The sequence below is a fragment of the Parasteatoda tepidariorum genome, chromosome 4 (genome assembly GCF_982258835.1).
Source record: "Parasteatoda tepidariorum strain Cologne lab strain chromosome 4, Ptep-v5.0, whole genome shotgun sequence".
NCBI lineage: Eukaryota > Metazoa > Arthropoda > Arachnida > Araneae > Theridiidae > Parasteatoda > Parasteatoda tepidariorum.
Genome location: NC_141758.1, coordinates 45,780,520 through 45,912,281, shown reverse-complemented (window position 1 = coordinate 45,912,281; position 131,762 = coordinate 45,780,520). Strand labels below are relative to the sequence as shown.

Here is a 131,762-nt window from a genome sequence, read left to right as displayed (position 1 = left end):
TTTACTTTTTTAGACATTGAGTTTAATTCGTAAGTATTTTGTTGTTCGTTTTTAGGCAAAGGAAATTTAGTTTTAGAATAAGGAGAAATCATGTTTTCTTTTGAAATTCGATCATATTCTTTTTTTGCTTCATTTAAATCATCCAAAATATTTGGGGGAATTATTAAATCACAATAAAGATTTTTACAAACAGCTGCCGTTACTGTTATGGGATTTTCACGAAAGCTTGGAAGCGCTAATTTTATTTTTGAAAGTTCAGCTTGTACTTCATTTCCGAAAGCACAAGTTAATTGAACAGTTCCGACACTTTTAGTTTTGGAGGGAATTAAGTGTTCTCGTACGCAAATAATATTGGCTCCCGAATCAACTAACGATTGAACAACTAGTTTATCATTAACGAAAATTTTTTCATATTGTAATTCATGCTTAGACTCATTAAATATTTTAGCTTCGACTTTGCAAACAGGGTCTCGATTTGAGTTAAATCTACGATTTGAATTAGTTTCGTTCCTGTGAAAGCTTTCGCGCGGATTATTTCGTGATGGGTTTTCTGTAGAATTCCTCTCATATGAATTACGATTAGAGCTTTGAAATGAGTTATTTTTTTGCTTGTACTCGAACGGTTGTTGACGGTAGTGTTTTATTTCGGCTAAAGATTTCCGTTTCGAAACAAAGTATACATCGCATTCTTTCGCTAGTTCAGTTGGTTTAAACCAAGTTTCGTTTTGGCGTATCGCAATATGTTGTTGCGTTTCACGATCGAGGGTAGAAAACAATTTATCGGCTATCATTAATTCGCACAAGCTTTTATAATCATTAACGTTACGAAGGTTACAATAGTATTCAAAAGAGCTTGTCAATCTTGAAGAAAATTGTACGTGTGATTCATTAGGTAATCGTTGAGCTCTTCGGAAATTAATTAAGCATTCCTGGGGTGTTGGCTGAAATTCTCGTAATATAATATTTTTAACTTTTTCGTAATCTTGGAGTTCGTTTTCCGAAATGTAAAGTAAAATACTATTCGCTTTTTCACCGAGAATATTTATTAATATTTCTGATTTGAATTCTGGCGGAACATTTTTGGTGGTAAACGCGCGTTCTAAAGAATGAAAGAATAAGTTAAAATTTTCGGGTTTAGTAGGAATCGGCATACTAAGTGTTTTAACTGATTTAATTAGACTTTCGAGATCTGAAGATGATGTTGTAATTATCGCGTTTGTGTTTTCGGAATTATTTTGATTTGAGCCGGAGTTAATTGATGCTAATTCGATTTCTTTTTCGATTTGGGCTAACTTGATTTTTTCTTTTTCGCATTGTTCTGCTTCTTTTCTCGATTGTTCTGCCTCTTTTCTTTCTTCGACGATTAAATAAATCATATCTTTAACAAATTCTGGTTCATTTTTGAACGTATCAGTTTTTTCTATAAGTTCTTTTAAACAAATAATAGTAGCATTTTCTGGAATATCTATTCCTAATTCCTTGACGGTATTAATTAAATCTTCTTTTTTAGTATTTCGATACATATTTGATAATAAAAAGGATTGATCCTACCTTGTTTGAAGATATCGGTGTTTGTTGATATAAGAATTCACAACTGTTTCACTACGATGCTACGACTTTTATCGTTATTGACGTTGAATGCCGTGACTTATGCAGAAGAGAAGTATCGATTTCTTAATTCGTTGAATGTTGATGTAGAGATTTCTTAATTGTGGACGGGAAATTGGTCACACAGGTGGTTGAATTGGCCTTGTTGTAGAACGTAGTTGAAGATATTTCTTTAGACACTTAGGCGGGGAAATTGGCCTCTTGAGTTGTTGATTTTTCGCTGTAGAAGATATTTAGATCTGGAAATATATCATAGACGGTGGAATTGGCCTTTTGAAGTTGGATATTTGTCAGGCAATAGTTCGTTGTTTTCAAAGCGGGAAATTGGCTTTTCAGTGTAGGCGGGAGAATTGGCCTTTTGTAGTTGAATATTTTTCAGCAATAGTCCGATGTTTTCAAAGCGGGAAATTGGCTTTTCAGTTCAGGCGGGAAAATTGGCCTTTTGTAAGTGAATGTTTTTCAGCAATAGTTCGTTGTTTTCAAAGCGGGAAATTGGCTTTTCAGTTCAGGCGGGAAAATTGGCCTTTTGTAGTTGAATATTTTTCAGCAATAGTTCGTTGTTTTCAAAGCGGGAAATTGGCTTTTCAGTTCAGGCGGGAAAATTGGCCTGCGTAGATAAAATTGTTCGAAGATATTTTGAATTATGCGGCGGGGTTATTGGCCGACTTATGAAGTAGAGTTATTGCGCCATTTTGCTTGGGCGGCTATCGCTTTCAATTTTAAGCATCAGGTTCCGATGACCGGGTAGAGCCCCCATGTTACGGACGGGGAGTGTCGATGAAGCTTCAAAGCAGTCTAGGGTTGCATTTTAAAGCTTTTATTATGACTAAAAACACTTAAATGGCAGTACAAAATAATTAGAGCTGGAACATCTTAATGAGCTCGCTCCCCGTAGCCGTTCGGTGAGAGAATGTAAGGGAGTCTGCTTACTCACAGGTGGCGCTGCATGCCGTATGCAACATTTATTTGAATACAAATTTTTTTAATGACTTAGTATTTACTAAAAAGATGCAACTTTAAAAAAAAAAAAGTTGTTACATGGATTTGAATGATTCTTTTGAATTCTTAGAATTTTGTGCATTTGCAATGTACCTAAGTTAGTAACGAGCGAAGCGAGCTTGGTTTGCGTAGCATATAAGATTGCGTAGCAATTTTCGGGGGATTGGCGAGCGTTAACGAGCACGGGGCTTAGCCCACTAGTTTAAATTTATTGTTTCAGTTAGAAGGTGGCCCTGTTTCCTGATCGCTAACGCGTGCCAACTTCTCAAACTTCTTACTCGATGTTTTTACATCGGTTCCTGATAAATCTTTTCGCCAAAGTCTTGTTTATTACTTTATGGGTTTACTTTACTTTAATTATGCTAAAGACTAAGCCAAGATCATTATTGACATTTTTATTTTGACTGAAGAGCTGCAAAAAGAATGTTTTGCTGTAAAAAGAGCTGTAAAAAGAATGTTTTGCTGTAAAAAGAGCTGTAAAAAGAATGTAACAATGTAAACTACTTATTTGTTTCAAAACTATTCGAAATTTGAAAAAATTAAGACGTCTCGCTTACCTTTTCATAAGAGTACAAGCAAATAAAACAATTCTTTTTTTTATTATTTCAGCAACAGCAACACTGTAAAAAATTCCTAATTAAATGAAGGTAAAAGTACCGGCAGTTTGAGTGCCAGTACTTTTTATCGTAAAATTTATTTTTATTGTTCAGCACAATTTTTACTGTAATTTTTACAGTTTTATTTACTGAATCACGGTAGTTAACTATACATTTCTGTAAAAATTAGGATACAAAATTTTACAGTGAAGATAAATTTCACGAATGCTACACACAAAGTGTTATCTTCGATTTTGGCACTAAGTTGTGATTCAAAAGGTAATGACCACATTGATAACTTTTTTATATCAGAATTTTTCATAACATTTGTCTAAATATAAACAAAATTTTATATTTTTTCAGGCATTAGTTTTTACGGTATAAGAGAGAGAATTAGTATGAAGTCGGCAGTAACTTTTACTTATTATATTGCTTATTATTACTTATTACTGTAAAATATTTCCGATCAAATTACGGTAAAAACTTCTGGCACCCTGGGTACATCATCCGTAAAATCCATTTTATACCGTAATTTTAACAGTGATATTTACTTATTTGATACATATTTTTTTACAGTGTATACAGAAAACTTAACCATCTCAACCAATATGGAAAACACCAGATTAAGTGATCAGTTAATATTCATTTTAGTTGAGAAACGTTAAATATAAATTTCGATGCAAAATCATCATTAAGTCTGTTGTTGTTGTTGTTGCTAATTCCCATCTGGTCTGACGGGGTCAGACCAGATCAATGAATCCGTTGATATTGAGAAAATCCGAAACCAGAATGGGAGAGGAATGAATATCGTTCCAGTCCAGCCCTAAACAGATCAAGATGTGCTCAGGTGATGCCTGGTTTTGTTGGCATTTAGGGCAAAGAGGAAAGATCTTTTGATTTGCAGAAAATGTGAGACTTTTCAGGTGTCCACTGGCCAGTCGGGATAGGCAGGTGTTGGTTTGCCTGTCACCAGGGAGAGATGGAGAGAGTCCTGGTCTTTTTGCTTTATACCAGTAGTGAATAGGTGGAAGCAGCCACTTTTGTTTGTTCTGGGCCTTTTGCCTTGCAAAAAGTTCAAGGTATGTAAGCTCTGAGGTGGAGGGGACTGGATGGTCTAGTCCTTTCTTTGCAAGAGTCATTTCATTGCATCACTTTGCATCATTAAGTCTAACAGATAGGGCTATTTTATTTGCATCATGATTTAAGGTTTGTAGAAATGAAGCAAAGATGTGTGATGTTTCTTGAAAGTAATGGCGGTCTTTCAGCTTTTCCTCATGAATTCCATACACATTTTACTACAAGAAATTTGTGAACAAACTCAAAAATATAATCAATAACACAACTGCAGAGTATACCCCTCTGATAATATTCCAACAGCCACATTAGTTTCGAATCAGGTTAATTTTTTTCTTTTGTCAACTGGGAAAAAAGCACCCCATTTATAGTACTATACTATATTAATCTTAAATTTTTTAAGGCTTTTTAAAACATACATACTATGTAATTAATAATATTTCAGGCTAAAGAATTTCTTCAAAAAAAAAGTAAATAATAGTTATAATATTAAATAATAGTAATAAACAAAAGTTATTAACTCACAAACAATTTTTTTATTAAATTGCAGGAAATGTTGAAAAATATTAAAATGTCATTCAATATTTTATAAATGTTACTTTTACTCAGTGATAAATTGTAGTATGTACCAAAGTGCATAGCCAAATTATTCATCAAAAAATAAGCACCTTTTAAGCACTTTTCAAGCACTCAAAAAATATTTTTAAGCACTTTAAAAAATATCGTAATTAGGCAGGGCTGGAAAGTTTTTAATAATCGACTGTTTTGTCTTGTTTTAACCGTCATGTCAAACAAAAAAAAAAAAAAAAAAAAACTTTTGGCATTGTTTTTGACAACTGTCGAAAATCCTAAAATTTTGAATCATGTAAAACGAATGACGTTTTCATACGCTACGGAGAGACTATACGCCGAAATAGATTGGGGTTGAATTAATTATGAAAACATTGAATAGAAAAATGTGAACTATGTCTTTTCGCATAATTCAAAGCGAAAATTAACATAGTAAAGGAAAAATCTCACTATGAAAAAGGGAAAATTAAGCACTTTTTAAAAACACCCAATGATAAAAGCACCTTTAAGGGCTTTTAAAAAACGAAAATAAGCACCTTTAAGCGCTTTTTTGAAAAACGCTACGCACCCTGTGTGCATTGTAAACAATTCTGGATCAAATTACGGTAAAAATTTCCAGCACTCAAGATGCCGGTACATTTTACCATTAAATCCATTTTAATGAAAACAAAAAAAATCCAATATACCGAGAATTTTACAGTAACAATTACCGTGCAATCACTGAATCACTCTAATGAAATAAATAATTACTTTAAAATTACGACATAATATTTTACAGTAAAAATGAAATTTTTAGTAAAATGGATTCTACGGATTATGCACCCAACGAGCCGATACTTTTTTCTGTAATTTGATTCAGAATTTTTTAAAGTGCTGGAAATAACTAAAAATATTTTAAAAATCTTTGTCTTCTCAGATATGCTAAAAGTCATTTTACTTTTTATTCTATTTTGATTCATGTTTTTCATTTTTTATTTTCTTGCGGGTATTTGAGGGGTGTTTGTGATTTTTAGTGGGATTTTAAAAAATTAAAAATTTGTTTAGTTTTGTATGGAAGAATCATTTCCATTTATAACTCATCATATAAAGATTTTCGAGAAGTTATGCAGTCGAGCAGTTATTAAAGAATGACTCTGAGGGAATGAATGATTGAAAAATTGGGGGGGGGGAGTACGGGGGAAAAGAAGTGAAGAAATTAATGAAAAATTGTGATCAGTGTCTAAATAAATGAAAGAAAAGAATTTAAGCCTACAATTGAAAACTGTTTTTTGTACCAAATATTTTCGTTTATAATGATTTTCAATGCAGTGAGTAAACATACAAATAACTGAGTGAGTTAATGAAAGGCGGAGTGAATAAATGTATGAATAGAAAGGGGAAAAAAGGAAATGAGCCAATATAAATCAACAAATTGTCAAAACAGCGAGTAAATAATTAAAGTTTTTAAGCCTGTATTTGACAAGTATTTTTATTTAGTTTGCCAAATGATATCTGCATTTTCAATGATTGTAGACATTACTAGTACATAAGTCAAAGAATAAATTAGGAAGTAAAAGAATAAAATAATGAATTAATAAGTTAGTCAGTAAATAAAAAAATAGTGCGTGGAGTCCCTCCGCGTGGAAGAAGTTAAACTTCGCAACCTGAGACGTTAATTGTAGAAGAATCAGCAGTCGTAGAAGGATCACTTGTTCTATTCAACTACTCTTTTTCCTGCTCCGCTCGCTTCCGTGCTCTGTAATCACGGTAATATTGTGCATTTTTCCCTCGTGGACCTCTTGAACCAGTGGAAGTGATTGTGGTTGCCTCATCGTCTCGCCCTGGAAAATGTATTAATAATGTATGTGAATGCGTCATAATGTAATTTCAGAAGAGAAAATCTAATAATCAATTGATATTCACAAGAGACGTACCCTGACATAACCTTAAATCCGTCGCATTGTCCGTGGGATTGTTTTCACTCATTTTTTACAATTGTTATCCACTAAATTTGAAAATAAAAAATACTACCCTATTAAATTATATGTGTATCAAAACAAACTAAAAAAATATTTATAGAAAAACAATACTTTTATGAGTTTTATTATTTTTATGCTAGTGAGAACCAAAACAATATGGAAATGAATGATGAGGGAAAACTGGATCCTACCACGTGATTTCCCGGCCAATAAAAATGTAGCGTTAAACGTTTAACGCAACCTTGTTGGAAGTCGCATAAGAAGTATAACTTCAAAAAAAGAAAGAATTAGTTAGTCAGTAAATGAATAAAAGGATTGATTGAGCGAAAAGAGGAAAATTGATCTCTCAAGCTATTAAAATTGGGCCTAGAACGTGAAAATACGATCCTTAAATCAGAAATTATTCAAGGTGTCCACGTTTTATTTATTTGCATTTTATGTAAATTTTTTCTATTAATATACAACTATAAATGCTTGGGTAAGTAAAAAGTTCATTTGGGTCTGTATTGTGTAGACTTACATGCCCAGCAGAGTGTATACAAATTTTGAGTCCTATTAAAAACAAATTTCTGGCGATTTTGTTGGGAAATTTTATGGAGTGGTACTTTTCAGTTAGCCGAGGGCAAGCGAAAAGTCGCCAAAAAATGCAGACTTCCACCAACTTTTATTTATTTATTCATTTCATTTAATATATTTCTTAACACATTAAAATGAAATAAGATAAAAAAAAAATTAAAAAATAGTTCAGTTTCCTTGTGTCCGGCAAGCCGAAAAGTACCAGATTGATTTTTTTATTGCAATATTTTTTCAGAAATTAATGAATCTGCAACAAAAAACATTCTATTTACTTCTGCTGTTCATAATAATAATAATAATAAAATTCTCTTCAACTTAACGTAAAAATTGCTAGTGCTGCTGATTTAACCAAACACATTTCATTAAATAAATCAACAAATTTTTAAAAAAAAACAATAAAAGATTCATCAAAAATGGGCTCTACGATTACTATTTTGTTTAATATCATTTCGAAAAATAACAAATTCATAGTTCACTAATTTGTATTATATAGAGCTTTTTCAGAATTTATATTTCATGAATAATCTCGCTGAAATGAACTCTCAAAATATGCTTATTTTTTCCCCGCTAGAATGGCCAAACCTCTTAAGAAAGCTACCATTTATTATTCGTCTACATTAAAATGGTTTAAATATCTTCACTTTCTTCTCAAAATTCAAAAATTTTTTCCCCTGTAGAATGAAGCAGTAAGAAGTTGTTCGAAAAATAAAAAAATCAGTCTCGTGCGCTATTAAGTAAATAAATAAATATCAGTAGCAAAAAAACTTGCTTGTATTCACGCATTCCACATATGCTGATATACAACTTCCACACTCTCGTTACCAGGCTATCCTTGACATGAATAAAAAGAAAGAGAGAGCACTTGCGGCTAACGAACTCTCATAACCTACGCAATCAACAAGCGCCATTTCGGATAAAAGTATACACACAATTCGAAACTCTGTAACCGCCTAAAACAGAGTGTAAGTGACGCAAGATACCCATTTTTCACTTTTTTTCTCATTTAAATTTGAAATGGTTTAGTAACCTTTGTCAATAACTGTGCTCTTTCTTTCTTCCAGTTTTTTTTTTCCTTCCTAATGCACAGGTAAAATTGTGAATAAAATTTCAGAAAATTGTTTGGTTAAAATCAAGCTTCAATTATACTCTCTCAATATTAAAGAATAAATTAAGTCTTCCTTCATGTTGATAATATTAATTTCGTAATTGTTAATTGGGTATACTATAGCCTACGTCACAGGTTGTGTTATTCCTACTAAATTTAACCCATGAATGGCATTTTCTGCGAGCCTAACTTCAAGCCACAAATAAACAAACGAAGTGTTTGATCGTTTAAATAGCTGCTCGCCAGATTTTATTGCATTATAAAGAAAAGTAATTGATATTCGATTTTTCATTAATAATTGATTTATGTGGATAGTGGCATAGAATTTAGCATTGCGTCATGGTAAATGTTATTCCTACTAAGTGGAAGTAGTTGTGTTTTTTTTATATTATACCCAATTAAATATAATGTTTGTAAAAAAAATCTTCTTTTCTAAATTTTTTTTTTCTTTTTGAAAGATAAAAATTTTGTTCCCATAATCATAATTTCCGTAAGTTTTCAAACATTTTTTGTGCTGAATGTACTTTGGGAAGTTAATTTTGGATACAGTTAGGTTTAAACAATTAAATATCTTCAAGAAACGTCATTATAAATTAATCGTGGCATTTATCGATTTAGAAGCCAATCAGATTCGAAACATGCGCGTGACGTCGCTAACATGTATCCAATTAAATCTGATTTGAGTCACATGGTTAAACATAATCATTTCACTTCTTTTCGAGTTTCAAGTAACCAATTCTTCAATTTATATCTAATAGTTATCGTTAAAAATTAGTTCATCTTTGTTCACGTGGATTATATTAATTATGTAATTGTCAATAAAAAAACTTTTACCTTTCTACCATTTTTTGAAACACAATTTATTTCAAAAATTAATTCGCGATCGCAACGCTCGAGTATGCCATCTAGCGGGAGCCTGTAAATATCAGACATTAATTTATCACGTTTTCATTTAGTTCCATCAAACTCCTTGGCCATGACGGACGCCATTTTCTTAGCAGCAAATAAAAATCAAAGTTTCCCTATAAGGAAAAGCTGAAGAACTTGAAAAACTAACCAGAACATGCCAAACATTGAAGCAGAACACGCCAAGCATTTGAAGAATAATTTCTCCATAATTTTGACCTTTCTATTACCAACAGCATTACTTACAATTTGATGATCACTTGCTGTTACAGATGTGTATATTACGGTAAAATAATTTTTTCTGTCTTCAATTCATTGCAAATTAAAATGAAGTCAACATTGCTTTCGTCATTTCAATAAATAAATGTGAATTCAGAACGTCAAGAACTGCAATAGTTATAGAATATTCTTCTTTGTTGTAGAACAGTATATATTTCTGTATCTATATAATTCGGAAAACAACAATAAAGAATCAACCAAATTACTTGAAATAGTGTCATTTGTGCTGATGATTAATAAATTTCTTATCGTTTTCTTCGTAAGTATTTTTTAGTTTTGAAAGAATAGATAATTTCAACTAGAATTCAGCTGTTCTGTTTTTAAGCTACATATTCAAATTCATATTGAGATCTTACAATTATAAAATTTTGATGTGTGGTACGTTATCTAAAAGTAATAAAGGGATAATCTATGTACATATTATTTGAAAATAAAACTTTCAAACGAAGAACATTTCATTTGGAACTCTGCGGATTTAAAAAGAAGGTAAGTGTTATGATTTTTATTATAAAAAATTAGCTTGTAAATTTTTTTTTTCTTATTTGATGATAGTTCTCTACAGAATGGTTTTTTACGTCTGATTAAGAGCTATAAGAATAATAAGAAAAGAAACAGTATGAAAGTTTTTATTTCAATGTAAAGAATTCTTAAAATCGTTTTTTATCCAAAGAATTCTTTATTTTCCGTTTTATAGTTTATAATTTTTGGATAAAAATAGTTGTCAAAATACTTTTTTTGAAAACATAAATGGTATAACATTATGTGTTTATGTATACTTCTTGCATATTCTAATATTTCAAGTAATATGATTCAGAAAAGTATGAATAAAAATTATTAATGCCACAGCAGCTACAGATTTGGCGGTTTTTAAGTGCCGCCTATCTACACCTAAAATTTTTGTGTCAAATCATAAAATGAAACACTTTATTTAAAATCAAAGTAGTTTATCGGATTTCGGTGGACAATGGGCAAAATATTTCGCTCCTGAAAAAATAAAATTGCATCTTGTTCTATTTTTGGCAAATCCCAAAGACGCATTTTCGTAGCACTAAAAAATGGTAACAAAAATCGAAGAACAAATCATTTTGGAATTCTTCTGACTTATAAAGCAGGTAAGTGTTAATTTTTATAAAATAAAAAATTTTACTTTTAAGTAGTTTTTTTCTTATTTGATGATAGTTTTCTATAGAATGATTTTCTGCGTCCGATTATGAATCAAAAAAGAAAAAAACATGAAAGTTGTTTATTTTAATGTAAGGAATTTTTAGAATTGGTTTTTTCTTTCTTGCTTTGTATCGTAAGCATTCTTTTTTTGACGTTTTTTAGTTTCTAAATAATGATTTTTATTTAAACTTGAAATTGTTTGATAAAAATTGTTGTCAAAAAACTTTTTTTACTAAATCAAATTTCATAAAATTATGAGGCTTATGTATACTTTTTGTTCATTTTAATTTTTGAAGTAATATGATTCTTAAAACTATGGAGTGTAAAGTTTAAATAGGTCTTTCATGTTATATCATTAAATTTAGTAAAACTATTTCTCGGGCATTAGGTTTTAACTCTTATAAGAATATACATATTTTTTTCTGTTTATGTGCAAATATTTTTCCGATGTGTTTTGGATGTTCCTTCTCTAAAGAAAAGAGATACCATTTTGTTTTCGTTTGCATAAGAAAGGATATTAAACATTTTTCTTTTTTAAATTTAATTAGCCACGATAAAGAAGGAACGTTGCAATGCTACATACTACATTAAAGACGTCTCGACAGTAAATGAATGACTGTTCATATAGAAATCGCAGGTATGCGTCTCATACAACAACGCCCCCTATAGTTCGTTGCGATCGCGAATAATAAATCGTTATACCTTCTTTGATACCAGAATTTTTCGAATATTTTTATGATGTATGTATATAGCGAATTGAATTGTGGAAATCGTTTGGTTTAAATAATGCTACAATTTATTCTTTCATAGTAATCGTTAAAAATAAATGTATTTGTTCATGCAGATTGCATTATTGCATTGATTTTGTAATAGTTAATTAAAAATTACAATCGGAAAATATTTTTCTACTCTTTTTTTTTTTTTTTTAAATCGTTGTTTTTTTAGCACTTGGGTACCTGCTCTTCAAGAAGAAGACTACAAATACTTACTCATGTGACTACGACATCAACGCCAACTGACAGTTTGTAAGCAAAATGGCCTTTTAAAGTGTAGTTAAGTTTCTCCACATAAGTCAGAATGTTAATAAACGTTAAGTTAATTAAATATAATGCCGTAGAATTATACACATAGAATTAATTGAAATATAATTCTTTCTCTTCCCCGTATTTTACCTAACTTAGATTTATTATTTGTTTACATCTTTTATTGTAACCGTGATATATTTTTGCTTCGTGTACCTGACAACTTCGATACATAATTGGGTATAATATAGCCTACGTCACAGGTTGTGTCGTTCCTACTAAATTTAACCCATGAACGGCATTTTCTGCGAGCCTAACTTCAAGCCACAAATAAACAAACGAAGTGTTCGATCGTTTAAATAGCTGCTCGCCAGATTTTATTGCATTATAAAGAAAAGTTATTGAAACTAAATACAACTAAATAAACAACAACAACTAAAACAAATAACAACAACTACTAATAACAATAACTAAATAAACAACAACTAAATTCCATTCGTTTAGCATTGCGTCATATGTTGTTCCTACTAAATCGAAGTAGTTGTGTTTTTTTCATATTATACCCAATTAGTTTGTTTATGTTCTACTTGGTGTCGTGCCTGTCTTTTTGATAAGTAATAAATATGTAGGAAGGGAATTGAAATTTTTGTGAAAGAATCTAGAACGAGTCACTTAAGAGAATTTTTACTTCACGCGCTCGGCTTATTTGAAATAGAATGGAAAGAACAGTTGATAACGTAAACTAAGGCTCCTCTAATGCAGTGGCACTAACGTAAACAAATGCCACGTTCCAACAACCAATCAGGATTGAGATACCCACATACGTCATTTGCAGATATGCCAATAATTATTTATCATAATCTTGATGCCAGAATATTTCTAATGTTTTATGTGGTGAATTTATATAAGGAATCAAATTTTAGAAATCGGTTGGTATAAATCAGGCTTCAATTATTCTATTTCAGTAATCGTTTAGAAAAAATTCGTTAATATGGATTTTATTAATTTTCTCAACTTTGATACATCTCTATTTTTTTCTGACACTCAGTTTGCTTTAAATGTTAATTATAAATCCCAGTTTTGATATTAGAATTATTCGAATTTTCATGGCATTTTAGATAATAAAATATAACTAAGAGATGTGGAGAATAACCTTTCGATTGTTCATACCGTTATTTCCAAGAGATAAATGTTGCAACGTTTAGTCATCATACGATTTCCAAGAGATGTTACTCGTACCGCGATTTATAAGGCATAAACACAGCCAAATTTACTCATCCCACGATTTCTAAGAAACAAACATCGCCATATTTACTCTTCCAGGAAGTAAATGCTGCAAAATTTCATCATTCTGAGATTCCTTTGGGAATCTGCATTGCTTTACAGCCATTGTTATATCTATTTTAAATCGTTAGTCAGCCCTAAAACTAGGGAGATAGCAACTTTTTAATAACAAAATCGCCCTTTTTGAAATTTTTGGAAAATTTACAAATCTTTATAGAATGCATTGCTATCTTCATTCCTGCTAATGAAAGATGAATGATATTAGAACACATACGATTATAAAAATATGAAAAAAGGAGAGATTTGCGAAAAATTGAAATTATCCATCGTAATTATTAGTTTCCTGTAATTGTAATCTAGTAGTGTACGGTTTCAAGACCTGCACAAGAAGCAAACAAATGTAAGGGGGGAAGATGAGGTCAATCTAAGAAAGAAATACTGAATTACAACTGGAAGACAAATACGGAAAATAAAGCAATAGAAAATAACTCGAAAAACATCACTAAAAAAATACTTATTTAATCTGCATTGTTTTTTTTTTTTGTTTTTTTTTCCCTGAAGGGCTACTGGAATAATGACGCATGCCCTTATTGTTTGTTCAAATAAAACTCTTTTTACTCAATTTCTTATTGAGAAATATATCCCTATTGAGAAAAAAAAATTAATTTTCGATTTTAATAATTATTCATATAAATTTAAGTTATAACTTTATTTAATTACTATTATTTAAGAATCCAAAATGTCGGATATTCAAATGTCAGTTTTCGCTTACTTCATAAATTTAAGCATGCTGGTGGTTAAAATTACCTTAATTTTCATTTTCTATTTTAAAACAAATGTTTGATTTAATCTTTACTTTATTTTTTGTAGTTTTTTTCCCGGTGTTTTTCTGTCGATTGATCAATTGGACATATAAATTAAATATGTTATTTTATAGATTTCTAAGGCATCTAAATCTAAAAGGTAGTTATTCAAACATATTTATAGCGCATAATTCCAGAGCCCCTCGAATGCAAATAAACTAATATTATACAAAACATTGAGAAGCCGTAACTTCAGCAGTAATGAGTTAGCATGTTTGATAATAAAGGATGGTTTGATAAAAAATGATAGTTTGAATAGAGGTGCAATATTTAAATAATTTAAGTAGTTTCCTTCTTTCTTTTTAAGGAAAAAAAAAAGCAGTTCTTCTTACAGTTAAAAATTTGCTTTCAAAAGCAGTTTTCATAAAATCTTCTTCTTTTTATTAAATAAGCTGAAGTTTAATTAATAAGGAAAGAAATTAGTACTGTATATTTAATTACTAGTACTGGATATTCATTATCATTTATTTATTTAATTTCCTTTTATTTTTTATTAATGAAGTATTTAAAATTATACAATCACAAATGCATCAATTCTTTCCGCAACGGAGTTCTTTTAAACTCAGTATAACAACTGATTTCAAAAGAGACATACTAAAGTTTTAAGTGAACTCAAACAACTATAACTTTTATAAAAATTCTAAAAATTGCCGGGTCTCGGACCCCGTTGAAATCGAATCTTATACCCGCCGGGGATCTGAGTTCACGGGCAGGTATTAAAACTTTCTTGCGAAATTATATAATTTTCTATCGAACAAATATTTTTCAGATCTCGTTTTGAGGAATTTTTTAAATGCATGCATAGATAAAATTTTACTTCTTATTTTTAGATTTTTTTAAAACTAATTTTAAAAAAAAAGTTTTTAAAAGAAAGTATGGTGGAAAAGTGATTAACGTAAAACTTTGCTATGAATACATCTGATCTTCTTCTTCGTCATCACTACAGCCTAATGCAGGCCAAAGCTTTCTCAATTAGCTGCCTCCAACTGACATCTAATAGTGTACTTAATAATAAATTGATTTATAATTTGATTCATTTAAATTTCCAATAGCATGATATTTCGGTTAAACGTAGGATATTTTAAGAATAATGAATAATTAAGAAAATGATGATATATTAAATGAAAAATGTTTTAACTATCAGGGTTCAATTTTTTATCATTCAATGAAACGTAATTTACGTGCAATGAGATCTACGTTTGTTTTATGTTATAACCAATGTTAAATCGAAGATAAATACAACGGTTTTGTTGTCTTTAATGTTTCTAGTCATTCTCCATATCCAAGTAATTTTGATCCTCCAAAAGATAAAGTAACTCCTAGATCAAGCAACTAACAAGCTGCAAATTTTCTTCCTTGTAAATATTTTTTCTTTGAAACTAACGAGTATTTACGTTACACTAAAAAGAAAACCACGAAAACATCTTATGGATCAGCCCAGTCCTATGGTTAGAGGAATTTAATTTGACTGTTTTGAAATTAAATATATTGAGCCAGAAAAAGTTCTCTACTAAAAATATACTACTAAAAATATACTAAATCTACTAAAAACATACTAAAAATACAGTTTAAAGTGGCAATGGCCACTTTAAATTGCTTTGGCTTTTTCATTTAATATATCATCATTTTCTTAATTATTCATTATTCTTAAAATATCCTACGTTTAACCGAAATATCATGCTATTGGAAATTTAAATGAATCAAATTATAAATCAATAAACTATATTTTTAGTAGATAAACTAAAGATCATAGTTATTTATGCGTACTTCTTTTTTAACATATAAGTTAATTAATTTATACAGAAAATGGTAATAAAATGTTTCCAAATGAATTATTTGTTAAATAATGTAAGAATAAAAAGTTTTTTTTTTTTTAAATTAAAAACTACCTTCAAATAATTTATCTTTTTAAATTTTATTAAAACAATTGGCTCAGCTTTAACCTCTTTTTACTAGGAAATTTATCTTCTAAATTAGTTATAGCATTGGAATAATTAACGTGTCATTTGTAAGAAAATATTTATGTTTAGTTTGCAACTGTTGTCTATTATACTTCTAAGTTAGTTTTGTACTAAGTTAACTTCTTAACAATTTAAGTCCACTATAGTGCTAAACCTACAAACCCAAATAATAAAAGCATAGTGTTGCATTTACTCATTTGCTGAAGACAAACTTAGTTTGAGGTAATACACATGCATTCTATTTTTTGCACTTATTTTTGTCTCGACTTTTTATAATGATTTTATTAAGTTGAAATAAATATCAATGTAATTCTCTATTTCTAATTTTCTAGTTATTTAACTAAAAGAATAATTTAGTTTAAATAGTTTTCAGCATTAGATTTCTGAATTTGCATGTCTCATTAAGCAGAAACGTTTTCCCTTTTCTTTAACGAATTCTCGATTCTTTTACGAACATATTTCTCTGTCTCAAAGGTACCCACTTAACCAAGATATCTCAAAATTAAAATTCGGCAAAAGAATAAAATATAAGTCCGAAAAAAGTTGCGTCGAACAAAAAGAAATGATACTCGGCATTGGATACCCGGTAAAATTGTCTGGGTCTTTAGACTAAAAGCTGAGTCCAGGTACTTGGTACAGGGTCCGGATTTTGCGGGATCCGGGTAATGAAAATCCGGCTGAGTAGGCCGAGTACAGCATTTAATATTTAATGATGACATTTTATGAGTAGAAGTTTTTAATCCATATATTTTTATTAACTGTCCTTTTCAACTCTTATTACTTTCACTAAGATTATATAGCTATTTTTTTTCCTTCATATTTTTGACGTCTTTAATATTTAAAAAAATTCTTAACAGGAATAAGTTCTTTTTTTTCTCTTATTAGATTATTAAATATTTACATTAACATTCGCTAGATGGCAGCGCAAAGCGTTATTTTTTATGCAACACAAAGGAGGGAAAAAATAGAATTCTTTTTAGCTATAAAAAATTAAAAATTTTGATTCTTCCTTTATTTTGAAGATGGTTATTTTTCAGATGATTCTTTCATTATGAAATGTAGAGTTATTTAAAACAAAAGGAAGAGTTAACATTTTTAAGACAACCCCGATTATAAAAAGATTATTAATAAACGTAGGAACTGTTTTGAACGGCATTTGAGATTTTGAACAAAACATTTGAGATTAAACATCGATTTGTTTTTTTATTTTTTTAATCACGTTTAAAAAATTTTTTTTTTTAAAAGGACAAATTAACTTTTAAGCACAGAAAACTATTATTTTTAAATAGATTCATCAGTAATAAAGAGTCGGGAACACGTTTTCGAAACTTTTTAAAAATAAATCTGTCATCTACGTTTAAAAGCGGGAACTATTATAACATGTAAGTCCTAAATTCCAGATTATTTCTTTAAATATATTATTACAACAGTAAAAAATTCATTAAGTATTTAATTTTATGTATCATAAAAAATATCAGAAGATTTTCAGTTTACATTTTGCAAGTTTACATAATTTGCTCACAAATCTTGTACGGAACATTTTTTTATAATTTGAAAATCTTAAAAAAGCGACGTATTTATTTTCGAGACAAATGAATATTACGCTTTAATGCTGACAAATTTTATGCTTTTTTTGTTCAAATTATCCAAATTATAGTGTTTTTTTTTTTTTTTTTAATAATTTTAGCTATTGGAATGAATTAAATTATTAAAAAATTGCACAGTTCTTTTTAAAATTTTTTATTATTCTTTACACTCATTAAAGTTGGAAACAAAATTTTTAATTTCCTGAAAACAATTTAAACTAAAGTATTTTAAAAAAAATATTTAGTTATACAATGTTAAATAGCTTTTAAAATTTTAATTATTTTTTCTTTTTCAGTTTGCATTTTATAAGTTGACAAGTATGTTAACAAATCTTTTTCCAGAAATTTTTTTAAGCATTTGAAAACCTTACAAAAACAGATATTTTTACTTTTGAGATTTTATGCCTTAGAATTGAATTCAAAAATATATTAATTTCAATTTTAATAAAAGAAAAATACTAATAATATAAATAAATAAAAATTTTAATATGAAAATTGCTTAAAATTAAAAACCTAAGTTTTCACTTTCCTGAAGACAAATTAAAATAAAATATTGAAATTTAGAACACTTCAATTTTCATGGAGTTATCATTTATGTATATTTTGAGTTAATCGATTTTAAATGGAAAAAAAAAATTCATTATGTACAGAAAAGCACTCAAACCTTTATGATAACTCGAAGTTCGATTAAAAGGAAAAAAGCTTAAAACCAAGTATATTATCTTGCAATTTAATTCAGATAAGATTAATGGAATGTTCACCATTTGAAAGAAAAATATTGGTATTATTGTTATTTTAAATGTTAAAGCAAATATCTAAATTTTCAAAATGTTTGTCTCCCGAATCCCATTTAAATTATTTTGAAAAAGTTAGGGACATGCATGGAAAAAATTTTAAAAAAATGAATAAAGCGGAGTCTGTTTATGTCTTAAAATCTAAGTATTCTTTAAATTTTGATCACATCTGAAAATTTATGAGGACAAAGATAGGTCCTCTAAAAAAAGAAAGTTTTTATCGCGTTTGCTCATATTCCGTGTTAACCACTTTGGAACATTTCCTACGAATAAATTTATCTTATTTATCTCCTACTCATGCTCTATCACTTCATTGACACTCCCACGCGTAAAATTCAAGGGGGGGGGATTAAAATGTTAACACAGGATTTATTTTAAAATTAAGGTACGCAACTTTATAATAGTAACAAATAATTACAATAGATGGCGATACTATGACACGAATTTTCCCAAAACTTTGTAAATTTATCATAGAAAATAGTGAATTTAAAGTCATAATCATTAACATATTTTTTATTCTCAAGTTATAAAATGTATTAGAAATGCTTTTAATTAGGTATTTTAATTTCTGGAGAAGAAACGAAGCAACAAAATAATATGTATGTATAAGTTTTTAATATCGCATACGTTTTTCTTTTATTTATTTATTTACTTTTCATATTATTTTATTTCATTTTTTAATCTTTACAAAACTTGAATACTGGAACTTCTCTACAAAGAAGTCTTCAGATCTATGTTTTAAGGGGCCAAAAAAAATCTTAGTTTTTAAAAATATCCCTAAAAAAGTTTTAAAATTTCAATAAATAGTTAAAAATTTTGTTTGAGTAAGTAACATTAGCGATTAAACATAATTATAGCATAAAATGGCATAAATAAAATATGTTTCTTTTAAGAATGTTTATATCGGCTGATAATTCAACTTCTCGAAAATCAGAGGTCATCATTTTAGTTTTAATAAAAAACTTATATAAATTAAAAAATCAATGTAACTTTCATTTAAAAAAAAATTGTTCAGCAAATTTTATTCAAAACAAATTTAAATGTACGTAAGTAGTAATTATTAAACAAGTGATTGTAGCATATTAGTTTTTAAATACTATTTTAAAAATATTGTGTTTTGCGTCCGTGACAGGACTCGAACCTGCAATCTTCTGATTCGAAGTCAGACGCCTTATCCATTAGGCCACACGGACATGTATACTGGAGTATTGGATAGAATTAAATACTAAATTTTAAGCTGATGTTTAGTCATGTTTAAGTTATTTTTTCTACGATATGTTTTCATTGTATTCATTAAACAAAAGCAAGATATTAATTTAATTTTTTCATGTTTTGTTTACCAATCTAGTTTCTTTGAATATTTTATTTATTAAAGGGGGATTGTGTGGTTTTATGCAGTGGAAATATGTGATGTATGAAGATAGTGAAGAAAATGAAGTATGATTTTTAAAATTTAAACGTTGTGAAAATTGCAAAATTTGTTTCGAAATTTGCTGATTTAGTGACGAAGAATAAATTATAGAAATTGTTTCTTAAAATTTCAAAAATTACCTAGTTTTTTTTTCGGGTTATTAGATTCCCCTCTTCCTCTTCCTGAGAAAATTTCTGTTGCTCTTGACAAACAAAATAAATTGATGAACGCAAAAACTTTATTTGAAACTACTTTCCTAATTTGTACTTTTTTGCAATAACTTTTGAAGTAAATTAATTATTTTTATTGATGTTGGTTTATTTTTACTAATACGATGTATTTAAATATGAATTGTTTTAAAAATTCCGTTCCAGTCAGAAGAAAGGGAAATGTATAAGATTTTGAATTAAACGTTTTTAGGGAAGCAGTTTTTAATAATTTTCTCAAAAAAAAATTTCTCTCTTATTTTTTTATTACTCACTTCTAAAATATTTTATTTAATTATTATTAGAAGCGAAGCAATCAATTTTAAGCCCCTTTCATTTTTTTATTTCAATTCTCCTTAACTTTTTCCTTCCCCCCCCCCCACAACTATACAAAAGTAAAATTAATTACTTCTAACTCTGAAATTTCGATTTCAATAAAGTAGAAAACAAAAGTACTTTTGTTTTAGAGGAAGAATTTAAAGCAGTACGAAACGAAATAGGTTGTTAAATGGGAAAAAATATTCATATAAAGGAATAACCTGTACAAGATTACTCTATGAGAGGATTTTATTAGCATTTCAAAGAATAAAAAAAAGAAAAGGGGACATTTTAATTCAGCATAATGAATGATTCCAAAATAATAAAGTTTCAGACAGTTCACGATTTTTCTTCTTCTTTTCTTTATGATCCTCACGTTCGATGGCTTAGCATCAATCCTGTCATTTTTCGCTTTTTGATGCTTTAAAAATTTTTTATATGGTCTGTTAAAAATTACTTGAAGTTATTTTTGAGAATTTTTATCAATGTTCTTCTAGGTGCGACACGTGTTTTCACTGTATCGGAAGGCGATGGGAGTCCTATTGGTCCTATATACTGACATCATCAGAACATCAGACAAGATGGGAACACTGTGTTTAAGAAGAGGGCGTGGCTAATCGCTCGATTTTAAATATTAATTACAAAATACGACACTAAATGACACCCAAGATCTTTTTTTTCTTTTTCATCAAGCTTCTGCCTTCCAGTCCATATTCCAACTTAATGTTCCGTTCTTTGACGCCAGCATTTCGCAGAATATCGGTAGACCAGCTTGGAACGCTTCTGGAAGAAGTTCCATAATGTTCAGTTCTGTTCTTTGCGTAGTCAAGATGCATCAGCTAAATTTCTGGATTAGGATTAAGCGGAATTATCTTTAAAACAATCTTTTTTGCATGAAAGTCTGCAACTGTATCATAAATGACTGTAACATTATTCTTTGATGCCTGATTTCATCGTTTTCATCCACAAGGAATCAGTTATAGGAATAGTTAAGTTAATGCCATCATCATCAGGTAGTTACACCAGGTAATCTCAGGGTCGTTTTATCCATTAGGCACTGTAGGCAACTGCCTAGGGGCCCCGCCACGTTCAGGGGCCCTGTGCTACAGAGAAAAAAATTGACTATGTTTCTTAAACAGTAATTTTAAACAGTGATGTATTGGAAAAGGTTAACTTTCAGGATGTCTTGAACGATTTTGTAACAAAAAAAGTTTGTAACAAAAAAAGAACGATTTTGTAAAAAAAAAATTTTTTTAAATGCATATATTAATTACTTATATTCTTTTCGTTTGATTCAATATTTTTATTGAATAATGTGATAATATACCTATGTAGTAAAAAACAGCGTAATTATGAATAGTGTTGTGTTAGCGAAGAAATATATTAGGAAGTTAGAAGACGGTAGGGGGGGGGGGGAGACGAGCATTACCTAGGGGCCCCGACATGCATAAGCCGGCCCTGGGTAATCTTGCATAGAATCCTTCTTAATGATCCGTGCAGGTCTTTCATAACAAGACTTCAAAGAATTGTCATTTCTTAGTTCTTGAAACGTTTCGTAATTCGACATTTTATTTCGACTTATAACACTTGAATCATCTTCTTCATTCTTTGACATCCTTGAATAACTTTCCGTAGTTTCCTTAACTTTATTGTCCATAGCATCATCATGCATGATTTCTTTGACAATATTTTTACTTTTATCATCATTGCCAGGTAATACCTTACATGCATTAAGAGTATTTTCTAAGAGATCAGTTTCATTATCATAAAGCATAATTATCTTAAAGATACAATCTTCCGTTATACAACTTACCAGGAATTATCTTCACTCAGCATATTACATTCTAGTTTATCATTCTGAACTTTATACATTTTATTCCCTTTTTGTTTCGTTATGTGTCACATTCAAATCTCCAATACTACAATTTAAATAATTTAGAGCTCCTAAAGACAATGATAAATCATTTGATAATTTCGCTACCATGGCGCAAGTTATAAAAAGAATTTCTTAAATTCCAAATCAAAAATTTTATTAACTTGTAAATTTGTAAGTGGAGCTCTTAAACTTTCGTCAAAACCAGACGTCAATAGCACTCTTAAGTGCGGTATTTTGTACATTCATTTCCATAAAAATTAGCGCACCTAGAAAAAGTAGTGAGATTTGAGTGAAATTTTACATCCATAAAGTACAACGTTAATATAAGTAAGTAATTAAAAATTCAAAGCCAAATAATCATTTATTGTAGGAAAAAATACAAATGAATGAAAGTCTTATTACCCACTTGGGTCACCTCTAGCGTGAATGGAGGATGCGATACGATCGGACACTGAGGCCTACAAGCCCCTAACAACAGCACTAATCTTCAATAAAGACAATATTCGGCATCGGCCACTCACTCCAGGGCGATTAACACACTCCAGGAAGATTAACATACTCCAGGGGTCCTACAGAATCTCGTTCCACAGTTTCTGTAATAACATCATTAAATCGACTATAAGGCACTCAACTTGCCGTTGTAAGTGGTCCCAATTAAGCTCGTTTGGAAACAAATCTGGAAATCGACCAGACCAAAGAAGAGTGGTAATGTGGCACATGTGGTTCAAGAATGTCACGAACGTATAAATGAGCTGTCATGGCGTACGTAAATCAATATTATATGTGATCGTGTGTCGGATGCGTTGGCACTGTTGCGGCAAATTCGAAACGCTGTGTTTTTTTGTTGTATTTATTTAAAATAAAAGTTTTTTTTGTGTGTTTTTAAACGTTGTCAATCATATAGACCTGATGCCTCCCACAATCATAGTCAATCCGTTCAGGAACGACAATGTTGCGGCAAATACTAACACCAAGTAGTTTGCTCCAGTGCCACAAGAATTATTCCGAATATGTAAGTTACTCTGGGAATGGCAAGAGTTGTAAGGGAGAACTGGAAATATTTTTGAATTGGCTCTTGAAATATTTCGAAACGCTGTGTTTTTTTGTTGTATTTATTTAAAATAAAAGTTTTTTTTGTGTGTTTTTAAACGTTGTCAGTCATATAGACATGATGCCTCCCACAATCATAGTCAATCCGTTTAGGAACGACAGGTACACCATACTATCACACCATCTGTAAAAGCGGTGTGTTGCTGTACAGCATAGGCAGGATTGACACCCACCTACGATTGCCTCCATTTGGAGAGGTGTAGCTCAAGACGTGATTGAGCTGCAACAGAATGGAACTAAGTCATCTTCAGTGATGAATACAGATTTAATTTGGGCAGTGATGACCGAAGTGTAGGGGTGTGGAGGTCCCGTGGTGAGGTTTCAATCGTGTATACGCTGTAATACTGTAGCAGGGCCGTATAACCCATTAGGCCAGACTAGGCCATGGCCTGGGGCCCCCTTAAAATTTATTTTTTTAAAATGAATTTTAAAAAATTAAGAAAAACAATGATTTTTCAAAATGTTATAATTATTTTTTAGTTCTAATTTAATAAAATAAAGTAAAATTTAATTTATTATTATTTATTTTTATTTTAAATATGCTTTCTTAAATGAAAAGATATATAAATATTTTTATATTTGAATAAATAAAAATATACGAGAAAAAAAATTAATCTAAGGGTCCCAAAAATTTGAATGGCCTAGGGCCCCGCGTACGCTTAATCCGGCCCTGTACTGTAGTACACCACTGTTACAGCTGGTATGCCGGTACGGGGTGCCATTCAGCAAAACAATACTCGACAACACACTACAGGGCAATTAATAATGGACATAATTGGTTTCCGAATGCTTCGATTTTAATGCCTACTAAGTATAAAGTTCGAATTATGACGTTACAAGCATCATAAAGTTTTCTTAGCGTAATATAATATCGTTTGAAAATTTAATTGGTCGTAAACTTTATAATTTTTTCATCTGCGCATTAATAAACTTATTTGTATGACCAAATCATTAAGTAACTTTAGAGCTTCATCATAATTCTGAGACGATAACAGCAAAGAAAATTGACAACTTTCAAGGAAGGATCGCTTAGCAGGCTGATTAAATATGTAGTTAAATTTTTCTATCTTAGACAAATTTGCGTTTTCTGCTATTGATGACTAAAATGATTTTGCCAATCACATACGTTTCCATAATATTTGTTGATTAAAATTTGAAGTAATCTGTAATTACACTCACCCCTACACCTCTTTCGAACAACCTTATTCACTTGTATCGCTTCTATTTTAAAATATTGGGGCTGAAGCGTAATGAATGGTTTGAAGAATAAACACTTTAAATAATTAATATTTACATTTATTTACAATTTATACATAATTCGTTTAGTTTAAATGCGGCATCAAATATTTAAGATGCGAATAAGGAAATATATAATAATAGAACAACATTAAAAAGCAATTCTGAAAAGTAGGAATTAAAGTTGCAGTTAAAACAAACTTAAAGTTATTAAATAATTATAAAAACAATTAATGCAGATTATGATGTGTGATGTCACGTCGCTTCATTACTCCCCTTCCAGTGAGAATCTCATTCGAACGAATCGAGAAATTTAGATGGAACTTTAATAGGTCTCCCAATACGTGATGTCTTGTTAAAAAAAGACTTCTTAGGCGGTTCGTCAGAAAATGTAACCCTTTTCTTCTTGATATTTGAAGCAGCAATTTTCGGAAGAACTGAAGGTGTGCCGACTGTAGGCATTGAACTGAAGGAGGAGGCGTTGTTCTTCAAGTCTGCAGACTGTTCTATGAAGCATGGTTTTAAACGATTAATAGAGATATTTCGAGATTTTTCCTTTATTGATAGTGTGAAGTAATCTTTATTTCTGAAAAGTACTTTAAAAGGTCCTTCATATGGGGGATGAAGTGGCGGAGGAACGGCGTCAGTTCGTACGAATACATGAGAAGTAGTGTTAAGATCTTTCGTCACAAAAATGGGAGATTTTCCATGTCGTGAAGGTGGAGCAGGCCTAACTTGAGAGAAATATTTTCTTAGTTGACCAGCGAAAGTAGAAATGTCAGTAGATACTTGTGTCTCATGAAGAAAATCGCTAGGTAATCTTATATTTGAACCATAAACCAATTCCGATGGAGTCGTTTGGAATTCTTCTCTGAAAGTGGAGCGTAGCCCCAGTAGTACAGTAGGTAGAACTTTCGTCCACTGAGGATTATTATGGCACATGATGCTATTTTTCAGAGTTCGATGCCATCGCTCTATAAACCCATTGCAAGCAGGATTGTAAGATGTGGTTCGCCTTCGCTTGATTCCTAAGAGGTGGGCAAGTTCGGTGAAAAGAGACGACTCGAACTGACTTCCTTGATCTGTAACTATTATTGACGGTGTTCCAAAGCGAGAAATCCAACCACTATAAATTGCTTCTGCAACGGTGTTAGCTTTAATATCAGGCACCGGTATGGCTTCTGGCCAGCGAGTAAACCTGTCTATTAAGGTTACACAATATCTTTGTCCTTCGGAAGTTATCAAAGGTCCAATTATGTCCAGATGAATTTCGTCAAATCTTTTTGAGGTTGGTACATACTCCCCAACTGGTTTATGCACATGTCTCTGTATCTTGGATCTTTGACAAGATAGACAGTTTTTAGTGAATTCTTTGACATCTTTGTTCATTGAAGGCCATACGAACTTTTTTGTCACTAGATGTACTGTAGCTCGAACTCCTGGATGACATAGGTTGTGGATTGACGAAAATATTACTTTTCGAAATGCCTTTGTCACATAAGGTCGTGGTTTTCCTGTAGAAGTATCACAATATATTTCTTCATCGGTTCCGAAAACGGGTAATTTTTCAAACTTTAGATTAGTATTTGATTTTATGAGATTTTTGAGCTCTTCATCAGTTTCTTGCTCCTTGGCTAGTGCACTAAAATCAATCGTTTCCGGAAGGACAACTTCCTCAACTCTTGATAATGCATCAGCTACTTCATTATCTACACCAGAAATGTGCTGTATATCAGTTGTAAATTGGCTGATAAAATCTAGATGCCTCATTTGTCGCGGTGATGCTTTATCACCTTTCTGCAGAAATGCGTAAATTAGAGGACGGTGGTCAGTGTAAATGGTAAAATTATGTCCTTCTAAGAAATACTTGAAATGTTTTACAGCAGAATAGGCTGCTAGTAGCTCTCTGTCATAGGTGCTATAGCGTGTTTGAGTGTCTGTCAACTTCTTGGAGAAAAAACTCAGTGGTTCCCAGACACCTGAAATATTTTGTTGCACCACACCACCAATAGCATGATCAGATGCATCGACCATTAAAGCTAATTTCGCTTTTTGATCTGGATGCGCCAATAATGTGGCAGAGCATAGTTCTTTCTTACTATTTTCGAAGGTTTGAATAGTTTCTTCCGTCCAATTTATAATTGATTTATCATTTTTCTTCTTTCCTTTGAGAAAACTGTTAAGTGTCGCCAATTTCTCAGCAGCATTCGGTATAAATCGATGGTAAAAATTTATAACACCAAGGTAACGACGCAGTTCTTTGATATTATTTGGCCTTTTATATTCAGCAATAATTTTAATCCTGGCATCAGTTGGTTTGAGGCCTTTTTCTGAAATGTGATGTCCCAAAAAATTTATGTTTGATTTTAAAAAGACGCATTTTTCTAAATTGATGACCAAACCAGCTTCTTGAAATCGATGGAACACTTGTCTTAGATGTGAAAGATGTTCGTCTTCGGTTCTGGAAGCCACAAGTACATCATCAAGGTAGGCAAAGCAGAAATCTAATCCGCGAAGTACGGTATGGATGAATCTTTGGAAGGTTTGTGCGGCATTACGTAACCCGAAACTCATTCTTATGAATTCAAAAGAACCAAATGGGGTACAGATTGCTGTTTTCTCAACGTCATTAGGTTCGACCGGTATCTGGTGATAAGCTCTGACTAAGTCCACTGTTGAAAATATTTTACAACCATGTCATTGGTTGTTGAAATCTTGAATATGTGGCAGGTATAGTGACAGCATTTAAATTTCGGTAATCACCGCATGGTCTGTAGCTTCCATTTTTCTTTGGTACCATGTGTAAAGGACTGGCCCAAGCGCTCTTTGATGGCCGACAGATTCCTTGCTCAATCATGTACTCAAATTCTTTTCGTGCAATTTTTAATCTGTCGGGAGCCAAACGTCTAGGTTTTGAAAAAACTGGTGGACCAGTTGTTATAATATGATGGGTGACGTCATGTTTGATCTCTTTGACTGTCGAATGTTCTACAGTTATATCTTTGAATTCATTCAACAGTTGGTAAATTCTAGGATCAGTAGTTTTAGACGACACAGTAGTCAAATTAGTTGATGGAACATGGGCAAGTCGACCAAAGGATTTTAAAGATGTAGAAGGATCTATTAATTTTCTTTTTTTAATATCAACTAAAATACCGTATTCTTTCAGAAAATCAGCACCTATTATTGCTTTCGAAACATCGGCAACAATAAAGGTCCAACAAAACTTTCTTCTTAAGCCCAGATCAAGGTAAAGTCGCTGTGTTCCAAACGTGTGCACTTGCGAAGCGTTAGCAGCATACAAGTAAAATTTCGAATCAGGAGTTTTTTTCTGTTTTGAAGAAACGGGTAAAACAGATACATCAGCTCCAGTATCGATAAGAAAATTTCGTTTACTAGAGTGATCATAAATAAAAAGGCGACTTGAATTCTGGCTACCATCGTCTTGCGCCGCTAACGATGGCCTAATTAGTTTTCCGATTTTTCGAAATCAGCAACAAATGAACAGGGTTTAGTGCATCTGGTTGACTTTTTACCAAAACGACGATGATACCAACAAATACCTTCTCTAGATTTTGATCGGTTCCTATAATTGGAACTTTGGCGATTAAAATGATTTTTATTTCTAGAGGTACTGCGTGATCTTCGCAGCTCACTAACTTCTTTAGAAAGTTCATTAATTTTGTCTAATATTGTTGATAAATTCAGACTTTCTGATTTAGTCGCTTCTGGATTTCTATTGGCAGAAAATCCGCCAACGCACTGCGCACTGGTACCTGCCGCAAGTTTCTAAAATTTTATCGCCCATTTCAGCCAGTTTATCAAGAGCTTCAGTGCTGACAGCTAAAATGGCTTGAACTTGTTGCGGCAATTGTTGCAACCAAAGTGGTTTTAAGACATTGTCGTTTACTTTACCCATCGCCAAATTTTGCATTTCGCGTAGCAATTGACTAGGGCGCTTATCGCCAAGGTCTAGTTCGGAGAAGAGCTTTTTTAGTTGAACACTTTCGGAATCACTCAAACGAGCAATAAGTGCTTCCTTTAATGCGGTATATTGATTTTCTTCGGGAGGTGATAAAACTATATCACTTACCGTATTCAAAATTTTCTGTTCCAAGGCAGCAACGGTGACGTTGTACTTTGTAATTTCAGCCGAAACATTACTATTCTTAAATTGAGATTCAATATGCGCAAACCATAATTTCGGAGTTTCATTCCAAAAAGGAGGAGGTTTTACTGAGACGCCTTCAATATATTTAGAAGTACTTGGATTATCGAGCTCTGTATCTCCAGTATTAGACATAGCTTTTTCGAAGGTTGCAATTGAGTTATCAAAATCACGTCCGAAAGTCACCAGTGAAGCGTAATGAATGGTTTGAAGAATAAACACTTTAAATAATTAATATTTACATTTATTTACAATTTATACATAATTCGTTTAGTTTAAATGCGGCATCAAATATTTAAGATGCGAATAAGGAAATATATAATAATAGAACAACATTAAAAAGCAATTCTGAAAAGTAGGAATTAAAGTTGCAGTTAAAACAAACTTAAAGTTATTAAATAATTATAAAAACAATTAATGCAGATTATGATGTGTGATGTCACGTCGCTTCAGGGCAACTCTAATGCATAGCACTTAAATTAGGCACTTGTATAGTTTTAAAGATTGGTAGATGTTAGCTTATGGCTTACATAGAAATAAAAACAACTAACCAAAGAAAAACAAAGCATACAAGTGTTTACTAATCAAAATAGAAGCTGTTAGTAATGACGTGAATGATGTCATCACACCACGTGACTTTTTGCTATGTTGTAAAATTACAAATGGTTGTTATGCTGTCAACTATGGCGTTTTCCATGCAGTTGAGTATAAGTTTATCTTGAATTTAAAAACTAGGTACTAATTAAAAACTATAGTTATATAATATCATTATATCATATATAGTTAATCAGTAAAAAGTTTTCAGAAAAAAATAAAATACTTTTTTTTTCCGCTTGTAGAACACTAAAAGACCATTCTTTATGAAGGGCACACGAACAGACGTACAATTTCCTTTAAGAACTTTACATGAGTGACGTTCAAAAGTTATAGCAAATTCAAGTGTTTTTTTTTCTTCTTTTTTCGCGATTCTTTTTTCACTTTTTTTTTGCTTTAAATAAGGATTATTCATCCATTGTTACAGAAAATCGTATTTTTCTCCCTCTGTCTTTCTCGATTTTTACTTTATAACCTCACGCTTGACTTGATGTCAAAAATAACAACAATAAAAAAAAAGGAATGAATAAGTAAAATAAAATAAAATAAATCCAGATGCAAGATGTTGACAAATATAAATCTTGAAATTTATAACGAAATTTTTAAAAATATGAGAGGTCCAAAAGCGATAAAAACCGTTTTCAATTTGGACTGTTGCACAATAAAAGATTGTCGTTAAATAGTGTTAACTTTTAAAATTACTTCTCATTATTGTTACACATTAATGTTTAGTTTCAACATTTTTAATAACACAAGCTCAAACATTTTAGTACATTCAGTGCAGTTAATTATTTGTCACTTCCCGATAATTGTTCATTTCGTTACGATTATTAAAAAACACAACAACAATATTAACGCATTGCACATTAACATATTAACAATACTAAATATTAACATTATTAACACACTTACAAAATTAACCCTTTAACAATATTAATATACTTATGTATTCTATCAACGAAGTAATTACTTTTCTCGAAAATATCGATTTTTATGAAGAGAAAAAAAGTAAATGAGAGACGACTACAGTGGTTGGAGAGTGGAGTGAAGGTGAGGGGTAAAGCCTCCTCGATCTGAAAAAAAAAAAAAAAAAAAAAAAAAAAAAAATCACATCATTCTTAGTAGTGAAAATGTTTAGCTAAGTCAATGTCTTTTAACTTAAACTGGAACAACAAAGAAAAGTTCAATAGAGAACGTGATAGATAAATCATTGTCAACATAATAGTGAAAATGTTTAGTGGAAATGTTTTATTAAGTCAATGTCTTTTAACTTAAACTAAAACAACAAAGATAAGTTTAATAGAGATAAATTAAATAAAGCATAAAGCAAAATAAGTGAATAGAGTAATTTTAAGAAGAATTTTTTTAAAAAGCTGAAAGTAATATAAAACATGATTTGCCGCTTTTTGTAAAGATAAAGATAGATTCAATAAAGCATAAAACAAAATAAGTGAATAAAGTAATTTTAAGAAGAAATTTTTTTAAAAAGCTCAAAATAATATAAAATATGATTTGCCGCTTTTTATAAAGATAAAGATAGATTCAATAAAGCATAAAGCAAAATAAGTGAATAAAGTAATTTTAAGAAGAAACTTTTTTAAAAACTCAAAATAATATAAAATATGATTTGCCGCTTTTTATATTTTCATTTCATTATGTTATCATTTTATTTTATTACGTATTATCAGGTGAAATGTGTTAATTATAATTTAACAAATATGAATTTTGAATATATTACTGTTGCTAGGCTTAAAATGGCACTGTGACATAAACCTTATCTATTTTTTTTATAAATTCGCCTCGAACTAAAATTCTCCGAAATGATACGCATCATCAAAAGAAAGAAATTCCATAAAAAAGGGAAAAAAGAAATCTTACTAATTTTGCAAACCTTTTGAAGTTAAAATTTTTTTCACGATTTCTTTCGAATCACGAATTTATTTAAATTACTTCACTTAGTTTATCGCACATATTTGAAAGTGAAAAAATGAAAAAGAGAATGACTATGTTCATTGAAATATTGTCCTAATTTACCTCTCATCTTGAAGGTCGCCAAGTTCTAAATTCCTTTAACTTTTTTTAAATGTAACAATTTACTTGCATGCAATGTTATAACAGACGAAACACTTTATTATCCCAAAGTCAAACTTACAGAAGAGTCACAATTTTAGCAAAAGAATTAAATATTAAAACAATAATTAGAATGTTAGTGTTCTATTTTAATAAGAATCTTACCTTCACTAATAGAATAATAATTAATTCATATTTTTGATACACGCATTTTTTAAAATTATTTTCCTTATTTATATTACCATTCTTAACTGAATGTCACAACAATTTTAATATGTAAGATTTAAAAATGTTCACGTCTCTTAGAATTATATAATTTTAAATGATAATATTCAAAATTAAATTTAAATCAGTTTATGAACAATATATATATATATATTTTTACAATAATTAAGATGGAAACAAATATATTTAAATCATTTATATGTTATTATGAACACTAATTTCTTGTTTATCCCAAACAGATTTTAAAAATTACATAATTGGTCATTATTATTATTATTTGAGAAAAAAAAACATGCTCCAAAAATGGTGACTTAAGCGTTTTTGAGGCTATAATAGCCCGAATTAGTTTTTTGTTGTTAGTAGAAGGTGTAACAAAAAAAGAAAATATTTATATTTAACATGAAACTGAAAAATCTTAAAACACTTGAACTCTCTGTTTTAACATTTAATATAATATTTAGTTTCAAAAATTCAAATAAACTTGTTTTTAATATATTATGCTTAATGTTTTAAACAATATATTTTTTAATATTTTTAATGTTCCAAATTTTAAATGTTGTTAAACATTTTATATTTTATCAAAAGTTAAGATTTTGTAGCTTTAATTAAATTACTGAAATCGGGAAATTTCTGATGTGCGCATTGAAATCTTTCTAATATACGAGAAAAAAATGTGTACAAAAGTAATTAGACTTCAGACATTTCAAGTAATGTTAAGACCATGCCACTATCCATATTTTTTAACAAAAATTTTAATACCGAGGTTTGAGAGGATCAATAAAAAATTAAAAACGAAAAAACATGAAATAAAAATGAAGCTAAAACTTAAACTTTGAATAATTATTTCTTCCTTTAAAAGCCTCTAATATTTTATGCGCAAAATTGTATGTTATGTATACATGTATGATACATTGTATGGTGAAAAATAACTGCTGTTACTTTTTACTTGTGACAGGAAATTTATTGTTTTGCAATTTGAAGCCATGCCAATATACTCTTACTTTTAAACAAAGATTTCGCCAACAGATAAGGTTATAAGTAAAAATATGAAGACTAAGGAGATAAAATAAGAATGAAGTAAGACATAAAATAAGAGTAATCATGTTTTATAAGAGAATAATAAGAGTAATCAATCATCAACCACTGGTATCTTCACTAAGCGTACAAAAGTAACCTTTATTTAACGTTATTTATCAGTAATATTTATTTAGCATTCTTTCTAAATATTGTTCTCTGTTACTATCACGCTTTTAAATTTTGATTTTTATTCAATATGAAGGACTTAAAACTAAAAGTGTTATTTTTTTAATATTATAAAGTAATCACGTGTTGCAAGTGTGCGTCACACGATATTTACCAGTAGTATTTATTTATTAGCAATATTCGTTTATCATCCTTTCTTAATATTATTCTCTATTATTACCACTCTTTTTAGTTTCGATTTTTATTCAAAATGAAAAGTTTATAACTAAAAATATATCTTTATTATATTATAGCGAAATCATGTGTGCACTTTATGAATTAGATATGGTAAGAATAGTTAAAATTACCATTTTAAAATTCTTAAACGGTAAAAAGTTATATTTACTTTTATAAATTTAATTTAAAATTGTTTTCAGTCAATAGTAAAATAATGAATAAAAAATATCTGTATACACAAATTTCTGAAGCAATTTATTTTAAGAATTAGGTTTTCTCACTGCAGCTAAATAATCTCTGGCGCGAAAAAATTTAACTAGTTTTTATATTAACCAAAACTCAGATACGGATCCAAGGAGAAAACCAAGAAAAAACTTATTAGAAAACAAAGTTTGTGGTTAAGTTGCAAAAGTATCAACTGAACAAAATAAATAAGGTTTAAATTTTATCTCGAAAGAACCTAAATCAGTGAAATAAATCAGCGGTAATAATACTTTTAAAAAATATTTAGAATCGCTTAATTGAATGATTTTTAATTTATATAACAATTTGTTTAATGTCAAGCGAAACAAAATTGATTTCATAGCAATTATAACAGTATAATTATATTATAATATATTACAACCGGAGTTGAACAGCCAACCCGATTCTGCATTTACGACTATGAATGCACAACTCCATAGCCTTGTAATTTTGAACCCAATCCAGAAGACAAGGGAATTCCTAGATCAAGCATTTGGACAAACTAGCCTTCGTGAATGACTTTTTGATGGAACTAACCCTCATTTGTGTTACATGGTGAGAAAAACCACGAAAACCTCCCACGTTTAGCCTGATTGCAAAGGGTTTTTATCCAATAAGGATACTACCACTGAGGATCTAGCCACAAAAGTCTACAGCAGAGGATATTTTATGACAGCATCGTGATCAATACGAGCCGGAAGCAAAATTCTCATCGCTTAGCCGTCGCTGGGATTCGAACCTGAGTGATCAAATTGAGAGGCTCTTTCTCCTGAGCCACTGTCTCACATAACGATTATGGATACTGGTGAGCGGAGAGGGAAAGGGAAACCTCCTGTTTTCAGTATATTATTATATTGGTTATGCATTGTGAGTAAGAGGCTCCACCCCCTGCTCGCTCAGCTCACCAATCCCCGTAATTACTATTAATTCTTCATTGTTTTTCCTTTGTATAAATTGATAAAAAAAATTCGTTTTGTTTATAAAATATATAATTATATGTTAGACCACTTTGTTAATATGCTGACTCTAACGAAATAAATGATTATCTGGATTAGACAAAATACTCACGTGCGCTTGAAGAATTATTTTTACTTAGAAATACAGACTTAGCGATAAAATGAGAAGTAATTGCTGAGGAAAAATTTTACTTGCTACCCACATATAACTCGTTTTTACCTCTCTGTCTCTCTTGTGTCTTTTATATTTTTACGAATTTCAATAGAAATGTTAGCAATATCTAATCTTTCATTCTCTTATTTTTTCATTATGTTTTTTCATTTTTTTTTTTTTTTTTGTTACTTATGACGCCAAGTCAAACGCGAGTTTATAAAAAGGAGATTTCGTAATAGATAAGTAAGTGTTTTTTTTTTTTAATGGATGCATTACTTAAAGCAAAAATAAGAAAGAAATTTGAGAAATAATTAAAATGGCAAATTAGAATTAAAAAACAAACAAAAAAAAAACAATGCTAACATTAAGCTCATAAACAATTACCTCAAGCTCATAAACTTTTCAACACCCCAAGTTTCAACACTGTTGATGCATTTCAGCGGGTTTTAGATCGGCTTGAAATCATATTGAATCTCAATATTTTTTTCTTCCACCGTACTTCCTTATACATTTTTCTAGACACTTTCGTAATTTCAATTTCTTAAGTGTAGTAGTTTTTTGCGCAACAAAGCAAAATGCAACGTAAATCAAAATTAGTCAGTAAGAATTCGAAGAAAAAGGACTTAAAATTGCAATAACTTTCAAACACATTAAATTTACAGGGGAAAAAATAAAACAGATTAAGTCCATAAACAAAAATAGAACATTAAATTTCGACTGCAAAAACGCATTAAGTTGAGCTTTTGCGGCGTGCAGATTGGCCCGCGGGATATTTTTCTTTACAACAAGTTAAACAATAATTGATTTTCGAATTAATTATCGAATGGTGTGATTTTTTTAATTGTATTCCTTATACATTTTTCTTCACAACTTCTTAATTTTTTAAGTTTCATAGTTTTTTCGCAATGAAAAAAATTATAACGCCAAATTGAGCACCCAAACAACAACCGCGGTTCTTACGATTTTTCAAATAGAGTGCTATTAATTAATTTAATTTGACCTAAGTAAAATTAACATTTTTGCCAGGCCTTACGGTGGTCACATTTTTCTTAAAACCATGTCTTTATAAAGGCAGATTGGAACTTATACGTGCCATTTAAGTAGCATTTTGGTTTATAAAGTTTGTGCGATTTAGTTGAAGGTTAATGGCAGGCCTTTACATTAGTTTTTGGGCCCAGTAAACCAAAGATTACGCTCAAGACGTCCTTGGCCATTTCTTGGCGCCACAGCAGGCCACTGAACCCCCGCTAAAGAAATATCAGTAATCCCTTCACCTAAGGGGGAAAATTTGAAAAATATAATGCAGACAGGTTATAAATTTCATATAAGCGAGTAAGTCTTAGCGATTTCGTTTTTCTTCATCGCCAAAATGGCATTTGTTACCTTGAACTGATTATAACATCTAGTCAACTGACGAAATTCACGCTCACCAAGTTGATAGAAAAGAATAACCCAAATTCTTTTAAAGGGAAAGAAAACGCATCAAGTTTCTGAAGATGTATATCGGTGTAAAATAAGATTTAGATGACAGGAAAACAAGCATATTTAAAAAGAAATTGAAAAGTTACCAGCTGATAGTTTTACAAGTTTCAATGGAGTATAAATTATTATAAATACCTTTTTCGTAATATATTTCACACTTAAACAGCAGTAAAATGTATTTTTTTCTAGAATAAATCTGTCGTGATAACGGAATTGTATGTTTATGTTATTAATTTCTTGCTTATTGTATATTTATGCAGGGTAAAAATTATTCTGTCGTAATAATTTTTAACTCGTTATAAACATACAATTTTTGTAATAGTTAGGATTTTGATAGTAACTAGTAAATTTGTAGTTATAGCGGATTTATCGTAGTGTACCGTACTCGTTATATATGGAGCTTTTCTGTATGTTCAAGTGATTTCATAGTTTATTTATCGCCTGCAGCGTTTAATTAGCTCAATTAATTCGCTTAAAAGCTTGCCTCCATCATAAACCATTGAGATAGCACCGTAGCGCATAAAGCTCCGCGATTTAGATAAAAAAAATTATTTAAAATATTTTTTTTTTTTTAAAGTTTTGTTTAAATAATTTTTTGTCTAAAACTTTTACTGGTCTCATATCCGAAAAAGTACCAATTTTTGCGATGAAACACTAGTGTCTGTTGTAAATCTCTTCAGTTTTCGTAAGTGGTAGCTAAATGTAAGTGGTAGCTAATGTTAAGTGGTAGCTAATGTAAGCTTGAGAAACTATAATTGGACAACCTAGAATATTTTCAATAACGAGAGCGAAGGGGGGTGAATGTTATAATTCTTGCTATTCTTCTATTATGTTACGACTGATAGAAATATTTTGCTTAGTCAAGATAAATGCTAATTAAAAAATATTTTGCAACCAATATACATATATCGTTTTCACGAAATTGTTATGCTAGATCAGTGGTTACCAACTGTCGGCCCGAGGGCCGCATCCACCAGCGAAACCTTTTTTTTTGTGGCCCGCGAACTAAAATATATTAGTTTTAATTTTTTGCGGACAATTTTCGTAAATAATCTTTATGGGTTTAAAATATTCTTTCGTTTAAAAAAAAACTAATTTCTTCGTTTCTGTGAAATTTAACGTACCAGGGGGGGGGGGGGGGGGAATTTATTTCTCAGGTTTTGCATCCGAGAAAATATTTATTCAAGAAAATATTTATTATTATTTGCAATTAAATACTTTTGTTTCGAACAACTTGATAAAAATCAGACAGTAATATTCAATGTTCCTTCAAACATAAAAGAGTCCTATATAAAATGTTGACAAAGTTGCGGTCAAAAGAAGTAAAATTAGAAGTTGAAATCTTCGGTTTGTTATACTCATAAAAATCCTACGCATTTCAGAATAAAAAAGCTATTTCAAAGCAAATAACTTTTTCTGTAAATTGATTAATTTTTAAAGAAATAAGATATGTTCTGATATATTATATTCAAAATTTTTTTAAAAAAGTAAATAATTAATTAAAAATAAAAAAGGGCAAGATATGAATGGGCACTCGTTCTAAGTTGAAATTGTGCTCGCAATTATCATTTCTCTTCATAAGCATGATTATCATATTTTACTATAACCTAAAATATTCTGAATATCTTCATGATTAAAAATTCTGTTTAATTTTTTTCATTGGATTTTATCAAGGTTGTTTTCCTTTCTTTCCAATTTCTAACATTTTATATAATATGCGCTTAACGTTTTATACCATGTTTAAAATTTGAATGTTAAATTTCAAGAACATACAAATTATATTATGTTCTTAAAATTGATGACGATGTAAAAAGGCGCAATAAGTTAAACATCCCATTTTTTTTAAATTGCATTAAAATAGTTGAACTTTTTCTCATGAGTATTTTGGGTAACATATGCGATTTGATTCACATTTTACTAAAGTATTTTTTTTGGCATTAATTTATTATTTTTTTGTGCATGATAAAACTTCTAGAAAAACATTACATGATAGCTCATATTTTTTACTATCTATTTACATTCCCCCCCCTTAAGTAACGAACTACTAATTTTCTTAATATATTTCTTGAACGTACAAACTTGGTCAAATTTCCTTACTTGAGGATGGTTTGACTCACCATAAGGAAGGCTTTACCCACTATGAGAAAGGTTTAACCAAGTTAAATTAAACGATTTCTTAAAACCTATTAATAAACAAAAAATATAAACAATAACTGTCTAAAGAAACATTGAATGAAATAATTGCAGCTAAAGAAATATCATATATTTATTTATTGATGAAAATTAAATATCAACTGAGATCCTTAAATGAACTAAGTTTGAATCAATCTCTTAAAATGTCATCTAAAAGTGTGAAAGAAAATTCCAATCCAAGAAACACTTCACAGATGAAACTTTGAAACGTAGATGGGGTGCTCTTTTATTCTAATTGGGTATAATATGAAAAAAACACAACTACTTCGATTAAGTAGGAACAACATATGACGCAATGCTAAACGAATGGAATTTAGTTGTTGTTTATTTAGTTATTGTTATTAGTAGTTGTTGTTAATTGTTTTAGTTGTTATTGTTTATTTAGTTGTATTTAGTTTCAATAACTTTTCTTTATAATGCAATAAAATCTGGCGAGCAGCTATTTAAACGATCGAACACTTTGTTTGTTTATTTGTGGCTTGAAGTTAGGCTCGCAGAAAATGCCGTTCATGGGTTAAATTTAGTAGGAACAACACAACCTGTGACGTAGGCTATATTATACCCAATTCCGAAACTCATTGCGTTAAACTCGCACATCATAACTCGCTCGAAAATTTATACTACTTTAAATAAAAATAAAAATTTAAAAAAAAATTACCCTCTCGAAACGCTATCATCCATAGACATATTTGGCGTCCAATTTTTATGGAACGGTTGAAGAAAAAATAGTTCCAAGAGCTTATAAATGAAAATTTTACATTTGTCAAAGAAGTAGTTAATAAATAAGATAAAGTTTCTTTAATCTGCAACATGATTATTTTTTAAAAATTCTTAGCTTATTTTTAACTTAGCTAAATTTAAATTGATGATGAAATTATTGATGGGGTCATAGAACCAACGAAGTCCAGTGACTCCCATACCTTTTTAATTTTTATTCTCGTTTGAATCTCTTGTCTCTCATGATCATTTTTCCTGTGATCACATTCCAGAGTTCAAAACGAAAAAGAGTGGAAAAATTTAATTATTTGTTCTGAAAGAATCGAAAAATTAATCTAGAAAAATTTTCATTTGGAACTTTATTTAGGAAATCTCCTTTTCAAGAAATCTGCTTGTAGCTTACTTAGATTTTCACACTCAGAATTTTGTTAAGTGCGTTAAAATATCGTTGATGATGTCACAGAACAAGTTTTTACTAAAATGGCAACATTGTTTTGTTGGTTTTGTTTTGTATGAGTCTGTTCTGCTTCTGCAGAAGAGGGCTTTTATTATCTCTTATACCTTGATTAAAAGTACAAGAAATATTTTTCGATCCACCATGAGGATTACTGCTGAGATTATCGATGAAGAATCTTTTTTTATATCCAAAGAGGTACTGATATTATATACTTACTGTACTAATTCTGGAAATGTAGTTCTTGTTTGTTTTCTTTGGTTTGTTTATATTTGGTATATTTTTCTTTTGGATCACTATCTTCAAATTGTTTCGATTTCTTTTTCTCATTATTTTTAATAATACTTTTGTTCATTCTTAATTAATAAAAGCTCTTTTTTAGTAATTTATTTCACTGCTTGCGTAATAGTTTCCTTTGATTCCCTAGTCAAGTTCAAACGATTTTCAGCGTGAATCTTTCATCACATACTGTTTAATAAGTCAGTGCAGTAGTAAAATAAAAAAAAAAAAACTGCATTTTTTTGTTTGTTAACATCTACTTTATTACAAATTTAGTCACTACTTAATTATTTTTGGGCGACGAATTGAACTGGAGAAAGCAATTTATACTCATGTTTAAAAACAAACTAAATTGATGATTGATTAAAAAAATTTGTAAAAAAAAAAATAGGTTAGAATAATAAATTTACTTACAAACAAGAGAAAATATTAACAAATATCTATCCATCTTTACATGAGCGAATTTTATTTTTCTGAACTATTTTTTTTTTTTCAATCTTCAGTTTTTGTGTATTTCTTCACAGAAAGTATTTAATTAAAAAAATACTTGAAAATTATCAAATATATTCAGGGGTCTGTCCAGGCCAAACTTACTACCATTTAGCGGTACCTTCACAAATTCAACTTTAAGAAACATAAAATACTTTTTCTTAAAATTTTTTTAAGTCTCTCCTAAGAAATGATAAATCCATATTTTAGTGTTGATTTTTTAATATAAATTTTCATTTTCACAAATTATGTCTGAAATTTCACAAAATTTTCACCTCTCAGAAAAATCTAGACAGATCCCTGATTTAGAGTTCATGAGTTCCATTCACACATTCTTTTCATTTTGATCATGAGCCCACATTTGCATTTGAAGATAGATATGTTAAGAACAACTTGATAAATTAACTATAAATGGCTTGACTAGATTGAATCTAAAATTCTCAGTCATGACAGCATTCTAATTGCATATCCTGACCGATGCTCCTAACGTTTAAAACAATGAAATTTTTTTAAAAAAAGTTATTGCGTTTGAGCATTGTTAATTTTCTAAACTGGCGCCAAAAGTCATTTCAAGGAATCGCAGCATGTTATTCCGGACTACTTGATTCGGTATATTTTAAAATGAACTTTTTAATGAATGAGAGATATGAAAAATTAATAGCAGTTGACAAACTTCACCATTTATTTCCTAAATGAGTTTTTGCTTGGGTACTCAATAAGAATTTGGTTACTAAATAACGATGAAGGAGGGCGTTCCAAGAAGTGGGACATAACTTTAATTTAGAATTCTATTCACTTTCATTACAAATAATTTGTTGTTATTTTTCTAATAAAGAAAAAAATAGGAACAGATTGATTTCAAATTTAAGAAGTTTGATAAACATCTTTTCATTTTCATATTACAACATTTCTGGTTTAAATTACAATCGTATTATACTTTTGTGCATAGAAAGTATTCTAAATATCATTAGATTGAAATATGTGCATTTCCTCTTAACCCTTTGAATGTTTCACATGTTCTATTATGAGTACTGAAGATGTTTTTATTTTAACATAGTTAAAAAAAAAAATTTCTTATGTACATACCATTGGGATAAGTATACTCTATAAGTGTTCTTTTTAAAATTATTTTGACTATTCCATTATTGAATTAAAAATTCTGTCTGTATGTGATTTTTTTTGAATAATAATAATATTCAAAAATTTTGAATATTATTATTATTATTATTGAATAATAATAATATTCTAGTAAGTGCATTCCAGTTGTTTTGGAAAAAAATACAGAAATCTATTTTTTGAAGAGGTAAAAGTTGTGTATTCCATTGAAGTCTGGAAAAGTTTTTAGGAGATGCAGCTAGACAAATAATGATTAAAATATGGACGAGAAAAAAAAACATTCATTAAAATTTTGTATTTTTGAAAAATACTTTTACATGCGCTTATTGAAAATTTTAATAGTTAATGCTATAATATCGATTAGTTAAAACTACATATTTAAAACTAAACAAAAATTAATATAAACCACACTTACTAATTTAAATTCTTTTAATAAAATATGACATGAACTCAAAGTAAGAAATTGTGAGTTCGAATGTTTAAAGAATTTTTCAATTTTCCATTTAAAAATATTTTTTATTATCTTTTCTAATTAACAAAGAAGTTAATTACAACATTACATTTTGCCCATTATTCCAAAGCTCTCATTTTGTGAACATGTATTTTTTTTTCTAAAAAGGAAATAACTATGGCTTTAATTTTTAGAATCTAATTTGATGAAACAGAAAATTTATGTTCATCATAATGTATTATTGATTGAAATCTTTTTATTTCTATAAACAGATCCTCAATGTAAATCATATGAATATGATTTTTTTAAGAATGAAAGTGATAGCTGACAAAAAAAAATCATTTAGTTTTTAGCATGTCCTTGTTCTTAAAAGTACATTTTATAAATAAAGAAAAAAAAAAGCTTCATCAGGGAATAGGTAAATAACGCAAGTTTTGCACTCAGTTTATTGCACTTTGATGATTTCCTAATTATAAATATTTTCTCATTCTTGCTTCAAAAAGAACCAGAAAAGAAAATATTTTGTCAAAGTCACACCTTGTTTGCTTGTTACTTGCATCAGGTTACTTTAACAAGCCATTTTACTTTTTGTGAATGAGTATAAGAGTTAGACGACTTTAATTTTATGAAATTGGTATTACATCTTTCTTCTATATCTTTCATTAAAGCACTATACCTATAAGGTTGCATTTTACTTTCCTCATCAGCTTTGAAATCTTTTTTTTTTAAATTTTTTTTTTATTTTTTTTTTTGTATAATTCCTCTAATAACACACTTAACTTTTCTTTTTTCCAGATTATTGATAATCATGAAAGAAGCTCACATATTAGATCCAGAAACTCACCGGCTTTGAATAATAATGTAAGTTACTTTTAAATTTAATTATGTGTATGTTTTTATTATTTTGTATCCAGGCAAATAGTGTAATTTTAAATATTTTCTAAAAGTATTATTTCTTTAAATAGAATTTTACTGTGTATGATGGATGGCATCCACACACACATACATCACAACTCTTTTTTTTGTCAATGTGTTACTAAAAAGAGAGAGTTATTAGTGATTATAGTAAAAACTCATTTCTGGGGGTAGCAAACAGTTTTTCTGAATATAATCTGCTTTTTATCGGCAATATAAGTTAAAGTATTTTTTCCCATGTTCTATCCATTTGTGTATATTGTGAAATTATAAGCACAGACAATTTTAGTGATACATGTGTTTGATTTAAATGAGTTATTTAAAAAAAAAAAAAATGTGTATTTTATCTGACTTTCATTTTTAAAGCCTTATTAAATTTTTCCTTTTATCCCCAATTGCAAATATTGTGAACTTATGAAAGCTTGGACAATTTTTAGTGTCACATGCATTTGTTTATAATAAAATATTGACATGATTTCATCTCAGGTTTCGTTTTTTAAATCGTTATTTAGAATTTAAATTTGATGGGAATAAAGTGTTTTTGCTTTTTTAGTTATATTTATTCAAAAAATATTAATACATTAATTTACTTTCGATGCTTTATAATGAGCTTATTTATTTTGTAATGTATATAGATAAGTATTGTTGTGTGGAAATAAGTCAGACTGGAGTAAGAATAATATTTTATCACACATAGTGCATTGGCTGCTGAAAACAAATTATGCATGCATTAATTTTAAATTAGTAAACCATGATAATCTGTTAGTAAACATGACAAAGGTTCAATAATACTTCTAGTCCAAATAATCACTTTTATCAAACATTTACTGTTATACCCACATAATATGCATGCATTTATTATAAATTAACTTAATTGTAACAGATCCTTAACCCAACCAGGGTAAAGTTCTAATTGTCTGAGTTAAATAGCCCCAATTTGAATATAAACTTGCTATTGTTTAAGGCATGTATCTTTGCCCTTTCTTCCTATTATTAAAAATGCATTTTATATCATTTCCATATTGGCCGGCAATCTTAACTGCAACTTTTTCGCTAATATATATTATATATATTTTTTACTTATGCCCAGAAGTAAGTAGTCAGTGTACTAAATATGCACTTATTTTATTTCAAAAGGATGCTATACTGCGAAATGAACTTGTCATGGCAAATTGTGTTTCTAATAATTAAAAGAAAACTGAATTCGGGTAAATCTAGAGTAAATCATGACATTTCAAATGCTGAAAACAATTCAAAATTTCAAAATTCGAACAAATTGTGGCAGTATTATGCAGTTGCATATACTGCATAATTTATTTGCATTTTAATGTATTGAAAACATTTTTTCAGCATTTTAAACTTCATTGTGTACTTTAGGCTTACTTGAACTTCTTTACTCTAAACTTTAGATTTAAAAGAGTAATTTTTTAAAATTATTTTTAGCAATGCCATTTTGCTATCAACTCAGCAGCCAGTGGTTCTTTTTTTGAAATGCAAAATTTGTCTCAACATACACAAACTGTGCAAGAAGTCACTGAGAAATTTCAAGATTTAAATTTGTATGATATGCCTACATCACCTTCTCAACAAATAAGCTGTTCATCTAGAACAGTTTTTGTAAGTAATGCATTATATTTCAGAATATGAACCTGTCGTTACACAGACATTGGATTTTTATTAATTGCCAAAGTAATCCGCATAGTTGGATACTAGAAAAAGTTTTTATAATTTATTGAAAATACTTGATCAGATCTTGATATAACAACCAATATTAGAAATGTTCTTAACATGTAGGTCACTTGTGAAACTTTGAAATACTATCAATTAAGCAACTTCATCTATTTTTGTGTGATTATTTAATGTTGCCTGATTCTTATTATTTTTTAACATTTGAGACATTTAGGAAGGAAGAAAAAAATATTAAGTTTTAAATAAACAAAATTTATTACAATTAATGTCACCTGCATTTTAATTTTTTTTGTGCTAAATTTGTTTCTTCAAGCAAATATAGTTGGATATTAAAATATTGCATAAGGATTTTCCAAACTGCATATGCAAGATAAGCTATTCTCTCTCTCATGTACACAAGCAAAAAATACCACTTAGATTATTTATAAGAACATGTAAAGTAAAGTGTATGCAGTAACCAAGATAAAGAGGATGCCATCAAAATTTCGCCAACTTCAAACAAAAAAAAGAAAGAAAAAGAAAAGAGTGAATGAATTTTTAATGTAAAAAAAAATTTGCAAAGAATAGCAATCACTGTAATTCCTTTTTAAATATTCAATTTGCTTCACATAATGAAATTTAAAAATAGTTTTTAATCATTTATCATATGATTTTTACATTTATAGTTAATTTTATCCTTTTATCTCTCACCCTTCTAATTATCACTGACTATATGGTAATAAATTTTTCTCAAGTTAAGAATTAGAAGTAAATAAATGCATTTTCATGTATTAAGTTCACTTTTACTGGAATTTTTTTTTCTATTTGACTAAATTGAAATGAGAGAATTTTATTCTAATTCTTTCGCCAGTTGATAATCATTATCCATTATTTATCACAAGCATCTTGAAATCTTTTTTTTTCTTTGTATGTATAAAATCTATTTGGTATTATTTTGTTTTCATTGAACTTTTGAACTCGAAAAATTTGTAAATTTATTTTTTACCTAGCATAAAAATACTTTAGTAACCATAAAAATTCATAAAATTCCTAATCATTATAATTTTATAAAAAGTTACATATTGCATTGCTTAGTAATCTTAATACATAACCACAATGTGCACCGCAATACATAAAATGTATTTATCTGCTCAGTTGGTTTATGAAAATCTTAGTTTTAGATTATAAAACAACATCTTCATAATAATAATAAAACGTTTATGCACTTAAGAATAAATAAGAATATAGAATTTTTATATCTAGTGTTTGCATATTATTTCTTATTTTTGATATCAGCTTATTTTCATGTATATTTAACGCATCATTAAAGAGCATAAGTTAACAAAATTCAGATTTTATAGTTGTTAATTACAAAAAAATGTTAAATATAAAGGTGATGAATACACAGCTTTATTCAAAATGCTTTTCCCCTCCAAATTAAGTTTTTTAGAGTGAAGTTTCAAAATCCTTTGTTTTAATGTTTTAGTCAGGGTATCCATGCACCTGGAAAGTCATGAAAAATCATGGAGAGTCATGGATTTTGGTATTGAATAAAATTTGTCATGAAATGTCATAATTTTGAGCAAAGTCATGGATTTGGGTTGTCGAAAAGTCTAATTTTTAAAATGAAATTTACCGCTCGCCCACAATTTCGCGGTGTTCCAAATATCTGAATTTGTATCAAAAACCCACTCACACAGTCACATTTTAGTAAAATATATAAAGGTTTTTATCGTGTTCTTTAAAAATTATGGCGTTCTTTCAAAAAATGAAAGAAGGAACATCATTTCTAGAGTGAATTATCTTTTAAACTTCTGTGATTTCAGAATTTTTTGTATTTATTTATTATAATTTTTTATTTGATCAATTTAAAACTTTAGCTGAAGCGAGCTACTCATTGGCGAATTTTTTTAATTCCGAAATGAAAACAGGAAAATCACTATTTCTTCCCTTTCGCATGAACAAGAAAAATATCTTTAGAATATAATTCGGGGGGAAAAAATAATTGCTTTTCAGATAAAAAATAATTGCAAATATTATTGTTTCAATTCTTTCTTTACTCGGTTTTTTAAATTTAAAATCTATAAATATGAAGATGCAAAGAATAACAGTTTTGATTATACTTAATGTAATTATAATGCTTTTTCAAATTTATTGTTGTATTTTTGACAGAGAAAATAGTAACTTCGTTAAGTCATGAAAAGTCATGGATTTGAAAATCTAAAATGTAGCAGATACCCTGTTTGGTCCTCTTAGCGCCCTTTTGAATGATTAGAAAATCAGTTTCAAGAAGTATTTCAGTTACATTAAAATTCCACTGCATGCTAACTGTGCACAACAATCTCTCTCTTTCCATCATTTACATTGTTAGAAAGACAATAACATTAGTGCACTTTTGTATTTATGGATCGGTATCACAATCCTTCAACTTGAGATTATTCACTATTTTTTCCTTGTGAATACTAGAAAGTTAATTATGACAGAGCTTTATCACTTCAAAATTTATATGTGCCTTTTATTCATTTGATCTAATATAGATAAGATCAAACATGAAACTTTTCTGCTTTGTTTTGCTTGATTTCAATCAGAAGATTTTATCGAAAATTCTAAAATTGCAAATATTTACTGGAGAACCATCCAGAAATTGTACAAAAGTTATTGAAGTGTCTTATCTATTCTACTTAATTTGTTTCAAATTTTTGAAGACTCTTGAATAATATTGTAAAGAAAAAAAAGATTTAATATATTAAATTTTTCTACTAGGGAATTTGTAAAGGGGATTTTGGGGGTCACATACGTATTTACTATTTTTAAAAGATGGAAACAAATCTTTTATGATTAGTTGTTTCAATATTTTTGAAATAATCTTTTTGTAATTTGTTTTTAAATATTAGTCCAATTAACAAGTAAATAATCATAAGAATTTTAAAATTATTTTTTTTTAAGTCATTCAAAAAGAGATATTTTTTTTTAAGGAAAAATTTTTTTTAGCTGCATTTTAATTATTTGGCCACAGTATTTTTTCTAAACCTATTTTTTAATTATTTTATTAAAGAAAGAAATTAACTATTTTTAATTGTTTTGTTGAAATTGCTAATATTAAATTTATTTAACTAATATTGAATTTATTATTACTAATATTGAATATTTTTTCTCGTTATTGCCCGTACTTTCAACAATCATCAGAGGGAAAAAAAATCCTATTTTTATCTTCGCCGCGATGGCTCAGGGGATAGAGCGTTCACCTTTCAATGAGATGAACCGGGTTCGAATTCCGCATCCTGCTTGCACCAACCACAGTGCTGACGTGAAATATCCTCAGTGGTAGACGGATCATGGGTTAGAGTCCCCTTGCCGTCAGGCTAACCATGGGAGGTTCTCGTGGTCTTCCTCTCCATCTAACGCAAATGCGGGTTAGCTCCATCGAAAAGTCCCCCACGAGGGAAAAACTTCTCCCAATACTCGATCCAGAAGTTCCCTTGTCTTCTGTATTGGGTTCAAAATTAGAAGGCTACGGAGTTGAACATTAGTAGTCGGGAACCCACAAAATTGGGTTGGCTGTTCAACGACGGTTATAATATCTTCGCACTGTCGCGTAATCCTAAAACTTCTTATTTTACGTTCTGTGTCAATAGTCAATAATGTGATAAAAATATGTTTAAAAATTCAAAAAAACATATAGAAAATCCGTAGCTGTAACTCTGGTACGATCGAAAAAACATGGATTTGTGATGAAATCGGTGCGAAATCAAAAAAATGCGGTCGAAAATCAAAAGGTGATTACTCATATGCGCGATTTGAGATTCATGAGTCGTAATAGTTCTGCATTAAAAATATCGGGTTTTTAATGCTTATTTAGAAATCCGTGAGTATAACCATCGAAAAAGCAGTTCAAAATTCGAAGGCGTGCATAGAATGCGCTATTCGAAATTTAATTGCGTTTTTAATATTCTATTAAAAATATTGATTAAAAAACCAGGGGAACTCACGACGCAAATCGAACGCGTGCTTTAAGAAGTTATTAATTGAATGAACGATTCGAAATTTCCATGACATAAATTTTGTGTTAAATACATGGAAAAACGCATTCCTTTCAATTTTATTTCAGCAAAATAATAGGAAAAGTTTTTATCTACAGTAATTGCGTTTTTTTTTTGTTGTTCAAGGCTCGTGATTGCGAAATTTTGCTGTCCCACGGACGCGGAAATTTTGATGAAGTTGCATCCTAATTTATAAATGTGGGTAAAAAAAAAAACACTATATTGATATTGTTACCTGCGAATTCTCAGATAATATACATATTTAATAGTAGAAACATAACTTTGAAATTACACATAGATTATTCTTATTTTAATTTTTCTCTTTAAAAAAAATCTTAATATTTTATAATGTTGTAATGAGTATTTCCTTCATTTTGTAATAAGTATTCCGAATCCAAGTATTTAATTTTTATGCATGGATATATTCTACAAACTTTCTAATTTGGAAAGAAAAATAATAATGGAGTTTTTAGTACATATTTTCATTGGCTACCAGAAATTTTTGCAGGCCACTATTTTTTTAATTCTTTGAGCCCTGGTTATAACTAACAGTTACTTTGTAGAGGTAAAATTGCACAAGTAATTGATAATTGAAGAGGAATATCGTAAACGTAAAATTGTATTTACTTTAAAAAAATATTTTTAATAAAAAGGGCAATAACTTATATTGTTCAAAAATAATAACTTATTTTTGAACAAAAGGAAGAAGAAAAAAGCGCAAGTTGATCCCCCCCCCCCATTGTGAATTGAGTGTTACATATAATTTTCTATTTTTATGTTTATTGTGTAGCAAGTCTTAAATGTGCTCAATATTAAATGAGTTATGGAGAACTTACACATGGATTGGATTAATTTCATTTTTTCTTCTGTAATTTTTTATTTATTTTTTTATTTTTATAAAATTTTAGGTTTATTAATGGTTTTGATAACTCCAAGTAAATGAGCAGTATCAGAATTACTTTAATAATACTTTTAATAATACCCCATTAAATGCCCCCCCATTTTTTTTGCTGAAATGTGTTTTTGGGAGTTTGAAAAAACACTTTTTTGTTTATTTCACTTCGGTGGGAAGAAAGCTATTTCTTCCGGGACAGTTTTTTCCACAGTGGAAGAAACTTGCCATATCTGCTCTCTTGCTTACATCACCACCAACGTGGAAGAAAAATTGTTCTCGTGTTTATAATTTTCATTAAAAGCTGCATGTTTTCAGATTATTATTTGAAAGAAATATTCTGGAATGAGATTAAATTCTTAAAAGATTTTGGTTTCTAAGATTTTGAGATAGAAATTTAATCGAAGAATACTTTAGGCTTCGACCGAAAAACCTTGTAGAAGAAGTTATTAATTAATATGTTTAAAATTTGTTTGTTGCAATTATGCGAAAAAAAGAGATTAAAGTTATTGTTTTTTTCCCCTTCTATATCTAAAAACAAAAGTCTGTGCATGGATAGATGAATATACTCTAATTAATCAAGAACGGAAGCACTAATTTCGATCGTGTTTTTTTCTTTCTTTCTTTCTTCTTTTTTTTCTGTAAGTTTTCATGGCGTGATTTGTTAACAATCGCTACTTTCCGGTGACATGTAGTTTCCACGCAATATTGAAAATCTATTGTTAAAACCTCACTATTGCAGATTAAAATGCAAACTGTCAGTTTTGGTTTTTCCACTGACAACAAAAAAGGCTCTTGTGTGTTGGTAGGCAATATGTCCCCTGAAAAAGTGCTGTCTTGCCAACACACATATCTTTTATTTTATTACTTTTTACTGCTTTAATTGTTTGTTTGAATATCTAAATTAAAGTAAAGAAGATTTGGTTTTAGCTGCTTTAGGCGCTTTTCCATTTTGATTTAATGTTTTAATTATTAATATGTCTTTTTCTGTATTTGTAAATTAGATTCATTTTCTGATTAGATTAAAATTTCCTTAATATCTTTTGAACGACTCCAAGGAACTTAGACACGACATTGTTTCTTAATTCCTGATATTTTTTTTGATTATTTGTGTTTTTTTGATTCAGGCCTTGTTTAATTGTTTGCATGTGATATTGTAGAAACATTTTTTATTTATTCTTTTATTTATATTTTCTTTGTCTCAGCCTGGGCAACATCAGCAATTTCTATCTTTTCAATTTCAAAAGAAACATAGGAAAATACGAAATCTAGGAAAATAAGCTGAAGCGACTCATAGTTTAGGTGCTACCATTAGATATTAAATAATTCAATGAATACTTTATTTAACCGTCACAAGTGTTTTTATACATTAATATGCTTTTTTCTAATTCATCCAAAACTTTCATGAGTTAAGGTTGCTTAAAAAAAGAAACTGGTTCCGTGGACTTTTAATGTTTCTTGAATAACAAGAAAAGTTTTTTTTTCTTTTTTCGTGAAAGTTTTTCATTGTTATAGCGGAAGTCATGTTTCATTTTTTTATGATTATGAATTCCTTATTTTATGAGTAATTTAATATTTATTAGGTCAGGGAAAAAGTTTATTTTTTCGAAATTGAAATTGCACTAAACAAAACGCACTAGAACATGTAAATTTGATTCAATTAAAAATCTTATTTCAGTCTGGAAATAACGTCTAAGCATAATGCTCTTAGTTTTTCAGAAAAATAAAGATTTGATACAAGACAGCAATTAAAATTTTGTTGAGTAAAAAAAAAAAGCAGGAATACAAAAATTTTCATTTTTGCATCTTAAAATCCTACTGCTTCTTTTCGTTATTCGTGAAGTTTAAAATTTACTCTATTGAAAAAAAAAACCTTAAATATTGTTTATTAACTATTAAAAGTTAAATTATTGGTTTAGATAAGCTTGATTTATTGCGCATTCGATACAAAGAAGTTTTTAAAAAGATTTTTTTCACATGTCCGCTATTTATTTTACACATTGGTTTATTTGAATTTTTTTAAAAAGTATTTTAATTTATGAAAATAAAATGTCTTTGTCCAATCCAATCCAAATGTAGTTATAATTTTTTGATGATTGATTTGTTGATGATTTAATTTTTTACGCGTGTTTCTTTTCAGGAGTATTACTTTAATGGGGATGTATTTAAGACTGAATTATGGTGCTTAGATAATAAACTTAATGCTTAGTTCCTGTAACTAAAAATATTTGTTTTTATGCCCTTGTGTTTTTTAATATTTACTGATTGCGTAGCAATTTAGCGAATTTACTAAATTGAATGAAATGTGGAAGAAAAAAAGAAGCCGCTCAACGGATGATGGAATTAGTGAATCAGCTTATCAGTTGATGAATGAATCGGCTTATAAATAAATTAATTTGATTTATAAACCTACACTTTACGGTATGTTGTCAACTACGTTTTCCATAAAAAAAAATAATAAAAAAAAAAAAAAAATGTTCAGCAAATGTGATTTTAGCTGACTCAGGCTATATATTGAGACATATTTAATTTTATAAGTTCTCTTGTGGGTCAGCCTTGTCCCCACTTGAAAGTTCCACCCTGAAGATAGCATTGTACCTGGTAGGAAAAAAAAATTCACTCCCCTCAAAAAAATCTAGTAGTATTAATTTACATATCTGTATGTGGAAGGTAGAAGACACTATGTCTATTTATTTCTAAAATTGAGTGTTGAAACCATGCTGTAGATTTCTCACTCTATCTTGTGTCATAGGACACTATGTCCTGTCATTATAAATAGCGAAGTTGGGCTGTTTGAAAAAACACCACGTCCAACTTCCTCTAAGGGCTAATAACAAAGTTAAGCAATTTGGGGAAGAAAAAAAAAACTGTCTAACTTTTTCTAAAGGTAAACAATATTAAAATCTGTTCTCTTTAAAAATTACATTATTTTGACATGGTATCCTTTACCTCCGATGTACAAATGTGCAATCAGATAAAATTCGTTTTTTACTTTTCTCATTTTTTATAGATTTATAAATCTTCGATAAAATGGGTAAAAGGTATGTCAACTTAACAGTTGTCTTTTAATATATATATGGGTGGGTCATTCGCAGAAATTAATGAAATTTTTTAGAATTATTATGAATGTTTTATAAATCTAAATACATATTATAAAATACATTGAAAATGTAAGTTTAAAAAAATTAATTTTATTATTCAAAATTTGTCGACGTACGTCAATAGACTGTTACACCTTACTAATTCCCCGTTCTCTGTCCTCGTAATTGATAATAATAATAATATAAAAAAATTAATAATCTCCAAAAAATAACTTTTTTGACTGAGAATGCATTTAAAATATTGGACTGAAAACAAAAATCTTAATTATAAATTTTAATATGCTCTTAGCGTCAAATTAAATTCCTGCCCCAGAGTTACATTTCAGCCTGTAGTAAAAAATAACAACAAAAAAAAGAGGCAATAAATTTATCTAGATGACAGCCATACGTTTTTACGGTTCATGAATCTTTTGCCAATGAGGCATTTTGTTTACAGCTAAAAGAATGGCGTATACTTTGTTCTTCACTATATTTACTTTGAAGTTTTTAATTTTTGTCATGTGTAGAGATCAGCATCAGCATGTCACGTTTGTGGACATCATAGAATTTTTCTGAATATAATAATAATTCTATAGGACGTTAAATTACTTATAATTACTTATTTAATTAGCTTATCTAATTCGATGAACTAATTAAATAAATCAATGTATCAGTACTTTAAAATATTAGAGACTTGTTTACCAATTTTCAAAATTTAAGTTAAAAATATATCAATGTCTAAAATGCAGTAAAGCAAGTTTACATCACTTTCTGTGGACACTATATATCTACACTGTGTCCATGTGGGTGTGATAACTATATTAACCCATGTGATTCGATGAAATCTTGAAATTGAAATTTCGACTGCACCTCTGAACCTGGTAATAATTCAAGTTTCAATCATTAACTAACCACAACTTACTGAATTTATCGTTATTTTATAGCCAAAAAAGAATTTATCATCTATTTAATATTTGACAATTATATTCCATACCTGCGTAATTTCTATCTTTTAAGTCTTAAAGATTTTGTGCTGAAAAACAAAATGTAACGTAACGCAAAAAAATAGAAAAAATCTCAAAGCAGTTAAAATTGCAATAGCTTTCAAGCAAATTAGAATTAAGAAGAAAAATAAATAAATAAAAGACTGCAAGTTTATAAATAAATAAGCCTTCAGAAAACCCCGTATGTTTTTTTCCCTCACAAGTTTAAAAGGTAATAATTCTCGAACGAATAATAATTTTTTATTATTATTCCATTGTACTCCCTGTTTTTGACAATTCGTAATTTCAAGTTTTTAAATGTTATAGTTTATGCGCAGCAAAGTAAAAGTTTACGTTAAGAACACACAAAACAGTGTCGATGGCCCTTACGATTTTTTTTAAAATTTACAGAGAAAGTTCCTAATATATAAAAGCATTTATAAAATTTATTTATTGGTTTAGTATTACGTTAGCTTTTCTAGATAGAGCAAGAAGATACAATTATTATAGATACAGTATTATTTGAAATTATAGTTTATATAATTTCGTTTTGAATTGTTTATATTGCTTTAATTTCAATGGTATTAAACTCCTTCTTCTTGAGTTGGAAAAAAATTTCAATATTAACTATAAATTCTAATAAATATAAATATTTTGAAACTTTTTTTTGTTCATTTTCTATGTATTTTACGTTCTAAAAGATTTCAGTGAAAAAAAAAAAAAGAAGAAGCTAAATTTTATTGGAAAAAGTTTCTTTCAAAATTAAGACATAAATAAAAGAAGACAGCATCAATAAATTCTTAGTTTTAATAGCGTTTTAGCATTGGAGTTGCACAATGCATTTTAATACACCTGTCAGGGTCAGATACTTCCGGAGTTTCGTTATGATTAGAGCAGACGATGTTCTCAGCTTCAGGTAGAATGATGCTAAACTTGTTGACAAATCTCTAGTGGAAATCCAAGAAGTTAACAACGGTTCCTAAAGTAATGCTGACTTGTAAGTTTTTTCTTAATTTACTGCCCTCTGTCAGCTGGTTTATTCTATAGTTTTAATTACGTCACGAATTACTACATTCCAAAGTCCTGTTCCAGCCAGTACGGTGTTTCGAAATTCTGATGTAACGACCTTGCTGTGTAGACGTATCACAACAAACAACAGTTAAAGAGAAATTTATTGTGATCGATGAAAATAGATATTTTCTGAGATGATATTCTTTTGATATATTAAAGACTCTAATTCATTTTAGAGATTAAATGGTATGCGCTTTTACTAATTATTAACTTTTGAAGATTATAAATCATTTATATATGCTGTTTTAGGGAGCTGAACAAAGCAGTAAAAGCGAAAGTGTTTGTTGTTTATGTTTTATTTTAATCAAATTCTGATTATATTAGATATCGGATCAGCTCTTTAATGACGCAGACTACGTGCTATTCGATGAAAATTTATTTTTTATATATGTTATTTAAAATTTTATACCCTTTTGTGTAATTTAATCTAAAAACTAATTTTATGAAAATTCACTTGATAAATCTGTGTAATTTTCTGTTTAATGTATTATATCGTATGATGATTTGGATATTTGTATGATGAAATCTTGTTATTTAACATCCTATGACGCAATTTCAATTTCTACTGAACCCAAGATTGTTATCTTTTTTATAGAAATCATTGTTTTCATTAAGTACGCAGTCCAGTACGGTCGCTAAATTCACAAAAATAACAAAATTGATTTTATATATTTAAGAAAATTTTGTATTGGTAAGTTAAATATGTATGTTTTTTTAATGATTTTTTATGCTTAGTGACAATTCCTTATTTATATATTCCTTAGAATTTTATAAATGTTTCACTTTAGCTTTCAAATGATAATTTAATTACATATAAAAAAATTCTACTTGTTTATTTAGCTCAACTGTTTAATATGTTTCAAAGAATTTTCCCATCGTTTTATTTAATTTTTGTAAATTTTCTATTTAACATATTGTTTTGTATGGTGGGTGACTCAGATCTTTGTATGATGAAATTCTGTAATATTGCTTTTTATGATGCAATTTTGAATTCTTAGTGAACTTAAAATTGTTTATACCCAATTATAGAAATCATAGCTTTTATTAAAAATATACTCTTTCATATATTATTCTAGAATTTTTAAATTAAGAGAAACTGATCCTTCTTAATATTTAGTAAATCTTAGTAGTAGCAAGTTACATTTTTATGAATAGTGAAAACTATCTATTGTTGATTATCTATACTTAAAATGGTAGTATTTCATACATTCATTTTCACCTATTCATGCACTATCACTTAAACCGGTTTGAGCCAACTATCTTTGTCCAGGTCCTTTTTACATCTTAAAATTTTTTAAAAAATGTCTAGTAGTTTGTCGGAGAATCACTATGAGTCCTACCCTCTGAGTGGTCCCCTTATTATGTGACTTTTTTTTTAGTATTCATGTGCAATATAAATACCTTCCCCAAAAATTGTTAGTAAAAAGCTGAAGAAGTTAGATAATCGTCTTAAGTTAGATGATCGGCCAAGTCATTAGCAAAAGTTGACGAAATTGTACATAAACTCACAAATTCGCCACCTGAATTCACATGTTAAAAAGAAATCTGGGTTTAAGAAAAAGCAATTTTTCTACAAAATCATGTGGGTATACAATGAAATCTTAGCAAATCAAGTATGTCAAAAAAAATATTTTTACGATTTGGGAATTGCACGCCAATTATACTCTGGTAATTTTTTGTAGACCACTAAATTTTAATTACTGCTGTGAATCTTAATGTAAAATTAACAATTTATCATTGCATGCATAAATCATAGTTCCTACTGATGTCACCAGGGGTAGAATGGTCTAAAGAACGAATAACTAAAAAAAATATGGTCTGGCAAACTTTATGGTGGTCTAAGTAAAATTTTAGTGGTCTATGACCAATGGATCATTGTTAGTTTGGAGCTATGTGCTGTGATAGTTTTTCGTTTAAATTTTTAACGTTAGCATTATCAAACCAAAAATTTCAAAATTTTGTAAAACAAATGAATTTTTATTTTGTTCTTCTTTTTCAGCACACAATGCGATTGTCAGTTAATAATTTGCCAGATGGTTGTACACAGGAAGAGTTAAAAGCATTGTTTAGTCAGTATGGTACTGTCAAGCAGATAGATGTCTTTTTTTCATTTGGATGTGTGGTATGTTACATTTGTAAACAATCAGATTTATATATTTTATTCATTTGATAATAAACATTTTTAATAAACTTGAAGAGTACTTTGAAGCTTGGATGTTAGTTTGATGTTAGATTTATATATTTCTACATTAGAAAAACTTATATTTTTAAACTTTAATATTCATGATTGGAATATTTTTGTTTTAAATAGTATTTTCTTAATATTATTAAAAGGCAACTCCACCATTTACAAACATCTCATTTTCAGAAATGCATCATTGATCTCAATTTTTAAGAAATAAAGCTGTACTGGTAATTTTTGCTAAAATAACTCTTGGTATTGTTTGCATTTTCTCCAGTATTCAGTGATGTGTAGAAATTTAATTTTTTCATATCGCACCCTGGCAAGAACAGTATCATTACTCTAAAATGCAGCATTTGAGAAAAATCAACTTAAAGAATACTATAAAACTTATTCTGAAATAGACGCAAAACTGACACAACGTCCCTCAGCTGGATAAATTGCAAGTTAGAGATGTGACACTTTTAAAGCTTGGTGGGGCACTTCATACATATTTTTAACCCCTTAACGATCGGTTAATTTTCCAGAAAACTGTCACAAAAGTGTCTATTTTTTTTGCTTTTGTATAAGTATTACGTATTTGATTAGTGCTGCAACCAGTTTAAAATTAACTAACTATCTACAATTACCTTAAAAATATTCAGGTACTGCTATCAGTTGTGTAAAATGAGAAATAAAATGTTTTCCGGGCAAAAGAAATGAGTTAGTTTTATTGTTATTGGCGCGTTACTTCTGAACACTCCAGCCCGTCAATATAACGGGAGCGAGAAATAGCGGGCGAAAACTCACCCCGTCATTTTCACGGGAGCGAGAAGAAAGGGGTTAATTGACATAACCTTAATATTGCTGTTTTTTTATTTGTCACTTTTCTTGCCAGAGTGCGATATATTGTTATTTACGTAATAGTCAGTTTGTAATTTTTAAATGAATGAAAGTATTCTTGTTTTTTTTTTCTCCGAATATCAGCTTCCAAATATTATAAGTTCTTTCAAAGCAGAAATTTCAATTTGTTCTTTTCTTTGAACAATAAAATTGCATTCTAAAGCTGTAAGCAACTTATTGTTCGTTCGAGCATTAACAATAAAATTTAATGTCAATGTGGACTTTTGTACATATTGCTAGTAAAAACTACTCTTAACATTGTCTCAAAGAATATCAAGTTAGTTGCTTTCAAGTTAGTTGCTAATATAGTAAGTTAACTTTTCTTTTTTGAGTAAAATAGACATTTTTTTTTTGTAAAATATTATTACAATTTGAGGTTTTGTAAAATATTATTACAATTTGAGGTTTTGTAAAATATTATTACAATATATATGTGCTTAACATTGTAGTATGGCATATAATTACGAGCTTTGATACATTGATGCTTTGATACATACAATTTATGAGCTTTGATACATTGATGCTTGGTTGGCAAAAGTATTGCAGCCTGAGGCGTTCATTGATGTGGTGCTGTGCTAATGTGTTAACCTTGAAATGCTTTTATTTAAGGTTCATTTATTTATTCGTTTATCTTTAAAAATTAACTTAGCTGAAAGGTCTCTTCATGTTCTAGCACATTTAAAATATGTGAATATTTATACATAATTAACATAATTTGAACCAAAACTGCATTTTTTTTCCAAGTCTGTTTTAGTGCAATTATTAATTTTGTAAGGATATAAGATATATTTTTGCTCAAAATGATATATTTTTTGCTCAAAATTTTAGATAATCAATAATTTTAAAGTTGATTCTCAGATCAAATTTTGATTTATTTTCAAGTCACCTTTTTTATCTTATCTTTGTTATAATTGTGTAAAACTTTACATTTTAGGAAATGAGCACATTTGAGGAAGCTGAAAATGCTTGTAAAGCATTAAACAAGTATCAGCTTAGAGGCTGTGCTTTATCAGTTGGGGTAATACATTCTTTTTCTTTAACTTTTTATCTAACAGTTCCATGTCTATAACCTGTTCGTATTGTGAGGTTTAATATTATATTGAAAGATATATGAAAATGTTTAATTTATTGTAGATTTTTGCACACATAAAACAGCCATTTTAAATTTTTTTTTTTTGTTAAGATAAGCATAATTTTTTATTTTTTTGAAAAGATTTAGATTTGAAATGTGAATGTTTAAAAGTAAAACATTTTTATCTATTCCTAATTTTAAAAATGTGAAATTTTGATGAAAAATGTTTAAAGTGTTAGTATGTGTTAATTAATATATACAGAACGTAGATTAAATGCATTGAAGTTTTGAATTTTAAAGCATGCTTAATTTTAAATTCCATATTTAATTTTTTAAAGTAAAATATTTGAATTGTTTAATATATTTAAAAAAAAATTATCAAGCAGGTTTTTAAAAATTTATTGAATTCTTTATTAAGAAGGTTTGCGAATTGCTATTTAAAATTTATATATATAAAATGAATTAAATTAATTTTACTAAATGTCATCAATCTGAAATCAAAGTGAAATATAAAATTTAACATCTAGATATTATTTGCTGTTTCTTAACAATGATAACCGTCTTATTCCAAAAGTTTTTTATTATGATTGCAGCTGCAAATATTCTTATTGAAAAATTAAATGTTTATTTTTTGCTCTGTAATCAATTTTAAGAAATAAATGTATTTAAATTAAGTCTCTGTTCACATACATTTTGCAAATTGTATGTGCATTGTGTAAACATTGTATAAATTGGCAAGTATAATTATTAAATATTTGCCAATTAATAATTAGTCATTCTGGATAAGGATTGTTTCTCTATTATCTATGTCTCTTAATTTCTTATGTTTCTTACTTTTTCCTTTATCTCATAGATCAATGCATTGTTGTTATTGTTTTGAATTTTATTTGTTTCTTTATTTTTAATGTTATTTAAGTATTGCATATTTTTCGAAAACTTTTTTTAAGTTTGTGTTAACTAAAATATTGCTTTCTTTATTGCAAATATAGTTTTTGTATTCTGTAAATGTTAAATGTAATATTATTTTAACTAATTTTATCTGTAATGCAACCATATTGCAAAAACAATGTATTTTAAAATTTGATTTTTAGGTATTCAATGGTCCGAAAGTTGGGTCACCACCACCATTATGGTTTCAGTATCACATGTCAAAGGTAATTTAAAAAAATTTAAATGACCAGTCATAAAAATAATTACTTTTAAATTTTAACTATTTTATATAGAAATATCATTATTAAATTATCTGAGTTAGTAAAATTTTGAATTATTATAAATATTCTATCATACATTAATTACATTTACCAGATAAGTGTTTTTTATTTAAGCTTTTATGGTCTAATACACAAACAAAGATTATAACTAATAAAATGTAACTGTAATTATTTGTAACTGATTTAAATTTTACATAATATTAAATAAAGTACCTGTACTTCCTTTATTCTTTTGACAAATTTTCGTTGTGGAGATTAAGGAATTTTTATTTATTTAGTACAGTAGGGAACCGATTATCCGGAACGATCGGGACCATCGCTATTCCGGATAACTGATTTTTCCTGTTTTCTGAATCGCTACAAAAAGCCGTATTTTTTATTGTTAAACCCAACTAAAAAAAAAAAAAATATTTGGAAATGATCTTAAAAAGAAGAAAAAACGATAAAGTAATACAGTAATGATTATTTCTAAAATGATGGTATGGTAAACATCTTTCAAAAAAGAAAGAAAAATTCTAAATTTTTATGAGGAAAAAAATTTTTTTTTCTAAAAATGGCTGAAAATTTATCGAATTTTGTTCCGGTTTTTTGGTTTTCCGGTTTTCTGATTTCCGGATAACTGGTTCTGCACTGTACATCGTTTTTTTCTTCTTCTTTATTTTTAATTAAGTTTCACACTGTGGTTAATCTTTCTAATTACAAAATGATACTGTAATATTACAAATTCAACATCAAGTAAAGAATGTTAAAAAAAATTACCTATATTTATTAGAAAAGCTTGATAATTCAAAACGCTGTCTGAAATTTCAATTTTGTTTTAAATTAACATTAAAATTAAAGAATTACAATTCTTTTAACACAACTTTTTATGCAATAGCTTCTACAATATTATGAAGTATAGTATTGAAACAGTAAAAAACAGGATAAGGCATAGGATATTTTGGTGATTTGATATTTTGGTATATTAATTTTAGTTTTACTTTTAAGGCATAAAAATATTGACATAGAATAAATGTGAATTTCCAGAACTGTTACAGCTATTTTTTTTGTTATTTACAAAAAGAACTGAATGATGTAAATAAGTAAGAAAAAAGCTCTTAATCAGAATATTATACAAAAAGAAAAAAAAAAATTCTGAATTGCTCTTTTTTTCTAGCATTTATTTTTAGCATAATTTTTCAACGAAAAGTACTAATTATCAACCACTGACTTATCAAATTAAAAATATATTTCATAAAAAATCTCTGAGTAAAACTATTTTATATTTTCAAACATAATCTTATACTTATTGTTTAGTTTTAAAAATTTATCATTTATTAATATTCAATTTGAATTTAGTGTTTTAAATCTTAATTGTAACTTTAAAATATGGCAGCATTAATTCATTGAATATAATTTATTTTGTTTTAATTCTAATTCAGAGATGTCAGCACAATTTTTGTAGGAGTCGTCAGTGCAGTAGTAAGTTTCTTTTCGAACCTTTACTTTGTTTTTCGCCAAAGCGCAAATTAATTTACAAATTCGATGTGTTGTAGATGTTAATAATATTTTCCCTTTCGGGAGTAACTCCCAAAAGATATTACGATGATACCTTAAGATTAATTGTTATTTTTCGATAGCTATTATGATGAGCTATATTAATTTCGAGGTGAGTCATTTTTTATGTTTTGTTGACAATCGTTGCGCTGAAATGTCTGAAATTGTTTTCATGTTAAATTAATTTAATAAATATTGCTGCTATCTTTTAATATCTTGATTACTGTTAAAAAAATTTATTTCAGTTTATTTTGTAAAAACACTTATTATTCAACAATATGTTTATTGTTGAATATATTATTAAGCAGAATAAAATGTTCTTAAGATTTAATTTGTTATTAATTTTAAGTACTTAAGTAATTCACTTATTAATTTTAAGTTCTGCACAGGATTTTTTTTTATGTATCAAGCATTAAAATAGGCATAGAATACATTTTATTGATTAAATATAAGTTAAATGTTCATTTTAGTTTACCTAATTGAAATATGTTCCTTTCTTACATAGTAATAAATATTTTTATTTTTTTATTAGTAATTGTGATTATCTAAAGGGAAAAAAATTGCCAATTTTATTATTATTATTTTTAAAAAGTATGTATGTAAAGAAGAAAAACACATTAGAAAACTAAATAATATAGTAGGAAAAGAAAATATTTTAGTTTTATTCATCTGGTATGACAGTTATCCTTTTTCTTAAAGATAAAACAAATTTTCTTAATTATAACTGATTTAAATCATTTTGTTTAATATGCTGCTGTTATTATTAGTAATCATTATTTAATTTAAATACAAAATAGATAAAGCAAGACCTAAAGAAAGAGTTGCTGGAAGAAATGCTGAATATATCAACTGACACCAGACAAGCTCAGGCTGATGTTCCAAGTACTAAAAGTAGCTTGGCTCTGAAAGAAGATAATCTTATACAGTGTCAAGGTATAACTTTAATTAAATTTAATATAATCTCTAATATTTTTATTTTAAAAGTATAAAAAATGGAACCTCAATAACAATTGTACAGTAAAACCTTGATTGATCGTTTCTCAAGTGACCATTCATTGCAAACGATAGATATGGGAAAAGGACAAATGTGGTCAATATAAAATATCAACTAGTGACTTGAAAAAGTATGAAAAGTAATAAAGAAGTATTGGACTGCAAAATTGATAAATTTACAATAAGTACAAAAAAGTTTCAAAGAAAAGATTATTTACAATTCAAAAAAAAAAAAAAAAGAAAGAAAGAAATGCATTTATTTAAAATATATAAAATTTTTAGATTGGACGCACTCTTTTCATTAAAACTCAAAGAATAATTTTTCAACATTTGTTATAACAGATTGCTGTTCTTTTTATGCAAGTTAGTGGGAATGGAGATAGTTTCTCATTCCGAAAGCTTGGAGGCCTTCTAGTATTTTTGGCGCCAGTTGTTGTTTCATTGGCATCGGTTAGCACTTGTTTGGCTTCTGCAATCATTTATTTTTAACCAAAGTCATATCTTAAAGTTTTAACATTGTCATTAATATATCATAATAAACAAGTGTGATATTTAAGGTCTTTTTTTCCAAACTGTGAAAAATTCTAATTTTCATTTTCATCCTTAGCATCAAGAGTTAACGTTTTTCTTAGCATTCAATTAACTTAATTTTTTCAAATGTCTGTAAAATTTCTGAATGATAAAAAGAGAGAGATATCTTTCAGTTTCAGAGACGATCTAACCAGGTATTATTAAATTATTAGAATACCATTTGTGTAGGTACCAATTGAACTAGACAATACATAACGGAAAACGAAAAATACGGGAAGTAAGGATTGAGGTTCAACTGTACTGATAAACTGTAAGTCCTTACACAATTATATGTAAACTGCTGTTTGTAGAAAATGCAACACCATGAAGGAATCATCAGAATCAAATGAAATTCGCAGCAAATGTCAATTATAGGATATTATGCAAATTAATAAAGTTTCAGAGCCATCGCGCGTGCGTGGCGCGCGCAGCGCCCTCTGAATTGATGCTGAAAGCGTATAAATAAAGTGCTGTAGCGGGACGTTGAAAATAGTCTATGATTATTTGTTAGTGGCAAACGTTTAGTGAGACCTGAGTATGCCTCCACGACGGAAGAATAAGAAATTCAAGCAACTTACGGAGTTTGAACGAGGGAGGATAATCGGCCTTCGAGAAGGAGGATTTTCCTATCGCGCAATAGCAGCTCGTATGCAGCGGAACAGTTCCACAGTGATGCGAGTTTGCGAGTGCAGTGGACCGACGAGCACCGAACAACTCGAAAAACAGGCACTGGACGACAGAAGGTGACGTCAGAGCGCGATGACCGACACCTGCTCCGCATGGCGGTGAATGATCGCACAGCTTCCTCCAGGCAGCTGGCAGCACATTGGTCTACTGCTACAGGTGTACAATTGTCGGCTTCGTCAATTCGTCGTCGTCTGCTGCGCCGTGGATTGCGTGCAAGGGTGCCATTATACAGGATTCCCCTCACGGCGGATCATCGACGGCTGCGTCGGCAGTGGGCTCTTGAGCACAGAGACTGGCGAGCTGATTGGCACCAAGTTGTCTTTTCAGATGAATCACGCTTCAATTTGTGGACCCATGATGGCCGTGTTCGTGTTAGACGTTATGCCGGTCAACGCTGCCTTCCTGAGTGTATTATTGAACGACATAGTGGTCGAACACCCGGAGTTATGGTCTGGGGTGCGATTTCGTATCATGGACGATCCAATTTGATACGAATTGAGGGTAATCTCAATAGCAACAGATACGTCCGTGAAGTGCTACAGCCCGAAGTCGTTCCTTTCCTTCAAGGCATCCCTGGAGCTATCTTTCAGCAGGATAATGCACGCCCACATGTTGCGCGGACTGTTAGAGACTTCTGTTCAGCACAACGCATGCAACTTCTTCCTTGGCCTGCTTATTCGCCGGATATGTCGCCTATTGAGCACGTGTGGGATATGGTTGGTCGGCGTCTCACTCGTGATCCGCGTCCTGCAGTTTCCAAAGACGAACTTTGGTTGCGCATACAAGCGATATGGAATTCTCTTCCTCAAGCAGATATTCAACATCTGTTTGACTCCATGCCACGTCGTATAGCAGCACTTATTGCAGCGCGTGGTGGCTGCACCAAATACTGATTTCGGACGCTTAATTTGTTTCTTTTGTTTTGAAAATTTCATCATTTATTTGTATCAGTACAAGTCGTTTCTGCATTAAATTTCATTTGATTCTGATGATTCTTTCATGGTGTTGCATTTTCTACAAACAGCAGTTTACTTAATTATTTGTCTAAAAATAATAAAATTGAAAGTTAGTTGTAGTTTCTTACATTAAATTACCTGAAAAGAGAAATGTTAAAGTCAATTTATTAGAAAAAAAATTTTTTTGAAAGAAAATTCTAAATCCATATTTTAAATTTCTAATTAAGTAAGATGGGGGTAAATTATTCAAAGAAAGGCTTTTTTTCCTTAAGTGTAAAGATGATTTAACTTGAAATGTCCTAAATTTCATTATTAAATTTATCATGTCTAAAGATCATACAATTTTATTCTTTATTATTAAAAATGAAAATTGTAATGAAGGTAGCGTTTCAGTGACCTTAGATGCCCTCTTCGTCCAAATGCTTGAGGCCGTAGCCCCCATTATATTAAACCCCTTACAACAAATAAACACTAAAATTAAAAAGAATCTTTGAGCTGTTTTATTTTTAAAAAAAATTCTTTTATTTTGTTTTTATTTATGCTTCCAGAATATATTACTGTGAGTATTGAACTGAATAGATTAAAAAAAAGTGGAAAGAATATTTAGTATAGTAGTAAGAATATATAGAATGAATATTTCTTTCTTTCATTTAGGAGAAGTTGTTCATAACGACATTTATTGTGATAATTGTGACCAGTTAATTCATGGCATTCGCTATAAATGTGGGTAAGTGAATTTTAAAATTAGTTATCTTCTTATTAATATTGTTAACAAATAACTGATTTCATGTAGTATTTGTTCCATATAAACTCATTCTGTCTGTAAGCAAATATTTACGATAATTTATTTACGAATCACTCAAACATCATTGAGGTTAAGTTCAGAAAATAAAAACTGAGACAGTTATTGAATTTTCTCAATGATGCTCATCATTAGTACGAATATTAACATCCATCCCATGTTATTTGCATCGTTGTTGACCAAGTGTCGGCACTTTTTAATCATTATTTACTGCAATACATAAATGACACATTTTGTCATACAAATGGATAGCTGATTTTGCTCAGTTTTTGTAGTAATGCCTAGATAAAACAGGGCAATAAATAAATCTTTGAATATTTTTTTTTAAAGAAAAAAAATAATAGATTTCTCATTTAATTAAAATTAGCAACAATCATATTTTATTTCCAATTAGGAAAAGTTTTGATTTACTCATGTATTTTTAATAGTGCCAAGTTCTATACATTGAAATAATCTTAAACTTGTGCAAGTTTATGCTGTTTGTTTTTTACTTTTCAATTTATCATTATTTCATAACTCAATTCCATTTATTCCCTGTACATGAATGAATTTTTCCCGTTTTAGAAATTGTTCCGACTTTGATTTGTGCCAAGAGTGTGAAAGTTTACCCAATGTTCATAATAAAGCTCACATATTTTTGAAAATCCGTTATCCTTTCGCATTGAAAATGTACCAAAAACAGAAATGGCAAGAGCTGATGTCTCCTTTACCCATAAAGCCGGCAAGATTTAGTGATTCTCCTTATTCTAAAGGGCAAAAAAAGAAGTGAGATTTCTTGACTTATCTTGTGTTTTAAGAAACTTTTTTTATTATTATTAACTGCACAGCTTATGACTTAGTATATTTGTTCCTTTCAAGATTGTTTATTGCAGTTTTTAATCTCTTTTCAACTATTAAATGTGATAGTCTGACATTTTAATGCAGAAAATAATTGTTCCATTTATCTTTTATATTTACCATTTTAGCCAAATAATTGTTTCCCAGAAATGTTTTAAATAGTTTTGATAACTGCTGAAGTTCTATTTATTATTCTTGGTTGAAAAATCACTTATTGTCAAATTTGCTTCTCCAACCTATAGTACAAACATTATCAGACAAACCAGCAAACTTGATTATTAATTAGTAGCAATAAGTTAATAGAAAACATGTAATTTATGCAAAATATTTTCAAACTTGATTTTCACATGCATTAGAAAATATCATTTACCTAAGTTTGATTTATATTTATTTCATTTGAATATTTATTTAATCAAATGAAATAAATATAAACTATGTTTTATATTTATTTCATTTGATTAAAATTTTTACTATTTTTTGCAATGTTAGAATTAATTTTCTTGAATTACAATATGACTGTTTATTTAATCTAAATGCAACTAAGAGACTTAATTTTTCATTAAATTGTTTAAAGATGCAGCAAGTAAATATTAATTACATGCTATTATTTGCTGCAAAGTACATGCTGTTGTATTATACATGCTATTATATATTATTAATTAAAAATATTTCTTTTTAAATTCGTATTGATTCTGAAAAAGGACTCAGCAATTGCCATACATATTACAGTGTCAAAGTCTTTCTGCTAAATTCGATAATAATCAAACAAAATTTCTAAAAAAAATTTTCTTAAAAATTTTTTTGTTGAAACCATGTTGAACAATATAACATTTACAATATAACATAATTTATAATATAATGTAACATTAATAACGTTTTCAAATTTCTTTTGCTATGGATAATAAATAAATAAAATTGAGATGGACTATTTTTTTGGTCTTATTTTCCTCATTTTGTAGTTTTTAGACGTGTCTTGTATGAATTAAAATAACAATTTTAATTTTGAATGTGTTTAAAAGGGTGCACCATTTATTAACCATCTTACAGGGTACATAGCGTTTATAAAAAGTGTTTAGTTTTGATTTACGTTTTTTGAAAGCCCTTAAATGTGCTTGTTTTATTCCGGGGTTTGTAAAAAGTGCTTAATTTTCTATCTTTCAAAAAGAAATTTTTTTCTTAGCAGTGTCGATTATAGTCATAAATCACAAAAAAGCATGATTTTCACAATTTTCTCTGCAACATTTATCAAAAACTTGTTATTTTATCATGATTATGTAAAGTTTCTGAAATTTTTTTTACATTTTGTTGATTTTATGTTTATAAATTTAGAACTTTAAACTATAGAAAGAAAAATTTTTTATTACTGCACAAAACCTAATTATGATTTTCGTCTTATTTTGGAAAGTGACTAAAAATATTTTTTGAGTGCTTAAAAGGGGTTTATTTTTTGTTGAAAAATCTAGCTAGGCATCCTAAGGTAACATTTATCTTTTTTTTGCGATTTTAGTTTTTTTTATTTAAAAAACTGAAAATGCTAAGGGGCCGTTCAAAAAGTACGTACACAAAAAGGGAGAAATTTTTAACCCCTCCCCCCCTTCGTACATTACCGTACATAAGGCCTTAGAGTACGTACATTTTATTAGTCTACCCCCCTTTTTCATAAAAATTAAAATAATTATGTTTTAAATAAAATTAAATATTTATTTAAGGAGTGTGTAGGATAAAGTCATATTTAAATTTGGTGTATGTTTATAAAGTACGTACTTTGTATAATACCTCCTCATCGTACAAAATAGCAAATCCCCTCCCCCCTTCGGGATGTACGTACTTTTTGAACGGCCCCTAAAATTTTCTTTTAGAAGGTGTTCTGTTGTAAAAGTCAAGCAGAAATACTTTTTTAAAATGTGTAGTATCTAAGACATTATTAAGTTTTAATATTTCTTTAAATAGACTTTATGAAGCTACATTTTTATGTGATGAAACTGTTCCTGATGGCACTATAATTCCACCTTCTACTCGCTTTGTGAAAAGTTGGAAAGTTATGAATAGTGGTATTAGAGTTTGGACACATACAACTAAAGTAAGTAATTTTTGTTGGCTTATTAAGAGGTTTTTAACCGTTCAACAGAAACTGAAGTTTTGTAGCAATCAATGCAATTGCAATGTAGCATCTTTTAAATTAAAGACTCTTTAAGATTAAAATATATTTTGGGTGGTTTATCCGTTTGCTATAAATTGATCAATAAAATTTCTTCACTATTTTTAAGATTTGCTTTACTGTTAGTAAGTGTGATATGTATCATAAAATTTAGTTAAAAAGAGTCTTGGGTTTTATTCTCATTTGATATGCTTTTTTTATTGTTTATATATATATATTAGGATTGGGCAATGTTAAGATTTTGGCATTGCGATATATCGTCACGCTAACATTGCGATAATTTGATGCAACCTGATGTTTTGGTGCATTAATGTTTACATTTAGCATTGTGTAAATTCGCAATTAGTAAGTTGCATTTTTTTAAAATAAGCGTTGCATTTTTTTAAATTATTAATTCTCAATATTTAAAGATTTGGATGTCTGCAAAATAGTGGTTAAAAACATTCAATGGCTGGATTGATTGTAAAAGAAATCAACAGGATTTGTACACACACAATTAAAAGAAAAGCCTTCCATAACTAAGACATTCAACAACATTTCGATTCTCTATCACATTCGGATTCATTATGTCAGCAAAGCAATGGGTCACAATGTAAAAAAGACTAACGATAACAATCATCACCACAGCTATCACTTCACATTTAGGGCAGAAAAAATGCTCTTTGCACAAGCTTGCAGACATCAATGTACTATCAGAAACAATGCTCAACATCGCCTGTGTAGACATCAATGTCAACTATGCATCCGGAAATATCCTATGCATCTCAGTAAATCACGATTTCCAATGCTTCGAAAAATTGCCAATCCAAACATCACATCCGCGATGATTGCATAGAATCGGTATTTACCAATGCATCGATTTGTGGCCTGTCCTAATATATATATATGCATGTATACACACGCATACACTTGGCTAACATCTATATAAAAAAAATAAACAATTTTTAAATATTTCAATTTAATATTTGTAAAAAATCAAATCATTTTAATTTTGCTCTGTTTCTCCCTCAATATAATAAATACAAAAGAGACTAGATATTGTTTGGAATAACTGTGCTAATATCAAATAAGTTCATTTAATATTCTTAAAAGTATCAAAACCTTTATTTAATCAAACAAACCTTAATTGATCTTAGTCTGCTTTATATCTTAAACTCATTGGTGAGATTAGCGTTATGATTTTCTTAACATTCAATTGGAATTGTTGAACATTTATTTATTTAATGAAATTTCTAATTATATATATTGAAGTCATCTATTTAATGAATTTATTATAAATTGCAATTCTTTTTATTACCCATAGCTACATTTGATCCAAGGTTCTGCCAATTTAATTCCAAGTAATGAACAGGTAGATGTCCCCCATCTTAAACCTGGAGAAGAAGGAATAGTTTCAATCCTATTTACATCTCCCACTGATCCGGGTGTTTACAGAAGTCATTGGAATTTTTGTCATAAAAGTAGGCCTTTTGGTGCAATTGTCTGGTGTCATATTATTGTGAAACCTATTCAAGAAGAATTGAGATGTGAACCTTCTGTCTCACCTAAGGTCAATGAATTATCAGAAAAAGTAAGTAAAAGATTTTTAATTATATTTTAACAGTTTTTGATAAATGAATAACTTGCTTTAATATTAATTAAATACGGTTATAGGTTGAAAATTATTAAAATGTGTTGATTATAAGTTGCGTAAACTACAAAGTAGCCTACTCGTAAATTTACTTACTTGTTTCTAAGTTAGTATAATTATAAGATTCTCCTCTCCGACTCTTAAAATGTTGTTTTTGTATCCCCGTAAAAAACAATTAATCCCGAGTGAATTACGCATATCAACTTGCAATGAAACCCTCCCGCGGATTATTATTATGGCATAGAAAAATTCACTTCCTACCCAGTTAGTAAGAATGCTTGTCCTCCCTATGCCTGGCTGAGAGCATGCCGGGATCTCCAAACACTGTGGGTGAAAAGGAGCGACAGTTGCTCGTTCCTTAAATGAGGTGGGGGAAAAAGGCGCTTGTACCATGCAAGCCCCGGAAAAGAGTAGCTTTTCTGCCAGCCGAGGTCTTGAGGTCAAATGAGGTCATTAGAATTTGATACTAAAATGATTTCAGCTCAAATATTAATTTGTGTCCTAAATTATAAAAACTGATATAATTAAATGTAATTAATTTATAGGCAGATTAATCTACGTGTCCAACCCTTTTTTGCTGAGTATTTTTGTCCCAATGATAGCTGCTATTTTGAGATTTTATAGTAAACTGTCTGATCTGTGTATTTTTACAGATTGTGAACAAGCAAATGGAAGTATCTAATATTGCACAAGTTTTAACAGCAGTCAAAGAAGAACATGAAGAAGATAACATGGTTCCTAGAAAACTGATTGTCAATTCTCATACTGCAACCCCTAACAATACTCCATTTGGTACGTAAACATTTCTCAGATTATATGTGATAAAATCTAAAAATATCTTTTAAGTACATTACTTAATCATGATTTAATTTGTTGCAGCTTTAACTCCACCTAAATCTCCAGATCATGAAACTTTTTCAAAATCTGTGTGTGAAATGGCCTCTGATAAAGCCTTTTTAAGTCAATGTAATGGTAAATATAATTTTTATTTATGATTTGTACTATAATATGTGATTCCATGAAGGAAACAGGACACATAAATTTCCATGCCCTTTTTTACTAAAAGCAAGTCCCTGTCTAAATTAATATAAATTTCCTATTTATATTTTTCAGTGACAGCAATCAACTGAAATAATCATTGTTGTTTTAAATTTGTACTCACATCTTCTGTTTCTTAATTTATGATTTGCAGGGTATCTGCGCATCTGGAAAGTCATAATTTTCAGTGATAAATGCTAAAAATTCATAGAAACTCCCAGTTTATCATGGTTTTTTTTTACTATTGAAGCCCTTCATAATCTTGCGGGATTTGAAAATCCTGCATCTCAATTTGTATTCACTTACAAAGCCTGATCTAGAAATGTGGGGGCCCAGGGTCAGGGGACCCATGGGTTTATCTTTAGTTATATTGAAATTATATTTGTTCAGGGTTCCCACGGTCCTTGAGAGTCCTTGAATTTTTTTTTGCTCAATTTAGGTCCTTGAAAGTGCTTGAAAAACGTCTTAGGTCCTTGAAAAACTTGATAGGTCCTTGAATTTGTCCAATACTGCCGGCAGCTCTTTTTATAAAACACCCGCGCATCTTTCTGTTTTGTTCCCTTCCCGAGCTCTCTCACGTGGTTTTTAACGCCACCGTTTCAAACCGGGCCTAGCGTCTTGGTGTCTGCCAAGCGCGCGGAGCACAGCAGACAATCAATGCGTTCGGGGCGAGACTCCACTTCATCTTCTGTCGCATATTCTTAGATCTTCTATTTTCTTATCGAAACTGGAATACTCTCGAATTTCGTAACAATATGTACCTTGTAGTTTTCAATAAATTTGCCGTTTACCATCCGCACTTGTCCTTACGTTTGCGTCATTTCAAAACTTTATTGTAAAACGTATTCGCAAAGGCACGGCTTCGTATTTCTGTTATGTAGTTTAGACTAGTTATGCCTGGGAAGTGCTATTTTTATCCCCAATGGATGGATAATCAAGCTTATAAAGAGTGGATTTTATCAATGCCCGAAAAGAAGTTCAGAGCCAAGTGCCGATTATGCATGAAGGAGATCGATATCGCGAAAATGGAAGAATCTGCTCTGAAATCACACATCCAAGAAAGCTAAAACAAAAAAGCAGTCTCATGCCCTGAGTTCTCTTTTTCCAAAGACATGAACATCTAATTCATCTGGTGTAAATACTCCTTCAACATCGTGTGCCCCATGTGAAACAGAAACTTTAGTGGCCGAGGTAACATTGTCTTCTTATCTGGTCAAAAGGAATGTGCTTGATGCTGAAATTCTCTGGAGTCTGAAGTGCATCACTAGTAATTATTCATGTAACTCCTGTGAAGGGATTAGTAAATTGTTCTCCAAAATGTTTGCTGATAGCTGTATAGCGAGACAATTTTTTTGTAGTGCCACAAAGTGAGCCTATTTGGGCTCCTATACTACAAAGTATACTCACTATACTTCAAAGGGATTCTTATAAATGAGCTGAAGAATGTCGATTGCTACACTGTACTCTTTGATGAGACATTAAATCAGTCTCTACAATCTAAGCAGATGGACATTATGGTAAGGAATTGATAATAAAGTTTGCACTAAGTATCTTACCTCCCAATTTATGGGTCATGGAACTGCAGAAAATATTTTGTCCTCTTTTTACAAATGCATGGATGATGGTTAAAAGCTCTCTAAAATACTTCAATTATCCATGGATGGACCCTATGTCAATTGAAAATTCTATTAGAAGCTTCAGTGTGAATTAAAAGAGAAATATTCCCACCAGGTCATATTCATGGGCAGTTGTGGATTACACATAACGAATAATGCTTTTAAACATGGTGAAAATGGGATATGTTCCTTCTAATTTTTATTTTCAGAAAGAATTGTTGCTGCATAACATTTAGAGAAGGTTGTGTAAATTATGGATGAATAATTTCAGAAACGATGTTTAATAGAGGAGAGGAGGGGGTTATGGAATATGGAATACCTAAGATTTAGCTCTGTCTTTCATGCAGCCTTCACATGGAAATACACAGGATTAAAGGATTTCACCATTAACACCTCATTACCATTAGTTATAGATTGTGCTGAAAATGATTTTGTGAATTAATATGTAAAACCAGTAGGGTTGTTTTTAAAAAAATATAAATTTTAGTCCATAATACATATACTCTCTTCTCTCTATATAGGCAAAGCATTTAGGTATTATATTTGAAATTAATTATTGCCACAACAAGCATTGTTACTTCTAGTAAAATAGAAGAGAATAATTTTTAAAATTGGTCTTAGATTAAGGTCCTTGAAAATTTTGTTGAGGTCCTTGAAAAGTCCTGGAATTTCAATCTCATCATAGAGTGGGAACCCTGTTGTTACATTGAAGCATGGGTGCAAGTTGGAAAAAAGGCCAAGACTGAAATTTTTTTGACTGAAATACCTAACATACGCAATACCCCCTCGACATATGCAAACTATCTAAGAAAGCTTTACCATAATACATCAAGTTTAAATACTGTACAAAAAATATTTATTCATCTGTCTTTTGATAAAATAACAACAGGACATAAGAAAGTAGACCAATAACGTAGACCTAAAAAATATTTGTAAGGACAGAAGAAAAAAATTCAGATTTCCGTCTTCGAGTCAGTTTCCGTCTTACTTCCGTCCGCGGACATTTTCGAAAGACGGAAATCCATCCTGGGGATGGAAGACTTGCACCCATGCATTGAAGCGACAAATTAACTGGAGTAAAATATTTTAAGTCTGATAAATAATAAACATTTTAGTAAAACCTGTATTTATATTTTTTAGCAGTTAAAGTTATTATATGTAATTTATTTTTGAAGTGTAATTTCGTCTATTTAAATCTGCTAGACGCTCATTTTTCTTTGGGATGAAAATTATGTGTTCTGGAAAACCACCTTATAACTTTGTTTACTTCTCCTCAACAACATTTGGCATATTTCTCGTGTTTAAAAGGGGTCACTGGTAATGTCATAATATAGATTTAATTTCAAAATATAATTACTTTAACAAAGCAATTGACATGGTCAGAATTTATAACCATTCATTTCTCAGCAATAAATATTCTGTCCTGTAACAGCATTTATGTCACATATTTTTGCTATTACTAAATAAATTGACTATTTAAATTATTTAGGTTGTGTGCAATAGAACCAGTTCCAGCTTGTGTGTTAAGCCTTCCATCCAGTCTAATATTTTCATTTTAACCTGAATTGTGCCAATGCATTTGATGTTTTTGTTGCTTTTTTTTTGAACAATTGCTACAGAATATGAATAATTTGCTTAATATTGTAGAATATACTACATATTAGATATGTTTCAGATTCTGACAATGAAGATGATGAATGCAGTGTTGTTAGCTTAAATAGTACAGATTCAGACACAGAATTTGTTGTCATTCCAATGCCCAAGTGTTTCAATTTATCAGAATCCTTTATTTCTGAACATTTCAGAATGCCTCATAATCTGATTGAAGCAGGTGAGATACTTTTCATTTATTTATCAAGAATATATAATTATTTCCCCTACTATGAAAAAAATATGTGTGCGCTAACTAAGTTGTTTTATTCCTTGTAGTTTGATTTTATTTATGTATTATTTTCACAGTCGTGAAAAATTGTAGAAACATCGAGTTGAAGTCAACTGTAAGCAATTTTAATTTTTTGAAATGTAATAAAAAATATTCATAATAATTTTAGAACTATTAAATACTTAAAATGTGAATAACTTAATTCAAATAAAAATTTTACAAAGTATTCTTACTTACCAAAGACGTGAAATAACAAAAATTCTTCATAAATGTAATGTCCTTTAATGTTATAAAATTTCTTTTTGTTTAGTAATTTCAGTCACTTTTTTTTTCTCTTAACATTCTGATATTAAGTTTAGTCACAAATGTTTTGTGTTTTTAGAAGTGATTACAAACCTTGATATTGAAGTACCAAAGGATGTGCAAGTCAAAAATACGACAGAAAAACCTCTTCCCAATTCTGAAAATGTTTCACAGGAAACTGGTGTTCCTGAATTATCAGAAAGTGTATGCAAGCTCACTGTTGTTGAAGGTTTAGTAAATAACCAGCAAACAACCACCATAACTCAAGTAGCTACAGATGGTTCTTCTTCTGAAGTAAGCATCATTGAAAGTGACAGTAGTAGTCCTGCAGTGGAAAATGTTAATCAGACTTTTGATTCTATTAATGTAAAGTTATCTTCTAAAGACACTTTCAGTGAGGATGAAATGAATCAAATTGCTGCTCGTCTGACTGATTGTGTAACTACTGTAGCTGAATCTGCTACAAATGAAGTAAATCAGGTAATTTTCTTCATTTGAATTTAAAAGGTTTTACATGTTTCTAAAATTTAGTAATTATTATTTGAACAGAAGTCTAATTTTATAGAACTAGTATAAATACTATACTTTGGGTCTGCTTAACTTCAAAGTGTATATTAGCTGACAAATGTAAATCTGATGTTGATGGAGGTGGTCTATTGTACTCATTTGCTAAAATTAAAATCATTGATGGTAACAGATAAAAAAACACAGAAGCAGTATATAGTTACTGCAATTGGCATCTCTTGTGCCAATACTTATATGTTCAGTTTAATGAAAAAATTTTAAATCTTACTTTGTTATTATTATTCCTCGGAGAATTAATTGCATTCTATTTCAAATCATTATGCAAAGTTTTGATTATATATTTGATAGAGAAGAAAAATTAAAAGTTATTTTATTACTTGCTCCTTAAATTTTTCTCAAAATTTCAATCATGGAATTCTGTTTAATTTTTATTACTACAGATGATTTTTATTTCAATAAACCAAAATAATATATTCCAATACACAACACTTATAAACAACTAATTTACATTTGCAGGGCTAATACAACTCTTAAGTTAATGGCACAAAGTGTAATAAACCGAATTTTGGAAATGCAATCGATAATTTTTTTTGTTACAACAGCCAATTGTTTTGTACAATAGAATATGCAAATGGTTAAGCAAATTCTATTGCACAATATTGTCTGCAAAAAATTTCTTTCGAATTTTAGTAAGGGTGTTAAAATTAAACAGCTTGGTAATCTAGTACTTTAAATATTGTTAGAAAAATTTTTAACATCCTAGTTTAACTCTTAATACGTGTGATTTTAAAATTTTATTAATAGTTTTCCTTGCTATAATAAATATTTTTAATCATAATTATTAAAAATTTAATCACATTTCTATGGCACAATATTACATGCTCTAGGATGGGGGTGCCATATGCGGCCCGCAAACCCTAGATGTGCAGCAATCTAAACAAAATGAAAATAATTTCAATAAAATAAAATTTATGTAAATGGCTGTTCTTGTTAATAAACTTTTAACTGAAGCAGTAGAAAAGAAATCTTTTTTTTATATTCAAATGAATCTATATATTATCTCCCTAAGTTAAAGTGATGCTTCAAATAAAGAAGAAAAAAAATTAGCAAAATTTTGATGGTGGCCATTGCAAATTGGAAAAATACATACTCTATTGTTTCTTACACTATGATATTTTGATTGAATCAATGGTCTTAAGAATTTAAAGTCTGCGAAAAAATCACATGCCCTGCTCCTCGTTTCCAGACCATGATATAAAAAGCGAGGCAGAATTCTGCAGTACACCCAGTATCGTTCTGCCTCTGCTTCAGATAAATAGATACAGCCTGTCTGAGAAGTAAAGGCAGTATGTCATAATCAAGCTGTTAGTCATGAAAACATGATCTCTCTAGGCAATAAAGGGACAACTTGACAGTGTCTTAAACGTATTATAGTAAAAATTAATGTTTTTTTTCTTCTTTTAAATAAAATGCTATCAATTTACTATTTAGTAAGACATCCCTTTTCCGTAAGTTGTTCAGTGTTTAATAAATCTGTATTAATTCTCTATACAGGAACAAATTATTGACATTCCAAATAGTGCAACATTTCCAAAGTTCCCTGTTGAAGGAGTGACCGGTGATATTTTTGAAAGACAGCCTCTGAATCCAAACAATCCTGAGGAAAGGTAATTAAATTTTGCATTTTATTCCAATCCTAATATTAAATTTTACAGGGATTTGTGTTTTAAATTTTATTTTGAATATGTGTTTCTATGGTTGAAATTTATCTTTAATGTTTTATTTTCTCTCTTACTATCAGAACTATCCAAGTACTTCCTGAAGGTCTTGTTTTTGGTGCGCTTAGTGCCGCAGCATCAGTTTATAATACAGCTAAAGCAGTTATTTCAACAATTCAACAACCCAAAGAGGTAACTACACAATTTGGATTTCATAAGAACTTCACGTTTAAATTATACACAAAACAATCGATTATATTTACTATATTGATACAAACTCCGCATACGGATCACAGTGTTAAAGTAAGATATCAGTGGTAGGGATTATTGTAATAAATAGAAATTATATACGGGTAATATAGAGATTATAGTAATAAAGTAGTTAAAATATATAAATAAATATTACCTTGGTTACAAATGCAAAAAGTTATTTTTTTAACTCTATTAAATTTTATTCATTTTTAAATTGCATTATAAAGCACCTTTATCAAGATTGTCTTTTGGTTTCTAATTTATTACTTAAATATGTTGTTTGTGAATTTTTCTATGCTATTAATATTTGCTGCTAATTTCTAGTTCAAGAAAAGTACATGACCTAAAGATGATATAATTTATTTAATATTGCATTAATCAGTTAAAAAATTATAATTTAGGAGCTGAGCATTTTTAGTACAAATAGGTTTGAAAGTTAATTCTAATTTGATTTGATTCATATTACAGTTCAGTTTCCAAGTCAAAAAGGGAAGTAAGAAATTTTACTCTGAATTTAATAAGACCAATAGAATTAATAGTTCCCAATTTTAGAGAAAGATATTACAGCCTACATAAAATTATTTAATTACTTCAATACATCAATTATTTAGATAGCAATGTGTTGATACTTCTATTCTCAATTAATTCAACTAAAGAAAAGAGAAAAACGTTATTAAACAGAAACGTTTAAAACAAGTTTTAGCTGTGTTCAGAAACTATTACAAGAATAAGGTTACATCAAAAATGATTCGTTTTTTTAAAATTTAAAGCATGAAATATACATTCTTGTATAGATTTAGTAATACAGTAAAACTTGTGTAAATTGACCACTTGTGGGCAACTTATAGAGGAGGTGGGTCATTGTTTACTTTTTCGTTTCCTATATCATGTTGCTATATATTTAAATTTTTTTTTTACTTGACTTAAAAATTTTATTTAGCAAATAGCCAAATCAATATCTTAAGAAATCTGTTCATGAATGAACTTCAATTTGTTACATATACATAATTCTAATATTTAACTAACTTTTTTTTAAAAATTATTTCGTTAGTTAAGCATGCGAAGTGTTTAATAAAAATAATTTCTTAAAATATTAGAACACGAAAACATGTAATTTGAAAACTTTAACAAAACAAATTGTTTGAACACTTTAAAATTTATTCTGTTATTACTACACTTACAAACCCTATTTATTCAAATAAAAGATCAAAGCATTCATTTATTCAAATGCTCACTATTGCAACTGGAAGAGAAACTTTTCAACTAACACACCTGTTTTCAATGAATGAATGATCAAAAGCTGACCCCCTACAGCAGGGGTGGCAAACCTTTATACACCAACGTGCTATTTTCTCTAAAAAAATTGCTTAATGAGGTCAGAGACGCGCCGTCAAATAATTTTAACTTCGTGATTATTAGGAAAATAATAATACTAAATACTATCAACTCAAAACTCTTTATTTACATTGAAAAAAAAATACATTTTGCAATATCTCAGTTATACGCATAATTCAACTTTCAAGTATCATTAGTGTGACTTCTGTTGTTGCAGATTAGATGACAAATAACTTATACTAGGTTGTAAGATGTTAGTTTAAGCAGGATTGTTAATTTTTTTTTCGCTAATTATTTATTGTTAGCTTGGTTTATTAATCGTTTTTTTAGCATTAATATTGTTTATTATTTTGTTTATTTTTGTGAATTTTAATTTAACTGTTACATGTGCTTCAAAGTGTAGCAACAATTGTGATCGGTGGAGTGCCCAAAATATTGTGTCGCGTGCCATTGGTTCGCCATCCCTGCCATACAGTTTCCCCAGATGGTCAACTCACAAAAGAGTTTAGATTAGCTTTTTACACTATTTCACCAAACAAGTGAAATTTTAACATACATTGCAAAATGACAGAAAATTTTCGGAATTTGTTTTTTTCCTGGTCAACTTATGAGGGTTTTAGAATAAAATTTCATAATTTCAGTGTTCTACATACAAGATAGACAGGTGGTCAAGATACAAAGGTTTTGATTCTTTATATTATATAGGAAAAATTCCATTCTTGATAATTGAGGTCAACTTGGCAGGTTTCACTGTACTAAGTTATTGTTAATAACAGGAAAAGTATTGACTAAAATGTTTTTAAATTAAAGATTATTGATAGTGTGATTTATTCATTTTTTTTTTTTTTTTTACTAGAATGTTGAAGGCATTTCACAACCACTGCAAAGACCAACAAATATTCATACCGGTACACCCTCTGTTAACAGATCAGAGACTTTAAATCCTATGGACCAGTTGATAGAAATGGGATTTTGTAATCGACAACAAAACGAGACATTATTGAAAAAACATAATGGAGATGTTGCAGTTGTTGTGGCTGAGTTAGTGAATCTAAACGACAACGAATGGTATGCTTCTCGACATGTTACCCCGTCCCCTCCTGGATTTCTGGATTAAATAAAGTGGACAAAGATATGTTACATTAAATATTAAAACAAATATTCTCAATGTACCTTGTAATATATAAATTCTTCTTCTATTTAATCTAATAACTATTTTAGCTTATCATTTATTAATAGAACCTTTATGTCTTAGTTTGTCTTCAGTTTTGTTTCAGTATAGTGTGCTGCTTTAAATGTTTGACTTAATTCTTTATGAAACAAAGCAAATGTAAATTAAAAAAGTTTTATTAGTTAATTGTGTCATTTTTATTTGCTTCCTATTTACTTAGTTCACAAAGAAAATTCATATTTTTTGGGCCATTCTTTAAACCTCAAGGAAAGAAAGAACTAAAGTGAAGTATAAAATAAATTATTTGATTTACATGGATTCCTGACATGCATTTTAACCAGTTAAGCGCTGAAATTAATTTTTAGAAATCTACCTAGAGTGTGAAATCAAGCAATGACAAATAGTTAACTTTTAAAAAAACAAGTAAGGATTTGCATTATTACTTATTCAAAAATTACCGTTATTAATAACTTCAAAAAATAATGAAATATACATAAACGAGAAAAATGGAGAAAGGTAGAAAATCCTTTTACTCTTAAGACATAACTGGCTGTAAGCTTATATATATCAAAACGTAAAAACTAAAAACTTATTCGTTACGTTTAAACTTAACGTTCAAAGTAAAAACTTATAAAAAATGTTTTGCTTGTATTCGGGAAAATTGAAATATCCATGGCTACCAAGATTTTTTATAACATATAATAGGATTGTCATAACATACATATTAACAAAACTTGAAATATAATAAGTATGGAATAGTTTAGTGGTATATTCCCTTTAGCAAAATAGAACTACTAAGTATTCTACGGGGGGGGGGGGACTTTCAGAAAAAATAATGGCAGAACCCCAAACATTCTTGAATTAAATACAAGAAACCAAAACATTGGATAAATAATCTTTCACTTCCCTGCTTTTGAAGCAGGGCTAAAAGTAAAACAGGTAACAAAACTTGATTTTGACTTGCTATTATTTTAATTATAAATTATTTATCACTATTAACTTCAGCTTGGGTAAAAAAGAATATATGTTATAACTGATAAAAGAATTTAGGGCATGGATATTTTAATTTTCTTCATAAGTAATAAGTTAAAATGAAATGATTTTCTTACAGTATCAACTCTTTTTTTAATTTCAATATGTATAAAATATTAGCCCTGATCTGAAGAAAACCTGTTATGTCTTAAGTAAAATTATTTTCTATCCTTGTGTTTTTCTTTCTTGTCTATGTATTTTATAATATTTTTAACACATTCCTAATAACAGTAACCATTACAAAAATTCTCATTTTTTGAAAAATTAATAATAGAACCATTTGCTCTGCATTCAATGTGTATACACGTCATTGCTTGAATTTAATTCCCCCCCCCCAACTCACTAATGACTTTCAATATTATCATGATCATATATTGAAATTGTGAATTGTTTTTTGCAAGAATTTTGTTCTAAGTAAATTTAAAAAAAACATATAAAAATTTAAAGGAGAGATGATTAAAATGAACTTACCCTGCCAGATAAACTTGGATAGGAAAGCCAAATGATGATACCATAACTATGTAGGGTTGCAATTGCAGACTTGCTTCTTGTTTGTAGTCAACTAAGTTGGTTGTCATATTCTTTAATCAATCATTTGGATATTCTATGTCACTTTAAGAATCAGTCTTTTTCTTGGGATTAGCACTTTTTTTTGAACTTAGGAATAATGGCACTAAGAGTTTAGAAGACAAAGAATAAGGAAGAACTTTAACATCATCTCTTTCTTGCTGATCTAATTCTACTGTGAGTGATAGTCTGGGGGCATTCACTGCTTAAAGAGGATTATCTTCCAATATTATGGTGTTTCGCAAAGTACAACAGATTTTTAAATTGAATACCATTTCCCAGCATATTAGTTGACTTTTTCAACCATTAAATTATAATGAATAATTACTAATTATAACCTTGTTCTGTTTTAGAAACATGGTTTTATAACAGTTACTGTAGTTCCAAAATGGATTTCGATACAATTTCAAGACAAATTATGTTTTTTTAAAGGTGTTAAAAATATGTTTACATAGTTTAAAAATTAATTATTCATTTTGCTACAAGGAATTTTTCTGTAGACTGTAACACGCTATAGTTTTTTTTTTAAAAAAAAAAGAAACTTGTAAATTCTTAAACAGACCAGCGAACTTCTATGACTTTTAGTCAGAAATGTCTTAAATATTTAAAGTAGTAGCAGAATTTATGTTTTAATGTTTGATTAAAAATTGTTTTAACCACAACAATATGTAAATAATTAAAAGATAAATATAAAATATATAAAAACCAAACAAAATTATCTTTAGATGACAGCGAAATTGTAAGAACCTTCATTTACTCAATTATTTAATTGCCACTTAAAATAATGAGAAGAACTGGAATGTCCAAGTTGGCAACCTCTGTCTTAACGCATATCTAACAGCAAAGGCATGAAAGTAATTATTGCCAGTAAAATTAATTAACCTTAAATTATAATAAAGTAAGCTAACAAACTTAAAATATTCAGTTCCTTTTGTATAAGAAAAAATAAAACCTTGACAATAACTGATTTATAATTGTTTTTTTTTTTATGAATTATAGCATTAAAAAAAAATTACTTTTAACAAACAAATAACTTTATAAATCTAATTACCTTTAAATCAATATTTTTTAACAAAAATCATAAGTTTAAGAATTAAATAATCTTGATGAAATATAGTACAGTCAGCCCTGGAATATCATTGATTTCAGCCAACTGTATTCAATTAAGTGGGGCATGGGGGGTAAGGCTTATTTATAGGTTCCCCTCAATAATTAGAAATCACTATAAGTCCCCTTCAGACACATAAGGAAATTTTTTGTGAATTATCATGAAATAAAATTCCTAAAAGTTAGAAACAAGAAGGAGATAAAATAATTTTTTTACAGGTGTATTAAGCACATTTCAGAATCATATTTCCTTATATGTGAACTTTAGTGGTTGTCTAATTTAATTTCGTCTCCCTCAAAAATTTGGCCATTGTGATTCTCATGAAGTTAAGTAGATTCTCAATTATTAAAATAGTACACTAATGAATCTAAAAATTTATGAAATGTCATCTTGAAATTGTACGTAATACGTAGTATAATGTTATGAGAAATAAAATCTTTTTAATAATCTATGAACAATTATAATTACAGATGTTAATGTTAGTATTATAAATGATTTTTGAACTATGTAATTAAAAATAGAGTAATCATTAAATTATATAAATCAATGATAATGAAAAGTATAATATACATACTATAATGCTATTTATTTCCTTTTAAAGAAATCAGTTAATTGAAGGCTGTTTTGACATACACTTAACAGAACAAAATTCTCTACTTCTTATCTTCCCATATTCTAAATAGTGAGTGAGTAAAATATTGCTAAAGGAAGGGGGGAACCTTGTCTATTTTATGACTGTCAACAAGATTTGTTTAACTTTAAAACAACCCCCTGACACCTTTTGATCCAGAAAATGGATAAGAAGTCATTGAAGTGACCACGAATTATATTCTCATCTTAACAGAAAAACGAAAATTCTATTCTAACTGGTGATAATTTTTTTCCCGTCCTCCTTATGCAATTAAGCGAGAAGTAGCAATCGTAAATAATCGTTTATATGAGAAAAATTAACATTGATATCAATCAAAATAATTTGGTTTCAATACAGTTTATTTGCATAATGGAGGTATTCAATATGCAATTGACACAGAAACTGTGTCAAGTCACCGGCTATTATTTTGAATTGAATATAGTAAAGTAAAAACATTCTAAATAAAATCCAATAAATTTTATTTATAGTGAATGAAATGAAATTAAACTTAGAAATATTCTTTGTCAACTAGGGTTTTATTAATTGATAATAGTCAAGGTAATAGTGCAATTAATACAGTCTTTATGCCAGGGGCTCTTGAGAATCTTACTTTTTATCAATTATATTTTCCAAACAAACTAAGACTAAACAACATCGCCTTATATATTTAAAAAAAATATATTTTATTGTATAAAGTGAACATTTTGTTTTTCTTTCAACAAATAGCTATTAGACATAACACATATACCAATAATTTGAATGGTTTATGACCAGGAAAACTTAAAAAGGGAACCGAAATCTATTTTTCTACGATTCAATAAAGTTTTTAGGTACTTAAATTTCACTTCCTGTTGCGCCTGCAGAGTTCATACACACCTGGAAAAAAATCTTTATATTTAAACATCCTAAGCTATTTATATGAAGATTAATAGAATAAATAGTGTGTCTCCAAAGCATTGCTTTTTTATGCCCTTTCTTCCGGGCAACATCACCCTGGATGAAAGTTTAAATAGAAAGGGGGGGGGATTTTAAAAAAATAGGTTGTCGCTGATTAGCAAGACATTTCTTTTAAAACTAGACCAGCAGCAAGAGAGAAATAATAGCGTTTTTACTTAGTGATTCTTTTTTAAAAATCGTATCTTACAAATATGTATCTTAGCATTTAAAAATTTTAGGTTGAGAAAAACAAAAATTCCAAGATTTTCTCTTATAATTTTTATTTCCTCAGATTGTTGCATTTAAATTAAAAATTATTAAGATAAAAGATGCAAAATATTGTATTAACAAGTTGTTGACCGGTGAAAAGTTAACTTGTCATTGCCTTTGGGCGTTATCGAATATTTTGAAGTTTAATTTCATTTCATTCAGTACAAAAAAAAAAATATTGGAGTTTATTTATGTTTTACTTTACTTCCATATTCAATTACAAAAAAGGAGTCAGCGACATGACATACATTCTGTTTAACAAAGTGTTAATACAGAATTGGTACCACATGTTTTGTTTTCAATTCTATGAGGATAAAAAATTTTGAGAGAAAGATTTTGCCAAAAACACTTGGTGGTGTAAATGAAAACAATACCTGGAAGATATTTAACTTGGACAAGATTTATAAACACAACCTGATATTATTAAATACATAAAAATAGATAGAATGAATTGGATGGCCCACATGATTCAAATGAGTTATGGCAATACAATAAAAAAGAGATTGCTTTTTAGACCCACTGGAACAAGAAAGCGGGGAAGCCCGAGGTTGAGAGGGCTGATTTGGTGGAGTTTCATTTTCATTAAATTAATGAAAAGAATCGGAGATCAAAGAAAAATCAGAAGTCGTTATTTTCAGAGAAATTTTTTATGGAGAAATTTTCATTGGACTGTTTGGCCAACTAATAAAATAAAATTTAGATCTAAACATTTTGAAGGGATGCCATCGCATCTTCATCCATAAAATTGTTTATTGAACTTATTTAGTTTTTGGCTTACTATAAAAACTCGTTAAATGTTTTTAGCCAAGTTAGTTTAGTAATAGCATGAAAAGTTAAATCTTAATACCCACTTATAATTTTAAATATAATATTAAGTGTTTCTGTTTATGATTTTCATTGCATACGTTAAGTGAGTATAATTTCACAGAAAATATAATTGAAAGTAAATATAGCTTATTAAAAAGGATATACAACTTTCTAAATCATCTTTAAAACAATGAATCCTAACATATTTGTCCAAATTTCAACGAAGGTTTCAAAATATAATATAAAACCATCAATGAGTCACCACCATATAGACAATTGCAAAATACTTCGTCTTTTACAGATCATAACGAAAAACATCGGGTTCATCAAGCTTGATCTTTTTTTGTCCGAAAAAATTACAAGAGTCCATTTTTGATCAAGAGAAATTAATTCTTCTGGCAAAGTCACTGCTTCTCTCTTATGATGATTTGTAAAAGGTGGACATGGTATTAGTTTCCCATAAAAAATATTATGTTTATTCTAAACAGTCCTTAATGAACAATAATTAATTTAAAATTTTATCCAACTTCATTTAAAATTTCTTTTTTCTGGCTACAATCTTTCTTTTCTGTCGACAAGGGCAAATTTTTGGTCTCAAAGTTTTTTTTTAGAAATTTCCTGTTCAGTTAATCCGCATTTTCGAAAAGCAATAATTTTTTTCTTTTTCAGACTCAGAAGGATGAGTTCCTTCAGGCATTATTCAAAAGTCACGCTGAAAGTCAATGAGAGCAAAATTTCTTTCACAAACCAATCCTTTAACACAGGATTGCTATTTTTTGATTTCAAATATGCACATTTTTCAATTATGGAAGAAAATACAATGTCTTTACACTTTTCTACAATATCATTTGGATAAAAAGAACAAAATCTAAATTCAAACAGATTTATATTTGAAAAATTTAATTAGTTTACACGAGAAATAAATTAATTTTACTTCTATTTTTACTTAAAAAATTTACCTACAATTTCATAAACAGGAATTTTAAAATTAGCAATTTTTCACCTTATATTTTATTAGCACACTGTATAAGTAAGTTAAAGAATATATATTCACAGTAAAAATCTTTGCCAAGGTTACAGATTTGTTACTTGGAACAGAATTTCAAATATATCTTTTACCATTATTAAATTAGTTGTATTGATATGTGATCTCTGATGACAAAATTTTTTGTATAAGAAGTGTGAGGAAACATGCACTTTAAAATTCTAAAAATTACAGAGCAAACAAATTGTAATACTTCTCTAAAGTATTTTAAGAAGCTTCAAAAAATGTCAGAATATCGAAAGTGTGCATTTTTGTTTGGAAAAAAGTAAATCAAAATTTTTTTTGCATGTGTTACATATGTTCATGTACAGTGCACCAAAAAAAAAATTACCATCCTGAATAACTTCTGATCTAATGATCGTATATTTATGTTCTAGGACTCATTTTTAATGGTTGGAGGGGGTGACCTCAAGTATGCCAAATTAGTGGAGACAATATTTTAAATTCCTTTAGCCAAAGATAATTCCATACAAAAAAATTAAATTTCAGTAAATATTTATTATTTTTCATTATTTAATTTATTAATAAATTTTTGAATTGTAAGTTATACAATTTTTTAAGTAATTTTAAAGCATGTATTTTTACATGAGAAAATACAGAATTTGAGGAAAATTGGTTGAATGGTTCCTGAGAAATCGAATTTTAAGCATATGAATATTTTAAAATAACGATAAACCTCTCAAGATAAGGGGAAATACACAAAAAGTAAAATTAGCATTAAGAGGACCAAACTTTTGGTACAATATTTCCCAGATTGCACCTACCTTATACTTCGGGACAGAAATCAGAATCCAAGGGAAAAAAATGTGCTTATTCAGAGAAAGTATGTTTTTATGTCTGATTTTGTAACTTAAAATGTCATCTGCACCAATTAATTAGCATATTTGAGGTCACCCCCTTGAACCATTACGATTGAGTTCTAGAACGTGAAGAACTGATCATAAGTTAATTAGGATGGATCGGTTTTTTTTTGTGCACAATACATTTAAAAAATACAATATTTACGAATCTGTATTATAATAATAAATAAACTTTAAACTAAATATTTTCACTTAGAATTTATATAAATTTATATAATTACTTGAACATACGTTAATGGTTACAATATCAATTAGTCTGCAAAACTTGCTCTTCAACATTCAAAGCATTTTTTGAATGTTGGTTTTCTTCTGAAGACTTTGTATCATTAGTTTTTCGAATTGGGATGCATTCAAATGCCTTTTTCCAGTCACCAGTGTTTTTCAAAATCAGCATAATTTCAAAAACTTGATTGATAGTAAGACTTTTAGAACCTGATTTCCACCTGAAAGAAAAAATAATAAAATACTGATTGGCCTTGTTTAAAAAAAGGATCGATTCAGAAATAATTAGAGGAAAGCAGAAAATGTTTTGTTGCAGTTGAATCCAATACGGAAGCCTGAAATTTGTCATTTTCCCTGGGATGAGCTTTAACCACCATCTCGAATTTATTGAAAGAGTGAGGTTTCAAATCCGGAAAAAAAAAACAACTTAAGATCACCATCTAGATAAGTAATGCATTATTTCTTGAGCATTTTTACCCGCTAAATCGACAATAAGACTAAAATCGAATCAATAGAACCAATAGTTTAGAAATTATAAGAGGTTTGGTAAGTACAAAGTTCATATTTTGATTGCAAATATTCATGCATCTATAATACCTACCAAGACAAATGAGCATACCTGCCAACTCTTCCGGATTTTCCGGAAGATTTTATTTTGATATTTAAAGTGGTAGTAAATATATACTATTTTTTCTTTTATAAACTTAATTTTTAAATGATTTTGATCACCACTATTCTTACAAAAATTAAGCTTATATATTAATATGCGTTACTATCATGGTTGTCAACTTAAGATTTTTCAAATGAAACGTATTTGTTTGCTTAAAATTGAAGTTTTAATTCCATTTTAATGCCGCTGGGAAAAATGATAATGGAAGGGATTAAAAGTTGGCAGGTATGAATGAGGCATTATTTCTTGAGTAGTTTTTTGGGATGAATTAAATAATTCTATAGCTAAGGCAATAACAAATACAATCTACTCTTAAGTATATAAAAAAAAAACAATTAAATTATCAGTTACATCAAAATATTAATTAAGTTAAATTAAAAGATTTATTAAGTTATGATACAATAAAAGATATTGCAATATTAAACAAGTGAAATGTTGGATCTTATTTACTTTTTATGCTGTAAAGAATAAAACTAAAACTAAATTGGTATGACTAGTAGTTCAGAAGTTATAAGAATTAATAAGATTTCATGTATAAGATATATAATTTTTGTACTTAACCTTTTTATATATTTAACATTGATCTGCAGACAAGTTAGGCATTGTTTATGTTTTTTTTAAAGCTAAACTAAATAAAATTAAGTAAGTCTAAAAAACTATTACTAGTTATAAAGTTAGAAGGGTCTTGTGCTAAAAAAGGCATAAGTGAAAAATTAAAATTTTAATACTTAAAGCAATTGTAAATTCAATATTTTTAGCCCAATCTACTTGGTTTTCATCTAAATCAATTCAACATTATCTCCAACATTTCACCTATTCATATAGTAATATCCAACATACAGATATGCATAATTACTTTTTATTCATATAAACAATAATAACAATACATTTTGAACTATTGATCCTAACAGCTTTGTTTTAGGTTTTATTCAATTCAAAGTGAAAAATATGCAGAAAGTAATACTTCATTTGTCAAGGTCTAGATAGATATTTCAGGCGACTAAACATTATTGATCGGAAAATTAAATTTTTTTCTTTATACTTCATTCTTAATTAATCCATTATAACATTTTAATTATTAGTCCTATCAACTTGATTATGGTGTTATTCGAATCAGCATAAAACAATTCATTAGAAACAATACTTCATTAAACAAGACAATGATGTGTCATGTTAAAGTTTTTTTTCCATAAGTCAACCTTAAGAAGTTTAAGAAAAGGTTTTGTTATTGTACAAATGAAATATTTTAATCTAATATGAAATATTTAATCTAATTCAAAAATATGGATTAAAAAATTAGATATGAAGATTTGCTTATTTATTATACATCTTCTTCAATATTTGTTTATTAAATATTAGCACAAATAACTATATTGATTAGTATAAATATTGACTTAATTTGATAAAATTTAATCTTTTTGAAAATCTACTGAGATGGAGTTAAGCCACATCTCATGCCCCTTGGCCACAGACCTCATGTGTATTTATTAATAATTATCACAAAAAATACACATTATCATGCACATGATAAAAAACCTTTTGTAGTTAAAAATGCAAACAAAATATTAATTATATAATTTAAAGAAATTATTCATATTGTTTTAGGGGACTGAAATTTGCAAAAAATCTTCTGATGTAGGGCTCACCTCCATCTCCGCCCCTTTGCTACAGATCTCATGTTTATTTATCAATAATTATTCACAAAAAATGCAAATTTTCATGCATATGGAAAATCCATTTTATAGCTAAAAATGCAAACAAAATATTAATTGTAAGACTTAAAAAATTATATATTTTTATAGTTTTGGAAGATTGAATTTTGTGAGAAGTCTCCTTTTTTAAGATTTGAAATTTAGTGAATGGTCTTTTTTTTAAGACTCTGGTTTTCAGGCCCATAAGCCTAAAGGGACAAAGTTTTCCAAAACAACACTGCACCAGGTTCATTTATTACAAAGCATACAAAATATTAAATTAAAAAACTGCCTATTAAATTTTAATAGATCATTAATTAACAAAAAACTAAATATCATGTAAATGAACAAAGCAATTAAATATTTATTTACTTGATATGATCATCTAAAGGTAATGAATAGCTTTTGATTCCTTCAGTAAATGCCTTTTCTGTAGATATCTTTTCTTTCTTCACAACATCTACAAATCCACCTATTAAAAATATAAATATATTTTTAGATTTTTCTTAAAATACTAAAAATCAAATTTTATAAGCTGAAGATTTTATTTCACTTATCAATATCATAACAACTAAGAGCATTTAAACATTTTTATTAACTGTGTACAATGAAACATTATTAATCTTTTACGATTGTACTTTTGTGCACAGAAATAAATATCTTTACCTACCATCGATCATGCACAGAGAAAGTTACAACTTGCGCTACACTCTTTTAATCGTAACATAGGAAATAAATATTTCTCCTAATATGCTGATTCTAGTAACCACCAGAGAGGTAAAGTTTTTTAAAAAAATGCATAAAATGACAATGTATATAAAATTTACAAAACACTAAATTTCTGAAAAATTTTATATTTAAACAATGTATAACCATTGTTTAAATATAAAAATTTAACATATTGTCTCAACATAATTTTTTTTTAGTTCTTTCTTGTTTCTTTTTATATAAGTAATTTTTAATCTCAAGTATAGAGCCCCTACGCAAAATTTTACAAAAATGTCCATAATTTGATTTAAATCAGTTTCTTTTTTTAAAAAAAGAAGAAAAAAATCATTGATTAAAATCAAGCGTTTAATTTTTTATAAAAGAAATCATTTATTTAAAAATTTACAAAGCATTGTAATATGAGATATATATTAAATCTTTGAATGATTTTCATAGTTTCAAAATGTATTATAAATATATTGCTGTTTTTGCGACTTCTATTAGCAAATTTTTATTAATACTTGGTTTGTAATAAATCACAGCAATTTTGAAATAACAATTTAAATTTTATAATTCTTTTAGATTTTCCAGAATGCAACCTTAGAGAAAAGTAAAAATGTAGTGCGTTTTACACATTTATACTGTAAAAAGTAATCATTAAATTAGGATTTTGTCATAAAAAGAAGAATATGATGGCAATGAAAATACTACCAATCCTTAATTGTAAACTGTTATTTATTTTAATATTTAAAATGTATTCTTTTTCTTAAAGATTGCTTTTTATATGGTTGAATTTTTTTCACTAAAACAGTTTATTAATTTATTGTATATAGAAATATTTCTCAACCTGCAATAAAGGTAACAATAAGGATTTCGTCACTTTAAATATTAAAAAATAAATAATGGTTAAATTAATATTTTGATTTGATTTTTAACCCATTTTTCAGTAATTAATTATGACACATTTCTATCACATTTTCATTTAATTTGAATCAAGCATTTACAAGTATTATTTATATCTATGAAAAAATTTTTTTTGTAGATCTTAAAATAAATAGTTACAGATTATTTTTAATGATATTTTATTAACAATTACATTTATAAAATTTATAAATCAAAAAAAATCTGTTTTAAACTGCAAAGAATTTGCAAAAAAAAAAAAAAAAAAATCAAAATTTTTTGAAAGTTTTTATATTATACACTTCTTTAAAATTGAACAACATGAGAAAAACTGGTTACTTTATAGAAAGCTAGCAGTTATAAGTTTAAAAAAAGCGAGGACTAACTTCAAGGTCAAAACCTCGTTGGTATCTTTTTAAAATTCATAATATAATGTTTTTTACCTATACACTGAACTAATTTTAAAAATCTAGAAAAAGATGGTGTGCTTCATATTAATCAAAACCAAATGGAAAAACGTCATTCTTTTACACGACAATGTGCAACCACATGCAGCAAAGGTAACTGAAGAAAAAATTCTTGAGCTTGGATGGTCTGTTTTACCACATCCACCTTACAACCCAGACCTTGCATGGCAGACTACCACCTTTTCTGTTCCTTAAAAAAAATTTGAATGGAAAAAACCTTCAATTCTGAAGAGCAAGTCAGGCAGGCTGTCGAAAATTTCTTCCAGTCCAAACCAACCACATTTTACATGGAATGAATTGATAAACTGCCAGTAAGATGGGAGAAGTTTATTGATAATAATGGTGAATGCATAATAAATCAGAGTGCATAGCCAAATTATTCAACAAAAAAATAAGCACCTTTTAAGCACTCAGAAATATTTTTAAGCATTTAAAAAATGTATCATAATTAGGCAGGGTTGGAAAGTTTTAACAATCGACAATTTTACCTTGTTTTAACTGTCATGTCAGAAAAAAAAAAAAACATTTGGCATTATTTTTGACAATTTTCAAAAATAATGAAATTTTGAATCGTGTAAAACGAATTGCGTTTTCATACGCTATGGACTGACTATACGCCGAAATAGATAGAGGATTAATTAATTATGAAAACCTCGAACAGAACAATGTGAGCTGTGTCTTTTTGCATAATTCGAAGTGAAAATCAGCACAGCAAAGAAAAAATCTCATTTTGAAAAAGGGAAAATTAAGCACTTTTTAAAAACACCCAATGAAAAAAGCATCTTTAAGGGCTTTTAAAAAAACGAAAATAAGCACCTTTAAAAATGCTACGCACCCTGTAAATTAATATAATTTAGTTATTCAATGAGAGCAAAATAAATGTCTGATAAAAAAAAAAATGGAAGTTACTTATGACTCGACCTGATAACAATAAAACAGGCATATTATACAATCAAAATTTCACCAAAATAGCATAATACTACAACTCAACGAGCATATTTAAAGATATAGATGAGTTTTCCTGCCAGTTTCTGAGTTCATATGGCAGTTTTTCATGGAAAACAAAACAATTTCTTTACAGTAACTATAGTTATTAAAAATACAAGTCGGCTATAAATAGTAAAAACGCTTTAAATTACCTCGATAGATACATTAATTTCTACACTATCATTTATATTTCAAATAAACCAAAAAGAATTCACTTTTCTTGCTTCTTAATGAAATTGTGCAGAGTTCAGCAAAATATACTGCATCCGAAATATAAACCTAAATTTGATGCCATCAACATTAACTCTTCAGTTTAATAATATAGAAAACGTTTTTTTATATTTTAGCATCTGTTTTAGTAAATATTGCAGTATCCTCACTACTGAGTCAAACTCCCAAACAACAACTGGGGGAGATTACCGTATCGTGATCTGTGGCAGAATAATCACCAAGTCTTATAAACTTGCGGGCAGTGGCCCGCTAGAAATTTAAAAAAAAAACATCACAGAAAAGGACTAAGGTATAAGCCATAGCCACCCCGGGCAAACATCCACAAATTTCTTTTAAAAATAATTTTGCAAGTTTAAAATCTATTTGACACCTTGACGATTATAGTTGGCACGACAGATCACGATACGGAAATATCCCCAATATAATCATAATACATTTATTTGAGAGTATTTTCACTAATTAAACAATATTTGCATATGTTTCTCTAGTGAAATATATCAGGGTGCGTAGCCAAATCTTTGAATCAAAAATAAGCACTTTTTAAAAACTTTTCAAGCACTTTACAAAAATTTTCAAGCACTCAAAAAATTCATATTCAATGAATGATATAATTGAAAAACAAAAACTTTTTATAAACAGTTTTAGCGTTAAAAAAAACCCAAAAAGAAACGGACGTAAATCGAACTTGATCCTGAACTCAGAACTAAAGTACCCTTAGAAGAAAGAAAGTGTTCGAAGTAAAATAAAATAAACAAGAACAAAATTAAAATAAATTAAAAAGAAAAACATTTCATAAGGATCTGATATGCTCTATCCGAATTGGAGCACTCGGGTCTCGGTTTAAAGTGTGCGCGCATGCACAAGTCATAACTAGAGTACGACATGAAGTCCGCATGAATGATTACGTAGCAAACTCCCCATTTTTCGCGACATGCATGGGATCCACCAGATATCACTGAAGGGAGAGAAAAAAAAATTTTGGAAAAAAAGCACTTTTTAAAAACGCCAGCTGAAAAAAGCACCTTTAAAAGCATTTAAAAATGAAATCTCCAAAAAAGCACCTTTAAGTACTTTTTACAAACGCTACGCACCCTGTATATACTAAATTTAGAACAATACCCACTCTGGGGCAAAGTAGGTACATCAAAACATATTCTTTTGATTGCATTACTGTAAGAAAACAAACAAAATAGACCAGTAATGCTTCACATTTAATCTAAATGAATCCAATGTATATAAAATGCATCCAAATTTGATGGTTTGGTTTAAGAGTCTTTAAAAAACGCTTGATTTTATACCCACTTCACCTTAGATTATTCATAAACTAAAAAAATGCAATTCATTGATATATAAAACAACATATTCAGCTTAATTATTTAACTACCTATGATATAAATAGCACTTGGATCAAAACTTTTTAATGATTCATTGGCATGAGGTGAAAGATACACCAACTGTTCACTTGGAAAAATATCTAAATAACTTTCGTCATAGAATGTGTTAAGCGAATCTTCGATGTTGGGAACATCATGTTTAAGATACTGAACACATTTAAAAGTAGGGTTAGCATTACAGAAGTACAAATCAAATGGATTGTGATTATTTTTATTAGCAACAATTATGTGTCTTAATTGAGCAGCACAAGACCTTCTTTCCTTTTCAATCATGTAGTCATCGTAATCTAAATCGATCACAATTCTATTTCCAAATAATACAGAGTTAGCTAATCGCTGATTATGAAACTTGTTTATGGACTTCTTACGAATGTTAATTAATAATGTTTTACAACCAAGCCCATATTTTGAAAAATCGCAATTAAAACTAGTCTCGTTTTTTAACTTTCTTGATGTTTCTTTCTTCTCTTCTTTAATTAACTTATCTTTCTCTTTAAGTTTTTCTTGTTTAAATAAATAACTTAAATATTTCGATCGCTGAGACTTAGTTTCTAAAACATATAACTCGTGAAACTCGGTAGGATTTAAAAATTCTGGACAACGTCTTTTTCTTTCTATGGCGTTATTTATTTCGTTTATTATTTTCATCACTTTCTCATCATGTTCTGGAAAGGGAAAAAACTTTGACAAACATTCAAAAGTGACTTTTTCAGTCCTAAAATATTCATTTTTAATAATTATAGTTGAGTTATTTAGTAGTCCATTTGAAAGATTTGAATTCCTTGAAAAAAACCTCTGTCCTACGAAACTTGAACAATATATGTGCACAGAGCTTTGAAAACATTTTGAAAATAAATTCTGCATTAGCTTCATTTAAAAATTGGAAGAACACTTTATTTTAGAGACGATAAGCAGAGACATAAGTTGCAGACTCCAGACATTTCTTAACATCTTCGTTTTCAGCTGCTATCAGTTAGCAATCATTTTCTATCAACGAGAACGTAAACAAATAATCAATTTATCAATAATTTTACAGTCGCAGTTAAAGTTCAAGAAAATATGTAATTTAAAGCGACTGAATTGGATTTGGCGATCGAAATGGGCTGCAGGTGGCGTAGAGCAGAACTCTTTTCCTATGGCAACACTTCACATGCTTTCCCCACTAGCGTGTGGAAAGTCATAGAGGAAGGAAGTACGTTAGTTTCTCTCTTGATTTTCATATAGATTGAAATCTTTTAACTTGAAAAACTATATGGAACTGAAAACTACATTAAACATAGTTCTAAAGAAAAGTATTATGGAAATTTTAAAAAATATTCTTATTAAATAAAAAGGAAAAATATTAAGAAAAGGGAAAATATCGTAGTACATTCCTATACAACTGAAAAGAGGAGGAGAGGGAAGGGAGAAGGGCTAAAGGCATGAAACCGGTCTCTCCCCAGATGGCGTATTCGAGTGTTGCGATCACATGATATTTATAAATACGACACTTTTTTAGTGTTACTGGACATCACATTTGAATAATTTACATTCTTAACAATTTTTTGGTTTTTCTGAACTTTCATTACTACAACATCAGTAAAAAGCAAAGTCCCGCAGTGGACCGATCGTTAAGACACGGTTCCCAGCAGATCACCGAAGTCAAGCATCACTGGCTGCGGTCAGTGTGCGGGTGGGTGACCACTTGGATCAGTCTGCGTAGGGACCGAGGGTGTGCGGTATTGGTCCTCGTTAAACTGTGCTAACGTAAAGTGCTCGACTTCGCGCGCAGGTCGTCGGGCTACCGAAGCGGAGGTGCCATCCCCTCCGCAGAGGATCAAAATTGTGATGACATGTCTTCGGGTCATCCTCCGGGATGTTTCCCAGACCGTCGCCAATAGCCCATTGTGCAGCTCTAGTGCGACGTAAATTAACAACAACAACAAAAAGCAAAGGAGTTATTTTTGGGATCTATATTATGAGTCCCTGATTATGACATTATAAAAGTTCTTTAAAAAAATAAAAAGCTTACGGATTTTTCACTTTTCTCATAAGAACAGAGCCGAAATCAAATTGCAAAATAAGAAAGAGATTTTAACTAACATTCGAAGAAAGATTACATAAATCGCAAAACCAAAATTATAGCTATGAAGAGAAAATATAATTTAAGAAAAAGTTATTTATAGAATAATCAGCTACTTTATTTCATCTCCTGAAGCTATCTAATAAAAATTAGATACGAGGTTTTATTTTTAAATAAAATTCTGGTTTAAATTTAATTAAAGACAAAAATTGATTCTTAAAGAAGAAACATAATTTAATATTTTTTAAAATTATTTTAGGAAAGTAATAATCGAATGAATAATGTTTTCATTACATGAACATGTTATGATTTCTTTAAGCGTGACAAATGTATTATAATTTTAAAAAATACTATGAAAGTTTTTTATTATTATTATAATCAGCAGTAAAAAATATAAACCTTGATTATCATTATCTACCTAATTTTTTTAGAGCCTCCTAGACATAAAATATTTTAACAAAGTTTTTAAATTAGAGTCAGTACGATTAAATAATTTTAATTATTACCTGAATTATCAATATCAAAAATAAAATGAAAAAATTAAATAAATAAAAAAATCAAGACTGAAATGAAAAAAATTAATATCCAAGGAAAAGATAAAAATTTCCTCTTTTAGTGTGTTAAGTTTCTGTAAGTTTTTAACCTGCTTTTTTTCATATTTCAGTAGTCATATGATCAACAATCATAAAACACACAGTTCAGTTTTAAAGTTCAAATTTTAATATTTTTGCAGGAAAGAAAATAATGAGTTTCTGCATGCTTTAACAGTTAAATTATTCAACAAAAAATAATCACCTTTTAAGCACTTTTCAAACACTCAAATATTTTTAAGCACTTAAAAAAACATAATTAGGTAGGATTGGAAAGTTTTTGACAATCGACGGTATTAACCGTCATGTCAAAAAATAACTTTCGGCATTGTTTTTGACAACTGTCAAATTTTTTAATCATGTAAATCGAATGGCGTTTTCATACGCTACGGACTGACGATAAGCAGAGACAGATTGGGGTTGAATTAATTGTGAAAACGTTGAATAGAATAATGTGAGCAGCGTCTTTCTGCATAATTTATTGCGAAAATCAACATGGTAAAGGAAAAATCTCATTCTGGAAAAGGGAAATTAAGCATTTTTTAAAAATACCCAATGAAAAAAGCACCATTAAGGGCTTTTAAAAAACGAAAATAAGCGCCTTTAAGCACTTTTTAAAAACGCTACGCACCCTGTTTAAAAAAAAAAAAGGTAGCAGAGAGGTGGATTGGGTCTAAATATTACTTGCCAGTTGGTTAGGACATAAAGAGATAGTTAGATGATGTAACTAAATATTTAACCATAATGAAAAGTTGAAATTGGAAAACCGAAGTTAAGAATAGAAAGGTTTTGAATAACATTGCTCAGTAAGACAACGTCCACTGTGGGTTGTAGTGTTACAAAATAAGGAAAAGTTGTATTTGTTAAAAGGTAACAAGTAATGAAAGAATCCACCTATACTAATTTTGCATTACTTATCCTTAGCATATAGCTGAAACTCAAAAGCAAATTTGGTAACTGAAAAAATTTACCCTATTAGCCATTGGAGAAAATTTTTTTTTTACACAGAATACCATCATAGCACAAGCTAAATTTTCCCTTTGAATAATATTTCACAATTTAAGAGGAGAATAAAGAATCAATATTACATTTGAGTATTTTTTTCAAAGCAAAATTTTTAACACAAGGACAAAATGGTAAGTTGGGTCAAGATTCAGTAGCACAGAAGCAACGTAACACTAATGCACCTTCTGGGTTCCTCTTCTCACAATCATATCATAGACATAGTTATTTAAATGAAAGGCATAAATCAATAATATTGTTTAATAGCAACTGCAAAACTTTAATTAACAGTACTTCTAAAAGGGAAATTGTAAAGCTGCTGTAAATCAAAAAGACGTACAGAATTTACTTAATTTATAAGATAGTTAAGAAATAACTCAACATTATTCCTATTACAAAAAATGCTCGATCACTGATATTCTATATTATGCAAACCATAATAAACTAAATTCAACTTCTTTGGACAGAAAAATGCTTTTTTGGAATTTTTAATTTTGTCAAACATGGTTACTTATATAATTTTCAAAACTAACACATTCTATATAATTACAAGCAATTTGCTACACAGACAAATTTGATGAAATAAATAATATTGCTAGAGAAAAATCTTCATCTTAAAATATTTTAACTATATCTCCTGCAAGTTATAATCAATTATTGTCTAAATTATCAACGTCTGACAAAACAGATAGATTGCCATAAGAAAAACATAGCTAGAAAAGTTTTTAAAAATTTTTATTCAGAAAATAAACTTAACTTCATTCCCGTTAGGCACCAAAGCCCTCGTCATGGGAACAACTACTTGTTATTTTTTTTTCCTCCTTCCCCTTCATTGAAATCAGGCAGAATAAGAAAACTTTTTTGTAGCATTTACTTTTTGAACTCAATCCCTAAAAATAATTTTCACTATGAGTGCGGAAAATCTTTAGAAGGAAGTCATCTTCAATACCTGTCAAAAGCAGAATTAAAAGACTTACTACTTAAAAGGTTGATAACAAACTCCTTGTCCGTTGGTCACGATATCAGAGCTTTGGCGGAAAGTATAGGAAATAAACTTTAAAAAATTAAGCTAATAAATTTTTTTATACAAAATATTTTACTTTGCTCTACATGCCCATTATTAAACGCAGCAATTCTAAAACATTTAAAAAAGTATTATCATTTGGCATAGTAATAAGTAAAACAAATTTATTTTAATGTATCTTCCACATCAGAAAAGCTAATAGATTCAGCAGAATTTCGGAACATATGAATCACAGTTTTAAAATATATGTGCAATAATTTTTAACAACTTTTAAAAAAAGAAGAAAAAAAGCATGTTTGAAGTTTTATTAGGTCCATAAGCTTTTACAAAACATTGTATAGGCTTGGGTGACTCAAATGATGTTAAAAAAAATTTCAACATTTTAAATTGCATAATTTTGAAAGCTATAATCTGAAATTTTAATTAAATCAAGTTCAAATCAATTATCATTTATCTGTTTAGTGAATAAATACGAAACAGTATATTGACGTATAAAGCAAAACAGTATATTGACATGATTTCGACATATTCAGCAATTTTCCTCTATCACTATTATTTTAATAGTAATTCAGTAACTATAAAAATTAAAACCAATAAAAATATAAAAGAAAAAGAAATTATTAAAAGAAAATTATTAATTATAATGCCAAAAATTAAGGATTGAAAGGACAATTTTTAATTTTTTACAAACTTTATAAAGTGACGAGCACTCTTTCAATGGATACGCTTAACTTCTTAAAATGAAAACAAAAATATGACACTACATGAAATCAAGCAGACAAAGAAATATATATTTTTTCCATTAATTTATTATACAAATTACTTTAAAAAAGTTAACTTCTCTTTATGAGTAAGAAAATGCCTTTGAAGAGCTTGTTTTTGAGTAAACCTCTTTTTACACACTGGACATTCAAATGGACGTTCACCGCTATGGATTCTGAAATGAACTTTCAAAAGAGTACTAGTGGAAAAAGACTTTCCACAAACACTACAAATGTGAGAACTGTAGTGAGTTTTATAATGTTTCTGATAAATTCGTTCTCCAAATGTTGAAAAATCACACAAATCACAAGTGAAATGCTTCATTTTATCGTTATTTATGACTAGTTCTCTTCCTGTGATAAAAAAACCTAGATAATCAGAGAAAAATATAAGTTAATGAGAAAAATAGAGAAAATATTATAATGTATTTTAAATAAATAATTTATAGAAAATGGAATTAAAGCAATTCAAATTAACTTAGTCAGCATTAATGATTTCTATGGAGTAATGAAAAAAATACATGAATAGCTTTTTATAATTAGCTTAAGATAGAATTTAAGATATAAAAAAAATTAAGTTATTATTAAGAATGTTGATTTTTCTTGACATTAAAGATTGAGAATTAAAGTTTCCAATCATCAAAATCTCTAATTATAACGTGAGAAATTTTTTAAAAATATTTTCAAGAACTTTTTTTTTTCTTTTAAATTTTTAACGTTTTTTTTTCCGCTTTAAATATTTGCTATACATGTTAATTGTATTGCAAATAAGATCAATTAGTTTAGGACTATAAAATATATATTTAAGCATTTAAGTATTTTACGACTATAAATATATTAATTATTATTATAAAAATTAAAGAATACAAAAAATAAAATTTTGTTTAAAAATATTTTATAACTAAAAAATAATTTTTTACAATGAAAACAGGAAAAATAATTTTTGTAAAAAAAATATGATAAAATTATAGATGAATTGCAAAGAGTTTTTTCTTTAGAAATGAAAACAAAAGCATGGCATTTGCTTTGTTTTCAAACAGACCTAAAATTGAATAAAATCCTGCATAAAAAGAAACTCGAGCTCAGCATAAAAATTACACTTAAACTTTAGAAATAAATAAAACAACATTTTGCATTAAAAAAATTTCGAAATTGCAAAAAACTGGTCTCTTATCCTACTTGTGAAAAAGATTTAAAAAATGATTAAAATATAAAGATACAATATGCTCATTTCTTACTCTCTTTCAGAAATTTATAACTAAACACTTTACAAAAAATCTAATTACAAAAATTTTTGTAAATCAAAATTTAGTATGGAATAATTTACCAAACGTCTTTGTAAAAATCATTTTCTCAAACAAAATTTAAAAAAATACTATCTTATAATTAGGTTTTTAAAAACCAAAACAAGTCTGAAATTATACAAAAATAAAAAAATTCACAAAAGGAATATTAATGAATCCAATCCATGTGTAAGTTCTCAAACCTTATATAATATTGTCAACATTTAAGAATCGCTACAGAAGATGTGTAATAATAAATATTAACATAACAGAAAATAGTCAATTTAGAATGGGAGAAATGAATTGTGGTATTTTGTCTTTTTGTTAAAAAAAAAAAAGCAAAGTAATAGCTATTTATATAACTTTTTTGCTAATTTGTCTTCTCGTAAAAAAGTTTTTTTTTAAAAGTATATCCGCAATTTCATGTTAAATATTCCTCACTTCTATTGAATTCATCATGCTTGTGTAAATTTTGATACTACCTATATCAAAAGCTTTCTTCGGTGTCTTTTTTATAAGATTTTTTATAATTGATTATATCAAATTCCTAGATGCGTAGTGAATTAGGCAAATAGTGAACAACTAACTAAAACAATATTACATTTGTAAAACAGTGTATGGTCTCTTATGTATTCATTAATTATTGAACAATAATAAATTGGACCTTGTAAACTGAATCAGATTACAATCATCATAAAAATTCAAATGTAAAAATTACAAAGCTGGGAAATTTGTTTTAAAAAAAAAACTTAATAGAAACTGTCCTCTAACTTCAATAAAGGGATACAATTTTATGTAATATAAGATCCAATATCCCCTTTATTAAATAATTAAAAAGTTTCAAAATACATTTTTAAAAGATTTGTCAAAAGTAAAATAGTAATATGCTCACTCAATTCAGCACTTAGACAAATTTGTGATTACTGAATTGTTACTTTCAATTATTTTTTAATTAGAAACATACCATATTTTTGAAAAATTAAACCTAAATCATATGTCCCTATATTGGCTAATAGTATGTATTAGATAAATGAAGTTTGTAAACTTCACGCTTTTAGAATTGCATATAAATCTTATAGCAGTTTTGAAATGCGGAAAAAAACTATGTACCATAACGTAAAACACAGAAGAAGAAAAAAGTTTTTGAATTACAAATTAAACGATTATAAAAATTATAGTTAAACTAAATTATTATGGATAAGTACATTATAAAAATTAATTTCATAAATAGTTTTATAACATATAAAAAATTTGTGCAGCAACATAAAACTTTAAAAATCACGTTTTTCAAGTTTAATAATAAAAACTTTCATTTAAAGGAAATTTTAACTTAAATTTATGAGCCCCATAATACTATATTTATAAAAAAAAAAAGAAGTGAAAAGTCATTCAAATAAAGAATGAATAAAAGTTTAATTTTAATAAGTTTTAGAAATTCATAAGAAAAACACATTGAAATAATCGATGATTATAATAATTTTTCAAAATGTATTAAGGAATGATTCATTAAATGTTGTTTCTGTACAAATCTTTTGCCACAAATAGTGCAATTAAATGGCCGTTCTCCAGTGTGAAGTCTTTGATGAACTTTAAGATTATCTGGAGTACTGAAACATTTTTGGCAAATATTACAAATAAACGGACGTTCTCCTGTATGTCTCCGCATATGCCGATGCAGGTTAGCTTTGGTGCTTGATGTATATGTACACAAGTCACATGCAAAACTAGTTGCACAATCACTGTACATAGCAAAACCACCACTACAAGATCCTAAAAAATTAAAAATCGTAACTAGTTTGTATTGCAACTTTTACATTTAATTGATAAGAATCTTTAGAATATATCATCTCAATCACATGATTACTGCCTATATTTAAAAAGAATAAGTGGCAAAAATAGAACTTAAAACACATTTTTATTTATCTTTGTTTATATAGTGTAAAAGAGTATCTTATAAAAAAGGTAATGTGTATAGAAAATCATTCGTACATCCTGAACGAATAAGCTCATAAATGAGAACAGAACTAATAATAATTGTTGTGCTCTTAATCATGTTACATTGTACACATGAAATATGTTCACAAGGGCTCTTTCATATCATTGCTGAGGAAACACTTGATATTAGAGGATTTGCTAATTGAAAAGAGTATCATTTTTAATCTCACTTAAGTATCATAATCAAAGTAAGTATTATAAAATCACATCTAAAAATAAATTTGTATTTCATGATGATAATGAAGAGCAAACAAATATTGAAAATAAAAACTATTATAAGATCATAATTAAAGTTATATGATGACAAGAGGAAGACGAGTATTTTTGATGCTATTTATTTTTTTAATGAATGAGATATTGATGCACTAGAGTTGGTGATTTTGTTTTAATATTTTTGTTTTCTTCTCTATAATTTATGTTTGCTCTGGTACGAAAAAAAGATTTCTAAAAAATGCAAAGGACAATAAGCATGTATTTAAGATTTTATACTACAGTTTTTAAAGTACTACACAAAATTTTTGATAATTCTAATAATAATTGGTATTAAATTAAATATTGCAAAACAGGGCATTGCCCAACAAAATAAATTTTGAAATAAACAAACTAATTTGGTTTGCAAAGAATGCAAGTTTGTTTAAAGTAATTTATAAAATGTAACAAAAAATGCCACTAATATGCAATTACAAATCTCTGTTTACAATGTATATGCCATAAGTTAATTGAAAAGTCTAGTTCATTGCAAATTGCCGACGTTATTTGGTAGGCTTATTACAGAAAGCTTTGTAGGAACATTGAAAAGTGATGTACACAGTTAGCAAAGAGTTAAATTTTCCAATTAGCCTACAATATATACTTACAGAAATTTATATATAATATCTTCAAAAACAATCATAATTTTGAGGTTTTTGCTATCAAGTGCTTTAAGGATTTCCTATACAACAAAAAAAAATTTATCATTTACTAAAACTAAATTGAATTCAAAAAGTTTAAAAAACTTTTGAAGAAGACAGCCCATATGAAATGTCCCTGACATTTTTTACTAATAACTGCAACTGGCACTGCCAGAAAAACAGTAAGCTATTTTAGAGCCCATCAAAATAAAATTTCTTAAAAAAATTATTTATTCTTGTAGGTACTAAAGGGAGAAATTAATTTTTTAATAAAAAAAATCTAAAAATATTTTTCAAAAAAATTAATAAACAAAAATTTAATGTGAATTTAGAAATATTTTAAATGAGAATGATAAAATTGATCTCAATATTTACATTTGTAATAAGAAATAATGATAATAACAAGTAATAACATTTATTTCAAAATATAAAACAACTAATTTTAAAATATTATTTATTTACTTAAATTTGGCTAAACATTTTCAAATTATTGCAATTAGTGAGATTAGATTTTAAAAAATTTGCTTTTTCGTAAAATAAATTTCCTTGCATTTGTAAATACTAATGTGTACATTTGTTTACTTCGTTCCTTCTTGACAAGAATTCTAAAATTACAGAACACACAGTACAGATACACAGACGCATTTTTAAAAAAAATACAGTTATAATCCACAATTTTAGTTACTTAAATTACCAAAATAATTCATAATAAATCTGAATGTGATAGTTTATGTTTCATCATATTTTGCTTTGTGAGAAATGTTTTCCCACAAATAGAGCAACAAAATGGTCGCTCTCCAGTATGTGTCCTTAAATGCACTTTAAGGTTATATTTTGATGAGAATAGCTTTTTACAAAATTCACATTCAAGATAACTCCTTTCCGAATATCTTTTTATATTGTCCCTAATTTTCAATGAAAACATGTTTGAATTAGATGCTAGTCCACAAGAATAGCTGTTCCGCCCATTCAGAGAGGTGAAGTTGGTAACAGAGCTGGCTCCTAAAAATTACATAGGTTATTTTAGTGCATATTATACAACTTTAATAGATTACATTATTATATATAGGACTACTTTTTAGTATAACAAAAAAATTATTTTTTATAGTTATAAAAAAATTGGCAAGTAATTTCTTGAAAAATTTTATTCTAACCCCTTAACGATCGGTTAATTTTCAAGAAAATGGTCATAAAAGTGTCTTTTTTTTTTGGCCTTTGTATTTGATTAGTGCTGACATCTAGTTTAAAATAAACTAACAATCTACAATTACCTTAAAAATATCCTGGTACTGCCATCTGGTGTGTAAAATGAGAAATAAAATGTTTTCTGGGCAAAATAAATTAATTAGTTTTATTCTCATTGGCGCGTTACTACTGAACACTCCAGCCCGTCAATATAACGGGAGTGAGAAATAGAGGGTGAACCCTCACCCCGTCATTTTCACGGGAGCGAGAAGGAAGGGGTTAAAACAGCAATGTATTCAAGAGTATTTCAGTAAAATAATTATATTATGCAAAGGATAATAAAACATTTTTCATTTATGTGACAAAAGTTTTACATTAAAAACATATTGCATTGTCATTTTCTAAGGACTAATGTAACTTAGCTGTTGCTTGTCTTAAACATACTTAGTTTCATTAAGGATAAAATTATAAAAATATTTTATATTTCCTCTTTTTAAATAAAAGTACCTATATTAAATAAATTTTAGAAAACTTAATCCTTTTCAGAAATATTACAGATAAGTTAATTACAAAACAGCAAAGTTAAATAAAAGCAATCTATTTTAAAAGAAAATTTAATGCAGTTAAATGTCCAATAGTTGAGATCTATATCCTGTATATACAGGTTGTTTTCAAAACTATCTATACCAAGAATTGCAGATCAAAAGTTGCAAATTAATATTTAAGCACATAAAATTAAGCAAATAAAATAATATTTAAGCACTATGGAAAATTAATATATCACTTGAGAAAGGCAGAACTAAAAACATCAAAACCTGTTTGATTGTCACAAGAAACAGATAGAAGTTGAAAGGTGGTTATTAGAAGCAGCTCTAGTTTCCTAAGACCATTAAACTGGTTTTGATGTTTTTTTTAATTATTTTTATCTTGCCTTCATCACTAAGGATTTAGATAGCTTCCAAACTTAAATATTAATTTGCCACCCTTAATGTAATTATGAAATATTAATTTGTCTTGATTTTTTTTTATAAAGATTCTAAACAGATATAGTAAAAATTGTCAATTATAAAACACTCTGTTTTTAAAAAATAATTATATATTTCTTTGTCTTAAATAAACAAAATATAAAGCTCAAAAAACTCAAGACTTTAATTATAAAAACTGCATCTACATTGATGCAAAGGCATAGAATAAAGAAAAACCACAATTTTATTGTAGTACACAGCACTAAAAAAAAAAACTGTGAAAGAACAGGATTTTTAATTGATAAGATGAAAAAATGCTAACAAAAATAAGGAAAATGAATATAAAGATAATTGCAACAGCTGAGGAAAATAGAATAAAAGAATATTAACCAATTTAGAATCTAAATAAATATTTCTTGTTACTTACTAATTTTTTTTTTTTTTTTACATTACATAGCAGTTTCATTTCTTATTTGATGGGGAAAAAAGAGTTACATAATTAGAAACATTTTAACAACTATTCCTGCTGACAAAGAGTTATGAATATTTCAATACTACAGTACAGAACCCGTTATCCGGAAATCAGAAAACCGGAAAACCAAAAAAACCGGAACGAAATTCAATAAATTTTCCCACCATTTAAAATTTTTTTTTTTTTTCTTCCTCATAAGATTTTAGGATTTTTCTTTCTTTTTTTAAAGATGTTTACCTTACCATCATTTTGGAAATAATTATTAGTGTATTACTTCATCGTTTTTTCTTCTTTTTAAGATTATTTCCAAATATATAAATTTTTTTTAGTTGGGTTTGACAATAAAAAAACGGCTTTTTGTAGCGATTGAGAAAACCGGAAAAATCAGTTATCCGGACTAGCGATGGTCCCGATCGTTCCGGATAATCGGTTCCCTACTGTATTAAATAAGGTAAACAGTTTAGATTCACACACTCTATTTTTCATAATTTTAAACTAATGACTTTTTGGAATGTTTTATGAAAAACACTCAAATTGCCTGAAAAACTAGTTTTTATTAAAATATTAATATTAAATTTTTACAATGAACAGGTAAAATAGTCTCAAAATAATAATACAGGGTGAATAGTCAAATTTAAAAAAAAAAAAAAAAAAAAAAAGCACCTTTTGAAGCACTGGAAAAATATTTTAAAGCACCTTTTTATGTAAAAAAAAAATTACTATTAAAGTATGCACACTTATATATTTTTTCTTAAATGTTTAAAGTTATATTTAAAGTTTTTCATCTATACACTACCCTACAATAATTGATGAGACACTTAAGGTATTGGTATTTTTTTAAATTTTTCAAAAAACACTCCAAGAGTTATTTTATAATTTCAAAGGTGTTTAGGTCATGTGATTTCTCATACATATCAATAAGGTTTAAAATTTTCAGAGGTTTGATGAACTGGCACAAAATTACCAGTGAAAAAAGTGTTTTTGAACAACTAATGTCAGAAAATATAGCAATAAACTTGTATCTTGTCTTATTCAACTTTGGTTACTATACGTAATGATTGCATAAAATTCCGTAAGTCTTTTTTGAATATTTATGGAGATACGGACATTTATATAAAAACTAATTTTGTTACATTAGGTTTTCCTGCTATAACTTTAAAAATATTCCATAAAATTTAAAAAAAAATTGGAGCAATTTTGAATTAATAACAAAATTATCATTTGAAAAAAGTTTGTTAAAAATTGAATTAGATATGAGCAGCAAAGCATCATTTTTTCACCAAATGGAAAAATTTTTAAAAATTATTCTAAAATAGAAAATAAAATAAAAAATTCTGGGGGGGGGGGTGGAATTTAAAAATACTTTTATAAAAAAATTTATATGATAACTAATGAGAAAATTTCAATTTGAATATCTTGTAATTTTAAAAAGTTTCAAGCAAAGAAAATAAAGCACTTTTTACAAGCACCCAATAAAAAAAACACCTTTAAGGGCTTTTAAGTAACTCCAAATCAAAAATAAGCACCTTTAAGCCCTTTTTAAAAATGCTACGTGTCCTGCAATAATAATGATTCATATATAATATATAAAATTTAAATATTATTAAATATAACAAGGGGATTAACTAAATAGTGACATTTTAAAACAAGTTGATGAGATGAAAATAAAACAGTAACATTAAAAAACCAGTTGCATCACAGCACATTAACACTTGGAAATTTTTTGGACTTCCAAAAATCTCCAGAAAGTATGCTTTAAATACGTGTAAGTCTTTCCAATAAAAATTCCAATTATTCCAAAAATTCCAATAAAAAAATTAAAAAAATAAATAAATAAAAAATTTAAAAAAAAAGTTTCCATTAAAATTTTTTAAATATACACATTTTAATTTCAGTTACAAACATATAATACTATGCATATTAAAGTTAATAATTCCAACAATATTATTGAAAAAATATTAAAAACTGTCAAAAAAATTACTGATGTTACATTTGTAACAGCTATTAATGACAGTGACACTATTCACATTTTTCAAACTACAACCACTTAACAAATTTAGTTTTACGTTTCTCACAAATTAGAATCACAGAACCTTATTTTTATAAATGTAAGATCCTTCTAGACAGAATTTTATTCTACACAAATTTCCGACTCAGGAAATTATGAAGAGGTTTTTCAAAAATTAAAAAAAACAGCAATTTTTCCTAAGGTCTGGATAGACTACTACATTTATTTGATATTTAAAAAAATCGGTAAAACAAGTCCTTATTTACGCAAGAAATTTTCACAATTTTAAAAAAATAGGTCCCTTCAAACGAAAACTGAAAAGAGCAAAAATAAAAGATATTCAAATATAATTTAAAACTAAGAAAAATTCTCATATTAAAGCTCTATGAAATCCTAGGTATGCTGACATCACACAAAAGAACAACAAAGTTAATCAGTATGTTTTAAGAAAGTGATTTTGGTAAAATTAATGTTAGTAATAATGTTATAATTCAAAACTGAAGATTTACAAGGTATTGCACAATTTGCAAATGAAAGTTCAAATTAAGCTCATTTGCATAACAGCCCATGCAGAGCCAAGACCTATTGTGCCCATCCCAATTTTCTTGATCTAGGGCTCCGAGGTGCAGGAGCAGATGTTCCAGTAGGGTGGTCAGCTAAACCCTGAATCCCCAGTGTTTAGCACCCACCCCAAACAAACATGCTTTGTACTCATTTTAACGAACCTACTGAACAGATGAAAAGCTGAATCAACTTTTGTCTGATCTGAGAATAGAACCCCAGACCTGTAATGCGAGAACGTGAAGCGTAATAACTCAGTCATCAGGTCTCACAAATTAAAAACAAAAATATTCTTCATAACTTTATAAGCAACTAACTCGTTCAATTATTATTTAAAATAAAATTTTTTAAAATATTTGATTTAAAAAACAATTTAATATAGGAATAAAGAAGAAAAAAACAAAACAAGTTTTCTTAAAATAAATCTTAGAAACATAATAAAGAAGGAATTTAACTTTTAATAAATGTTATTAACTTGAAACAAAATTGCTTCAAAAGTTAACATTCCAATAACTAAAATCAACAACATTTAATATATTCATTTAAACAGTGTGAATAATGGGAAAGTTTCATTCAATAAATGAAAGCATATTATGTTTTTAAATTTTAGTTAAAAAAAATGTATATTTGATTAGAGAATTAATTAATTACGATTTAAAATGAGTAACCAAATGAATTTGTAATTGATGTTCTTTTTTAAAGGAAAATTTGCAAACTGAGCACTGATATTCTCCATGTGTCCTGATGTGCACTTGCAAATTTTGTTTTGTTCCAAAGCCTTTTTTGCACATGGGGCACTTATATGGTCGTTCACCAGTATGTTTTTGAAAATGTCTCCTTATATTTGAACTTTGAGTGGTGGAATATGGACATTGGGTACAAGAGAATCTGTTTCCAAATTTTTGATGACTTACAGAAACAAAACCTGCATAATAATGAAACAATTTTAGTTAAATGAAATAATTATGTTCTCAAATAAAACATTTATAGCAATGATTATAACAATACATCAAAGAAAGTATGTTATTGTTTATCCATTCCATAAAAATTAGTTCTTCTGTAAAGATGTATTAAAAATTAAGGTTCATGAACAACAAGTCTATCGAATTTATGATTAATTCAGCATTTATTTCAATTACAAGAGAGACAAACTTTAAGATGATATTTTACTACTAATAATCTAAATCAGTGTTTGGGAACAGTTTAGCGGGGTACACGTTCTTATGCGAAATATATTGCAACACACGAAAATTTCAAAAATTTATATTTAAAAACAAAGCCAGCCATGAAAATTTACGATTACGTATTTCTCTATTGGCTATTTTTTGCAGAGTTATCAGTTAATAATTAGTGGTGTCAACAGCCAGTTGTGATTTTTAACTTTTGTGCAATTTTTTTACAGTAAAAAATACATCAATTTTAAAGTAGTGGTGAAAAAGCTTTAAGAAAAATTTAGAAAGGGTACACAAAAGTCATAAATTTGGGAAACACTGACCTAAATCAATAACTTTAAAATTCATGATAACTAAAAGTAAAAGAATTTAATATACCTCAATGCAAGATATAAAATTTAAATTAAAAATAGCTTGTTTTAAGAAAAATATGAAGTTTCTGACAAAAACTACAACAGTAGCATAATTTATTTTTATTTTATTTATTTGTATTCTTTTTCTTCTTCTTATGAATTGAATAGAACCAATTGATTTTGAGTATATTTGTTATACTGATATCAAAAACTAAACTCTTTTCTGTAGGATTTAATTTTGAAGAATTAACATAAAAAAAACTATGATATGAAGAAATATTTTATTGCAAAATTTACTGACCATGCTAATTACAGTAATATTTTAAATTTGTTTTTTAGGCATGAATTAAGTTTAAAAACTTGACAAAAAATTGTAAGGCAGCGTAATTGAATAAATTTTTAATAAAAATATAAGTAACAAAATAAAAATATAAAAGTAAAATAAAAATATAATAAAATATAGAAGTGATTTAAAAATGTATAAAAGTGGTGTAAAAATATAAAAATCCACATTTCCAAGTCTATGGCAAATACAATAAAAACAAGCTTATAACATTTAGTTTGCAAAGAAAACAAAAATATAAAAGTGAAATAAGAATAAAAATATAATAAAATATAAAAGTGATTTAAAAATATATAAAAGTGATTTAAAAATATATAAAAGTGATTTAAAAATATATAAAAGTGATTTAAAAATATAAAAGTGATGTAACAGGAAAAAAATTCCACATTTCCAAGTCTATGACAAATACAATAAAAATCAGCTTATAACATTCAGTTTGCAAAGAAAACAAAAACATTTATAGACTTAAGCAAATACTATTCAGCTAAAAATACTTAAGACCAACTCCGGACAATTTAACACACACACGTACATATTAATTTGGTCAATCATTTGTCTGCAATTTAATGTACAGCCAATTTTAAAAATGCAATACTATCAATTTAACAATATTCTCTATTTGTCAATCTTACTATGCAGTAGTGTTTTAAATATATAATAATTAAATGCAAAGCATTTTTAATTTCCTAAGAAAAAAAGTGCTTTTAATAACCTAAATAATATAACCATTTATGCTTTTCAAAACTTAGCTATGTAGTATTAAAGAAAAGCATATGATACTTCTTTTCTATGGTCGCTTATGACAAACTACTGTATAAAACATATTTCATTATTTAGATCTTATAAAATAATACATAACTTTTCACATAAAAGGACAATATAACTGTACAATAACATAAGAATGAGCTATTTTATTTTTTAAAAAATACTCAATATAACACTGAACACAATTTTAAAAAAAAAAACATTAGAAGGAATAAATTATGTGCAATACAAATACAAAAAATCCTAAGATATTTTCTATACCGTCACCAGAAATTTCATTTACAAAATAATAAGCAATGATGTGGATCAGTAGAGAAGGAACTTATTTTGCAAGTATGTGTATGTTATTTTCATAGAGAGGCTCCGGGGCGGGGGGGGGGGGAACTAGATACTTTTATTGATAAAAGTTCCTGAAATGAATATTTTTTTTTTTTTTTTTGAAGTATCCCCTGAAAGGTTATCGTTAGATGTGCAAAAAATAAATAAACAAAATAAATAATAATAAAAACGAAACAAACTCATTTGATACTTCATGACCAAATAAGGTATTTAAGTTATACTAATGGGAAGTTCTAAAAAAAGGCAAAAATAAATAAAAACAAAAAAATACTGAAACTCTTTTGATTGCGTAGTAAACTAGTAAGTTAGTTCTAAAAAGGTGAAATTACAATTTTATGTAATTTAATTGAAGTGGCAGTTTAAAATATATAATAAATAATAACTTTCAAAGCAAGTGATCAGATAATAATCAAAGAAACAACAATCTCAGATGATTTTTAAACAACATAATGCTTTGGACATGAAAATATATATATGCATCTATAAAACTATATGTTATTTAATATTATTTCTCCACTTGTATTTTGAATTATGTTAAATTAAGTTTTGAAAAAGTATTGAATTAAGTATTTAAAAAATGTTGAACACACAAATACAGACAAGCAATGACAGAGTTTGGGCTTTAAAACAAATTCAAACCACATTGTATGACAAGCTATAAAATAAATACTATTACTGCATACATCTAACTATAAAAAATATACTAAAGAAAATGAGATTGATTAAATGTATTTTAACGTTCATGCTTCACAGTAGTATGGTTAGTTAATGATTGTTTTGATGAAAATCCACGACTGCAAATGGAACAAAAGAAGCTGAGTTCACCAGAATGAACTTGCATATGCACTTTAAGATATGATCTCTGTTTATAACTTTTTTGACATATATTGCAGACATATGGTTTTTCTCCAATATGAATTTTTAAATGTCGAACCATATTACTCACACCACGAGTAAGGTAGAAACAATATTTACAATTGTAAATTTTGGGATCACTTTGAAGAGTAAGAGGCACACCTAAAGAATAAAATCAAAATTATTCTTAAAAAAAATCAGATATAATTAAAATAACATTTAAATAAAAACATACTGAAAAGTTTAAAAATAAATAAAAATTTTATGGGTTTTCTTGAGTAAAAATTCTAAGATGTCTTTTCATGCTACTCACTTCATAATGGTATTTACTATATTTATACAAACGTAAAATCTCAGGGATCACTTATAATCTGAATAAAAAACAGAATAAAATAAAAAAAAATAACAACTTAATAACTAAATAATAACTTAATAACTAAATAATAACTAAAATAATAACTTAAACTAAACTAAATAAAATCAAAATTATTCTTAAAAATTTTGCATCATATAAAATTAAAATATCCTTTAAAGAAAGAACATAATAAAAAGTTTAAAACTAAATAAATATTTTACGGGTTTCTTCAGGTATAAATTCTGGGATGTCTTTTCATTGCACAAACTTCATAATGGAGGATTGAGCTGGCTGGCCAACTATGATGATGATGAACTTTATAATGGTATCTACCATATTTATACAATGCTAAATTTGCGGATCACTTTTAATCCGAGTGAAAACAAACCTAAAGAATAAAATCAAAATTATTTAAAAAAATTTATATCATATATAGTTAAAATAACATTTAAAAAAAACGCAATAAAAAGTTTAAAAATGTATAAAAATATTGGGTTTTCTTCAGAAATAAATTCTCAGGTATTTTTTCATGTTACACTTTATTTTAGCATTGACCATATTTTCAAATGTAAACTTAGGAATCATTTTTATTCTGAGTTAAAAATATACCGAAAAAATTAAATCAAAATAATTGTTAAACATTTTATATTATATTCAACAAAAAACACTATTAAAGAAGCATAATAAAAAGTTTAAAAATTAGTCTTCATATAAATAACACAATAAAAGATCTTTGAATATCAATAGATTTTCAGATTATTAAGAACACCATACACAATTACAAAAGATTTAATTACAAAAGAATTTGATTTTTCTATTAATAAATATAATATATGAAATATTGAGACAAAAGCACAAACTTTTTACCATATATTTGATAATGCTGAAACCAATATTAGCAAAACAATTAGCTAGAGCAGTAATTTGAATATAAATGAAAATTACCTATAAAAACCAAGTATGTGCCATAATAACTGTTTTTGATTTTAGTTTATGGCATTTTTGTCAAACACAATTTGTACAAGCTCTGTTTCTTGAATAGAATTGATTAAGCTGTTTCAATTAGTATATTTTTGTCAAAAAGCTATAATTTATTAAAAAATTGACTAATATTTTTTAACATATTTTGAACTCAGAAAAAAAATTTATCGAGGCAATCTGCAGCACTATCTTAAAAAATTTGTCTGCAACTTCTGTGCAGTCAAGCAGAGATTACTATTGTAAAAATCAAGCTGAATCTAGCATGTTTGCAACACGATTTGCAAACATTAAATATAATAAAGTTAAACACAATATAAATTTTAAGTATAAATTTAAATTAAATTTTATGCAATTATTAAGCTTTTCCCATAAAAGAAAAAAAGATGTTGATACTAAGCCCAATAACGAAATCAAAAAGAAAAGATGAACAAGAAAATTCTTTTCTTTTTTCATTTTGATTTTAATTTTTACTTATTTTCAGCCTTTCCACTAAAATTTTAAAAAAAAAATGAGAAGGAAAATAATCAGCAGATGCTGCGACAATCTACAGCACCCACTGCCATGCTAGAAAATCTCTATTACCAGACGAACAAGTTGTTAAATTTTACATTATAGGAAATATTGGGGTCAATTTCCCACAAAATAAATGACTAACAAAGATTATCAATTATTTAGTTTACCTTTTTTGAAAAAAAATTAAGCACAGATATTGTCTTTTAGCATGCCTTTAATTATTTTTATAAACTACAAAATTTTCTGGTATTTTGATAATGAAATAGAATTACTTTTAAACATACACATGTAATAGTATTAGAAGGCAATTTAAAAACTGTTGAAGCTGAAATTTAGTCATTACATAATATTACACATTTTGATACATTATTACAGTGTTGAATGAGTGCTCTTTCTAAAAGGAAACATCCTGCCCTTTTTTATTACTAGGAAGAATTCTGTTTTTCAAATTTCATCTTCTTTTTATCACCCAATAAAAAAATTTTATTAGCTCATTTGAACAAAAATGACAATTTTGCATTAATATAAAAATAAAATACTTACAAAGGAAATGATTGTAACAAAAAAAGGTCAATTAAATTAAAGCTCATTCTAAAGCTGATATTAGTTTATAATATCTTTAGATAATAACATCAACAATAATGTTCAATGAATTTCTAGCAAACAATTATTTTCTTTAAAACAACTTTTTGCTCATTAAACACAAATAGAAAAAATAACATGATATTGAAAGCATAATTTTTGAAAAAGCTTGACAGTCAGTAAATTAAAACCAAAACAATGAGCTAGAACAGACAAGAAGAATAAATATCATTTAAACAGAACAATAATGAACACTATAATTTTTTCCTTCAAATCAACAAATTGAAAAGCATTTGAAAAATGGGTGATCCATGATTGACAGCATAGATTGTGATCATTCTCCCTTTAATTTTAGATTCTCCTTAATTTTAAAATAATTTTTTAGATTTTATACGATGCAAAATACCATTTCTCTTGTTATTCATTTACGTCTCTTGTTATTCATTTACAAAAATAAAATAATTTACCAAGTTATTCTTCATCTAAAAGTGCAATTAAATGCTTTCCTTATTCAGGAAACTAGATTCAAAAACATTACTCAATTCTCCTTCACTTTCATATCTTTAAGCCACCCAGGGTAGTACAAATTATACCCTTCAAGCATACCCTCCAACTGCTACGGAATTTCCGTAGTTTCAGAAATCTTCTTTTCTGACGGTAGCAAAATTAATGTCTTAATATTTAAAAAAAAATAATTTTAGCGTAACTTGTCCACTATTACTTATAAAAGTGCAGGCCATATGGCTAGATTCTTAAGTTCTGATAAAAGTTTTATGAGAGATCCATTTGCTTTAAAAATTTCTACTTCGGCTCGCTACCACTAGAAAGAATTATTTTCAAAATCCTCATAAGCTGGAGGGTATGCTTCAAGTAACAAACTATACTCTTCTGTGATTTTATTTACATATTTATTTTTGCGGGTTGCTGTCTGTTAATTGCCAAGACTTGGTGACTATTCTGCTGCAGATTATGATACATAAATCTTTCCCTAAATGGCAAATGAGGTTTTTAAACTAAGAAATGATTGTTAAAAATTATATTATAGGATACAAAGATTGAAATTAAATATTAAAGAAAAAAGAGTTAGCTTTATCATTTGAGCTCAAAGAGAAATCAAGCACTAGGCTTCATAATAATGGATAATAAACACAGTAATTAGAATTGAAAAAATATTAAAAAAGTTAAAAATAAATGACTTCTGTTAAGTAGGACATAAATTAGGAAATTTGAGATTACTGCGAAAAACTCTGCAATAAAGTAATTAGAATACAGCAAATTGGGAAAATTCTCATTACTTTTTGTATAAGCTTTGTTGCTGCATTAAAATAAACAAAATTTTACAGATTTTAGATAGATAGAAAGATGAAAAACAACGAAGTGTTTTAAAACTGAAGCTGTTTTAATTTAAACTGTTCAAAATTTAAAACCAATGATGAATCAAAATACAAATTTTATACATAATTCTTCACGTACGTAAGATTAACCTATAACATTCTAATAACAACATTCTTCGGTTATTCAACAATTCATTTTTTTAAAGTTTATGGAAATTTTTTTCTCCTTGTTTACTTTGTACTTTATTCCTGTTAATAAGCCTTTGGTTGCTTATTTCTACTCCTTACTTCGATGGCTGCCTCTCTTAATCTTTATAATGAACACCTCAGTCAATGACGTAGTTACGCTTAAAAGAATTTTTAAATTTATTCTCACTGCATCTGCTGAGTCCAAAAAGACCATTCTCACTGTATGTCCAAAAAGTTCAGGATGTATGTTCAGGAGTAAATATATTTCATTATGCCCCACACTGGTTGGTCACGACACACAACTTACAAATTTTAAACTTTAGACAAAAAAAATGAAACATTTTTTTAAAAAAAGGAGAAAAAAATCCTACTTGTATGATATCACAACTTGGAGATCAATATGCAGAAATGCAAATGCTTACATTGCTTATTTTTTTCTAAGAAGTTTTTTAGGACTCCTAATATTTAACGGTGTTTTGCTTCCAGGAAGGTATATTCATTTACGTAGTAGTAGAGCTGCACAATGGATTATTGGTGATGGTCGCCAAAACATTCCTGAGGATGATCTGGAGACATACATACGTCACATCCCCATTTACAGGGAGAGCATAATCTCACCCAATCCATCCGCAGATCATAATTTAGAGCAGACCTGAACTAGAATACGATCAATCTGCGTCCTGCGATCCAGTACTCCAGAGGTATGAATTTGTTATGGTAACTTGGAGGACTTTGTATCCCAACAGATTTAGTGAGTACCAGTCACCATTTTGTACACGAAAAGTCTTCGGCCGGCGGGGATCTAACTCACGATCTCTCGGACATTGGACCTCGTTTCCAAAATAGACTAAACAGAAATTTTGTTTGATTTAATTGTTATGCAATAAAAATGACAGGAAAACGTGCCTTGCATTATCTTCGAGTGTTTTAACCTTTGTATGCTAGAATATAGTGGATGACAGAACCAATTTCCATGCATTTATTTAGATGCAGGATTGAATCTATATTGAATTTTTTAAATTTTGTGTTCAAGAAAAATATCTAGTTTTAAGCTTTGTTCAAGTTATTTATTGTCACTTGTTTACTATACACTTATTTTTATATGATATAACATAGTCTGATAATGCACATTTTACAGTAGTTTGAGAGAGAGCAGGTAGCACAAAATATTAAGCAATTTTGAGTTAAAAAGAACCAGCAATGGCAAATGCTATCATGTAGTTCTAATTATTAAGTTCACACTCTCTAATATTTAGGTAAGAGCTACGCAACCTACTCATAAATTAATTAATCAAAAGTTTACTGAAATTTATATTGGTCAGTAGTAGTAGTTGAAAAACAGAAGAAAATTGATCTAACGCCCAACTTATTTTGAAATGAGGACAAATTTCTATCATACCTGGAAGCTGGTGGAACTTTTTTAGTCCTAGAGGTGTATTCTTTTGCAATCCCCCACATTTCACCCCAAAATGCTCATGTCGTTTCAAATAAATATATTTTTTCAAATCTATGGGCAACAAGTGTCTTTAACTAAATACGTTTACCTAGAAACAAAATTATTCTTTTTGAAGAAAATTTCTTTATATCATTTTATTTAATGTTTACTTTTTAAAACGATCTGTAAATTTTATGCAACAGCATCAAACACAAACTGCTGTTTTGGAAGCACTCTGCACACCATCTGCAATATGAAAAAAAAAAAAACATCTATATATGTAGCATGTTATATAAGTTTTAGGCAACTTTTAAAAATAGAATTCATACTACAAACTTTAGTTACCTTTAGAAATAGAGTAGGCTGACTATGTATATATATTCAAAATAAAAGTCCATAAAACATTGTTTTTCGATTCTTATTAAAATTTGCATCACTTTAACTTACTTTATAAAAATTTTATTAAATACTATAAATTTTTAAATATGAATTAAAATACATATGCGTATGATTACAATGCTTGAATCAGAACAGGGGTCCTCAGTTTAGCTAAAGATGCAGAGGAATTTTTCAAACATAAAAAAAAAAAAAAAAGAATAAGAGATGTTTGTCATATTATAAAACAAAAATCTATATCATATCTCAAAATTCATTTCTTATTTCTCTTAATAATAATATTATTATTATTCTCAACTTCAGCCTTCGGTTATTTCTTTTTTTAAAATACAAATCATCTAAATAATACAAATTATAAGACAAATGTAAAAAATAAAATACTTTTTATAATGCAAATTATCTATAGTTAAAAATAGACCTATTTTTTAGATATAGAATACTTAAAGAACACTTTTACTCTTTTCTACACTACCAATCAAGAAATGAAGGAATAGGGTGATGTTTCATCAGTATTTGAAGAATATGACAATTAATTAATACATTAAACAATAAAAATTCAGAATATAAATAGAGAATAAATTTCTTTATTTAAATTTTTTTATATAACTTTACAAAAATATTCATTAGAAAGTACACAGAAAATATTTTAAATCTTTATTAACAGTGTATGATTTTATAAAAGACAAATAACTTAAATCAGAAGTTCTACACCTTTCAAGTTTAACAAAATAGGGGGTACAACAATAAAATATGAAAATAAACCATATGATTAAATTTATTTTGAGTTGTAAAAATCATATCTTTTAGCAAAGGAACCCTTTCAGCTCAAAATGTAGAAATTTCCTCATATAACAGAAATTCTAATGATAAAATATCCATAATTTTTTAAGAGCTTATAATGATATTCAAAACACATTAGAAGAAAAAAAATCCTATTACTATACGCATGCATTAGTTTAAAATGAAGAGCCCTAAAATTTTTTTTTTCAAGATCGTGATGTAATTTTACTATTAAATATTCATTGTATATTTGACTCATTTATATAATCCTCTAAAATATGTTTAAGATTCCTACGTTTTCTTTTTGGTCATTACTATAATTTTTAAAACAAAATTATAAAAAAACAAGCTAATAAAAAAAAAGCCCGACAGATCTCTATGTAAAGAACATTAACTTTTAAAAAAAAAAAAAAAAACTTTTTAGCCTCATCCAAGAAACAAAAATTTATTTTTCTCACAAATTTTTTTTTTTTATTTTTTAAAAAAAGTTGTTTTTTATCCAAAAATAAATTAAAAAACATTAATTAAAAAAAATTTATTGAATAGCAGTAATAAAATTATTATACAGCTTCGCTATTTCCTAATTATAACATAATTAGGCAGTAAGATAATAATTCTAAAGATAACATAAGAAATTATTTGAACGCATTTTTAGCATATTTTCAATTTAGAAAAAGCTTTTATCTCAACTTAATATATATTAAAAATAAAATATATATAAAATAGTTAGGTATGTAAAGATTGAATAAAAGAAAAAAAAATAAATAAAAAATAGTCAAAGGTTTTCCTTTTAAGCATGCAAAATTATAAAATTGTGCTTTGAATGAAATGAGGACACAAAACAGTCACATTAAAAATATAATGATATATAACAGTTATAAAATCCAAAACAACTTTTTGAGAACAAAAACATGTTTATAAATGAACAAAAACAAAAAAAAGCACATTGTGAATATGCCTTTAGAATTGCACAATATCCTAACACCAAATAATAATTTGAAAATAGTAATAAAATAGATAAGAATAGTCGAAAACTTAAACATTATCTGTAGATATTAGATAATTACAGATCTATAAAAACTTAGAAACAAGTTTAGAAGCTCTATCTTTCTAATATTTGGCAAAATTTATCACAAAAAAAAGAAGAAAAAAAAGCTTTACACAATTATAATGATATGATAAAAAAAATTGACAAGGTCAGTCTCTAAGCTCCAGAAACCAATATGGCTAAAGTTCTAAAATAAAATAAATAAATTGAATAATTAACAACATTGAAATTGGCTCATAATTGAAACGCCACAGTGAGCCAAGCTTTTTTTTTTTCAAAACAAATATAACAAATTAGTTGTAAGAGTTATGTTCATTTTATTTATAAAAATTTTATCCTTTTTAAATATTATATTTTAAATGAGGTTTTTCTTCACGAAACATTATCTATAGTAAAAATTTTAAATAGGCAAAAATATACAATAGCACTACTTTATTAGGAAAAGTAATAAAAAGAGCTCCGTAAATATTTTATTAAAATTCTTTTAAAAATTTAATGTTAAATTAAGGCCCGGATTTTGATGACATTTGCAATTTTGGACATTTTTTGTCTTTTAGAGCATTTTTTTAGAATTATAGGGCATTTTTCCTTAAATTTTGGGGCGTATTTTGCATTTTAATGCATTTTTTAAAGTTTTTTGTTAATTTTTTCCAATTTTTATTATTTTTTATCAATTTTCATTATTACAATGGCTTCCAAACAATGAAGAAAATCTATAGAATATTAACAGGCGAAGCAAAATCTTTTCAAATTGAAGAAGAATTGTCAGCAAGTGAGACCGTCTTTTTCAAGTACGCACCTATAACATCAGTAGGCGTTGAAAGAAGCTTCAGTAGGAATGAAAATTTACTTTCAGACAAGAGACGCTTGTTTACATTTTAAATTATCAAAAAACATTTAATAATCCAATGTAATTCTGATATTTAGTAATATTATGAGATGGAAGTTGTTATATCCATTGAAGTTTCTATACAAAATAAAAATATTTTGGTGTCAATATATTTTCCTTTTTTTGTTATTTTAGGATATAAAATTTTTTTTTCAAACTTTAATGAACGTAGAACAAGTATTGCATTGCTTTATATTTTTTAAATGACTCATAATAATTTTAAAGAGCAAAAAAATTTTTTAATTCAATATTTTTACTTTATTTAAGGCATTTTTTGCGCAATTTTTGGATTTTTAATGGCATTTTTTGCACTTTTTAAGGGCATTAGTTGAGATTTTTTGGGTCATCAAAATCCAGGTTCTAGTTATTATGTTAATTTATTATAAATAAACAAAATTTAGCATCAATAACAAGTTTTAAACAATCAATCCTTTATTTTCAAGAATAATGGGATTTTTAAAAAAAAAAAAAATTTTAAAATTAAATTTAGCAATTATGTAATTTAAAGCATTATTAACAAAAAGTTTATATAAAAAAATCATAGTATGTTTATAAAAATTAAAACTATATTAATCTTGTTACACTACTTAAAAAAATAATAGCAGGATTTTAACTATCAACCTTCTTCACACAACAACAGTATTATTAGATTAAAATAAAAATTTACCATTTTCATAAAAAAAAATATTTTAATAAATTTTTCATGGGTTAAATTTGATACCATTTTCATAAAAAAAAATATTTTAATAAATTTTTCATGGGTTAAATTTGATAAAGATCTGCTAAGTCCTAACAAGTGCAACATGTAAAAATCTCTTCTTATAATTCAATTTGCTAGCAATATACCTGTAAAATATAAGAGATCAAATGTTACAAAAAAAAAAATTAATAATAATCTGAATAGATTAAATTGGGTTTGACTAGACTTTTTGACTAAAACTTGCTGCCTTAAATTTATATGAGAGATATTCAGCAAACAGGGCATTATAGTAATAATTTTAATTATTTTAAGTTGCTAATAACATAGATTAGTTAAAAAAATAATTGTTTTCAAACAAAAAATTTTAACATTTATAAATCATAATAAATAAAAAAAGTTAATTAAGAAAATGTAATAAAGTTATATTTTCCCTAGAAGTGAATTTATACATAATGAAGTAAATACACAAAAATTTTTTAACAATATGTTTCAAAATTGTTGCAATGAAATTGAAAAATAAAGCAGATGTTGAACAAAAACCAAATATAGTAGGATTGTACAGCAGTTTTCATTTCACAAAAAATTTTCTTATAAAATGATATTGATGCTTAGATATGTTTGTAGAAACAAGGTAATCAATTAAAAACTAGAAAAAAGACTAGATTAATATTCAAAAAAGACAAATGTAATTAATATTTTTCTTATCAGACACATAATAGTTAAAATAAAAAAAAACTAATCATCTGTTTCTAACAAAAGAACATGAGATAAGTTTAAAGGCACACATGGGATGTAAGTGATTCTGAGAGTGGCATTGATCATAATTTTCGATTGTATTTTAAGAGAAATTAATTTCTTAGGAAAACATAATGTAAGCTCTTGATCATTTATTGGTGTTAAAAATATGAAAGTGTTTGTGATCACACAGACACGAGCAACAGTTTCAACTTTATATCTGAAACTATTCTTGCAAAACACTGTATCTCGTAAAATAAATTTTTGTTTCTCCTTGTTTCGTAATGATTTTAGCGATAAAATAGATCTATAGCTAAGTTTCAGCTTTGTGTCTGTATGCAAATCATCAGTCATTACCCTTTTCAGAGAAGTATCATCCGATTTACAAACAGCTTTAAATTTAACTGCTTGAAAATTCAAATTTGGCACTTTTTCAGGAGAAGGTACAGTTATTTGAGGCAATGAGATAGAAAGGGATGCCAAATGTAAAGACTGTTTCTTTTCGGAAGATAAAGATGAGCAACTTAAGCTTTCTGAAGATGACTTGCAAGAATAAAATGAATCATCTGATGTACAGGATGATGATGATTTGATACATGATGTACCTGCACAAGATAAATATGATCCTAAACTGCTACAGCTGCTGTTAACATTTTTACAAAACGAAATGCTTTGATCAATATTTGGCATTAAACAATTTATAGAATTAGAGTGCTTCATAGGAACAGTTTCTTTAAGTTTCAAACTATCATTATCATGATCTTTCGAGAATGAGATTTTACAGGTCAATTGCTTAGAACAATATTTACGTTTTATCTGATGAAAAGTCTGTTTTCCATTATTTTTCTCTAACATACGTTTGTAATGCAGACATTTCTTGAAGCGTTTATGATTTAGCTTATGTTTATCCACAAATGAAAACATAAACAGAAACAAAGATGCTACTGTCGAAAATGATTTGCTGTTTCCAATAGTCAAGTTTTTTCTACTAACAGTCGTTACGAGAGTCTGAAGTTTCTCCTTTGTTTTGTCATTTAAGTTACAAATGTCTGCCAAAGACATTAAAAATAATGAAGAAATTCTTCTTACTTCATTTAACATATTTGTTACAAATTTAAAAGGTATTTCAAATGTTAATGCATGGCTCAGATCAAAATGACACAGAAGATTACAGCATTTTGCTTTAATTCGGGGTACAAAATAATCAAATACAAATCTTGATGGGCAGATTTCATAGTTCAAAATTAAAGAAACTTCATTTGAATTCAGCAAAAATACTAAAGATGCAACAGGACAAGAGTCTTCATCAATGTTCGGCACCAAAGCCAACACTGTGTCAAATCTCTTTATATCTTTGAGAACCACATTATCATCAAGTGAAACAAGTGCATTTTTTAGAAAATAGACTGAATAAGAATTATAATCAGTAGAGCCATATATGATGCCAAAATCTTTAGAAGCTGATTCAATTTCACCAAAAAGAAAAGCATAATGTAAAACCGAAAAATTAAGACTTTTTTTACAGTTTTCCCTTGAAACCTGATTAAGTGGCCTTTTTACTTTAACTTCAAAAGCATTTTGTTCTTTGTTGATGCCATCTGTTTCAGCGTAATTTACACATTTGGAAGTTTCATTTGAACAAGATAGGCCATTATATTTGATAGCTAAGCTCGAAATTTCTTTTCCAGATTTGCTGGAATCAGTTATCTTTAAAGAAAGATTACTCTTTGCTTCAGATGAATTTGAAGTGAAACAATGACTTTGATACGCCATAAGGTTTAGATTTACTTCATTGTTTGAAAAATTAAAGGATTTCTTTAAAAATTCGACAAATTCATCATAGTTATTTGGAATGCATTCAGTTGAGAAATTTTGTACTCCTTCAGACTTGCAATATTTACAAGAGCATTTCTGTTGTAGTTTAGTTTTAACTATTGCATTTAATTCAAATGAATTATATTCACATTCTTTATATTTATCAACATCAGCTTCATAAGTAGATATGTTTTGCTTAAAAGACTGTTTTATTACTTTTATTTTTGTTGCTTGATAATATCTACCGCCAACACCTTCACAATACTCTGCATCAAACATAACAGTATCACGAAATGATATTAAACTTGATAAATTTTTTATTTCACTAATTGACTTCAAAGTTCTTTTATGAAAATAAACAACAAACATATCATAGGAATAATCCTTAAAGTATACATTACAAAAAATCAATCCATAATTTTTCATCACATTACTAACCTCACCGACCCAGTTATGCAATTTCTTTCCATGTAAGAGACGTACCAAAAGGCAAGTAGTTATACCAGATAAAAAATAACTTGTTTCTAATCTTATGACACCAAGCTGTTGCTTTTGAGTCTTCATCTTTTTTCCATTAATATTTAGGTAAACATTACTATTTTTACAATAAAAAATTGGACTGGCAGCAAGAATGCAGAATGTTGTCAAACACGAGTGAATTCCGCATGATGGAACAAATTGACTATGAATCTTAACATCTTCAAAAGTCATTACAAATACATTTTGTAAAATGCTCATAAAGTATTGCTCAACGCCATTAAATGCATCAGAAAAATTATCAAGCCAGCTGTAAGGTAGTATGAATATTGAATCATTTCTATCTTCATAAAAAAATGAATACTGTCGCAAAATTGATAAAAGAGAGTCTTTATCAATTTTAATCAAATTATTAACATTAAGAATTTTACAGACTTCCGATATATTTTTAGTTCCCCTTAAAATGATATCTGTTGTATGACTTAATATAAGATCTTCATATATACGCTGCTTAAAATGACGAAAATCTTTTGAAAGATACATTATGCCATTAAATGAATAAAATACAGGAGTAGCAATGCACAGCATGTTTGTACATTTTTCGACTTCATCCTTACCATGGAATATATGAACAAACTTTGTAACTTCATACTTAAAAAATTTTAGGTGTCTCTGAATATCAACAATTGGTTTAGGGCCATTATTTTGAATATGGATTATAACAAAATATATATACTCTATGACAGCATTGAATATACAGAATGGCAAATAGAAAGCTTCTTCATATATTGACATTGTGGACAGGATCTTAGGCTTGATTTTTTTTTCTCAATCTATAACATCAAAATATAACAGAATTTTTAAAAACATACATTCTAACCTTATAGCAAAATTATAATAAAAAAATTAAATAAAAATTAAGAAAATAAATAAAAAAATTTTTAATCACTACTTTGAACATAAGATTATTTTTACACTAATGGTTATAGAAAAAAATATGAATTGCTATGCAGAACTAAAAAAAGTTATGAACCAGTTTTAATAGTTTTATAATTTGATGAGATGAACATATGCATAGCGTTGGGTTGAGGGGCATAAAGGGACATTTGCCAACAGTAATTTTCCCAAACTCTAGAATTTATTTAAAGTCTTTACCTTTTAAACCCCCTAAAAGCCATTTTTTTATTCATGAAAAAAATTAAAATGTTAGCAATATACTTATACACTTGCTAAAAAATGTTACGTTTTTAGGTGGTTTGATGGAATTGTTTTACATGAAACAAAGAAACAATTTTATGATTATTTTTTCCAAGTAGTATTTTAAAACATAATGACATTTAAAAAAAAGACTTGTTATCAATCAAACACAATTATTTTATAGAAACATGATTTAAGTCAAGTTTATAATTTAAGTTAGTAACTTTTTTTTAATTTTATTTCCAATGCCCATTTATGTTAACATTTTGTCAATTTAGGCATTTACAGGGCAGATTTGTTGGCCGCTCTTTCAGGGTCATCATACTAGGTGGTCCAACATTGCTCCCACAGTAAGGACAGATAGTACAGAGAATGAAAAAACATCCATGCCTTGCCCGAGATTCGAACTCAGAACATATCAGATGCAAGATGCTCCCTAACTGCTACACAGTCTGATCAGCTGGAGTTAGTAGTAAATGAGAGTAATTTATAAATAAAATTAAAAATAATTTAATTGCAATAATTTTTAATCAGCAGTTTAGAAACTCCCAGAGATTCCATTTTTTGTCAGTAAAATTTAAATTAGTTTATAATCGGAGTTGGTAGTAATTGAGTTAATAGTTTATAATTAAATTAAGAGAATTTAATTGCAATGATTTTAATCAACATAATACCATAGTTTCCAGAGAAACTTTAAGATTTACAGAAAAAAACTAAACAAGTAACTAAAAGAGTTTTTATTTCTCTATTGTTTAAAATATATATTTCGGAAGAATATTAAATACATTAATATTCTCATAATTTTTATCCAATTATTGCAATGAATTACATATAATCAAAACAAATTCTTTCTCTGTACTTCATTTAAAAAATTACTCTCAAATTCAATGATATTTTTAAAATCTCTTTTCTGTGTACCTCCTATATAGTTAGTGCCTTTTAAAAATTTCATTCCTGCTTTACCTATAGTGATAAAGCTGACAAATAGCTTATATAAAGAATTTTTATTTAAATTGAAATCGAACAAACACACAATTATTAAACTTTTTGCTTAATAATTCAGCGATAAGAGGCCTGAATACTGTTTAGTTGCAGAACATTTAATATGCCCCCAGAACACTGATATTCATAATTTAGAAAAACATGTATATTTGTTTCTGTAATTCATAACCAAATTTCTTTAGAAACATGAATCTTATCTATAAATTATTATTCACACAAAAATTAAAACAAAACTGATTCTATATATTATATATTATGAAACTGAATATAGATGAGCCACTATGGCTAAGGGGATAAAAGGCTTTCTTCCCTATGAGGTGAACCATGTTTAATTTCCTGCGATTGGCAAGTTGAGACAAATTTTTTTTCTAGCTTGCACCACCAACCACAGGCTTAAAATAACATCTTCAGGGGCAGACAGAATATGGGTTAGAATCTCCTTCCCACCTGAATAAGTATGGGAGGTTTTTCTTTTTATGTGAGACAAACGCAGGTTAGTTCCATCATAAAGGACTCCAAAGAAGGCTGGTTTGTTCTTATGATTGCAGAGTTGTCCCTAAGAAATTTTTAGGGTGGCCTACCCTGCCTGCCCCTTTAATCCCTATAAATGTGCCCTCTTTGCAAAAACAAGTAGCATCCCTTAGAGATACTGCCTTTTTATTTATATTCTATTTTTAAGAGAAATTAATAACTGTTAAAATAATAATTATGCACAAAAACTATCTGTGTCTATAGGTTTAATTTTGATTACTATTACAAATATTTACTTTGTTAGAATTATTCTCAATTGCTTAAACTTTTTCAAGGTTGAAAGTTTCTCTTTTTACAGTTTATTAACAAAATTTTTAAGTGATTTTAAAATTACTTGTTAAATACATATCTTTTTTTAAAAAATAAAAAAAAGCACTTTTAAATGTTTATTTTATAATAATTTTCAGAATAAATTATCAAAAAAATCTTTTCAGCAGTTTAACTTTTTTGAAAAAGAAAAAAAAAAGTGCACAGAGAGTGTCTCTTATTATGCTTTTAATTATTATTTGTAAGCAACTTTTTTTCTTATTTAGATAAGAAGTGAAACCACTTTTTTAAAAAATATGCATAAAATAGTATAAGACAGTTACTTAAAAATTGTTGAGGATCACATTCAGTTATTACATGATAATAAATGTTTACATATTAATCAACCAAGACATTTAAGATTTTCTTGGTGTACAGATTTTATAAAATCTCAATCTATTAAACTCACCAATAAATGTTTTCTTGTTATTTCCCAGCTTCTTCTTCAGATGTTTCAATTTAATTTTAAGGAATTCTTAATGTCAAAAATATAATTGAATTGACTAGTGTAGATGTAAATTGGCATCATGTTTCACCTGTAAAAAGCATAGGATTAAGCAAATAAGGAGAGATAAATAACAGGTCATTAAAAGATATACAGTAGATATTCAAACCAAAAATATCATTTTGAAATTTTAATGGAAAATTGGTAACATTAAAATCTCTGTCAAAAGTGTTAGAAAAAAATAATTAAAGTTACAGCTTATACAAATTTTTTTCCTACTAAGTTCTTACCTAAATATAATGATTAAACATAATTTAAAAGATTAAAATGTTTTCGGTAAGGCGATAAATTAATAACACATAAATGAGTTATATTTTATGTTTTCGTCAAATATTTCTTTAAGAACACCAATTAACTGCATTGAATTAGAAATTAAACTAAGTTTTCTAACCAATGAAATGCACTTAGAATTAAATAAAACACATAAAAGAGTTTTTAAAAATGCTTTACAATAATACAGCAAAAATTTATACACAAGAAATTTTTTGAAGTTGTGAGGACATTGAAAAATTCCATTATAAAAGAAAGCAACAAGTGTTAATGAGACAATTAAAGCGCATCATTGCTAATTAGAACATATTGATGCAAAATGTTAATAAACTGAAAATTTAGTAGCTTGCTAATAAAAGCTACAATTTGAAAATTGTCGACTGAAAGTGAATAATTACATGTAAATTAAGAATTATTTAAATCTCTCGAAACAAAAACATAGGACAATTTGGATGATTTTTTGCATTGTACTGTAAACTATTCTCTTAACAAAGCAGAACAATAATTGATACTTATTTTTCCGTTTGGATAGATAAATCATTAAGTTTGTTTTAAGCAATAAAATATCATTTTATTAATTTTTTTATAGATTATATTGAAGCATGAACCAAAGTGGATGTGACTTAACATTTAAAAAAGTGGATGTGACTTAACCATAACAACATTTTGGGTAATTTTTGGTTAATATCACTTACACTGGTCTGGGAAAAAGTACTGCTTTTCTTTAGCAATTACTCATTGGAATTTTAAAAATCTTGAGCTTGAACCTACAGATTAAATACATTGTTCTTTACAAAAACCAATTCCAAAGAACCTAATTTTCTTATTATATAGCAAAAAAAAAAAAATAAATAAATAAAACAATGTTGCACTTCAATTTTTTAAATAGTTTATTAATGGCTGAAAGGATATGATGATGGTTATTAATTCATTTCTATTTTAATGAAAATAAAACCGTTAGTGTCAGAAAGAAGCTTTAAAAACACTTTATCATTCAAGTTATGTTTACTTGTACATAGAATTTAAGATTTTTTAAATTGTATAAAAATATTTTTCCTAAATGAAGGATATTAAGCATAATGTTATTTGGCATCTATAATTTGAGGGTGAAATTATAAATAACCTAAAGAAAATGTATTAAACATAGCAGTTTATAGAATGTCAATTCAGGAGATATTTCAATTAACTAATACGATTATAGAAAAAGTTAAGACAAGAGGAAATGGTTAAAAAGCTAATATATTAATACAAATTTAAGCTTTTATATGCTAATTTATAATAGACTGGTATGAAGACAATTCATATTAACATGTATCAAATAGAATTATACAGAAAAAATAACATCATAAAAACATTTATCAGTTTATAATAAGATGAAACTAATTTATTTTAGTGTTAAAAATCACCTATAGCAAATAACAACCCTTATCTAAAATTGGGGAATCCCCGAGATCTATAAATTGATGCATTCGATCATATTTTTACTGATCTGAAATACTTAAACAAGTAAGCTATTATTTAATAAGCTCAATGTGAAATATGATAAATAAGACAATAATTAATAAAACCGTAAAATAACAAGAAAAAAAACATTCATTAATACGGTTAGTTCAATGGAATTTTCTTGATTTCATAGGAACAAAAGATTTACAGCTTATTTCGCTAATAATAGGTACCTGGAGAAGGACACACTGTAAACAATAACTAAGAATAACTGAATACTAAGCCATTGCATTTCGATTTTCAAATTATTATAGAAAACAACAACACAAATTCACCGAATTCAAATCGGCCACGGAATTCCGAAACTGAAACTTATAAAAAATAACTGTTGACTTATGAATTTTTAGAGAAGGCTGAGACAGCCGAGAAACTATTATAATTTTACGGTTAATTTTTACTGCAATGTCTTTTTAAATGGTTATTCTTTTTAAACGCAGCTCACGCATTTCTCCTTCATTCTCTCTTGACGGCGATCTAAAAAGGTGCGGCAACTGTATGCAGTGAGAATGTTCCTTTAGAAATTAAATTAACTGCTCGCACATGCGCAAATCGTAGATGTAGTTTCAAAATATTCGCACCTAGAGTAATTTCATGCAGTGTGAATTTGTATGAGGAAATTTTCGACTCCTTTTTAATATAATTTCAATAAGGTTTAATTATTTATTATTTAAACTCTTGCTTGTGTTAAGATTTTATTTAAGTTAATTGGTTTTATAAGTTTTCAATGTCAATGTAATTTCTGAATATCCTGTGCGAGGATGCAGCAGAACTCCAATAATCTGCAGATTATTTAATGCATCCTATAATTGTGAAGTAACTTATTCTGTTATATATGTTTGTTCGACTTGGTTCTTTGACAACAGAAAACTCCATTCTATAAGAGAATAAACCAGAAAGAAACGAAACTATTTCAGAAAATTTAATGACCTTATGTAAGAAACAACTTTTAAAAGAAAAACAAATCAATACTTTATTAAAATTTACACACACCGTTATTCTAAAAACTCAAAATCTATATCGTACACAAGAACTGCTGTTGCCAAAACATGGAATACTAAATATGCAATAAAAAAATAATTAATGTTCACGTGCACACTTTTACACTCGACCATCCTGACTTTTGGACGACCTCGTCCCTTCAAAACAACTTATAATCCTTCAAGTAATGCGGCACTTTTTTACATCTCTTTGGTCTACTGTTATCTTGGCTTAAATTTTTATTTGGATCGTCGTTGCATTGATTTGTACTGTTGTTGTCGTTTATGGGTTCACAAGCAATGAAGTTTTCCTTACTTCCAGTAATATTGTTCCCATCATCAGACAGATCTTCGTTGTTGACCAGATGAAATAGTTTCATTTGCGAAGCGTGGGCGGTAGTCGTATAATTATGTTGCCTTCTTCTTCCTTGTCCAACTACGCGTAAATCAGTAACTTGATAAGTGTCGGATGGTAATATTTTGATGACTGTTAAAGGACCTCTGTACTTAACTTGGGTTTTAGTGTTAGATAAGGCAGTTTGTTCAGGTCAGGTAATCGTCTTACGACCACAAC

At 28.1% G+C, this 131,762-nt stretch overlaps 4 protein-coding genes, 1 long non-coding RNA gene and 1 other non-coding gene across 17 annotated transcripts; 1 reads left to right on the top strand and 5 right to left on the bottom strand.

The window, feature by feature from the left end:
• Positions 1-19,465: 19,465 nt before the first annotated feature.
• On the bottom strand, positions 19,466-19,538 carry TRNAR-UCG (transfer RNA arginine (anticodon UCG)). Its single transcript has one exon. It is a non-coding gene; the product is annotated as a tRNA-Arg (tRNA).
• Positions 19,539-19,698: 160 nt separating this feature from the next.
• LOC107457248 (next to BRCA1 gene 1 protein) lies at positions 19,699-79,703 on the top strand. Of its 10 annotated transcripts, none has more exons than XM_087161028.1 (18): positions 19,699-19,782; positions 42,308-42,373; positions 43,871-44,044; positions 56,161-56,283; positions 58,160-58,243; positions 59,389-59,451; positions 61,842-61,977; positions 64,905-64,977; positions 65,617-65,817; positions 67,840-67,969; positions 69,351-69,617; positions 70,331-70,469; positions 70,557-70,649; positions 74,007-74,162; positions 74,596-74,996; positions 76,596-76,708; positions 76,843-76,951; positions 79,203-79,703. In XM_087161028.1, the coding sequence occupies exons 1-18, from the start codon at positions 19,738-19,740 to the stop codon at positions 79,461-79,463; spliced, it is 2,634 nt and encodes an 877-aa protein (XP_087017154.1). In that variant the 5' UTR covers positions 19,699-19,737; the 3' UTR covers positions 79,464-79,703. The 10 variants fall into 10 exon arrangements, with proteins under 10 accessions (XP_087017154.1, XP_015930852.1, XP_087017153.1 ...); XM_016075366.3 differs by lacking the exon at positions 19,699-19,782 and adding an exon at positions 39,189-39,375; XM_087161027.1 differs by lacking the exon at positions 19,699-19,782 and adding an exon at positions 39,217-39,375 and having other exon boundaries at positions 70,557-70,643.
• Positions 79,704-83,536: 3,833 nt separating this feature from the next.
• On the bottom strand, positions 83,537-95,058 carry LOC107457249 (mitochondrial ribonuclease P protein 1 homolog). 3 transcript variants are annotated; one of them, XM_087161032.1, is made up of 4 exons: positions 94,034-95,049; positions 89,729-89,828; positions 86,995-87,216; positions 83,537-83,731 (listed from the first exon to the last, which is right to left on the bottom strand). In XM_087161032.1, exons 1-3 carry the CDS (start codon positions 94,914-94,916, stop codon positions 87,021-87,023), a joined length of 1,179 nt encoding a protein of 392 aa, XP_087017158.1. In that variant the 5' UTR covers positions 94,917-95,049; the 3' UTR covers positions 83,537-83,731; positions 86,995-87,020. The 3 variants fall into 3 exon arrangements, with proteins under 3 accessions (XP_087017158.1, XP_015930859.1, XP_015930858.1); XM_016075373.4 differs by having other exon boundaries at positions 87,005-87,216; XM_016075372.3 differs by lacking the exon at positions 83,537-83,731 and having other exon boundaries at positions 86,957-87,216; positions 94,034-95,058.
• A 7,108-nt stretch (positions 95,059-102,166) lies between these two features.
• LOC147810940 (uncharacterized) lies at positions 102,167-109,715 on the bottom strand. The gene is made up of 3 exons (XM_087162162.1): positions 109,493-109,715; positions 104,357-104,652; positions 102,167-102,572 (listed from the first exon to the last, which is right to left on the bottom strand). The coding sequence occupies exons 1-3, from the start codon at positions 109,575-109,577 to the stop codon at positions 102,234-102,236; spliced, it is 720 nt and encodes a 239-aa protein (XP_087018288.1). The 5' UTR covers positions 109,578-109,715; the 3' UTR covers positions 102,167-102,233.
• A 2,181-nt stretch (positions 109,716-111,896) lies between these two features.
• LOC107457251 (uncharacterized) lies at positions 111,897-116,709 on the bottom strand. The gene is made up of 3 exons (XR_001585811.4): positions 116,573-116,709; positions 113,245-113,411; positions 111,897-112,830 (listed from the first exon to the last, which is right to left on the bottom strand). It is a non-coding gene; the product is annotated as an uncharacterized LOC107457251 (long non-coding RNA).
• Positions 116,710-122,468: 5,759 nt separating this feature from the next.
• LOC107457250 (uncharacterized) lies at positions 122,469-130,523 on the bottom strand. The gene is made up of 3 exons (XM_016075374.4): positions 130,385-130,523; positions 128,343-128,469; positions 122,469-125,730 (listed from the first exon to the last, which is right to left on the bottom strand). The coding sequence occupies exon 3, from the start codon at positions 125,690-125,692 to the stop codon at positions 122,606-122,608; it is 3,087 nt and encodes a 1,028-aa protein (XP_015930860.1). The 5' UTR covers positions 125,693-125,730; positions 128,343-128,469; positions 130,385-130,523; the 3' UTR covers positions 122,469-122,605.
• Between the last annotated feature and the right edge of the window lie 1,239 nt (positions 130,524-131,762).

Bases quoted from the DNA above. Each gene is read 5' to 3' on its own strand.
- LOC107457248 (XM_016075366.3), top strand. From the start codon at position 39,322: ATGAGGATTACTGCTGAGATTATCGATGAAGAATCTTTTTTTATATCC. The intron at 59,452-61,841 runs GTAATTTAAAAA...AATACAAAATAG, and splicing joins TTCAGTATCACATGTCAAAG to ATAAAGCAAGACCTAAAGAA. The intron at 69,618-70,330 runs GTAAGTAAAAGA...GTATTTTTACAG, and splicing joins TCAATGAATTATCAGAAAAA to ATTGTGAACAAGCAAATGGA.
- LOC107457250 (XM_016075374.4), bottom strand. From the start codon at position 125,692: ATGTCAATATATGAAGAAGCTTTCTATTTGCCATTCTGTATATTCAAT.
- LOC107457249 (XM_016075372.3), bottom strand. From the start codon at position 94,916: ATGAAGCTAATGCAGAATTTATTTTCAAAATGTTTTCAAAGCTCTGTG. The intron at 89,829-94,033 runs GTAGTTAAATAA...TATTTTTAATAG, and splicing joins AAGTGCTATTTATATCATAG to GTGGATTTGTAGATGTTGTG. The intron at 87,217-89,728 runs GTAAATAAATAT...TTTTTCTTTCAG, and splicing joins CCTTTAGATGATCATATCAA to GTGGAAATCAGGTTCTAAAA.
- LOC147810940 (XM_087162162.1), bottom strand. From the start codon at position 109,577: ATGGAGAATATCAGTGCTCAGTTTGCAAATTTTCCTTTAAAAAAGAAC. The intron at 104,653-109,492 runs GTAATTAATTAA...TGTAATTTTTAG, and splicing joins TTGGTTACTCATTTTAAATC to GAGCCAGCTCTGTTACCAAC. The intron at 102,573-104,356 runs TGAATTATTTTG...TAAATGTAAAAG, and splicing joins TATCACATTCAGATTTATTA to TTGCAATACAAACTAGTTAC.